Source organism: Saccopteryx leptura, chromosome 3 (assembly GCF_036850995.1).
Source record: "Saccopteryx leptura isolate mSacLep1 chromosome 3, mSacLep1_pri_phased_curated, whole genome shotgun sequence".
Taxonomy (NCBI): domain Eukaryota; kingdom Metazoa; phylum Chordata; class Mammalia; order Chiroptera; family Emballonuridae; genus Saccopteryx; species Saccopteryx leptura.
Window position 1 is genome coordinate 181862486 of NC_089505.1, and position 144179 is coordinate 182006664.

Below are 144179 nucleotides of genomic sequence, written 5' to 3' on the forward strand. Positions count from 1 at the left end.
AAATAAAAATGTGCAATATAAACAGGCCCCTTTGTCTCCAGTGGAAATAAAGTCCAGGGCTGCCAAAGTTCCACATGTCTCATCATATCTAACCCGGGAGGGGTGTTGCTCTGCATTTCTCCCTCAAAGGCTAAGCAGGCCACGGTCACAGTTGTGGTTAAGCTAATACAATGTGATAATAACACTGCTTCCACGTTATGTGTTCTCTATTTTCTCCAACTGTTTGAAGCCTGGTTCTGGGTGGAAATCCAATTACTGGGGTATGTTCAGGAGAGGGTACTTCTCCTGCTAATAAAGAAAGCATATTTATGTATTTCCACAGTGTACATTTTAACAAAGATATGGAAATTTCTTTCAATATTTCTTGACAAGCACTTTTAACATCTTATATTCATCTTTCAAAGACAACTCACTACAGCTGCAAAACGCCCTCCTCTTACGAAAACCAAACATGCTGGTCACTTTAGAATTCACTCTTGCTATGGAAACTGTGAACATTAAAAAAACACACCAAAAAAAGGTGCTACTACAACAAGAAGCTGATTTTAAAGACCCTATAAGCATTCTTTAAAGTTTGAGAAAATATTAAAATTGAAAGTAACAGGTGAATTCTTTTTATTGATTTTAATTTATTGTGTTTACATAGATTCTAGTGTTGCACCAAATGCATCCCCCTCCCCTATATTCCCCTCAACATCTCCCTTACCTCCCTCCCCATAGCGCCCTCCCTCTTTCCCTTCAGATTTATCCCATCCTAGCATCCCCTTTCCTCTGTTCTCTTTTCCTCTGGTCCCTTTGATCTCTGCTCTATCTCAATTCCCTTCCTCAGTTCACATTGTTCATTGGATTTTTCAAATGAGTGAGATCATAGATATTTTTCTTTTTTTGCCTGGCTTATTTCACTTAACATAATAGTTTCCAGGTCCATCCATGTTGTCGCAAAAGGTAATATTTCCTACTTTTTCATGGCCCCATATTATTTCGTTGTGTATATGTACCACAGCTTTTTAATTCACTTGTCCACTGATGGACACTTGGGCTGTCTCCAGATCTTCACTATTGTGAACAATGCTGCAATAAACATGGGTGTGCATTACTACTTTTGGAACAGTTCTATGGTGTTCTTGTGGTACATTCCTAAAAGTGGGATAGCTGGGTCAAAAAGCAGTTCGATTTTTAACTTTTTGAGTAATCTCCATACTGTTTTCCACAGTGGCTGCACCAGTCTACATTCCCACCAGCAGTGCAGGAGGGTTCCCTATTCTCCACATCCTTGCCAGCACTTATTCTGTGTTGTTTTGTTAATGAGCGCCATTCTGACTGGTGTGAGGTGGTATCTCATTGTGGTTTTAAATTGCATTTCTCTAATGATTAGTGATGTTGAACATTTTTTCATATGCCTATTGGCCATCTGTATATCCTCTTTGGAGAAGTGTCTATTCACTTCTTTTGCCCATTTTTGATTGGATTGTTTACCTTCCTGGTGTTGAGTTTTACAAGTTCTTTATAAATTTTGGTTATTAACCACTTATCCTTATCAGACGTAGTATCAAATATGTTCTCCCATTGTGTGGTTTGTCTTTTTATTCTGTTCATATTGTCTTTGGCTGTGCAAAAGCTTTTTAGTTTGATATAGTCCCATTTGTTTATCCTTCCTTTATTTCATTTGCCTGTGGAGATAAATCAGCAAATATATTGCTGCGAGAGATGTCGGAGAGCTTACTGCCTATGTTTTCTTCTAAGATGCTTATGGCTTCACAGCTTACCTTTAAGTCTTTTATCAATTTTGAGTTTATTTTTGTGAATGGTGTAAGTTGGTGGTCTAGTTTCATTTTTTTTGCAGGTAGCTGTCCAATTTTCCCAACACCATTTGTGGAAGAGGCTGTCTTTACTCCATTGTGCTCTTACCTCCTTTGTCAAATGTCAGTTGTCCATAAAGGTGTGGGGTTATTTCTGGGTTCTCTGTTCTGTTCCATTGATCTACAATATGCCTGCTCTTATGCCAGTACCAGGCTGTTTTGAGTACAATGGTCTTGTAGTATAACTTGATATCATAAAGTGTGATACCTCCCACTTTATTCTTTCTTTTCAAGATTGCTGAGGCTATTCGTGTTCTTTTTTGGTTCCATATAAATTTTTGGAATATGTGTTCTATATCTTTGAAGTATGTCATTGGTATTTTAATTGGTACTGCATTGAATTTATAGATTGCTTTGGGTAATACAGACATTTTAATGATGTTTATTTTTCCTAACCATGAGCACGGTATATGCTTCCACTTGTTTGTATCTTCCTTGACTTCTTTTATCAATATTTTATAATTTTTGAGTACAAGTCTTTAATCTCCTTGGTTAAATTTACTCCTAAGTACTTTATTTTTTTTATTGCAATAGTGAAGGGAATTGTTTCCTAATTTCTCTTTCTTATAGTTCATTGGTGGTGCATAAAAATGCCTCTGATTTCTGAGTATTAATTTTACATCCTGCCACATTGCTGAATTCATTTATTAGGTCCAGTAGTTTTTTGACTGAGACTTTAGGGTTTTCTATATACAATATCATATCATCTGCAAATAATGATAGTTTTACTTCTTCTTTTCCAATTTGGATGCCTTTTATTTCTTCTTTTTGTCTGATTGCTGTGGCTATGACTTCTAGAACTATGTTGAATAAGAGTGGTGAAAGGGGGCACCCCTGCCTTGTTCCTGATCTTAAGAGGATGGCTTTTAATTTTTTCCCATTGAGTATGATGTTGGCTGTGGGTTTGTCATAGATGGCCCTTATCATGTTGAGGTATGTTCCATGTATTCCCACTTTGCTGAGAGTTTTTATCATGAGTGGGTGCTAAATTTTATCAAATGCTTTTTCTGCATCTATTGAAATTATCATGTGGTTTTTCTTCTTGTTGTTGTTTATGTGATGAATCACATTGATTGATTTGTGAATATTGTACCAGTCTTGCCTCCCCACTTGATCATGATATATGATATTTTAAATATATTGCTGGATTCGTTTTGCTAATATTTTGTTGAGGATTTTAGCATCTAAATTCATCAGAGATATTGGCCTACAATTTTTTTCTTTGTGTTGTCTCTGCCTGGTTTTGGAATCAGAATTATGCTTGCTTCTTAAAAGGAGCTTGGAAGTCTTCCTTTCTCTTCAATTTTTTTGAAATACCTTGAGAAAGATAGGAGTTAGTTCTTTTTTGAATATTTGGTAGAATTCACTTGTGAAGCCATCAGGCCCAGGACTTTTCTTTGTTGGGAGTTTTTTGGTAACTCTTTCAATCTTATTTGTTGTAATCAATCTGTTTAGGTCTTCTGATTCTTCCAGATTGATTTTTGAAAGATTATATGTTTCAAGAAATTTGTCCATTTCATTTAGGTTGTTTAATTTTTTGGCAAACAGTTCTTCATAGTATTTTCTTATAATCCTTTGTATTTCTGTTGTGTCAGTTGTGATTTCTTTACTCTTATTTCTAATTTTATTTATGTGAGTCCTCTCTTTTTTTTTCTTGGTGAGTCTGGTTAACGGTTCATTGATCTTGTTTACAACTTCAAAGAACCAGCTCCTGGTTTCATTGATCCTCTGTCTTGTTTCTTTAACCTCTATATAATTTATTTTCTCTCTAATTTTTATTATTTCCTTCCTTCTACTACCTCTCGGCTTTACTTGCTGTTCTTTTTCTAGTTCTTTTAGATGCAGGGCTAAGTTGTTTATTTGAGCTTTTTCTAGCTTCGTAAGGTATGCCTGTAATGTTATGAACTTCCCTCTCAGGACTGCTTTTTCTGGGTCCCATAAATATTGCGTTGTTTATGCTCATTTTCATTTGTTTCTAGAATTTTTTATTTCTTCTTTAATCTCATTGTTAACCCATTCATTATTTAATAACATGCTATTTAGTTTCCAAGTGTTTGATTGTTCTTCAGTTTTTCTGTTGCAGTTGATTTCTAGTTTCATGCCATTGTGATCAGAGAAAATGCTTGATATGATTTCAATCTTGTTAAATTTGTTGACATCACTTTTGTGCCCTAACATATGATCTATTCTAGAGAATGTACCATGAGCACTTTGTTTGAATATGTTCTCTGTTCCATTTTCTCTCTCTTCTCCTTCTGATATACCTATTATTCTTATGTTTCTCTTTTTGATGGAGTCAGATAATTCCTGTAGGGCTTTCTCATTTTTTTCAATTTTTGAGTCTTTATATCCAACAAAGTCTGCTTTATATATTTAGGTGCTCCTATATTAGGTGCGTAGATAATTATAATGGTTATATCTTTCTGTTGGATTGCTCCCTTTATCATTATGTAGTGACCTTCTTTATCTCTTACTATAGCCTTTTTTTAAAAGTCTATTTTGTCTGATATAAGTATTGCTATCCCAGTTTTTTTTCATTTCCACTTGCATGAAATTTTTTTTTTCCATCCTTTTACCTTCGATCTATGTGCATCTTTTGTTTTGAACTGTGTCTCTTGTAGACAGCATATGTATGGGCCCTGTTTTCTTATCCACACAGCTACCCTATGTCTTTTGATTGGATCATTTAATCCATTTACATTTAAGGTTATTTTTGATATGTAGTTGTTTATTGCCATTTTATTCTTTAAAGCTGTATTCCTCTTTTGCTATATTTTTCCCCCTTTTGATCTGATGTTTTAGGGTGAAAAGTTCTGAAGATACCTATTAAATCGAGTTGATCTAGTGTGACCTTTAAGTCTGCTCTTTGTTAATTTTCTTTCTTGAGGATCTATCTAGTGATGTTAGTGGAGTATTAAAATCCCCAACTATTATAACACTACTCTTGATCTCACCCTTATTCTCTCTGTTGTGCCTCTAGTTGCCTGTCTTCTATTCTATGTCACTAATTCTCTCTTCTATCTGGCCTGTTCTATTAGCTAAGCTTGTTACCTCATTTTTCAGTTCATGAATTGAGTTTTTCATTTCTGTTTGATTTGTTTTCATAGTTTCAATTTTTTGGTAATATATTCTTTCTGTTCATTGAGTTGTTTTTTGAGCTCCCAAAATTGCCTTTCTGTGCTTTCTTGTATATCTCTGAGTATTTTTAGGATTTCTATTTTAAATTCTCTGTTATTTAACTCCAAGGTTTCCAATCTATTGAATTTTTTTTCTATAGATTTTTTCTCATCTATCTGTGCTACATCTCTGACTTTTGTATCCATGATATTTAATTTCCTTGTCCTTAATGGCACCTGAGGGTGGTTTTTTTAATAACACTAATAAGAATTGATAAAAAATAAAATAAATTTTAAAAATTATTATTACTTCTCTTTTTTTGAGAAAATATCATAAAAAACTGAGAATGATATTATGCTAAATGGAACAAAAATTACCTAGAATGGAGGGCCTGAGTTGGGGAGAAGTAAGAAAAGGGGCAAAAAATAAGGTTAGGGGCCCTGGCCGGTTGGCTCAGTGGTGGAGCATCGGCTTGGCGTGTGGAAGTCCCGGGTTCAATTCCCGGCCAGGGCACACAGGAGAAGTGCCCATCTGCTTCTCCACCCTTCCCCCTCTCCTTCCTCTCTGTCTCTCTCTTCCCTTCCCGCAGCCAAGGCTCCATTGGAGCAAAGATCGCCCGGGCGCTGGGGATGGCTCCATGGCCTCTGCCTCAGGCGCTAGAGTGGCTTTGGTCACAACAAAGTGAAGCCCCAAATGGGCAGAGCATTGCCCCCTGATGGGCATGCCGGGTGGATCCCGGTTGGGTGCATGCGGGAGTCTGTCTGACTGCCTCCCTGTTTCCAGCTTCAGAAAAATACAAAAAATAATAATAATAAGGTTAGGACTCACAAAATGCTAAAAGAAAAAAATTTGGATCAAGAATAAAATAATTTGCTTGTAAATGATGGTCAAATGAGAGATATACTAAAAGAGACAAGAAAAAAAACAAAAAAAAAGAAAAAATACTATTGTATTAGTGGAACAAAAAGTACATAGAATGGAGAGCTGGGGTTGGAGGGAATGCTCATGATTTAAAAAGTGAAGTAAAAAGCACACAAAATGCCACAAAGAAAAAATTTGAATCCAAAATAAAATAATTTGTTTGTGAGTGAGAATCGAATGAAAGCAAAAGTGAAAGAGAAAAGAAGTAAACAAGAGAGATGGAGAAAAAAGAAAAAGAAAAAAAAAAGGAATGGGAAATGTAATACCTATGGATAATGAAGTTCAAGATGAAGAGAAAAGAATAAGATGAAAAGAGGATAAAAGGACCAAGGTGGAAGAAAAAAAATAAAGATAAAAAAATGAAAGAAAAAAACAGTGGAAAAAGTTATAAAGACTGTGGATTATTCTTGATTTTGAGAGGTTATCTCCTTCCTTTTTCCTTCTTCTCTCTCCTTTTGGTCAGTGGCACTGTACCCCAGGCTCTGCCCCTGTGGCACGCTTAGGTAGAGATTTGCAGTTGATGTGTCACAATGATGTATATTAGGCCTCAGTCTCATTGGTAGGCAAGGCTTTTTAGTGTTTGCAGTCTCCAACAATGGGAGAGTTCATTTTCCCGGAGCCTCTTTCTAAATCTCTCCTTCCTGAGCTAGCAGCCTGGTGACCCAGCTGTGAAGTTGCCCCTGCCACTGCCTGGAGAGCAGGAGGCTCTAAGAGTTGGCAAATCCCCACTCTATCCCCACTCAACACAGGACTCTGGGTAAGGCTTTGCCAGCCAGAGCTGCCAGCATAATGAGGCAGGGCTGAGAGCCAGTTGCTCTCAAGGTATCTTTCTATGAGCCTCCAGGCATGTCTAGTATGTCTCAGCACTCTGCAGAACCACTCTCCCCAGGCTTTTTGCACTTTGTAACCTGTATTGGCTGGCAAACAGGAGGTCTTAAAAGCTGTCAAGTCCCTCCTCCAGGTCCTTTTAGAGCACAGCCTTGAGTATGAAAGCTCTGTCAACCAACCAGAGCCACCAGCTTAAGCAGGTAGGGGGGCGAGTTGACTTCTGATCAGGCTCCTTTCTAAGGTTCCCTGGGTAAGTCTAGTTAAATTTGCCTTAACGTTCCATGGGACTGCTCTCTGCAGGCTTCTCCCTTGTTAAAAAAGCCTACAGCCTAGCCTTCCCAACTTCTGTAGTGTCCTCTGAGGTCTGTTCTGTAGAAATGTGTTTTTCACCCTGTATCAGCTGACTGGAAGTTGCCCCAGCTACTGCATGCAGAGCAAGAGGCCCTAAAAAATATCAGATCTCTCCATCGGGTTCTCCATCGCTGATCTGAGAAAGAAGACCTTGTCAGCCAGAGCCACTGCTGGCATAAGCCAGTTGGGCAGTGAGCAGCCTGTGGGTTAAGCTAATTTCAGTGATTGTATCCACTGATCTGCTCCAGAGACTGTCTGCAAGCTGCCTGTGCGCCCTCCCCCTAGCACTTCCGTATTTTTTCTTCCCCAGGAGTGTGCTTTGTTAGCCTGTATGGCTGGCGGAGGTGCCCCACCCAGAGAGGTCCGGGTGTAGGGAAGCCGGCTTTAGCTCACTTGGGCTGAGCCACTGTGTCGCACACTCTGTCCTTGGCTTGAATGTCTCTGCCCAAGCCCAGCTCTTTCCACACCCCCAGCCCTCACTTTTTCTCAGTTCCAAGTGCAAGCAGCCTTTGCTCAGGTCAGTGAGGAAGGCAGAGTGCTCTGTTCTCTGTCTTATTTCCTTCAGGGTCAATTATATATTTAGCTACTGTTTTTTCCCAGTCGTACCTTTGTTCAGTGTATGTGTATTTCAGATGCTCCTGGGATCATTTTTCTGTTTCTAGTTGTCGAACTTGTTGAAATTTTGGGGAGAGGTATCGGGAGCCCTCCTCATGGTGCCATTTCTCTAGTTTTGTTTTTAAATCTGAGACATGGGTTTAGCAAGTTTTGTTTTACAGGTGAGACTCTGTGACCTGCCAAGGTCATACATGCTCAGTGGTAGGGTCAGAAGGAAGAATGACTTTGCCCACCCCACACAACCTCTCCTTTACAAAGGTTCCTCTTCTGGTGAGTGTTTGAAAGAGAGCAGTTGTTGAGCAATAGCATTTGAAAGATTTGTTCCAAGTGTGAGGAACTGGTCCCACATCTTCATTGCTCTTAGCAAATATCCGAAGGCACACCAAGGGGACCGTATCCTTCCAGTCATGGTAGCAACAGCAGCTATCCCAACACCCAGGTTCACTGTCTAGAGTGGCAGCCAGAGCAATGGACCCAAAGTTATCTTCTTCCCAAACAACTTCTAAGTTAATCACCACAAAGATAAAGAAATTACCCAAGCAAGTACAATATCTGATCTAAAGAATTCTTTCTGTTTGTATATCTATATTACAAGCACTGTGTATTTTATGAGCAGTTTGCATCATCCTTCTAGAAAATTTGAATCTCAAAAAAATCTCTTAACAGGTTTTTCTTTACCTGCACCACCAGCTCATAACATGGTTTATCTGAGGATAAGGAGCACTGTGCACAAAGGAGGCAACAAGAAATGTTTGTTAGGTTATCATGAAGGTCTAAAGTCAGCCTGTTATTTTCCTCTTCTTTTCTTTAAATTTGGTATATATTATAAGAGAAAAATAGGCAATAGCCATGCATAGACATTTACAAAGGAAGAAATACAAATGATCAATAACAATAAGATAAAAAAAATGTTCAACTATATTAGTGCTAACAGAAATATAAATAAATGTAAGGAGAAACAAATGTTTATCTACTAAACTGACAAAAGTAATTTTTATAACACTAATATCTAACTGCTGGTAGGGTTGTTATATATATATGGGATGTATCAAAACCCTTAAAAATCTGGTAATTCTTATCATCAAGTATTTCACTTTTAAGAATTTACCTTGAGGAAGTAATCATGCTTGCACAAAAATAGGAGATTAGCTCTTGTATTATCTCCTATTACTTTTTTATTAATAATAATCTAAATATCTAAAACATAGATTGATTAAACAAATCATGGTTAATCCGTACAGTAGAATACAATACAGTCATTAAAAGTCATGTCATAGAAGAATTCTAGAAGACCAGTGTAAGTAATGTATACATACATGTGGTATGTGTGCATGTGTGTGTGTGTGTGTGTGTGTGTGTGTACCAAAAAGATATTTCACTAAATGTCAATAGTGTTTATCTCTGGATATTGAGCTTATGGGTGATTATTTTTCCTTTCTTGTCAGCTTCTTTGCACTACCTCCTTATAGGAAAAGGTTGTCCTGTACTTTAACTGAGCAGTGCTGTGAAGAGATGAAGTCTACCAGGCAACACAAGCTTGTTTTAGGGGGAGTTACCTGGTTGTGGCAGAGCAGCTTTCTCCAGGGAGCAAGCACTGAGCTGAGCTGTGAAGGAAGTATAGTCACTAAGTCAAGGAAGGGGACAAGAGACTTCCAGGGTCGGTAACAGCGTGTGCTGGATGCCAGGGTGGGGGAGATCAGAGTGCTGCCGGAACTGAGAGAGGATTGGTTAGGAGAGACCAGCTGAGGCAAGACCTGTGGACATGTACATGGGGCACCCCTGAAGGTCTTGGGCAGGGCATCCCATCCTGGATTTGCACCTCAGCAGGTCTCTCAGTGCCATCGGCACACTGAATTTGAGAGGGGCCAAGATAGATCCTGGGAGACCATGAGCACCCTCATCTAGGGTGGTGGCAGTAGGGATGGCCAGATAGAAGCAAGATGAGAGGTCCTCACACAGTCAAATGGAAAGCAGTTGCTGCTGGGCAGACTATGTTTAAGTGGTTCCATGTTTGAACACCCCCACCCCCGCCAATGGGTAGTCTCCAATCTTGGAGTTCAAAAGCATGAACAAAGGAAAGACCAGCATTTTGAGCAGAAAGTAAAAACTTAGGGCCATGGCTTTTTAACACAAGTACAGTTGAGAGGAGCAGAGGCCATAGCCATGGAAAGCACCATTTACCTGCAAAGTACAGTGTGTCTGTTTCTTCCTTTATTCATCAATTCCCTTGCCATTAGAGCTGACATATCCAAGCTTCAAAGGAAAAGCAAAAGAACTTAACTTCTGAATATTAAGTGGCTTGCCATGAATCATCTGACCCTTCCTTTTAGCAGTGTCTAGTGCAGATAAGAAAGGTGCTGTCATTAGACCCTTTCGAGGGTTTGTCATTTCACTGGCCACCTTGCAGAGCCTCTCTCTTCTGAAATTTCAAGGTCCTATTTTCCATTGTCACTCCACATTTTTAATGGGCAGATAGTTCTTCTAATAAGCAGAACTTTATTTCCCCCATAAGTTCATTTATTTAGTTACCTGGTCATGGAGTCTAGGGCCTGGCTTTGGCTGAAGAGCAAAGTCTGCAAACTAGGTTGACTAAGAAACTCTTGTTCATTTCACTCAAGCTTATTCCAGTATTTTTTCCTTTAAAAATAAAAAAATTCATAAAAACAGTTACCATTTATTGATTATTATTGACTTTTTCTAAAGCAAACAAACCTTACAGCCGGAGAGGTTATGGGACTTGCTAATACCACACAGGGGAGGCAAGACTTCCACCCAAGACGATCTGACTACAAAACCCACTCCATTTGCACTGCTCCTCTTGCCCTGCCCCAGGACCCAACTCCCCATTGTTGTGATTTTTCTCTGGCTGAGAAGCCTGCTTCTTAAAGCTGCAGAGTTCAAGTCCCATCATCTTCTAAGTAGTGAGATAATTTGCTTTGATTTCTCTAGATAAAAAGATAAGCAAGCATGAAGGTGCAGTAGTAAAAAGGCTGTTTTCTCCAGGGTCAAGAACTTGGGTCCTGGACTCTGTGTGCCTTTCGACTTGGTGTTACCACATGTGTGATCTTGGACTAGTGATGAACTATGCCTCCGTTTCTTCATTTTGATAATGAGGATCATCATAGAACAAGTCCAGCACTACTTAACAGAAATCTTTCATACAGATGTATTTAAAATTTAGATTTTCTTGATTTAAAAAAGGTAATAGGGTTCATATTTTATAACAATCCCAGTGGGGTCCAGTGCAGGACCCATTATCCATTAATCAATCATATTAACATTTCTGCAGTAAAACAAGTTAATATTTATTTAAGTGTAATAAATTAAGTCTCTAAATTAAGACTATTAAACTGATAAGACTATAAAGTTTAGATCAGAGTTTTCCACTAAAAGAATTTTAATAAACTTTTTCCTCTCTCAAGACTTCAAGATTTCAAAGCTGTAGTAAGGGAGCCATGGAGCTGCTGTTTTGAGGATTGACTAAATGAGGGAATATATGATGAGTGCTTAGAAGAGTGGCTGGTGCCTAGTATGAGCTCAGCACAATTGGCTGTTCTCATTTATTCCAGAGGAAAAAAGAAACAACATGGGCACTTCAAAGATTATTATTTACATGTTTACATGTCAAAATTATTGCTGAGTATGCTTACTAACTACTTCAGGGAATGGACAGCTCTCCTAATAGCCTCCAGCAGAATTCTAGGTGGATCTCACAGTCACCCAGGAGAGAGACGTCAAGAAAATCTCCTGGGGTCTGATGCAAACAATGGGTAAGTTATTTTGTTCCAACCACCAGCTGCCAGTCCAGCAAAATATGCTCTCAGACAGTGTGGCTCAAATATGACAAGTGTGAATCCCGTAATGACCACCTGGAAATATGGAACCAGCCAGAGTTGAAGGTACATGTTGAAGCCAGAGCCTAAGGTTCATGTTACAAGAGCAATTTCGGACCCCTCGTCATACTATGTAAAAGAACTCTCCATTCTTCACCACACTTCCGGTTTCCCCCGCCTAATGCTGTTACTTCCGCTTATCAAAACCACTTCATTCTTAACAGAATGAGGAATGAAATCTTGAGGACATCTCAATCTGAGGCAAGTTTTAGCTACAAGCTGCTAATTTGTTCCATGCCACAGAGGAATTTTAGACAACGTACACAAGTCCTTTCAGACTAGACCTGCCTTCTCTGAATCTCAGAGCTGTTTCTTCTTCCTTAATCAGGTACTGCGATGTGTTGCCCCTTTCATCATTGGGAAATTGCCCAGCCTGATCTATAAAACCCACTTCCTCTTGGTCTAGAATACATGTGCCCCAAACAAACAAAAATCATTTCTGTTTGTAGTTTGTTATAGAATTTATGGACCCAACAAAGAACCCAGTACTTTGCATATTATGTCCCCAGAATAAAGAAACATTAATGTTAATAAATGGGGCAACAATGAGGAAATTGGAAGAGGCAGTATTTCAGAGGTGCTTGCTATAGTTTATCTATTGGATCAATGTTATTGGAAAGCCCTGATGAAAGTCTGGATCAAACTTAAAAAAAGCAGGGGTCAGTCAGTATATTCAAACCATAGTAAACTAAAAATTTTTCAGAAATTTCAGTCCCATTTTTATGTGAAAACTAAGCAATTTTTCAAGAAGTGGAGCCTCTTTTACTAAACAATTATGATAAACAAATTTGTTGATTGTCTTCTCCCACTGCAAAGTAAGGTTTGTGAGAATAAGGACTTTGTTTGCTGTATTTCTGGTGTGCAGAATTGTATCTGGCACATTGGAATGCTCAAGAAAAACTTGCTGAATAAAATGAGTGAGTGAATCTGAAGCAGGTAAATAAAATTTTTCCTGTTTTCTGTAGAAAGCAGGCTGTTTCTTTGCTTTTTTTTATCAGATGCATACACATAATGCATATCAAAAATCTGATATCAAAAATATATTGAGTTTTATTGGGACCTCATTCTTTCTTTCAGGGTGAATCTAACAGATCTGAGAAATTGTAGAAAGAGTCTACTGAAAAGCTCAGTAGATTCCCTGGCTGGGTAGCTCAGTTGGTTAGAGCATCATTCCGATATGCCAAGTTGTGGGTTCAATACCCAGTCAGGGGACATACAAGAATAACCAATGAATGCATAAATAAGTGGAACAACAAAACGATGTTTTTCTCTCTGTCTCTCTTTCCTCTCTCTCTCTCAAAAAATATCAATTAAAAAATTTTAAAAATAGGCTGGCACCAACTCTACAAGATATTCATGTAGTTCATGTAACAGTCGGTATGAAAATAGTTGAAGAGTCAGGCAGGAAGCTGCCAAATGGTGTTATACAAGAAGTAGCATGGCTTCCTGACTTCTCAACACTAGGGGAGCTATTTTAGTTTGCATTCAATCAGGAAGACAAAAATCAAGAAAACATCAAACCTGTCTCTTCCAACTATAGTGTGGCAGAAACACAGAGACAGGTCACAGAGAAAAGAAGCAAAGTGGCAGTGCTACACAAAGAGAAATTGTTGCCTAATAATAAATATCTGAGGGGCATTAAAGAAGAGGAGCCATAGCTGAACACAGATGGTGATAAAAACACATTTGCTGTTGGAGATAAAGAATGCGCGCACGAAGAGTGGGCAAGAGATTCCTCCAAGCACCTCAGGAGTGGGAGCCCGTGTTATCCCACAGAGGGGCAGAGTCAGGGGCCTTTGTGTGGGCCAAAAGCAGAATCTCGGGCCACCCCAGAGCCCTGAAAAAGCCACACATGGGGAGGGACCAAGAGCCAGTTCCAACACTGGAACTTTTCCGTGGGGGCGGGGGTTTCACTTAAACTGTGAGGCTGCCAGCCTGATATCCTGGTCGGCGCACGCAGATAGTGAGCGAGAGATTCCTCCGAGCACCTCAGGAGTGGGCGCCTGTGTTATCCCACAGAGGGGCAGAGTCAGGGGCCTTTGTATGGGCCAAAAGTGGAATCTCCAGGCTGCCCCAGCGCCCTGAAAAAGCCGCACATGGGGAGGGAGCGAGAGCCAATTCCAACGCTGGAACTTTTCCATGCGGGCGGGGGTTTCACTCAGAGTGTGAGACTGCCAGCCTGATATCCTGGTCTGCGCACATATAGTGAGCAAGAGTTTCCTCCAAGCACCCTGGGAGTGGGCGCCTGCCCATGTTACCAGACAGAGTGGCAGAGCCAGAGGTCTTTGAGTGGGCGGAAGCCCCGCATGATTATGCTAGCAGCTCTGACTGACTGAGCCTTACCCAGAGCCCTGTGCTGAGTAGGAATAGAGTGGGGAGTTGCCAGCTCTTTGAGCCTCTTATTATCCAGGCAGAGGCAGCAACAACCCCATAGCTGGATTATCAGGCTACTAATTGAGAAAGGAAAGACTAGGAGAGAGGCTCCAGGAACATGGACTCTCTCACCGTTGGAGCCTATAAATGCTAATGAGCCTCGACCGACAACGAGACTGAAGCATAATACATGACATCGCCATAGAGACTTATCAACTGCAAACCTCTACTTGAGCGTGCCAAAGGGGCAGAACCCGGGGTACAGAGTCACTGACCAGGAAGAGGGAGAGAAAAGAAAAAGCAAGAAGATAACCTCTCAAAATCAAGAATAATCTGCAGACTTTATAACTTATCCCATTTTATTATATTTGTTCGTTTGTTTCTCATATTCATGCTTGATTTTTTTTTTCCTCCTCCAATTTGGTTGTTTAACTCTCTGCGGTCTTACTCTTTCCTCTCCTGAACTACACTACCCATAAGTGTTACATCTCCCATTATCTTTTCTTTCCTCTTCCTTTCTCTCTATGAGGGTTGCACTCCAAAACCCTTAACTCTCTCTCTCTCTCCTCTTTTTTATTTTTTCTTCTTTTAGTGGTTTCCTCTTTTTTTCTCTCTCTCTCTTTCTTTTCTCCCTCTATATTAGTTTCTTCCTTTCTCCTTTATGTCTCCTCTCATTTAAACCTCAATAACAAACAAATTATCTTATCTGGGACTCAAACTTATGTTTGTGGCATTTTGGGGGGGTTTTACTTCACCTTTTTAACTCACTAGCAGTGCTCCCATTCCTGGCTCTCCATTTTATCTAGTTCTTGTTCCCCTGATACAATAGTAATTTTTAATTTGTCCCCCCATTTTCCTGTTTCCCTCTTATTCCTCTCATCATAACTCTTAGTCAACCAACACCTAAAAGCAAATCATTTTATTCTTGACCCAAATTTTTTCCTTATTTGCTTATTGTGGGTCCATACCCCCTTTTTTTTCTTTTTATCTTTTTTTTTTCTTTTTTTTGCCCCTTTATTATTCTCCCCAATTCAGGCCCTCCATTACAGGCATTGTTTGTTCTATTTAGTACAATATAATTCACAGTTTACCACAAGATTTTCTCAAGAGAGAGGGGAGAGGAGAGGAGAGGAAAAAAGGAGGGAGGGGAATAATTTCCTTTTTTAATTTTTATTTTATTTTATTTTTCTTTATTTAATTATTAATTTAAGAAAAACAACTCTTTTCGATTTTTTATTTTTTTAACTTTTATTCTTCATTAAATCTCATTAATACTATCAAAAAAACCACCCTCAGATGCCATTAAGGAAGAGAAAATCGAATATCATGGATACAAAAGAAAGAGAGTAACACAGACAGATGAGGAAAAAAATCTATGGAGAAAAAATTTAATATATTGGAAACCTTGGAATTAAACAACAGAGAATTTAAAACAGAAATCCTAAAAATAGTCAGAGATATACAAGAAAACACAGAAAGGCAATTTAGGGATCTCAGAAAACAACTCAATGAACAAAAAGAATATATTTTCAAGGAAATTGAAACTATAAAAACAAATCAAACAGAGCTGAAAAACGAGGTAGCAAGCTTAGCTAATAGAACAGGCCAGATAGAAGGTAGGATTAGTGACATAGAAGACAAGCAACTTGAGGCACAACAGAGAGAAGAAGAAAGAGACTCAAAAATATAAAAAAAAATGAGAAAGCCCTACAGGAATTATCTGACTCCATCAAAAAGAATAACATAAGAATAATAGGTATATCAGAGGGAGAAGAGAGAGAAAATGGAATGGAGAACATAGTCAAACAAATAATAGATGAGAACCTCCCAAGCCTGTGGAAAGAACTAAAGCCTCAAATTAAAGAAGCAAACAGAACTCCAAGTTTTCTTAACCCCAACAAACCTACTCCAAGGCACATCATAATGAAATTGGCACAAAACAATGGCAAAGAAAAAATTCTCAAGGCAGCCAGGGAAAAGAAGAATACAACATATAAAGGAAGGCCCATTAGATTATCATCAGATTTCTCAACAGAAACTCTACAAGCTAGAAGAGAGTGGACTCCAATATTTAAAGTCCTGAAAGAGAGAAACTTTCAGCCACGAATACTATGCCCATCAAAGCTATCCTTCAAATATGAAGGAGAAATAAAAACATTCACAGATAAAGAAAAGATGAGGGAATTTATCATCAGAAAACCCCCACTCCAGGGAGTACTAAAGGGGGTTCTCCAATCAGATACAAAGAAAAAAAAAAACAAAGCCACAAGTAAAAGCTCCAAGAAGAACACAATAAAACCAAATTTAAACTGTGACAACAACAAAAAGAAAGGGGGGGAGAGGATGGAGATTAACAGTAGCAAAGGACGATGGAGTGCAAAAGTACTCACAAAATAGTGCACTACAATGAACAGGGTAGGAACCCTTTTCATTACTTAAAGGTAACCACCATTGAGAAAACCACCACAGAAACACATGATTTAAAAAAGATAGCAACAGAGGAAAGATGTATGGAATACAACCAAATAAAAACAAAAGATAGAAAAACGAAAGAGAAGGATCCAACAAGACACAAAACTAACAGAAAGCAATCTATAAAATGGCAATAGGAAACTCACAAGTGTTAATAATTACACTAAATGTAAATGGATTAAACTCACCAATAAATAGGCACAGAGTAGCAGAATGGATTAAAAAAGAAAATCCAACTGTATGCTGCCTACAGGAAACTCATCTAAGTAACAAGGATAAAAACAAATTCAAAGTGAAAGGCTGGAAAACAATACTCCAAGCAAATAACATCCAAAAAAAAGCAGGCGTAGCAATACTCATATCTGATAATGCTGACTACAGGACAGCAAAAGTACTCAGAGACAAAAATGGTCATTTCATAATGGCTAAGGGAACACTGAATCAAGAAGACATAACAATTCTTAATATATATGCACCAAACCAAGGAGCACCAAAATATATAAGACAGCTACTTATTGACCTTAAAACAAAAACTGACAAAAATACAATCATACTTGGAGACCTCAATACACAGCTGATGCCTCTAGACCGGTCATCCAAACAGAGAATCAACAAAGATATAGTGGCCTTAAACAAAACACTAGAGCACCTGGATATGATAGACATCTACAGGACATTTTATCCCAAAGTGACTGAGTATACATTTTTCTCCAGTGTACATGGATCATTCTCAAGAATTGACCATATGTTGGGCCACAAAAACAACATCAGCAAATTCAGAAAAATCGAAGTTGTACCAAGCATATTTTCTGATCATAAAGCCTTGAAACTAGAATTCAACTGCAAAAAAGAGGGAAAAAATCCCACAAAAATGTGGAAACTAAACAACATACTTTTAAAAAATGAATGGGTCAAAGAAGAAATAAGTGCAGAGATCAAAAGATATATACAGACTAATGAAAATGACAATATGATATATCAGAATCTATGGGATGCAGCCAAAGCAGTGATAAGAGGGAAGTTCATATCACTTCAGGCATATATGAAAAAACAAGAGAGAGCCAAAGTGAGCCACTTAACTTCACACCTTAAGGAACTAGAAAAAGAAGAACAAAGACAACCCAAAACCAGCCGAAGAAAGGAGATAATAAAAATCAGAGCAGAAATAAATGAAATAGAGAACAGAAAAACTATAGAAAAAATTAATAGAACAAGGAGCTGGTTCTTTGAAAAGATCAACAAAATTGACAAACCCTTGGCAAGACTTACCAAGGAAAAAAGAGAAAGAACTCATATAAACAAAATCCAAAATGAAAGAGGAGAAATCACCACGGACACCGTAGATATACAAAGAATTATTGTAAAATACTATGAAAAACTTAATGCCACTAAATTTAACAACCTAGAAGAAATCGATAAATTCCTGGAACAATACAACCTTCCTAGACTGAGTCAAGAAGAAGGAGAAAGCCTAAACAAACCTATTAGTAGGGAAGAAATAGAAAAAAACCATTAAAAACCTCCCCAAAAATAAAAGTCCAGGCCCAGACGGTTATACTAGTGAATTCTATCAAACATTCAAAGAAGACTTAGTTCCTATTCTACTCAAAGTCTTCCAAAAAATTGAAGAAGAAGCAATACTTCCAAACACATTTTATGAGGCCAACATAACCCTCATACCAAAACCTGGCAAGGATGGCACAAAAAAAGAAAACTACAGACCAATATCTCTAATGAATACAGATGCTAAAATACTAAACAAAATACTAGCAACTCAAATACAACAACATATTAAAAAAATAATACATCATGATCAAGTGGGATTCATCCCAGAATCTCAAGGATGGTTCAACATACATAAAACGGTTAATGTAATACACCATATCAACAAAACAAAGAACAAAAACCACATGATCTTATCAATAGACACAGAAAAGGCTTTCGATAAAATACAACACAATTTTATGTTTAAGACTCTCAACTAAATGGGTATAGAAGGAAAATCTCAACATGATAAAGGCCATATATGATAAACCATCAGCTAATATCATATTAAATGGCACAAAACTGAAGGCTTTCCTCTTTAAATCAGGAACAAGACAGGGTTGTCCACTCTCTCCACTCTTTTTTAATGTGGTACTAGAGGTTCTAGCCAGAGCAATCAGACAAGACAAAGAAATAAAAGGCATCCATATCGGAAAAGAAGAAGTAAAGGTATCACTTTTTGCAGATGATATGATCCTATACATCGAAAACCCCAAGGAATCCACCAAAAGACTACTAGAAACAATAAGCCAATACAGAAAGGTCGCAGGATACAAAATTAACATACAGAAGTCAATAGCCTTTCTATATGCCAACAATGAAACATTTGAGAACAAACTCAAAAGAATAATCCCTTTCACGATTGCAACAAAAAAAATAAAATACTTAGGAATAAACATAACAAAGAATGTAAAGGACTTATATAATGAAAACTATAAACCATTGTTAAGGGAAATCAAAAAAGATATAATGAGATGGAAGAATATTCCTTGTTCTTGGTTAGGAAGAATAAATATAATCAAGATGGCCATATCATCCAAAGCAATATACAAATTTAATGCAATTCCCATTAAAATTCCAATGACATTTTTTAAAGAAATGGAGCAAAAAATCATCAGATTTATATGGAACTATAAAAAAAACCCGAATAGCCAAAGCAATCCTAAAGAAAAAAAATGAAGCTGGGGGCATTTCAATACCTGACTTCAAACTATATTATAGGGCCACGACAATCAAAACAGCATGGTATTGGCAGAAAAATAGACACTCAGACCAATGGAACAGAATAGAAGACCCAGAAATAAAACCACATATATATAGTCAAATAATTTTTGATAAAGGGGCCAACAACACACAATGGAGAAAAGAAAGCCTCTTCAATAAATGGTGCTGGGAAAACTGGAAAGCCACATGCAAAAGAATGAAACTGGACTATAGTTTGTCCCCCTGTACTAAAATTAACTCAAAATGGATCAAAGATCTAAACATAAGACCTGAAAGAATAAAGTATATAGAAGAAGACATAGGTACTAAACTCATGGACCTGGGTTTTAAAGAGCATTTTATGAATTTGACTCCAAAGGCAAGAGAAGTGAAGGCAAAAATTAATGAATGGGACTACATCAGACTAAGAAGTTTTTGCTCAGCAAGAGAAACTGATAACAAAATAAACAGACAGCCAACTAAATGGGAAATGATATTTTCAAACAACAGCTCAGATAAGGGCCTAATATCCAAAATATACAAAGAACTCATAAAACTCAACAACAATCAAACAAACAATTCAATAAAAAAATGGGAAGAGGGCATGAACAGACACTTGTCCCAGGAAGAAATACAAATGGCCAACAGATATATGAAAAGATGCTCATCTTCTTTAGTTATTAGAGAAATGCAAACCAAAACTGCCATGAGATACCACCTCACACCTGTTAGATGAGCTATTATTAACAAGACAGGTAATAGCAAATGTTGGAGAGGCTGTGGAGAAAAGGGAACCCTCATACACTGTTGGTGGGAATGTAAAGTAGTACATCCATTATGGAAGAAAGTATGGTGGTTCCTCAAAAAACTGAAAATAGAACTACCTTATGACCCAGCAATCCCTCTACTGGGTATATACCCCAAAAACTCAGAAACATTGATACGTAAAGACACATGTAGCCCCATATTTATTGCAGCATTGTTCACAGTGGCCAAGACATGGAAACAACCAAAAAGCCCGTCAATAGATGACTGGATAAAGAAAATGTGGCACATATACACTATGGAATACTACTCAGCAATAAGAAATGATGACATCGGATCATTTACAGCAAAATGGTGGTTTCTTGATAACATTATACGCAGTGAAATAAGTAAATCAGAAAAAACCAGGAACTGCATTATTCCATACGTAGGTGGGACATAAAAGTGAGACTAAGAGACATTGATAAGAGTATGGTGGTTATGGGGGGAGGGGGGAGAGGGAGAGGGAAAGGGGTAGGGGGAAGGGCACAAAGAAAACTAGATAGAAGGTGACAGAGGACAATTTGACTTTGGGTGATAGGTATGCAACATAATTGAACGACAAGATAACCTGGACATGTTATCTTTGAATATATGTATCCTGATTTATTGATGTTGCCCCATTAAAAAAATAAAATTATTTTTAAAAAAAGAAATAAATTGAAAATTAAAAAGATAAATAAAATAAAATAAAACCTGCCGGCTTTGGCCCCGAGCCCAGTGCCCTCCGGCTAAGGTGCAGCAGGGTAGACATGGGAAATCCAAACCTGGAACCCTTGCTGTCTCGAAGCGGGACATCAGTAGTGGAATAGGGGAACAAGATCTTGGCTCTAAAAAGAAAGTGGAACATAACATTAACAATCCTGCTAATGACAGAAACAATTAAAACCCCGCTCTTAAATGGGAGGCCCTGACTTCCCCATCCTTCCTAACCTCATCCACCAAGCTGAGCCCAGAAATAGAACACAGACCACTTCTTAGCTCTACTCCCTCCACCTCATCTTTAGAGATCACATTTGCTGCTGACAGAAAAAGGCCCTGTGCTAGCAGCTACACAGAGACTGCTGACATTCTTATCCAGAGAGTGCAGCTGAAACCAGGGGAAAGGAAAATGCCAATAGGGCAAAAGCCTCATTCCAGATCATCGATGCCCAATGCTGCCTGCCAGCCGCAGTCCGGTTGCTGGTCCACAGCCCGCATCAGAGGCCTGCAGAGACATAGGGGCCTGCGGATGAAAAACACCTGCGGGCCTGTGGCTACCTTTCCTGCTCTACCTGGGCAGGGGGCTCTTATAAGGACTGTATATGAGGACCTGATTCAGAAGTTAAAGTGTCACTTGCTAGTTTCTTCCTGTGAATGCAGAAAGTCAACATTTAGCCACCCCAACCCAGACCAACCTCACGCTCTTGGTTCAAGTGCCAAAGGTCCCGGGGGAATGGTATTCAAATACCCTTGCTAACTGCCTTTTGCTTCTCAGAGTAGTTCCCTAGGACATAAAATATGAGAAGTGAAACCGAACACACCAACCTATTAATAAGGGGAGAAGAAGAACCACCCAAAGGCCCTTTCTTGGGCTCAGTTTTCTGTTGGTCACGCACAGGCCCTCACCATGAAGGGCTTCACTGCTGCCTTCCTCATCTGGACTCTGACCTCTCTCAATGGCGGCGGCTGCCGAGCCTGGCCCACACACATGGCCTGCAAGGATGGGGGCTTGGAAGTGCTTTACCAGAGCTGTGGTAAGGTCTTTGAAAATATCTATCTGCGTCTTGGGGGAGATTGAGGCCCACCAATGTGGGCTGCTGTAGTGCATAGTTGGGGGGTGAAGGGTGATTGGGCAGAGGTCGAACACGTGCTCCACTTGCAACAGGTCACGAGGGCCATTTGGAGCCCTTGGGAGAAGGAAGGCTAAGTAGGAAAGAGCCTGAATAGAGTGACGAAAAGGACAGGGAAAGACACTGAGCGTGTAAAATATAGCAATTCACTAATGTCACAGAGCCTGAAAAAAAAAACCAACAACCATTGAGTCTACTAGTCATGAAACCTTGCCTGTTCAAAATCAGAAAAAGATGCTTCCAACCCCCCCCCCCCCTCAAAATTGTAGGCTTGGACAGTTTACTTGGTTTGCAAGTTGAGGGAAAGTTCACTTGTGCTAAAATGAAGACTCCGGCCCTTCTCGTGACATGTCTAGAGCTTGTGCTGCATTGCTCCCAAATTAGGCAAGCGCTTCCCCTGCAGCTGGTAATCCTGGGTTTTCTTCAGTGCTAGACATAGCAGAAGGGGGTGAACAATGTGGTTACCCCAATAAGGCAAACAGATAAACAAACCAAAATTGCAGTCTAATGAACAGAATGCAGGGAACTGCTGTAATATTAGTCTGTTAGATCTGCCGTAATGGAATATGGTGGCTGAAACTACAGAAATTTATTTCTCACAGTCTGAAGCCAAAAGCCCAAGATCAAGGTGTCAGTAGCATGGTTTCTCTTGAGGCCTCTCTCCTTGACTTGCTGCCTTCTCCCTGTGTCTTCACATAATCTTTCCTCTGTGCCCATATTTTACTAGTCTATCTCTCTCTTCTTATGAGGACAATAGTCATATTAGGCTGGGCTCACTCATATAACCTCAATCACCTTTTTAAAAAACCTATCACCAAATACAGTCATATTCTACGGTGCTGAGGGCTAGGGGTTCAACATATGAATTGGGGGAGGGACACAGTTCAGCCCATTAAGGGGGCCTGCGTGGGAGAAGGAAACTGAGTCTCAGGACCATACCTTGAATAAAGATGGAGGGATAGGCTCATGAAAAGTCATGACATTGTGAAATATGACACTTTGGAGATAGATAGCAGGCAAAATGTTGTTTGGAATAAAGGAGGTGGAAAGGAGGTGCTTGTTAAGCATCTGTGTTGGCCTTACTGGAAGCTATGGAACGGGATGGTGTCGCCCTCGGGCAGATGACTGACCCCTGCAGCTGCTGCCCAAGGAGCTGACCGTCTGGACCTCTCTGAGCAGCTCCCACTTAACTTTATTTCTTTAAAAAGAAATACGCAACATTAAAGACATTAGTGTGTCTGTCTCATTACTCTTGCTCTGCTCATGGGGCTGGGATGCTCCCTGTGAGTTTCTTCATTTCTGGTGCAGGATGAGAAGCACGACTTGAGATGAAGGGACTGCTCAGGATTTGTTTTCCCACCTCATCTTTCCATACAAGTTGCCATTGCTGGTCCATCTCCCTGACCAGCCTTCAGCCTACAGCCAAGCTGGGCACAGCCTTACAAGTCACTGCCAGGAGAGGCAAGAGAGGTGGATGTGTAGGCAGAGCACTTGCCCAGCAGGGAGGACTCTTCCCTCTGCCATAGGGAGTTTGTGAATGCTGACACCAGCCCTGCTCTGGGCACTCAGGAATAAAGGGTGGAGGAGACGCTGTTCCCATCTAAGAGTGGTGGAGGTCAAACAAGTAACAGGATAAATGCTCTGTTTTGAGAACTGGAATAACAGATGGTGTAGTGCACTAGAGGACATGCTGGTTGGAGAAGGTGAGGTTGGGGACAAATCTGCCTGGGGAAGGGTTCAACCTTGAAGAAAGAAACACATAATAACTACAATATCTCATGTTCATGAAAGACGTATAGGTGCAGGCATCAGGCCAAGTGCTTTCTCTGTGTTATTTTACAGATGTGTAAACTGAGGGTTGGAGATGTCAGGTAAGTTTTCCAAGGCCACACAAGTAACAGTGGCACAGAGACACTGTTGAGTGAATATATGTTGTAATTACAATGAGTTGGTCTGAGGCCTATCAGACTCCACGGCCTTTGCTCTTGACCTTCTGCTGCCTAATGCTTGGTCCGCATTGGACAGCAAATGAAAAAGAGGTGGAGAAGGAAGAAATGGCATGTGTGAAGGAGGGAGGTATGACCAGGCATAGAGTTCAGAGCTCTGCGGAAGGGCTGAGACACCAGGACATCAGAGATAGGGTAGGCAATGTTGGCAGAGCCTAAGTGTGATGATTAATAATATGTGTAAACTTGATTGGGTAAGGGAGTACCCAGATAGGTGGTTAAAATTTATCCCTGGGTGGGTCTGTGAGGGTGTTTCTAAAGGAGATGAACATTTGAATCAATGGACAAGTAAAGCAGACTATACTCCCTAATGTGTGGGTAGACCTCATCTAATCTGTTCAGGGCCTGAGTAGAAGTGAAAGGTGAAAGAAGGGAGAGTTCACCCTCCGCCCAACTGCTGAACTAGGCTTTAGCTCTTGCTTGCTGCTCTCCTGGTTCTCAGGCCTTCGAACTATACCTCCAGCTCTCCTGGGTCTCCAGTTCCCAGACAGCAGGTTGTGGGAGTTCTCAGCCTCCATAATCATAATTCTATACCTCATAATAAATCTTTCTAGAATATATATGTATTATACATAACTTATATATGTAATTCCATTAGTCTGGAGAACCTAGACTAATTCACCAGGAGACCCAGACAAGGTTGGGCTGTATCACTCTGGCAATGAGGAGAATGCCTTTGGAAATATTCCTCAGCATGGATAATGGATTGAAAGCCTTTTGGGGCTAGAGGCAGGGTTTGTAGCCTATGGCATCAATAATTTAAGAAAGAAAAGATTACCCAGCATTATTTAAGAGCCTGACTGTCAGAAGGGCCCCTTGGTAGACTGGGGTCAGCAGAAGGGAAAGCAGGGTCCTGGGGGCTTCTCTAGAGATGGGCCTTGCTTCGTGTCTCAGAGGCCAGCTGGCTGCACAGCCCTTCCCGCATGGACGTGGTCCCCTTTCACCTGCTGGATTCGCAGTGGAGCAGTCCCCCATCCCACCCCCAAGGTCTTCACATCCATACATACTGCAAGGGCTAGTGTGTGCTATCCTGCCTGGTCCTGGTGTTTAGGTGCTTTAACAATTCCAGTATGCATGTGAGAGGATCAGCTGACAAAACAAAGGATCCGTTGTTTTCTGGGTTTCCTGTTTCATTTTCCCCTTCTCTTTTGTTTTACAATTTTAGTGAGAAGGGGAAATCTTAGGCTATAAACTGATCTGAATACTACAAAACCCTTGAGAAGGGGTTTTGCATCATAAGCACTGACTAGGCTCTGAATACTAACCAGGAAATGAGCAAAATTTTCTGAAAATGCAGAAGTCCTGATCTGTCCAACCGTTAGTGCGACAGGAAAGGAGAGAACAAATTTCTGTACAAAAGCAAACAGGGAAATAGAGAGGCCAGGGGCCTTGCTCCAGTTAAATCATAAGACAGTTTGCAGGCCTCCAAAAAGCCCAGGAGCTCCAGCCCATGCACATACCACAGATGTCCACCAATGTATTTATACGCTGCCTCTATCACACCAAGACATGAGGTAGATTACAGAAGAACACATGACGAGAAGGTGAACTGGTAGTGGGAAAAGCAGGATAAAGGGAGGGAAAACAAGGGGATAATTAAGCCAGGGCAGTCAGAATGCTCACCAAAGATGAGGCAGTGTAAGGGTTAAGATCTTGGGACCCGGAGTCAACAGATCTCCAACCTTTGGGCAATATTCTTAAAATCTCTTCTCCTTGATTGTATAGAGGATATATGAGTTTCCTACAGCTGCTGCCACAAGTTACCACCTGCTGGCTTAAAATGATATGCATTTATTCTTTTACAGTTCTGGAGGTCAGAAATCCAAAGTCAGTTTCCTGTGGTCAAGGCTGCACTGTCTTGGAAGCCGTAGAGGAGAATCTGTTTTCTTGTCTTTTCCAGCTTCTACAGCAGCATGCTTTACATTGCTCAGCTCACAGCTTCTTCTTCCATCTTCAAAGCCAACAACACAGCATCTTGCTTCAGCTATCACAGTGCTTTCCTCTGTGCCAAATCTCTCTCTGTCTCCCTCTTATGAGGACAAATGATTAGGAAAATCTTGAGACCCTTAGTTTAATCACAATTGCTAACTCTTTTTTGCCAAATAAAGTAACAAGAAGGCCTGGGTATCTTTGGAAGTTATTATTCATCTCATTTCAAAAGGGATAAAAGTTAACCTACCTCTCAGGGCTGAGCGAGGATTAGGTGGAAAGAACTGCATGGAAGGTGCTGAGCACATACTGCATGCTCAATAATCTTTGCTGCTGATGATTTATAAGACAGTTTACAGTCACTAGAGGTATATTTTACTGTGACCTTTCTTGAAACCAAATCAAACAAGAAAATTGCATTATTTGCAAGGTAAAACCAGTTTTTAAGGATATGTCCACTTTTCCTGATACCTGGGGGAGCTATGAGAGGAATTTCTCCTTGGAGAGCTGGCATCCTGGATAGCATGTCAGTAAGAGATGTCATAGTGATTAACATTTGTTGTTTCTCTTCATGTCCTACGTGTAAACCAAGAGCTCATTACTAAAATGTAGCTCAGGATCACTTTTGCTGTGGGCTGCAGTGGGACCTACCATGAATGCAGGCTCACAGGTCTGGGTTACTCAAAGGGACTGCTATAGGGATGGATGAGGGGAGGAGGAGGTTAATTTTCTGATTTAAAGACTGTCCCTCTGACCATATCCCACTCGAGCCTCCCCCTCTCTGCACACATGCAGAGCCAAACCAGTCTGGCATCAGGGACCCACAGCAGCCCGAGGAGAAGCACTCACATCTACATTTTTAAGCTATGTGTACCAAGTTCTCCTTTTTTACAAAGATGTCTGGAAATAACATCTACAAAATTAAAATGATATCTACTATTCTTTTTTTCAGTAACTCATGTCATTCAGTCAGAGCCCTTCTGTGCATTTGACATGCTTCTTCCATAGGGAAAGCCCATGTCCCCACACCTGCCAGCAGTTTCCTCTATGGAGAAGACAGTGAGTGGGGAGGGGCGCAGAGCAGGAGCCTTATCTCTGGCAGTAAGTTGAGGTCTGTAGGAGGTCCTAAGGACTCAAACAATCCACCTGGGGTTCTTAAGGTCAAAGAACCATGGCATCTGGTCACATGCTTCAAAACTTGTAATCAATACCTGCTCTCCTCTCCTTGAAGGCAGGCAGCCTTGTGCACATCTGTCTCAGACATTTTGGGTGTTGCTGGTTTGCTACAGGGCCTGCAATTCATCTGACCTCCAAAAAGTCCTGACCTCCTAAGTCAAAATCAGGTCACATGCACCTGGATAATCCACCAAGATAGTCAAACATGAATTAATCAGACTTTAAGAATGCAAAGCAAGGCTGGCAGCATCTCCTCCAAAATAGAGGGTAAGCTGCAAAAGACTTGACTGCACAGCAGATGGAGCAGGCATGTTGACAACATGTTCATAGGAAAATTTCTTCAAAACTGCCCTGGGAGGAAAAAGAAGGAGAGAAAAAACATGCTTTTTTCAAAACCTAATAATTCTGAAGGAAATGGAGCATAAGACAAACCCCAAAGAAGCAGCAACTCTGAAAAATAATAGTAATAATGGAAAACACCACCAGCCAAGTAGTCCTTTAGCAGTACTTAAACATATTGCACACAGAGAGCGTTTCTCTCTTAGTTGATTTTCCAAGACTAAAGGGATAGAAATAAAGTGCAATTAGCCAGAGAAACAAAGATGCAAATCCAAAGGGTTAACCTCAGGTATGCAGGATTAAATAACGATAGCAGACTTGAGCAGAGCAAGGCCTTTTGGCCCAGACATGAAAACAGGAACTTGACCAAAAATATTATACATGGGGATAAAGGAATGCCAACATTGAGATGTAGATTTTTAAAAATGGGAACAGGAAAGAGTTGAGGGTGACCAGGAGCTGGAAGAGAACAAAGCCTGCAGGTGTGTTTCTGCTGCTAAACCACTGGTTCCTTCCTGTTAATTCTCTCAAACACTTTTTCAGAGATGCTGAGTAGCTTGTGAATAGGAACCTAAGGAGGGTAACAGGCCAATAGCCTGTGAGCCTAAGAGGCCTCTTCTGTGCAGACAGAAAGTGCCTTCCCAGGTCTTTCTATCCTTGGGCAAAATCCTGATGGATGGGCAACTTTGCGCCTGCTCTGGAGGAGTTTAGGAAGATGGGAATGGGGGAGGCTGTCCAGATCCACAGCTCTTTTTGTAGCAGCAACAGCACAGACAACACATTCTCAAAGCAGCTGCCAGGGTGAGGTCCTGGGCAAGGCTTTACACTTGGCAGCACAAGGAGGAGAGCAGGGGAGAGAAGCAGATTTTCTTGAGGCCAAAAAAGGCAAAGGTGAGAGAGCCCCTTTGCAGCCGGCCTGTGCAGCACCCACAGAGGTCCGCAGGCACCGGGCTCCAGGTGAGGATGGGGCATCTGACTTACAGAGCCTTCAGCAGCTTGATGAGAGCAGTGTGAGGCACAAAGCAGGAACAGTGGTCAGGGCCACAAGTGTAGGAGTCAAGCACTTCCCTCCATAACCCAAATAATAGAGTGGAGGTTGTCACTGAAATAAAAAGATGATTTGCACAGGAGCTGTGAGCCATCTGGGTTGATATTTGGTCCTTTTCTGGGATTCCTTCTAAAGTGATATCCCAGGCCCCTGATCCAGTTTTATTCTGCAATTCTAGAGAAGCCAAATGGGCACCGAAATGTACTCTGCTGTTCACCCAGACACAAGTGTGTGCATAGCCATCTGGGTGCCACCAATGGGTGATTCGTGTGCAGTGGGTGATGTGCTGTCAGCATCTGCTGGTTTCCTTGTGTGGGAGCCAAGAAGGCATTGTCATGTGCCCCTTCTGTGCCAACACCCCTCTGGTGTCTCTCTGTTTTCAGGATGGGACTGAGTGGGAACCGGCCAATGGCCAGGAAGAGAAAGAAAAGGGTCCCAATCCAGAAAGCACTGCTTACAGTTAAAGAGTCATTGTCACAGACTGCCTGCTTAACCAAAGGGTGACCAGTGGGCTCCCCTGTTTGAAGGCTGACATCTCCACTTTCTGGCCAGATAAGAAATGCACCAGCCCCACTAAGAAACCCAGAATTCAGTGACCAGGGTTGCCACTGCTTGGTAGATAGTAGGCTTCCTTCCCATAGCTGGGAACTCTTATTCAAAGGGCTCCTCTGTATGTGGTCAATTTAGTCTTTTTATACTGTGTTAAAAATGTCCCTTTACACAATTAAACACTACTTGCTTAATGAACAAATCAAAACTTTGTGAATTAAAGTTATTGTTGACATACATACATTGGTTATGGATTTATTAATAGGATTTTAAGCCTTTACTCTAACATAGTAGATTGTCTTAAATGCTCTAAAAGCAAGCAAAATAAACACAAATTATCACAACGATTACTCTACTTATCACCTTTTTCTTAAACTAGTTTCAGAATATTGATAGCATGGGTTTACATTTATTTCTTTATCATCTTTACATTGACATTTATTTTTACCTGTGTTTTTATACCTTCCTCGGGTTATAGTAATACTGAGTTCAGCATTTTCCTAGGTGTCCAGCATGCTCTAGACCAGAGATAAAGACTGTGACCTTAGATCAGCTGAGGATGCAGGTTTTGAGTTACCAATCAACTGATTCTGTGCTTGTTAGTTAGCAAGCTCTTTTTACTTAAATTTGACCTATTACATTCTGAAGATTTTTGAAGCCCCTTTCTTTCAAAAGTTTCTTGTATCCTGGTGTTTTTATTCAAATGATGTGTGTATTGCTGGGTCATCGTGATGTTATTCATTGTCCTAGCACTATCATACATTAAGCTGGTCTGTCAGCATCTCTGGAAGCTTACAACTGTTGTGGTGGTGTCAAAATATATAAGAGGATTTATTTAGAGAAACTGATTAATTTTGTCTGCACAGTTAGATTCATCTGTACAACATTTAGCTGACTCATCATCTTAGGACTGCCTTTCTATTTCAAATTCTATGTGATTGCTGGTGCTGCTTTGACTGTTGTCCAGCATTCTATCCAATTTTTATGAGACCACTTGAGCTGATCGGTCCTTCTGTTCTATTTTTTTCTGGCTCATTCACAACTCATTGCCCTTACTCCTTCCTACTTACAAAGATAAAGAAAACTGCATGGTTCTCTCTTGTCTAATACTCTGAGAAGTACTCTGAATCCCAAATAACTAAGAACAGGGCTTCATGCTCATCTAGTGCTTACAATGTGACCCAACTTCCTTCCTGTCATCATTAAGGCTACACCACCCAGAAATGCTTACTAAGTACCATATTTTTCACTCCATAAGACACACCTGACCATAAGATACACCTAGGGTTTTAAGGAGGAAAATAAAAAAAAAAATATTCTGACCAAATGGTGTGTTAAAATATTTAATAAAATACCGTATTTTTCACTCCATAAGATGTACAGGCATTTTCCCCTTCACTTTTAGGGGGAAAAATTGTGTCTTATGGAGTGAAAAATATGGTAATTATTAAAAATTGAATCATGAGAGATGAAGTTTTCAAGAGCTCAGAACAACAGCGTGTCTTTCTTTCTATTCCCAGCAACTGGCTGGCACAGCTAATGCCATTTGCTCCAAGCAACAAAAAAGAGGGAAGTTCTCAGTGGTCTGCCCGCCCTGCCCTCTCTGAGTCAGAGATGAGCATAGCAGGTTACACTAGCGTTGACCTGCAGTCTGTTTACCACTCTGTGACCAGTGTAGCCAATCACAGCTCACAGTGGCTGTGTAACTGCAAGTGGAGGAGACAGGCCCATGTTCCAGCACAGGGCGAGGTTGCTGGAGCAGCTCTGGGGAACAGCCTTATGCTTTGTGAAACCAACAGATCAGTTTCTGATTGTCAGCCTTGTGGCCACCTATTGTGGTAATGGATGTTCATTGGTTCTGGGGTGGGACTCTTCCATGACCATCTTTTTCTCCATAATCTTAGCATTTGCAAGCACATAGTGAGAGTCAGCATCCTGCCAGTCCCTGCCCACAGCCTCAAGGTAGACTGGAGACCTCTTACAGAATCAGAAATGATATTGCCAGATAGAACCTCAGGGCTTCAGTCCAGGCAATCTCCATGTTCTGAAGACACTCTGAGCCAGAGAAGCAGTGTGTCCTAGCCACAGCCACAAGGCTAGATAACAGCACAACCTGATAGGACTCTCCCAGGTCAGCATGGCTTCCTCTCTCAGCATAAGAGCCATGAAGTCAACACACTCAGGTTCAGGTCAAAGATACCACATGCTCCAGACCAGGCCCTCTGCCCTCCCCCAAACCCACATCCCCATAGTGCAAAGTATCCTCTTTCTGTGCAGCCCCTCTCCTCTTCTCCTGAGGAGACCTGTCCACATCCCTTCTTGCCCAGTTCTTTATAAAACAGGAGGCTTTGTGTCTACAAAAGTTCTATGGGGGCTCATGATAACTCTGGGAGGACCAACGGTTCCATAAATGTACTATCATTACAGATTTTACATAGAAATGACTTAGTTTCATAGAGCAGTGAAAATAAGAGCTTGTTTAGAATCAGAGCTTTCTTCTTTTGTGGTATGAGCCTCACTCAGGTTCATATTTAGAAAGCAAAGAGCAATGACAGAGGATGGCTGATGAAAATATGACAGGTGACTTGGGCCCCTGTGCTAAAGCTTGATGGCAGCAGCCTGCTTCTCCTAGTCTTTTCTTCAGATGTAGAAAAGCTTGCTAAGGACAACCAACTCAGCCATCAGGCAAATGCCCAAATCCTTTCACCTTTCCCTCCACCTCTACTAAGGTCATCTGGATCGGTCTAGGTTGTGGATCAAGGCTGTTCCCAAAGGGAAGCAGGAGGACCCTCATTCTCCAGACACTCAATTTCAGCCTGACTTATACTGAGCTGTTTAAAATCAAAGTGGAGTAGAAAGTCAGCAGTAAAATGATCTTTTCAGGGTGAACAATATTTTTTTTTGCCTCACACTTAGCTTTGGTTTTAACTAAATTAAAGAGCAATTGTTATGTGAGCATGTCTATTTCAAACATAATTACCTGAGGATAAAATAGATAATGCCTCTTGGTTTATTTGAACCAGTGGTTGAACAGAGCACTGGCTTGCTAGTAAAGTATCAAGTGTCCTAACTAAAATGAGTCTGAGGTTTTAGAGCAAATAACCAAAATCATGAGCTGAAGGCTCCTATGCACGTGGCCTGCTCTCAGGTCTCAGTGGTGCAAACTATGAATGAAGTGGGTCAGTTGTAATACACAGTAGAAAGTGAGAGAGACTACAGCCCTTGCCTTATCTCAAAGAGGAAACTATAATTTACCTCTTTCTGATCATCATGTGGAAACTTTGATGCCTAATCTTCTGATTATTTAATTTTTTTAATTTTATTTATTTATTTATTTTTTACAGAGACAGAGAGTGAGTCAGAGAGAGGGATAGACAGGAAAAGACAGACAGGAACGGAGAGAGATGAGAAGCATCAATCATTAGTTTTTCATTGTGCGTTGCAACATCTTAGTTGTTCATTGATTGCTTTCTTATATGTGCCTTGACCGTGGGCCTTCAGCAGACCGAGCAACCCCTTGCTGGAGCCAGCGACCTTGGGTCCAAGCTGGTGAGCCTCGCTCAAACCAGATGAGCCCAACTCAAGCTGGCGACCTCGGGGTCTCGAACCTGGGTCCTTCCGCATCCCAGTCCAACGCTCTATCCACTGTGCCACCACCAGGTCAGGCTCTTCTGATTATTTAAAAGACACTAGAGGTTCTAATCTAGAGACAGAGATTTATAACTTATAAGTATGGCCACTGATCTAAGTGATTTTAAACATTATGCAGGCTAACAAAATATATCCGAAAACTGGAACTAATCCATGGGGTCGCAGTTTGCGACCTCTGCTAAAAAGAGAGGAGAATTTAGCCTTTTTTCACTACTCAAAGCATCTCTAAGAAACCATCTTACTGTTCAGCTTTACCATCTCTATTCTCTGTATCAAAGTGATGTCAACACCTAAATCCCCACGAATGCCAAATATATAATAGGTATCCACTTATTCACTGTGGAATATTCCTACTGGTCCAACAATCAAGTACTCAGTATGTCCAATTCAGCTATTTCCATCATCTTCCAAACACCTGAATTGCTAAAGTGATTTTGTGCTGATTTTGACCAAAATCTGTTGAAATGTTTTTTGCTACCTACAAACATCACTAAAATGTGTATTTCTAAAAGATAGCAAGAAAGTAGGAGGCCTAGAGTACCAATTACTCTAGAAATGAAACTATTTCTTAGAATTTATCTTTGGATCCACAACATGTAACACCATATACATAGTCAATACTCACTATAAATTAGAGGAATTTTTTTTAGTAATAAGTTTAGAGTTTCCTCAAAATGGCCTCCGATAAGAATTGTATGCAAATGTATTTGAGAAAGGATCCTAAGAAGCACCGAAACCGAATGAAGAAGTGAGACAAGGAAGTAAAGGAAGCTAATCTAGGTAACCACTATGAACAACAGAGGCTTGGTTCTTCTGGGGGGGGGGGTGCTCTGGGAGACCCTATGAAACATGAGTTAAAGTGGTGAGATCTGAAGGAAGAAAGCTGGAATACTGACCTATCAACTCTTACCTGCTATGGTTGTTCCTGGAGACAGTAGATCCCCAGCACTTCTGGTTTGATTGTGATGGAGCAAGTTCACTCCCATATCCAGAGAGTCATATGTTGTTCAAGAAGGCAGCTTTGGAAAGAATAAACACCTTGTTGTGGTGTCCTTGTGCATTTGAATCTCTAATATACACTAATACAGCCCAAAACAAGACATTGGTGAAGGATGGACCAAGACAGCCCATCGAAAATGGCCTACGCTTCTAGGGAAAATGTGTGGAGTGGGCAAGCTTCTGGTCTATGTATCATGAAAAACTGTCTTGCTATAAAATATCTGAAAAGAATGTGTAAAGTGTGACACAAGTCTTTTTAAATGCTTAACTGACCTTGCAAGAAAAGAAGGAGGTCTCTAGGTACCAAAATAAAGAGCACTCAAACTGAGGAAAGCCAGCCTGACCCTGTGTCCACCCTCAGTAAATGTGTCTCTGTGAACTGTGACTCAGGCTTCCATGGCTGAGTGGGAGTCTGGCAAGAGTGTTCTTTGCCATGCAAGATGGGAAATTGATGCCTCCATGAAGCTATGACCTTCAAGGTGTTACATTCACAATAAAAATAGTTTTTAAAAAGAGTAAGAAAAAATATACTATTCAACAAAAGTGGAAGATGAGGAAACTCATCTAACTACTTGGCCTCCAGAGAAAAGAAGTCCTTCATGTGAATTAGTAGCTCCAGACTGGATATCACGTAAGTTTGGGAACCAAATGTTATATTACCTTAATGATTCAGAAATTTCAATCCTAGAAACCAAATGAAAGTGTGTCCTGATTGAGAACATCTGGGGACTATTGGCAGAAGGAAACCTAAGAAACACACCCTCAATTCACAGGGTTTCTAAAGATTTAGCTCACAATCCAAAATTTAAAAGCACAAGGAAATAAACCACCAGGATAGAGAGTCAGCAGAAAAAACAAACAGCAGAATTATACTCCTAAATATTTAAAATTTAAAAAATTTAACATTCAGAATATAAAATAAAAAAGTATAATTTGTTTAAAGAGTGTTCTTTTGAAAAGAGAGAGCAGAAGAAGAGGCAGAAAGAAGCCATGTTTGCATAGTGAGAGCAGAGAGAATGCAGAGTGCTGAAGCCATGTTGGCAGGGAAAGAGAAGATGTGCAGAGGGGTTAACCAGAGGTATAAGTATCTTAGAAATAAAAAGTGCGGGAAGCAGCAATATGGCAACGGAGTAGGCAGACGTTCCAACTCTCACCTCCCAGAACTAAAGTGGATTACAACTTAATTTTAAGAACAATCATCTTAATAAACCAACTTTGGACTAAACTAAGAGGATTCTATAACCAAGGACCACTGAAGAAACCACACTAAGACTGGTGGAAAGGGCTGCCCTGCTCCAAGGAGCAAGCAGCGGCCTGGAGGGACTCTCTCAGCAGGGTGGATTTCCCAGAGAGTTGTGGGTCCTCAGCCCCAGGACTGGAACTCCAGCCTAAAGCCCCAGAGCCTAGAAGAGGCATACAGACAGTATTCAGCTGAGAAAAGAGCAGGGATACTGTTTGCAAGAAAGAGACAGAACTCTGATACCCAGGCTTCATCTTAAAGGGACCACGCAGAAAACCTTGTTCACAGCCACTTACCTGGGGCTCTGGGAGCAGGGAGCACTGAGAGAACTGAAGTTGTCAGAAGAGAGTGTAATCTCTTACACAGGGAGAGACACTTTGAGAGACAGCCACCTTAACCACTGGGCTGTGTCACTCCCCAAATCTAAAGTGACCATTTTACCTGGGAGCAGCAACACCAGCAAAGGGAAGAAATGACCCCACCCACCAGAGGCTCTCCTGCTCCAGTCAGAGCAAAGAGGCATTTAGAAGCAGGGAGTGCATCAAGGACACAGGTAGTGAGTGCTGAGGTGTGAACTACACACTCCTCCTATGCTGCTGAGTACTCACCAGAAGGCAAGCGGGCTGGCAGTGGCCCACACGGCAGAAGGGGCTGGGGAAGCCTTAGTGTGTGTGCACAAGCCTGCCTGCAGTGGCAGAAGCTATGGTGGCAGTGGAGGAAGGCTGGAGCCTGCAGCGACCGAGCCCAAATGCCCAAAACGGTGGCAGCAGTGGTGGTGGAGAGACCACACATAGGGAACACAGAGGCCACACCCACTGAACTTCTGTGGCCACACCATTCTGGGGGCTGATAAAGAAGAAAAAAATAAAACAAAATAAATAAAAATTTTAAAAAGTCTAGATAGAATGACAGCTGAGGCTAAGGGGAAAGCCACATCCAATACCATACCTAATCTCTGAATTATAGTACTGAGCCCAACAAGTAGCCAGCAATAAGAGGTGGCACAAAGTGGATCTCAGGGGAACTTGAACTTTTAAATGAACTTCCCCCAAGTCAAGAGTAGATAAAAGCTAGCCTAAGAGTGCAGCAGATATTTACAATGGCACCTGGGCCCAGAAGAGGCAGCCACAAGATCAAGATCTCCAGTAGCTCCAAAAAGATTGATAAGGTCAGTCATAGGCAGCGACCCCACTGATCTGTGCCAGGCTCCGGCCAGGGAGGTCCAGAGCAGGCACATCCAGCAGCCAGATATGGAGAGCATCAGTTCAAGACTTAACAACCCTTGTTAGAGTGGTATCTTAAGGAATGGCTTCTCACACCTGACCCAGCTAAGACATAGAAAATGCTGACACAAATAGCAAAAAGAACAGTGACAGCAGACAAGTAGCCCACAGTGGATTACAAACAACAGCTGATGCCAACCCAAGAAGATCTAGAAACAACACAACTGGAAATTGGAGGCAGACAATACCAACCTAGCTAGCTACAGCTAGCTAGCTGTAGACTCAGCTAGCTACAAAAACAACACACCCAGAGGAGGAGTCTATACATAGATAAAATGAGAAGACAGAGAAATGCAGTTCAAATGAATCAACAAGAGAAACTCCCAGAGAAAGAACTGAATGAGATGAAAATAACCAAATTATGAGAAGCAGAGTTTAAAATAATGATTATTAGGATGCTCAAAGATCTTAGAGCAACAATACATGGACATAATGAGCACTTAAATAAAGAGATAGCAAGTATCGAAAAGGACATGGAAATAATAAAAAAGAACCAGTCAGAAAGGACAAAAACAATATCAGAAATAAAGACTGCACTAAAAAGAATTAAAAGCAGGCTGAGTGAAGCAGAGGATCGAATCAATGATTTAGAGGATAAGATAAACAAAAGCATGGAAGCAGAGCATCAAAAAGAAAAGAGGCTTAAAAAGTCTGAGGAAACACTAAGAGAGCTCTGTGAAAACATGAAGAGGAACAATATCCACAACATAGGGATTCCTGAAGGAGAATAGAAAGAACAAGGGATAGAAAACCTGATTGAAGAAATCAGAGCTGAAAACTTCCCCAAATTGATGAAGAATAAAGTCACACAAGTTCAAGAAGCACAGAGAGTCCCATTAAAGAAGAATCCAAAAAAGGCCTACATTAAGACACAGCATAATTAAAATATCAAAATTAAGGGATAAAAAAAATACTAAAAGCTGCATGAGAAAAGCAGTCAATTCCCTAAGAGGAGCCCCCATGAGGATGACATCCAACTGCTCAACAGAAACACTAGAGGCCAGAAGGGAATGGCAAGAAATATTCAAAGTAATGCAGAACAAGAGCCTACAACCAAGACTTCATTATCAAGCAAGGCTATCATTTAAAACTGGAGAAATAAAAAGCTTCCCAGACAAAAAAAAAAAAAAAAAAAAAAAACCTCAAGAAATTTGTTACAATCAAACCAAAGCTGCAAGAAATGTTAACGAACCTGCTGTAAACAGAACAAAAGGAAAACAAATCTAGAAAAAGAAGAATGTAGATTTAAAAAATAAAATGGCAATAAACAACTACATATCAATAATAACCTTAAATGTAAATGATTAAATGTTCCAATGAAAAGACACAGATAAGAAAACAGGACTGGTACATATGCTGTCTACAGACCCACCTCAAAACAAGAGACACACAGACTGAAAGTGAAGGGATGGAAAAAAATATTTCATGCAAAAGGAAATGAAAAAAAAAGCTGGGGTAGAAATACTTATATCTGACAAAATAGACTTTAAAACAAAGGCTATAGTAAGAGATAAAGAAGGTCACTACATAATGATAAAGGAGCAATCCAATAGGAAGATATAATCATTTTAAATATTATGTGCCTAATACAGGAGGACTTAAATTTATAAAGCAGATTTCGATGGAAATAAAGGGCGAGATCAACAGCAATATTATAATAGTAGGGGATTTTAATACCCCACTAACATCACTAGATAGATCCTCAAGAAGGAAAATTAACAAAGAAACAGCAGACTTAAAGGACACACTATATCAACTGGATTGAATAGGTATCTTCAGAACCTTTCACCATAAAGCAGTAGAATATACATTTTTTTCAAGTGCTAATTGTTTATTCTCTAGGATTGACCACATGCTAGGACATAAAATGAGTCTCAATAAATTTAAGAAGATTGAAATCATATCAAGCATCTTTTCTGACCACAATGGCATAAAACTAGAAATCAACTACAATAGAAAAACTGAAAAACATTCAAACACTTGGAGACTATACAGCATGTTATTAAATAATGAATGGGTTAACAATGAGATAAAAAATAAATAAAAAATTTCCTTGAAACAAATGAAAATGAACATACAACAACTCAAAATTTATGGGACACAGCAAAAGCAGTCCTGAGAGGAAAGTTCATAGCATTACAAGCATACCTAAAGAAGTGAGAAAAAGCCCAAATTAACAACCTAACCCTACATCTAAAATAACCAGAAAATAAGAAACAATTAACATAAGCCCAGAGGAAGTAGAAGGAAGGAAATAATAAAGATCAGAGTGGAAATAAATGACATAAAGGCTAAAAAAAATACAGATAATCAATAAAACCAAGAGCTGTTTTTTTGAAAAGGTAAACAAGATTGATGAACCTTTAACCAGACTCACCAAGAAAAAAAGAGAGAGGACTCAAATAAATAAAATTAGAAATGAGAGTGGAGAAGTAACAACAGACACAGCAGAAATACAAAAAAAATTAAAAAAATACCATGAAGAACTATATGCCAAAGAATTAGACAACCTAGGCAAAATGGACAAATTCCTCAAAACATATAATCTTTCAAAAATCAATCTGGAAGAATCAGAAAACCTAAATAGAGTGATTACATCAAATGAGATTACAACAGTTATCAAAAAACTCCCAACAAACAACAGTCCTGGGCCAGATGGTTTCACAGGTGAATTTTACCAAATATCCTAACAACTAGCTCTTATCCTTCTCAAGCTATTTCAAAAAATTCAAGAGGAAGGAAGACTTCCAAGCTCCTTTTATGAGGCAAGCATAATCCACATTTCAAAATAGGCAAGGACACTACAAAGAAAGAAAACTATAATCCAATATCCTTGATGAACATAGATGCTAAAATTCTCAACAAAATATTAGCAAACCTGATCCAGCAATACATGGAAAAAATCATTCATCATGATCGAGTGGAATTTATTCTGGAGAGGCAAGGTTGGTACAACATTTGCAAAACAAATCAACGTAATTCATCTTATAAACAAAAGGAATCACATGGTAAATCAGTAGACACAGAAAAAGCATTTGATAAAATCCAGCACCCATTCATGAGCAAAACTCTCAGCAAAGTGGGAATACAGGGAACATACCTCTCAACATGATAAAGTCCATCTATGACAAACCCATAGAAAACATCATACTCAGTGGGCAAATATTAACAGCAATCCCCTTAAGATCAGAAACAAGGCAGGGATGCCCCCTTTCACCACTCTTATTCAACATAGTTCTGGAAGTACTAGCAATAGCAACCAGACAAGAAGAAGAAATAAAAGGCATCCAAATTGGAAAAGAAAAAGTAAAACTATCATTATTTGCTGATGTCATGATACTGTACATAGAAAATCCTAAAGTCTCAGTTAAAAATCCACTGGATCTTATAAATGAATCCAGCAAGGTGGCAGAATATAAAATTAATACTCAGAAATCAGTGACATTTTTATATACCAACAATGAACTGTCAGAAAAAGAAATTAAGAAAACAATTCCCTTTACAGTTGCAACAACAAAAAAAATTAAGCACCTAGGAGTAAATTTAACCAACGAGGTTAAAGACTTGTACTCGGAAAATTACAAAGCATTGATAAAAAAATCAAGGAAGACACAAACAAGTGGAAGCATATACCGTGTTCACAGATAGAAAAATAAACATGACTAAAATGTCTATATTACCCAAATAAATCTATAGACTCAATTCCATTTCTATTAAAATACCTATGTCATACTTCAAAGATATAGAACACATATTCCAAAAATTTATATGGAACCAAAAAAGAACACAAATAGACTCAGCAATCTTAAAAAAAGAAGAATAAAGTGGATGGTATCACACTTCCTGATATCAAGTTATACTACAAGGCCATTGTACTCAAAACAGCTTGTTACTGGCATAAGAACAGGCATATAGATCAATGGTACAGAACAGAGAACCCAGAAATAAACCCACACCTATATGGACAATGATATTTGACAAAGGAGGTAAAAGCATACAATGGAATAAAAACAGTCTCTTTAATAAATGGTGTTGGGAAAATTGGACAGATACTTGCAAGAAAATGAAACTAGACCACCAACTTATACCATACACAAAAATAAACTCAAAATGGATAAAAGATTTAAATGTAAGTTGTGAAACCATAATCATCTTGGAAGAAAACATAGGCAGTAAGCTCGCCAACATCACTTGCAGCAATATATTTGCTGATTTATCTCCAAGGGCAAGTGCAATAAAAGACAGGATGAACAAATGGGACTATATCAAACTAAAAAGCTTTTGCATAGCCAAAGACAATAAGAACAGAATAAAAAGACAAACTACACAATGGGAGAACATTTTCGACAATATGTCTGATAAGGTGTTAATAACCAAAATTTATCATATAAAGAACTTGTAAAACTCAACACCAGGGAGGCAAACAATCCAATCAAAAAATGGGCAAAAGAAATGAATAGACACTTCTACAAAGAGGACATACAGATGGCCAATAAGCATATGAAAAAATGCTCAACATCACTAATCATTAGAGAGATGCAAATTAAAACCACAATGAGATATCACCTCACACCAGTCAGAATGGCGCTCATTAACAAAACAACACAGAATAAGTGCTGGCAAGCATGTGGAGAAAAGGGAACCCTCCTGCACTGCTGGTGGGAATGCAGACTGGTGCAGCCACTGTGGAAAACAATATGGAGATTTCTCAAAAAATTAAAAATCGAACTGCCTTTTGACCCAGCTATCCCACTTTAAGGAATATATCCTAATAATACCAAATCACTGATTCAAAAGAAGAAACACACCCTCATGTTTATTGCATTGTTTACAATATCCAAGATCTGGAAACAGCCCAAGTGTCCATCAGTGGATGAGTGGATTAAAAAGCAGTGGTACATATACACAATGGAATACTACATGGCAGTAAAAAAGAAGGAAATCTTATCTTTTGTGACAACATGGATGAACCTGGAAACTATTATGCTAAGTGAAATAAGCCAGGCAGAGAAAGAAATATCATATGATCTCACTCATATGAGGAATTTAATGAACAATGTGAACTGAGGAACAGAATAGAGGCAGAGGTGAAATCAAAGGGACCAGAGGGAAAGTGATCAGAGGGAAGGGGAGGAAAGAATGGGATCAGAGAATGGAAAGAGATTGGTGAAATTATATATATCTTATACATAACACAGCGTTATAGAGAGCAGGACAGCAAATCCTGAAGGGAAGAGGGGAGGGCATTGGGGGGAAGAGTCAAAGAGGGTGTCAAGGAGAACATGAGGGTGGGGGGAGGGAGATATATTTGATGGCACACTTGATAAAAATTTTTAAAAAATAATCATGAGATCAGATAAATAAAAAAGCAATAAAAGTAAAGAAATAAAAGAGGGAATCTAAACCATGAGAAAGGAAAAATATTATGTCAAGAAAAAAGCAGAAAGATTTAAAAAAGAATAACATAGAACTCCTTAAAATAAAATATTTAATTGCTGAGATAAAAAATTGCTAGGTTAAAACACAGATTTCAAAAGAGCTGAAGAGAGAACTAAGGAATAGATGAAAGGTCTGGAGATTCAAAATGTATCACAGAAAAATAAAGAGATGAAAAATATGTTCTATAGCTTAACAAAATAGATAAAATGAAAGAAAAGCAATTTCTGAAGAAACATGCTAGAATTTTCTAAAATTAATGAAAGATATGAGTCTTCGAATTCACTAAACACAAATCCTAAACACTAAAAAGAATTCTACATCTAGAGTAATGAGAATAAAACTACAAATTAACAAAAGCAAACAAACAAAAAATTGACTTAATTTATGAGAAATTAACTAACAAGAAATTATATTTAGACTAATATCAGATTTCTGAAGAGTAACAGCAATATAACAATTAACTTAGAATGATATACATAGCTAATTGTTATTCAGTAATAAGAGAAAATTTTTAAAAAATTTTGAACAAACAAAATCTATAATTTGCTGCCAAAAGACTCTCAGAAAAGAAACTTTCTAAAGGATACCTCATAAAGAAATAAAATGATCCCAGAAGTAAGTTCTGAGATGCAACAATCAGTAAATTTAAATATGCAGTGAAGGTTAGGATGATGATAATGTCTAATCTGAAACAGCAATGTTTTATCTTTTATTGTTGCATAACAAATTACCCTAAAACCCAGCAGCTTAAGACAACAAGTGTTATTATCTCACAGATTTTCTCTGGGCAGGAATTTGGGTGTGGCTTAATTGGGTCCCTCTGATATAGGGTCTCTCACTTGGCTACCACTAACACAAGACTTGACTTGGAAATGATCTGCTTCCAAACTCATGTGAATATGTGGCTAGAAGCAGGCCCCCAAGGTCCACTCCAAGCTCACTCACATAGCTGTTAGCAGAATTCAGGCTCTCAATGGACAGTTTTGTCACACGGGCTACTCACGACATGGTAGCCCTGCTTCTCCAGAGTGAGGGCTCTCAGAATGAGATTAAGAGAGGGCAAGGAAGACATAGGCCACAGATTTTTGTAGCCTGATCTCAGAAGCAACACCCCAATACATTTGCCATCTTCTACTACTGCCTAGAAGCAAGTGACTGCATCACTCAAGGAGAGAGGTGTACACAACGATGTGAATTAGGAGGACTCATTGGTGGCCATATTGGAGGCTGCCCACCACAGGGCACAAAAGAGAACAGAACTACAGGATAGTAACAGACATGGAGGAACAGAACGCATTCTGATTCCTTGTTTTTGCATTTTTCAGGGAGACCAGAAAGATAATGTTAAATATTGCAAGATGGAAAGATCTGTTGCACAACAATGTGAATATACTTAACACTACAGAACTGTACACATAAAACGATTAAGATAGATTTAACGTCATGTACTTTTTACCACAATAAAAAAATAACTAGGCCCTGGCCTGTTGGCTCAGTGGTAGAGCGTTGGCCTGGTGTGCGGGGGTCCCAGGTTCGATTCCCAGCCAGGGCACACAGGAGAAGCGCCCATCTGCTTCTCCACCCCTCCCCCTCTTCTTCCTCTCTGTCTCTCTCTTCCCCTCCTGCAGCCAAGGCTCCATTGGAGCAAAGTTTGCCCGGGCGCTGAGGATGGCTCTGTGGCCTCTGCCTCAGGCGCTAGAATGGCTCTGATTGCGGAAGAACGTCGCCCCAAGATGGGCAGAGCATCGCCCCCTGCTGGGCATGCCGGGTGGATCCCGGTCGGGTGCATGCAGGAGTCTGTCTGACTGCCTCCCCGTTTCCAACTTCAGAATGAAAGCTTTTACTTAAGCTTTATTAAGTAAAACATTCATGTTTGAAATTCAAGGTCAACTATTAAAAAACTAAAAATATAGTATATAACTTTCAAATTAGTAAAAAAAAATTAAAACGATTTTAAAGCACTCCAATCAATCCTGAAAAATGCTGGAAATAAAAGGAGAAAGGAACACAGAAAGATCTGGCACAAAAGAAAGAAAACTCCAAAAATAATTAGAAATAATTATAAATGTGTTAGAAGTTTTAACAAAAATAAATTGATTAGAATAATCTGATAGAAGAAAGAATGCCGGGTAGAATTCTAAAATATGTCCTCTCGCTTTTTACGTAAATACACCTAAAACAGTGAGCGTCACATTTATTGGTGAAACATTGGAAGCAATACCTTTAAAACTAAGAATGAAACAAAAATGCCCACCATCACCCCTGCTATTCAACATTGCACTGAAGGCCATAGCCAGCATTGAAAGCCGAGAAAAAATAAAACGTTTAAGGATTTGAAAGAAAGAAACAAAAACATTATTATATACATATAGTATGATTGTCTATGCAGAAAAACCTAATCTAAAAATTATTGGAGTTAATAAGAGAGTTCACATTTAACAACTTATTTTGGGACCAATTTATATACTATTATTTCAGGAGATACCACTGTGGCTTTGGTTAATTTATTTTTATGGTTATTGAGTATATAATTATGTGTATAGATGACAATTGTATCCATCCATGTTTTGATGAATATTTAGGTTGCTTCTAATTTTTTATAATTACAAACTTGTACACATATTTTACTTATGTTTTCTTGTGTCAGAAAAAAATTTCTCAGCTCAGGGCTTTTCTTTCCAGGTGTCTGAAGCTGAAGCCTGGGCAAAGGTGTTTAGAACTGTTTTTAGTTTCACCAGTTTTGTCTAGTCATGTTTCCATATAATCACAGGTTTTAAATGTTATGTTCTGAAAACACAAACAGATGGCAAGAAAAGGTTGAACAATATTCAAGTTGTGACAACAGTGGTGTGAAAGAGAAGGGTAAAGGCTTGAGGCAGGGGTAAGCTTGAAAATTTGCTGCGATGAGCTCATTCATGTGTTGTGTTTAATGTCTGTGCGGGGTCAGTGGGGGCAGGGAGGCTGTGGTTATTTGGCAGGTGCATGATTCTCATTTATTAATCTGAAGTCAGGTCCCTCATCTTACTTTTTATGTCAGTTTGCCATTGTCCCATATAATTTTTATGTTTTTAGCAAAAGTATTTTTATTTAATCCTGCAATCAAGAGGGGAAACACTAGGATTGTGCTGGTTCAGAAAGTAGAGAAACGAGTGCTTTACTTGGTTAGGAATTTGGTTGGCAGAAGCTGAAGGAAGCTGGTTCTGTCTCCTCCAGTACCAACCAGTAAGGGTTTGTCCTGTATTATTCATGCCATGGGATTCTATTCCCAGGTGGTCTATGTTACACAAATGACAACGTGCAAAGGAGCAGTTTGAGGTTTCCTGTAGAAATATCTCTCTCCTTCCCATCAGGAACAGCTCTATTGCAGAGTTGGGACATCCGGGAGACCCAACCCATCCTGGCTCCTTGTCACGAGGTAAATGATGCAGAAAGAAATGGTGAACAGATTTTAGAAATAAGGAAACCGACTTTCCTGATTTCAGTACAAGGCATCCTGGTAGAAACTCCCATTGGGCACCCCCCTACCTCCTCTGGAGATCTCCATGGTATCTTTAGGAAGAGTCAATTCCATGCCCAAGAGATACTGTGCCTCTTCTTCTCTGGTGATGAATGAGTCTGTGACCCTTTTTGAACACTTCCTCTTCCTTCAAATGCCTCTGGGTGGGGGTACTTTTCTACTCATTCTGAATCTGAGTGGTTGCTTTGAGACACAGTGTCACTCTTTGACCCCTTTCCTGACCTCAAGAGGAGGGTCTGTATACATGTCTGTCTCAAAAATTTACAGGGTGAACTGTTAAACTCCAATGTGATGGTATTTGGGGGCAGGGCCAGTAATTAGAGTTAGATAAGGTCATGAGGGTGGGGCTCCATGATAGGATTACTGTCCTTTTGAGAAGAAGAGGCCAGAACTCTGTCTATGTGAGTTTACATGGAGGAGTCAGCCATCTACAAATCAGGAACAGGGTCTTCACCAGAAACTGAATCAGCCAGCTTGTTGATGTTGGGCTCCCCCAGGCTCCAGAACTTTGAGAAATAAATGTCTATTGTTCAAGCCACCTCAGCTGCCGTATTTTGTTAGACAACACATCATTTATCCACAGGCCTGTTTCCTAGGAAAAATACAAATTGATTTTTTTTCTCTTGTGAGTCTGATGGGAGATAGAAAGCAGCAATGGACAGTTCATTATCATACGCAGTGCTCAAGGGAGAGAAAAAATATATCAAGATCCATACTGGAAAGCATCAGGGACAAATCTCAAGGGTTGGCACTTGTTCTGGAGGACTGTGTGTGGCTGAGTGTGGCCAACATTGTGTCGTGGGGCTCTGAATGCAGCATTAGGAAGGAAGGGTGGTGACTAAGTAAGGAAACACCTGTCACAGGCAGTAAGTTGTCCCCTCCCCTGTACAGGCAGTAAGGAGAGTTAACCATGGCTGCTTGTGCACTTTACAGCTCCTAGCAATTGAGTCATTTCTGGGAAAATCCTTCTCCTGTCATGGAGGAAGTCTCGCTAGAACCTCCAGGGCTGAGTGCATATAAAAGTCGTCAACCCCACAGTGAACTGTAAGGTGCGATCCTGATTTCTCCCTGGGGAACAAGCATCTCTGACAAGTTTCTCTTCAAAAGGGCCTGCCTCCATTGCTGGAGGGAGTGTAAAATACACAGCCACTTGGGAACCCTGTCGCCCTGTTTCTTACAAAACTAAACACACACCTTATAACCCAGCAATCTAAATCCTGAATATTTATCTCAGAGCAATGAAAACTATATTTATACAAAACACTGTAAGTGAAAAAAATGATAACAGCTTTATTTTTAATAGCCCAACACTAGCCAGATGTCTTTCAACAGGTAAACGGTTCAACAAATTGTGGTACATTCACATTGTGAATACTACTCCGCAATAAAAATGAATGAACTACTGATACACACCACCTGGAAGGATCTCAAGGGCATTATGAAAAATGAGAAAAAAAAATCCAGTCTCAAAAGGTTACATACTATATGGTTCTGCTGATATAATGCTGTCAAGATGGGAAAGGGGGGGGGGGGGAGGGAGGGATTATCAAAGGGCAGCATAAGAAAAAGACTTTGTATCTGTGCCTTAATTGTGGTGGTGGTTACAGGTGAAAATAAATGGCATAGAACTGCATGTGAGCGTGTGCACATGCATGCACACACACAGAGTGCACATAACAACTGGTCTGAAGACTGTGCCAGTGTCCACGTCCTGGCTTTGACATCCAGTTATGTAAGATGTTACCATGAAGGGAGGTATGTAAGGAACACACAGGACCTCCCTGCACTTTTTGCAACTACCTATAAGTCTGTTATTATGTTTTTCAAAATAAAAAGTTAATTAAAAAAGTAAAGACCTGGCCTCTAGCTTTGGGCTAACTCTCTGCATCACAAATGGGGGGGTGCCAGTACTGTCACCATGCGGTTCCACAGCCCTGCCCACTAGGGCAATTGAGAAGCTGGAACCAGAACAAAGTGTAAAGCCTAAAGTGATACCAGGTTCCTTCTTATACAGGTGAGGAGATAGAAGCTCAGTGAGTCCAGGCAATTGTTAGCTGTCAGCCGAATTTAAGTTGAGCTAAGTGGAAGCAGCTCTTCCTAGTACCACTCCAACAAGGAGGGCCTTAAAATGGTGAGCCTCGAAGGCCAAAGTGAGAGAGGGCTGGGAGTTTTGTATTTGTAAGGTGTGTGTGTGCGCGCGTGCGTGCGCGCGTGTGTGTTAAAAGGCTGCAAAGGAAACACTTTGGGCATTAATAGGACAGTTGATTCCTGGGAGAAGCAGATGATGAGCAAAGTCAGAAAAAGGCTGAGAAGGCCAGAGCTTCCCTGCAAGGTGTGGGCTAATGACAATGCTGGTATCGTCTCAGCAAACAGCCATAGAAAATCTCAGCAGCAGGTCTCCTCTGGAAGTACATAGGAGGAAAGCGGAAATCTACCTTTCTGGAGCCATTTTAGCTATAGAGGAAAGAATATTAAGTTGTTTTCAGGATCTTTCCAGAGGTGACTCTAGGATCTCTAAGGTCTGCACATGTTCCTGCAAACACCAGCCACCTCGGACCTCAAGTCTTCAAAGAAGAACCTCATCTGGTTGCACTGACAACACTGAAAGTGAACATCACAGGCCTAGGACTGCCTTGGTTTCACCAGGGGCTTTTGTCGGCAACCATGATGTTCCCTGAAACTACACACCCTTTTTAGGGCTTCAGTCTCTGTGTCTGTTATTCTCTCTACCCCAACACTCACAGGGAACGGTTTGTGTACACTCTGAAGACAGACGGTCGGCCTGCGTTCAGACTCCAACCCTCCCAGATGGGTGACCCTGGGCAATTTCTTTAAGCCTTCTTTGCCTCAGCTGCCTTGAGTCTTAAAATGGAGAGAATAATAGCATTTCTCTCTTAAAGCTTTTGTGAGAATTTGAGTGAGTAAATGTATAGTGCTTAGAATAGCACGTGCATGTGCTCCAAACTATAAAAGTGACCACGCCCATCACATTCTCCTGGGTCCTCTGCAGCTTGCAAGACTAAGCTCAGGGTTCATTCACTTCCCCTCTTGGCTGTCCCTGATCACCCACGCATGGCATCTTGTGGCTACTTTGTGTAGCAATTGTGCTTACCTTCTTTTTGTCCTTCTAACTCTCTAAGTGCTGAAAAATCAGGGTCGTTGCCTAAAGCTAAATCATCTTTATATTCATACAGGTCACTCAGTGCTAGCACTTAGTAGGTGTTATAACAGGTCTGTGATCAGATCAATAAACAATAGGGATCCAGTTTCCTGTCTCTCTGTCAGAGATGCATCTCCCACTCCGTTTTCTCTGCATTTACCAAAAATAGGAAAAATCAAATTGTCGGCATGCTTGGAGAGCTGCTCTGACTTCAAATATATGTCTCAAACAAAATATAACTGAAAAAAACATTTTCCCCCATCTGAGGACTGAGAACTATGGAGGGAAAAATAATCTTTATATCCCCTTGTATTAGGAGAGGGCAATCTAAGGGTATTTAAGGGTTAATTGACATATTAATAAGGAAATGTGTTAACAAAACACTTGAGGAAGTAAGAAGCAGGCAGGCCATTTTCAAAATCAGTTCAATTACTGCTAAGGAAATATAGTTCCTTACTTTCCCTGTCTGATTGTTGATCTATATTCCTTTATTTGCTCCATAAACATTTACCTAGCATCTATCACAGTGCAATGAGCCAAACAAGGTGTTGTTGGAATGGAGAATTCAGAAATAGTCAAGGGACTGTGAGGGGTTTTTTGTTGTTGTTTATTTATTTGTTTATTTATTTGTTTGTTTGTTTTATATATTTTTTATTCTCAAGCTCTTAAGGAGCTATTGTTTGGAGAATTTATAGTTTAAACCCCTCTACCTCTCCTTCTTTCTCTGTAGCCTATGCTAAGGACCAGAGGCAGTTTCTCAACAGGTCAAATAGTGTCCAGGGAAAAAGCAGATGGATGAGCTGATATTCTATTCCCAAAGGTCTGGGAGGTTTGTGGAGCAACACTGGACACACACAGCACAACACACTGTGCCCGAGTCACTGCCATGGAAAGGAGGGTACCCAGATTCCCAGTCTGTAAACCTTGGCGGTCTTCATGAACAACAGAGCACAGAGGCAGACAAAGTGGCTAAGGCTGCAAAGATGCTGTTGTCTCCTAACTATATCTGTCTTTTATTTCTAATCACAGGCTGTCTGATTTTAATTTAATTTCAGAAACTGCTTTGACCCCGCCCATAAGTGATCACTCTGCACCTTAGCACAGAGGTCTGCCTGAGCCCCTGTAGTGGCCAGTGCTTCCGCACAGGCCCTGGGGCTCCTCCAGCCCCAACTGTCCCCATTCCACACCTTCCATTCATGTGTGCCAAGACAGCTCCGCTTACATATTTTTCTGCACATTTGGAGTTTGTCATGGACACCATGTTTTATGTCCCCAACCCACAGCAGCTCTCAGTGTCTATTGTTTAGCCCTCCCCTCTTCATCCCTGGACCCCATCTCAACCCTTTCTGTGCCTTCATTAGTGTTTGGCAAAGAGTCAATAATCCTGAAGTGAAATAAAAACATTCTCTCTGGGGCTGTTAGAAGAATTCTAACTAATCAGAGCTCTGCCTTCTTGAAAGAATTCCTTAACAAGTCACTGGGGGAGCTGCTGAGGCCTCAGGGGGCCTGGTGTACTTTTCTCCTTAGCACTGAGACAGGAAGGAGAAATGTTTTGCTGCTTCTCTAAAGAAAGAAGTTAGAAAGATGATGAAAAGAGAGAGAGGGAGGAAGCCGGAATACGGTGACAGGTAGCTTATGGGGAGGGGCATGCCTCTCTGAAACACCCCCAATCTTCATTACTTCTATAAAACTTGTGAATAGATTTGTAAGATAACTTCTGAAGAAATCTTTGAAGGGGGGGTGGAGGGGTGAAATGTTTAAAGCCTGGAGGGATGCAGCATAGATCTGGGCACCAGGGAGTGTGCACAGAACTCGGTGTGGCTCTTAGCAGCGGTTTTCTGCTGGGGTTGAGCAATAGCATCACCTGGGGAGCACTGAACGACCTTGATGCCCAGGCAGCACCCAGATTTCTAGGGTGGGACCCAGGCATCGACATTTTTAGAGTCATCCAGGTGATCCCAATATAGTTAAGTTTGAGAACCAGTGGCACAATACAGTGTAGGGATGGTGTGTTGTAGAATTGTGCACCAGAAACCTGTGTAATTTTGTTAACAAGTATCACCCCAATAAATTAAAAAAAAAAAAAGAAAAAATACAAAAAGAAAATAGAGCAGTGGTGGCAAGCATCCCCAACCATGTATTGTGTTCAGTGCCATCCTATTTATATCCCAAGGGCTGGAAGGCCCTCTTTGACATCTAGGTTTTGTTTCAGATGATAATGTGGTGACTTCCAAGGGTGGGGGTCAGGGTGGAGGAGGAAATAGAGGGGATAAATAGTGATGAACAAAGACTTGCTGGGGGGCCAGTGAACACACAATACAGGGTACAGAGATGTGCTGTAGAAGTGAGCTCCTGAAACCTGTATAATTATGTTAACTAGTGTCACCCCAGTAAATTCAATTCAAAGTGAATTTTCAAAAAGAAATATCTATTGAACTTGACTAAATTATTTTAAACCTAAGTTCTCTGATGTTAAAAAGAGGATTTTCTAAAGAAGTTCATCTTCTACAGCTACAACAGAAATAGTCAATATTGCCCTTCTATCAGAATTTACCTTTTTTTTTTTTTTACCCAACTATTGAGTCTACTATTTGCCCAGTACAGGCCTAGTTGCTTTATAAACTTTACTTTTTTTAATTCCTACAAAAACCTTCTAATGCCTTTGTGTTTTAGTCTGTACTATGCCAGTGTCTCCTGGGTTGAGAAACGACTGCCCATTTGCAGAGTAACAGGGACTTAGGTGACCCCAGCGAGAAAGCTTAACAAAGTAGGGAAGCTGGGTTTTCTGTCCTGTGATCGAACTGCAGCATAAGAGGAGCAGGGTCTGGGCACATGTGTTTGGACTCATTCTGCCTCTGGTCAAAGCTCTGCTTCTTTCTTTTAATTAGCGTCCTCGCTTGCCTTTGGTCTCTCCCACGTGGCAGTGTGAGGGAGGGCCACAGAAGCTCAGAGCAGTGCTGCGAACACTGGAGTCTGAGTCTTGGAGGGACTGTCACCCTCTCATTGCTGCCCTTAATCTCAGCCTCTTCATCACATGCTGGGGATGTGAATGCCTGATGCCCTGGCCACTCATAAGAACCGGGACAGAATCAATGATTCAAATACGTTGTAGAACCTCCCAGTGTGTTGGGCTCAAATCCAGTTCTTTAAATGGGTAAAGCCAAGGGTGCTGTCAGATATCAACTCCCAGCCAGTTTACCAGTTTCTGTCACTTGTGAATTGTATTCCATACACCAAACACCAAGGACAAACACCTTAGCTTTTAAAAAAAATAAATAGAAAAAACCACACCCAGTCCATAACTTCCAGAAGCAGGAGGGGATTTTATAGCTTTTCCGGTATCATCAAAACACCCTGGAGCCCATCTTCACAACCACATACACAGCCAGTCACCTTGCACATCATGACCCCGTCACCCCCGGTCAGAAGATGAGCAGATTTGCATGAAATGCAGAAATGAAATAGGACAGGTGTACCTGGTTGTGTCTCAATGTCACCAGATACTGCCATGGTTCCCACTGTTGCTAAGCACGGAAGTCATGAAAACCCCCTCCCTCCCAGGGAAGGAATCTGTCCTCTAGTAAAACCCAAAGCCCCACTTCTAAGTGCAGGGAAGACACACATTCTGAATTCTACTCTTCCATGAAAGACAAAACAAACAGAACAGCTAGTTGTTTTTTTTTTATCAATTTTTCTATCTCACATGGACTAACTCCAGATTAGTAATAGAAAGTGAAATAATTATCAATACCACACAGAATAGGTAAAGTCCTTGGATGTTTCTAGACTTGGGAGAACTCTTGTAGTTTTATCACTATTTAACCAAGAGCCTCCTGCCTCACTTGGTTCCATAGTAGCTAGCAGTGTCTGGCACATGCTACCCAGTTAATAAATACTATTGAAAGAGTGAATAGCAGCACTTTTACTAAGACAGAAAAGGGGCCAAGCCAGGTATAGTGAAGTGAGTCCACGGAAGACACACCTTGCACAGAGAAGACCAAAAAACATTAACTCTGCATTGACTATAAAATGAGAGACTGATATATACATGCACTTTTGATGAGTCTATCATCCAGTTGTGTAGAATTATAATAAGATGATGTAGGCATTGAAATCCAGATGGGAGCAGATGCATTTTCTAATTGGGCCTTGTATTCCCAAGGTCTTGTTCTTTTCCTGCCAAATGTCAGATATGCAGTGGAATGAATGAGAAGCGAAGTTGGAATTCCCCTTCTCAAGCCACTAGCCATCACCTTGAAGACAAGTTTACGTTTTCTCTCATCCTCATGTCAAGATTCTGTGTTGTGTGGCACCACGGTGCACTCTTGGTAACACACAATAAAATTGTGCAGTTAGTAGTCATTGTGGATCTACTCCCAAGATGCAAAAGATCAAGTATAACGGCCTCTAATGGGTCCTTATATTTTTTTAAGATGTTTGGCAAGGTATTTTGGATAAAAGCTCATCTTTATTGCCATTTATTTCTTTATGGTTTCTAATACTTACATTTTGATACAAAAACCATCTTCTCGTAAGCTGATGAAAGATAAACTGAGGTTATTCTGGGGAAGTGAAGTTCAGAGGCCAAGGGGGCCATGCAGCAAAATACCCCTTTTCCATCAATAATGAATTCCATTGGATTCCATTTATTTAGTAGTTAAAAGCAAAAAACTGAGGGACCTAGGGTTTTGAATTTGGCAGCCCAAACATATCTTCATACTCAATAATGCATTCACTAAGCTTACCAGACAGCCTGAAAGGTATTCGAGTTCTGACCTTCTCACATTACAAAAAATAGATTATCTATGGCGATGTTGCCCATTCCACTTTTGTTGCAGTCAATATTGAGAACGTATTTAAGCATTTTGAATAAACAAGAAGCCAGACCATATATCTGACTTTAAATGTGTAAATGTATTCCCAATGCAATATTAACCAAAAATACTTAAATGGGGATGAAACTACTCTTATTAGAAATAGTGACCCATCAGGGGTCTTTGCTGTGTTATTTCTGTAGTGATAAGATTTGACAGGTGAAAAAAAGAAGAGATCAGGAAATAACAGAACAACACAGTTAGAATACATATGCTATATTAGAAGTCACTGCATTCTTTTCAAAGTCAGGGAAGGAACACACCACAGTGACATCAAGGAAAGACAAGAGGGTAGTTAATTTGGGGGTTTTATAGTAATGACTTCTCAGCAATGGCATCTCACAGAAGCCTTACTCATCATTCTCTTTTTAGGGATTCATAGTGACACTTGAATGTTATCTTATGAATTACACAAAATAATTAAAATATCTCACTCAAAATATAGCCATGCAAAAGGCAAGTTTTCAGATTCATATACAACTAGACCTGTATTGTAAACAGAGTGCAAGCCTGCAGAATTGATAATCATCCAACCTAAGGATGATGTCTGAAGCAAGGTCTGTTTGTTATTTTTTTATTTGGAAAATAATTTTGAAAGATGACAGAGGAATATTTGCTACCCTTTGACCTGGAACTAGGTTTTCCACCCACTCAGAAACTCTATCCTGAGTGGCAAAGCAAATTTTCACTATTATGACGATGAAGCTGATGCACTAACCCTTTCTCAGACAGCCTTCCAAATGTGAGGAGAGATCCATGTGAGTGGTCTCACAACTTAGGCTTCCCAAATGACTGCTGGCATCCAGCAAAGCTACAAATAAAAGTTCAGCTTCCCTTCTTCTATCATTAAAGTAGCTAGCCTCTCTCTTTTTTTCTACTTACCTGAACAGCTGACATTCTGAGGCACATCCACTAGAGTAGACACTGGTATTCTGAAGATGAATAAAACATAATTCCTAACATCTCACAGCTGACACCCTAGTATATTCTACAAGAGAGGCAAATTAGCAATACTTAGCACATTCATGATAATAAAGGTATAATAAAGGTAGCACAGCATGCTGTGACAGACCAGAGGAGAACCAAAAAGAAAAGCACAGATTGCAGCTTGAAGGAGGTGTGATTGAGCTGGATTGTGAAGGTACTAAACGTTGCAGACAGGCGGTCAAACTTCTCATATATGAGATCTTAACCCAGTGGTTCTCAAACTTTTTGAAGTCAGGGCACATTTAAAATCCTACAAATAATTGTAGGTGCACTAGATACAAATTTCTGAGAAATAAATTATAATAATTAAGTCAAATATTTAAAATATATATATAAAGTCCAAGCATGCTTTTATAATTAAACAAAATAAATACAACAAAATTAAATTTATTCTGACATTAAAAAACATTTTTATGTTACATTTTTTGAGTTATGCTTTCTAGAATTCATAAAAAAGAGGGGTTAAAAAATTTAAAAAGACAAAAGTTATCTTTTTATATATATAGATGCATTCTTAGTAAGATATAGTAAATTCGGCAGGTCCCAGTGCAAATGTGTTAAGTTCTTTCATTCTTGTTTATGAGAAACATGAGCCTGATATATCCTAGCGATTTCTTTAATGTTTGGGCATATATTTGAAAGGCAAACTCTCATTGCCTCATCAATACATTGAAGAATTCCTCTCTTTTTACTGTTAAATGTGTTGAGGGTAGAAAATGCTAATTCACATAAATAAGATGTTGAAACTTGTAGTAAAATGTTCAAAGCTTTTTTAGATATTGCCACATATTCTTCTTTTATAGAAATCCAAAAGGCTTCAAGAGACAATTCCTTATGTTTAATCATCAATCCAAAACCCTCACCATACATATCATCTTAACTTTACACCAAACAAAGGATAGAAGAAACTTGCCTCCAGTGTTTCCGGGGAACATGGGGAGTAGTGTAAACAATCCAGCACCACAGCTTAACAGCCTTTTGCAACCTAATCAGGCAAGTGAGGTGGGGGTTGGGCAGACTGTCAGTTTACAGCCAATTCCCCACACCTCTGTCCCCCAAAAATCTAAATTCCAAAAACCCTGTTGGTTTTTTGGTCCTCAACGGGCACATATTTCTCTGGAATATCATAGGGCACAAATGGAAATCTTCTAGGGCACACCAGTGCACCCTGGCGCACATTTTGAGAACCACTGTCTTAACCTCTTGCATGACACTTACTGTAAATTGTCCAGATAGATTTTTACACTGCAGATAGAGATGAAACTGTTTTTGGAAGTAGAAAATTAAAGCAAGAATCATTTATTCAGCAAACACTGAGTTAACGCCTGCCATTACAGATGCATGTCAGACATGATGAGAAGGGGAGAAACAATAAAAATATATAAGAAGGTATAATAATATATAATAGAAAAGTCCTGCCCTTTGAGGACTAGATAGCAGTGGAGGAGGCAAGGTATTACCCTATAAAATATTGAGTAACTACACAGTGTCATCTGTTACATGCTAAATAACTGGTTTACACCATAAATTCATAAGAATGAAAAGGAAGAAACTTGTGGGATGAGGTAACATTTCCCACAGAGGTCAGGATTTGGATAGAAAAGAGGGAGAGAAATCATTGTAGCCAATGGGATCACAGATTAGATCACATCGCCCTGTCCCTCTAAAACAGGGGTAGTCAACCTTTTTATATCTACCTCCCACTTTTGTATCTCTGTTAGTAGAAAAATTTTCTAACCACCCACCAGTTCCACAGTAATGGTAATTTATAAAGTAGGGAAGTAACTTTACTTTATAAAATTTATAAAGCAGAGTTACAGCAAGTTAAAGCATATAATAATAATTACTTACCAAGTACTTTATGTTGGATTTTCGCTGTTTGGCAGAATAAATCTTTATAAAACAACTTACTATAGTTAAATCTATCTTTTTATTTATACTTTGGTTGCTCCACTACCACCCACCATGAAAACTGGAACACGCACTAGTGGGCGGTAGGGACCAGGTTGACTACCACTGCTCTAAAATGATCATCATGGGATCTCTGGGAAGTTATTGGCTCATTCTTTGTGTTTCCTCAGGACCAGGGCATCACTATTCATAATACTCCTTCGTGATCATGGTATCTCCCCTGACAGATAATACTTCTTAAAATTAAGTTGGCTTTTTCTAATCTCTGTATCCCAAGCACTTGGCATACTTCCTGCCACTGGTGGTGCCTCAGAAAATTCATCCCACAAACACATGGAGTCATTTAGAGGCATTTGAACCTTGAGCTGACTACTGACCATATGAGAACAAGAAGGAGTGAACACTCAATTGGAAGGAATAAATGTTGAGGATTCAGGCAATATAACACAAAAGGCCCCTGTGATTGTTAACTTTGTGTGTCAACTTGGTCAGGTTCTGGTGTCCAACTGTTTGGTTAAGATGTTGCTGTGAAGGTATTTGTGATGAACATTTACAATAGTAGACTTTGAGTAAAGCAGATTATCCATCATACAGTGTGTGGGTCTTGTGCAGTAGTTGAAGACCTAAGAGAAAAAGACCGAGGTTTCCTGAAGAAAGAGTGATTCAGTCTCAAAACTGTAACATGCAATCTTGAGTTTCTAGGTCTGCTGGCCTGCCCTGCAGACATCAGCTCTTACCTGAATCTCCAGCCTGTTGGCCTGTCTCATAGATTTCAGCCTTGTCAGCTATGTCCTCTACCCCAAACATGTGAGGCAATTTCTTTTTTTTTTTAATTTATTTATTAAATTAAATGCTGTGACATTGATAAATCAGGGTACATATGTTGAGAGAAAACATCTCCAGATTATTTTGACATTTGATAGTGCTGTATACCCCTCCCCCAAAGTCAAATTGTCTTCTGTCACCTTCTATCTGGTTTTCTTTGTGCCCCTCCCCTCCCCCAACCCCTCTCTCCTTCCTCGCCCCATTCCCCCTCCCCCCAACCCCCCACCCCTGTTGCCATCACATTCTTGTTCATGTCTCTGAGTCTCATTTTTATGTTCCATCTATGTATGGATTCATATAGTTCTTAGTTTTTTTCTGATTTACTTATTTCACTCTGTATAATGTTATCAAGGTCCATCCATGTTATTGTAAATGATCTGATGACATCATTTCTTATGGCTGAGTAGTATTCCATAGTATATATGTACCAAAGCTTTTTTATCCACTCGTCCTCTGATGGACACTTGGGCTGTTTCCAGATCTTCCCTATTGTGAAAAATGCTGCCACAAACATGGGGGTGCATTTCTTCTTTTCATACAGTGCTATGGTGTTCTTGGGGTATATTCCTAACAGTGGGATAGCTGGGTCAAAAGGCAGTTCGATTTTTAATTTTTTGAGGAATCTCCATACTGTTTTTCACAGTGGCTGCACCAGTCTGCATTCCCACCAGCAGTGCAGGAGGGTTCCTTTTCTCCACATCCTCGCCAGCACTTATTCTGTGTTGTTTTGTTGATGAGCGCCATTTTGACTGCTGTGAGGTGATATCTCATTGTGGTTTTAATTTGCATTTCTCTAATCATTAGTGATGTTGAGCATTTTTTCATATGCCTATTGGTCATCTGTATGTCATCTTTGTAGAAGTGTCTATTCATTTCTTTTGCCCACTTTTGGATTGGATTGTCTTCCTGGTGTTGAGTTTTACAAGTTCTTTATAAATTTTGGTTATTAACCCCTTATCAGACATATTGTCAAATATGTTGTCCCACTTTATAGTTTGTCTTTTTATTCTGTTCTTGTTGTCTTTAGCTGTGCAAAAGCTTTTTAGTTTGATATAGTTCGATTTGTTTATCCTGTCTTTTATTTCACTATAGAGATAAATCAGCAAATATATTGCTCCGAGAGATGTCAGAGAGCTTACTGCCTATGTTTTCCTCTAATATGCCTATAGTTTTAAGGTTTACATTTAAGTCTTTTATCCATTTTGAGTTTATTTTTGTGAGTGGTGTAAGCTGGTGATCTAGTTTCATTTTTTTGCAGGTAGCTGTCCAATTTTCCCAACACCATTTCTTAAAGAGGCTGTCTTTACTCCATTGTATTTCCTTACCTCCTTTGTCAAATATCAGTTGTCCATAGAACTGTGGGTTTATTTCTGGGTTCTCTGTTCTGTTCCATTGATCTATATGCCTGTTCTTATGCCAGTACCAGGCTGTTTTGAGTACAATGGCCTTGTAGTATAACTTGATATCAGAAAGTGTTATACCTCCCACTTTATTCTTCTTTTTTAAGATTGCTGAGGCTATTCGTGTCCTCTTTGGTTCCATATAAATTTTTGGAATATGTGTTCTACATCTTTGAAGTATGTCATTGGTATTTTAGTTGGTATTGCATTGAATTTATAGATTGCTTTGGGTAATATAGAAATTTTAATGATGTTTATTGTTCCTAACCATGAGCACGGTATATGCTTCCACTTGTTTGTATCTTCCTTGATTTCTTTTATCAATGCTTTGTAATTTTCCAAGTACAAGTCTTTAGTCTCCTTGGTTAAGTTTACTCCTAAGTACTTTATTTTTTTGGTTGTAATTGTGAAGGGGATTGTTTCCTTAATTTCTCTTTCTGACTGTTCATCGTTGGCGTATAAAAATGCCTGATTTCTGAGTATTGATTTTATATCATGCCACTTTGCTGAATTCATTTATCAGGTCCAGTAGTTTTTTGACTGAGACTTTAGGGTTTTCTATATACAATATCATATCATCTGCAAATAATGATAGTTTTACTTCTTCTTTTCCAACTTGAATGCCTTTTATTTCTTCTTCTTGTCTGATTGCTGTGGCTAGGACTTCTAGGACTATGTTAAATAAGAGTGGTGAAAGGGGGCACCCCTGCCTTGTTCCTGATCTTAAGGGTATTGCTTTTAATTTTTGCCCATTGAGTATGATGTTGGCTGTGGGTTTGTCATAGATGGCCTCTATCATGTTGAGGTATGTTCCCTGTATTCCCACTTTGCTGAGAGTTTTGATCATGAAGGGGTGCTGGATTTTATCAAATGCTTTTTCTGCATCTATTGAAATTATCATATGGTTTTTCTCCTTCTTTTTGTTTATGTGATGAATCACATTGATTGATTTGTGAATACTGTACCAGCCTTGCCTCCCCAGAATAAATCCCACTTGATCATGGTGTATGATTTTTTCCATATATGGTTGGATCCGGTTTGCTAATATTTCGTTGAGAATTTTAGCATCTATATTCATCAGAGATATTGGCCTATAATTTTTTTTCTTTGTGTTGTCTTTGCCTGGTTTTGGAATCAGAATTATGCTCGCCTCATAAAAGGAGCTTGGAAGTCTTTCTTCCTCTTGAATTTTTTGAAATAGTTTGAGAAGGATAGGAGTTAGTTCTTCTTTGAATATTTGGTAGAATTCAGTTGTGAAGCCATCAGGCCCCGGACTTTTCTTTGTTTGGAGTTTTTTTGACAACTGTTTTGATCTCATTTGTTGTAATCGGTCTGTTTAGGTTTTCTGATTCTTCCAGATTGATTTTTGGAAGATTGTATGTTTCAAGGAATTTGTCCGTTTCATCTAGGTTGTCTCGTTTTTTGGCATACAATTCTTCATAGTATTTTCTTACAATATTTTGTATTTCTGTTGTGTCAGTTGTTATTTCTCCTCTCTCATTTCTAATTTTATTTATTTGAGTCCTCTCTCTCTTTTTCTTGGTGCGTCTAGTTAATCAATCTTGTTTACCTTTTCAAAGAACCAGCTCCTAGTTTTATTGGTCCTCTGTATTGTTTCTTTAGCCTCTATGTCATTTATTTCTGCTCTGTCTTTATTATTTCCCTCCTTCTACTACATTTGGGCTTTACTTGCTGTTCTTTTTCTAGTTCTTTTAGATGCAGGGTTAAGTTGTTTATTTGAGCTTTTTCTAGCTTCTTAAAGTGTGCCTGTAGTTCTATGAACTTCTCTCTCAATACTGCTTTTGCTGTGTCCCATAAATTTTGAGTTGTATGCTCATTGTCATTCGTTTCTAGGAATTTTTTTTATTTTTTCTTTGATCTCATTTCTAATCCATTCGTTATTTAACAACCTGCTATTTAGTTTCCATGTGTTTGAGAATTTTTGAGCTTTTCTGTTGTGGTTCATTTCTAGTTTTATGCCGTTGTGATCAGAGAAAGTGCTTGATATGATTTCAATCCTCTTAAATTTGTGGAGAGCACTTTTGTGCCCTAACATGTGGTCTATCCTAGAGAATGTACCATGAGCACTTGAAAAGAATGTATATTTTACTGCTTTAGGGTGAAAGGTTCTGAAGATATCTATTAAATGGAGTTGATCTAGTGTGTCCAATAAGTCTGCTGTTTCTTTGTTAATTTTCTTTCTGAGGATCTATCTAGTGATGTTAGTAGAGTATTGAAATCCCCTACTATTGTAGTATTGCTGTTGATCTCACCCTTTAAATCCACCAAAGTCTGCTTTATATATTTGGGTGCTCCTATATTAGGTGCATAGGTATTTATAATAGTTATATCTTCCTGTTGGATTACTCCCTTTATCATTATGTAGTGGCCTTCTTTATCTCTTACTATATCTTTTGTTTTAAAGTCCAATTTATCTGATATAAGTATTGCTACCCCAGCTTTTTTTTCATTTCCATTTGCATGAAATGTTTTTTTCCATCCTTTTACCTTCAATCTATGTGTATCTTTTGTTCTAAGGTGTGTCTCTTGTAGACAGCACATGTATGGGTCCTGTTTTCTTATCCACGCAGCTACCCTATGTCTTTTGATTGGATCATTTAATCCATTTACATTTAAGGTTTTTATTGATATGTAGTTGTTTATTGCCATTTTCTTCTTTAAAGATGTATTCCTTTTTTGCGATATTCTTTTCCCACTTTGATCTGTTTACAACAGGCTCCTTAACATTTCCTGCAGCATTGGTTTGGTTGTAATGAATTCCTTGAGTTGTTTTTGTCTGGGAAGCTTTTTATTTCTCCTTCGATTTTAAACTATAGCCTTGCTGGATAAAGTAGTCTTGGTTGTAGGTTCTTGTTCTGCATTACTTTGAATATTTCTTGCCATTCCCTTCTGGCCTCAAGTGTTTCTGTTGAGAAGTCGGATGTCATCCTTATGAGGGCTCCTTTGTAGGTGTTAGCTTTTTTTTCTCTTGCAGCTTTTAATATTTTCTCTTTATCGCTTAGCTTTGGTATTTTAATTATGATGTGTCTTGGTGTAGGTTTCTTTGGGTTTCTCTTTAATGGAGTCCTCTGTGCTTCTTGAACTTGTGAGAGTTTCTCCTGCATTAATTTAGGGAAGTTTTCAGCTATGATATGATTGAACAAAGTCTCTATCCCTTGTTCTTTTTCTTCTTCTTCAGGAACCCCTATGATGCAGATGTTATTTCTCTTCATGTTGTCACAGAGCTCTCTAAGAGTTTCCTCAAACTTTTTGAGTCTCTTTTCTTTTTTCTTCTCTGCTTTCATGCCTTCATTGCAGTTGTCCTCCAACTCGCTGATTCTATCCTCAGCTCTATCTATCCTGTGTTTAATTCCTTCCATTATGGTCTTTATTTCTGATATTGTATTTGTCATCTCCGTCTGATTCTTTTTTATACTTGTTATTTCTTTATTTAGGTGTTCATAATGACCATCCATTGTTTTTCTAAGATCCCTAAGCATCCTTACAATCATTATTTTGAACTCTGCATCTGGAAGTTTGATTATTTCCATATCACTCAGTTCATCTCCTGAAGATATCTCTTGTGGTTTCATTTGGATTGCACTTTTTTGTCTTCTCATTGTGTTTGAGTGTTTTATTTGTAGAGTTGGTTGAGTCTAGGCTTGGTGTTGTCTGCCTCCAGTTTTCAGTTGTGTTATTTCTAGGTCTTCTTGGGTTGTTATCAGCTATTATTTGTAATCCCCTTTCGGATTTGGGCAACTTTGAAGTCTTGATTTGTTTGTTTTCTTAACAGGTGATAATCTTGTTTATTGATCTCAGCAGGGGGCTTCCTTGAAAGTGTATCTAGGAATGCGATGGGTGTAACCTGAGACTCTGAAGGCCTCTTCAGCCAACTAATCTCTCTGGGGGCAGGGTGTTTTCTCAGCTTCAGTAGGGGGAGGTGTATCTCAGATCTCCATGGAGACCTGAGTTACTGTCCCTCCTCCCCACTTCTTGTTTTCAGCTGTGTCTTGTTGCGTTGCTTGGAGCTGGAGAGATGTCCAGAGATCTCTGATCCAGAAGCAATTCAGTAGTGTTTTGTGGAAGGTTCAGTCTCTCCCCCAGCTATGGCCACCTCCAGCACAGATGAGTCAGCTTTTTTAGTTCATTTCCTGCATTCCTTAGCCCCTCACAGTCTGTCCCTCTCCCTGTCCTTTCCACTTGGGAGATAAGCTGGTCTTTTCAACACACTCACTCCCTGCTCACCAGGAAAGTGGCTGTGAGCAGTATTTTCTGCTCTTTTCCCTTGGGTGAGATCCCCTCTGGGCTCTCAGCCTCTCCCTCCCCTCCATTCCTGTAAGCAGAGGAGATTCAGGCACTCCCTACCAGGTTTGTTGTGGCTTCTTCTTTGCTCCTTGGTTTTTGAGAGCTGTTCTTGTAGTCCAGAGTTGGTTTTTCATGCTGATTTTTCCTAAATTGATTTGTATTCCAGTTTGGTGGTGAGAGCTGGGCATCTGTGCGTCCGCCTACTCTGCTGCCATCTGTGTAATTGAGGCAATTTCTTATAATAAATCTCTCAGAGAGATAAATAGGTAGGTATATTAGATATATATGTATTCACTATATATATTCTCTAGGTCATACATATATATCATACATATTCAATAGAATAGATATATTGTCTAGAGAACCCTAATATACCCCATTTTATTAAATAACAAGAAGCTACCTGGTGTTATTTTATTAAGCAGACAGAAGCAAACAAGCTTCACTTACATTCTTCTCTCCATAAACTGTCACAGTTGATCTTGCCATTGAATCCTAGCTGTGCACTAATGGTAAGGCTTCTCCATTCTCTACTGACCTTCCCTCCCCTCCTTAAGCTGTGCCTCTTTTGGAAGCATGCTATGAACATGCTTCATTACCTCTAACACCCCTGGGGTCAGCCTATTCCACTCCCAGTGCATGCAGGAAGCAATGCCAGCTCCTAAAGTAATGTACGTTACAGGGAATGAAACATGAGGTGAAGGTACTTTAGGAGAAAAGTCTGCGTCTGGATCTTGGGATGTCATCCATCTAGGTACTGTAAGGGTGAAAGGAGAAAAAGAGAGAGGAAAAGGGAGGGTGTAAGAAAAGAAGTAAAAGGGAGAAGGGAGAAAGAGGGAGAGAGGCTGGATGGAGAGGGAGAGAGAGAAGGAGAAGACAGAGAAGACGGAGAAGAAGAAAGGAGTAAGGCAGGAAGTGGGAGATGGAAACAGAAGAGAGACAAACTTTATGCAGCAGGAAGGACATGGACAAGCTTGGGGAAAGACTGGATATGAACATGGAGAGACCAGTGGAGGTGAGGCTGGAAGAGTGTCAGCTCTTTTTCAGGGTGGCGCTGCTATAAGAGTTTCACCCCCCACCCCTATGGGAGCAGGAAAGCCCATGCTTCGCCCACTTTGCAACAGTTTTTAAAAGCTAAGCAGTAGAACTGTAAGCCATGTATGTACACATGTAAGTGCACACATGCATGTGTACAAGCTCACACACACACACACACACAAGTTTATATGAAATTGCTAAAATGGAATAAATTCTGAGGATTACATCTATGTCAATTTTTTAGTTTTGATATTGTGCTATATTATATGCAAGATGTTACTATGGGGAAAAATGAATAAAAGGTACCTGAAATCTCTCTTTATCTCTTGTAACTTTCTGTGAAAATATGTATAATTATTTCAAAACATGAAGTGAATAAAAACCCTCAAACAGGGCTATCAAATATAAAAGTGGCACTAGCGACATGAGAGCAGCTCCTTCTCTACCCCTCAAACCACCAACCAGCAGCACAGGCTTCAGGAAGCCCAGCAATGCCATGGACTCCAGGACTTTATGAAACCTTGCCTGAGACCACACTGGCCGGGGCCTAGCAGAGTGCACCACTCAGAGCCCATCAGGCTCATGGCCCCACTGTCCTCTGTGGGGAATTGCCCCTCCAGAGGCTGTGCCACTGGGTTTGTTTTCTTCTCCCTGATTCCAGTTGAGACCCCAACACTGGTTAGAAAATTCTAAGGCAAGCCCGTCTTCTCCTGGATGACCACCCAGTTCTATCCTAGCCCAAGGGAGCACAGGCCACCATCAGAGCTTACGGCATGAGAGTGTTTCTGGAGCTGAGGTTTGCTAGAGCCAGCACATGTGCAGCCCCCACTGTTTATCTAAGTCTGGTCTACTCCACAGACAGTTCCAGGGCACATGACTTAGCAAGCAAGGCAGATGCTGAGGGCTTCTTCCCCGGAGCCTCCTCCTCAGTCCCAGCGGGTCTGGCTCTGAGCTCTCTGAAGGAGCCTGCCTTCCAAGCACCCATGTCCCGGGATGGTGCAGGCAGCAGAGCAATCTGGGGGTATGCTGGGCTCCCTCACTGTAGGTACCATTTTCCCGTGGGTGGAAGCTGTACATGTCAACATATAACTTAAACCCTGAGAAAAGATAGTTAAAATGAACAGATTGACTATTTCACCATGAAGTTCTGCTTCTTTCCTCAGTTTGTTTGCCACTCACTATATAATGAAAGGTCTACAGGAAACATTTCTCTCTGCCCTCAAAGCCTAAGAACACCAATTCTCATTAACATTCTAATTCATATGTATTAAACGATCCCATTTATATGTATTAAAAATTACCTGAGGCAAGTGCCCAGGGGAAAGTCTCCCCTTTGCCCCTGCCCATCAGTTCTAATGTGTGCCCTGACCAGCAATCACACTCAGGACATGCATATGCCAGGCCAATCTCTATCCACTGAGCCACCAGCCTGGGCTGAAAAGCAATTTTTTTTTGTATTTTTCTGAAGCTGGAAACGGGGAGAGACGGTCAGACAGACTCCCGCATGCGTCCGACCAGGATCCACCCGGCACGCCCACCAGGGGTGACCCTCTGCCCACCAGGGGGTGATGCTCTTCCCCTCCGGGGCATAGCTCTGCCGTGATCAGAGCCACTCTAGCGCCTGGGGCAGAGGCCAAGGAGCCATCCCCAGCGCCCGGGCCATCTTTGCTCCAATGGAGCCTCAGCTGCGGGAGGGGAAGAGAGAGACAGAGAGGAAGGGGGGGGGGTGGAGAAGCAAATGGGTGCTTCTCCTATGTGCTCTGGCCGGGAATCGAACCCGGGTCCCCCGCACGCCAGGCCAACGCTCTATCACTGAGCCAACTGGCCAGGGCCTGAAAAGCAATTCTTTAAAGCAGTGATTCTCCACCAAAGGTGAGCTTGTCCCCCAGGGTACATTTGCCAATGTGTGGAGACAATTTTGGTTGTCACAGCTAGAGTTGGAGGCAGGAGTGCTGCTGGCATCTAGTGGGTAGAGGCCAACGATGCCTCTTACAATGGACAGGACAGCCTCACAGAAAAATAATCTACAATACATGTAACCCTCCCCCAGTATAATTTAAGACCTTATGCTGGGCCCTGAGGCTGGGGAGCCTGCCCCGGCACCTAGTAGAGGAATGGTAGAGGTGTACAAGAGAATATAAAACAATGCAGAGCATGCTAAGTGCCTGAGTGTGAATGCAAATCAGTTGGGAAGGGTTTGAGTCTGCAAGGATGGATTTGGGGAAGGGGAGAACTGATGTCACTTTCCTTAAGATGATAGTAAACTGCGTATACACTCTCAGATATCAAACTGAAATAACTGCTGGGAAATATCACCCAAACCCTCAGCACTTTCTTAGCAATCTCATTTTCTGTTTTCATAAACACATCAGGAAGCAACTTTCTTTTGTGACTTTGTTCCTTATTAAGATTATCTTTCTAACAATATTTTTCAGTATCAAAGAGATGTTTTATTTCCTTCTTTTGCCTTTACTTTATTCTCTTTACCTTTAAAATATTGATAAACTTGCCTTGGCCAGTGGCTCAGTGAATTGAGTATTGACCCGACGTGTGGACTTCCCAGGTTTGATTCCTGGTCAGTGTACACAGGAGAAGTGACCAAGCATTTGCTTCTATCCCCATCTCTATCTCCCTTTTCTTCCTCTTTCCCTCCCACAGCCAGTGGCTCAATTGATTGAGCGTTGGCCTGAGTGCTGAGAATTGCTCGGTTGTTCTGAGCACATCAGCTTCAGGCACTAAAAATAGCTCAGTACTCAAGCATCGGCTCCAGATGGGAGTTGCCAGGTGGATCCTGGTCAAGGAGAATGCAGGAGTCTGCCTCACTATCTCCTCTTCTCTCACCTAAAATATAGATAGATAGATAGATAGATAGATAGATAAATAGATAGATAGATAGATAATAGATAAATAGATAGACATACAGTATAATTCTGTAGCTGCTAATTGGCTAAGCCTTCTGCATTTAGCTTCTTTTGTCTTTCCTTAGCAGCCTAAATTTATTCACAAACTGAAGATATATTTTCTTCAACATCTGTTAGTTGGACTCTCTTTTTCAATACTAAGTGCCAAATATGTAACAGAAACAGTTGCATTTGTACCCCTACTCCTATTTTTCAAGCTGAAATAAGCTCTGGGACAGCACAAAGATGATTATGAAGAAGTCATATGAGCACAAGAAAAAATAGCTTTTACCCCAGAAAAGTTAGTGACCAGATTAAAGGATGTTTGATCAAACAGTTGTATACTAGATCAGATTTGCAAGGTTGAAACTACCTAGTGATCATCTCCACGGCAGAAACCACAGACAATTACGGATCTTCCGGGTGATAAAATCATCTAGAATGCTATCATTGACAAATGTGAGCTCATGACTAATCTGAAATTGAAACCAGTTATGGAAGAGAACTACCAGATGCCACAGGCCTGTGCCCAAAATATTCCAGGCACGCTCTTGCAAATCAAATAATTAACATACATCTTTGAGGCTCTACTTTGGGAATGCCTCTGCACAATACTAGGCAGCCGTGTGTATGTGTGTGTGTGTGTGTGTGTGTGTGTGTGTGTGTGTGTGTGTGTGTGTTTGTGTGTGTGTGTTTTGTGTTTTTAAGAGACAGAGAGAAGGACAGATAGGGACAGACAGATAGGGAGAGAGAGATGAGAAGCATCAATTCTTCATTGTGACACCTTAGTTGTTCATTGATTGCTTTCTCAAATCCTTTTTTTTTTATTTTTATTTTTTATTCATTTTAGAGAGGAGAGAGAAAGACAGAGAGAGAGAGAGAGAGAGAGAGAGAGAGAGGAGAGAGAGACAGGGGGGAGGAGCTGGAAGCATCAACTCCCATATGTGCCCTGACCAGGCAAGCCCAGGGTTTCAAACCGGCGACCTCAGCATTTCCAGGTCGACGCTTTATCCACTGCACCACCACAGGCCAGGTGATTGCTTTCTCATATGTGCCTTGACAGGGGGGCTTCAGCAGAACGAGTGACCCATTGATCAAGCCAGTGACCTTTGGGCTCAAGCTGGTAAGCCCAAGCTCAAGCCTGCAACCTCGAGGTTTCGAACCTGAGTCCTCTGTTATCCCAGTGGTCAGAGTAGATGGCAAATATTTAAATGTTTGTTTGTTTGTTTGTTTGTTTAAATCTGGTTTCAGTCTTGACTCTGCAAGTTAATACCACCTCGCTGAGTCTATATTTTCCTATATGAAATGGGTAAAATTATATCTTTCTCTTAAGACCATTATTTATTGTTGTAGAAGTCTTAGTCTGGTCATGAAAACAGTACCATGTCAGTTATTTTAACATAGAGAATTTAATATAGGGAAGTGGTTAAGCGGTTGTTAGAGAACTAAAAAGAAAAAAAAAAGTCAGTGAGGAAGCAGCTACCACCCCAAAGGCTGGGCAAGCAGAGGGCAGATGTTGGAGCTATTAGAACCCAGAAACTTGAAAGAGAGCCCTATGGAGCTGAGACACAGACTGCCAGGGCAGGGGTGACACTTCTGGGGTATTGTTGTCACAGGAGTAGGGGGGCCCACAGAACTGAGCAACTGCTGATTCTTGGAAAGTACAAAAGAAAGCTGGACACAGGAACCAACTACCACTGCTAGGGCAATAGGCATCACCAGGTGACACCCTCAGGTACCCGCAAGTATGCAAGAAGGGGCAAGTCCCTCCTCTCACTCAGCCTCAGTCTCCTGCTGGCTCCTCTCAGGCAATGGCAAAGGGGAAATGTGATTGCAGAGAGATCCAGCTTCACAAAGCTGAGTTCAGAAGGCTGAACTTGGAGTCAAAAGACAGTAGCTCAGTCCATGGCCCATTCATCCATTTCTGATGTGCATTTATGGAGTGCTTACTGTGTGTCCAACCAGAAGGCTCTCTTCTAGGTGCTGGGGAGGCTGAAAAATTAAATTAAAAACTCTCATATAAAATGCACAGCTCAGCAACTGGTGCAACATAAACCCCGTTCTCCTCTCTCAGGCCCAGTGGGAAACATAAAGGAAAAATAAATGGAAAACAAACACAGCACAACACCAGCTCCTGCCTTTCAGGAGAGCTGTGTTTAGGTTAAGTGTTGTGGGAGAAGTCAGAGAGTAAAGTACATAGTCATATGTGTTTGTACACTTTAAAAGGTACTTCAGACATAACTGTTTTAAGAATTCAGAGAAGCAAACCAATATCTTGGGGACTATCAGAGAAGCCTTCACGAAGAAGATAGGAATGAGCAACACATTAGTATTTAGACAATGGTCCAAGGGATGAGCCCATTATAAATGGGAGGAAGCACATGCACAACTCAAACACAATGGGAACACCCTGGGTGTTTACACTGCAGAAATGGAGGGTGGATTTGTGACATGGAGGACGGAAGCTGGGGCCAGTAGAACAATTCTTGACTGTCTTCTAAGCATGGATAAGCCATTGGAGCTTCTTGAATAAGTAGAAATTATATGTAAAAAATCTTTTCTTTGTAGTTTTTTATCATATCTGACACTATACCTTACATATAGTAAAATATTTAGGGAGAAAGTATTACATGAAATAGGGTAGAATGGGATGTGATGGAATTTGAAAAGCAGGTCTGAATTTTGTAAATCTGTGTGTATTTTCCGTTTTACTTAGTGTAGTACATACCTTGTGAAATGTTTTGTGCAATGAGCAATTTTGAGTCTAAGTTCAGGAAAGAAAAAAATTCAAGCAATGATAAAAATTTACCAAGTGAAGAAAAATTTAAACCCCCCCACCCCACCCCACAAGACATGGCGCTCACTTCACAGACTGAACGCGGCACTGACCAGCCTTGACTCTGCTGAGACGGGAGGGGCTGTTGAAAGTAGCAGGGACCTATCCAAAAAAAAGTATGGGGCAGTAGGTTCTTTGAATCAGTTTTAGTGATTTATATAGAAAAAAATAACAATATTGGTGTGGATTTTGCAGACGAGTTTGCAGAGTATATAGAGTACTCACACCTCATCTATTGTTTTCTTCTCGGCAGATCCATTACAAGATTTTGGCTTTTCTGTGGACCAGTGTTCTAAACATTTAAAAGAAAATCTCAGCATTAGATTTGGAATCATTCTGAGTAAGTAAAATCTATTGGCGTGAAATAAGATGTTGCACAGCCTCTTCCTGGTTCATACATCCAATTATTTGGATTAACTGTAGTGGCTGGTTTAGCGACTGCTTCCCATCACTCCCTGGAGTTAACTCTATTTCTACCTTCATCTTCAGTTCTCTCTCTCTGGGCAATATCCAGATAGAGTAGAACTTTAATTTAATGCTGTTTCTGCTCAGGAGAGAGTTTTTGTTTAGTTATGTCAGCAACAAACAAGTCTACTACCAGCAACATGGCTTGTCTTTGCATTATTTCATTTCTCAAATAGCTAATGTAAGTTCTTAAACCTTGATGCAGGCAAAGACATGTCATATCTTCTCACTTTATCCCAATCAATGATCTAGAATGCTTTCTGAATGTTTGTATGTATATGGTCATGCCATTATAATTAGTCACTATATTGTTATAGTTATTAGAGTATCTCTTTTCTAAAAGAGTTTTATCAAAACTAGAGCATAAGGATTTGGTAAACTCAGCATTTGGAATCACTCCAGAGAAATGAAGGGAACATTGCCATAGTCCAAGAACTGTCATGCATCTTTGTATTTCCAAAACCTCACACAATATCTGGACTCCACAGCAACAGCAGCTCAATAAATGCTTTGGGCAGAGAAAGAGAGAAATGCAGAATGGAAGGAGGCATAAGAACATAAAAGGAAGGCTTGACCTGTGGTGGCGCAGTGGATAAAGCGTCGACCTGGAAATGCTGAGGTCGCCAGTTCGAAACCCTGGGCTTGCCTGGTCAAGGCACATATGGGAGTTGATGCTTCCAGCTCCTCCCCCTGTCTCTCTCTGTCTCTCTCTGTCTCTCTCTCTCTCTCCCTCTCTCTCCTCTCTAAAATGAATAAATAAAATAAAATAAAAATTAAAAGAACATAAAAGGAAGGAGTGAAAAAAATGATTTGAGAAAGAACTGGAAGCCAACTCTGTAGAGCATCCAGAAGCTTCCTGTGTGACAATGCTACAATATTTGCCTAGCAACAGTGGGGATATGCAGGCTTGACCACACCCTGGCACTATTAGGGAGATGTCTAATGCTATGTGGCTGAAAAGTGGTAGCAGCCAGACCTGCAGCCATCAAGTTAAGGGGCCATGGCATCAGGGCAGGTTAGTGCAGCAGATACACTATGTTGCTCCAAGCAGATAAAGTTTGTGGAAGGGCCTCATCTCCTACCCAGGGCTGACACCCCTGTAGCACTGCTAAATACTGTTTTGCCAAGAAAAGAAGAGAACTGTTACCTATACAGCACAGACTTCTGTAAATAAAAGTTCTTTGGGCTCATACTTTAATAAATTTTTAATGCTTTGGTATACAGCAAAACCCATACTAAGAATAAAGCTGATCTTCTCTTTCACTTTAGGAGAGGATATCAAAGAGCTGTTTCTTGACATAAGCCTCATCAGTGAAGGAGTGTCCATTTTGAGTTATTCCTATCCCATCTGTGAAGAGGATCTACCCAAGTTTTCATTCTGTGGAAGGAGGAAAGGGGGTAAGCTCTCTGTCTAGGTTGCTGTTCACTGAGACCCAGGAATGAGAGCTTGCCGCTGAGGTCAGGACACCTGGCCGGAGTCTGGGCTCTGTCTCTCACCTGTGGACAAGCTTCCCATCACTTGTCAGCACCTAAGTGCTGTGTCATGTGCTATCATGTAAAAATAATCCTAAGCCTCACTCCAAGGTATGAAAATCAAATGAAACGTTCTTATGAGGTGCTTTACAAACAAAACACTGTGTCAGCAGCTGCACTTTCTATATAAAAAGTAAAGGACTGGCAACAGAAAGAACTAGTAATTTCTCCAAATTATTGCCATTTAAAGTGTTTTCAAGTTTCCCCTCAGCGATCTCTTTACTGGCAGGGTCTCATCACTATAGCAATGGATTCTGTAAAAGAAAAGAAAGTGAAGCTTTCTAGGTGTCAGCGTTTTACTGTGGACTTCCTCATTTGAGTCATTGACTGATGGGGCATTAGGTGACTAGGTTCAAAGGACAGAGTATAAAACCCAATATATTATTCCCCTCATTTTCCAATCACTAGCCCCTCAGCCTGCCATACATACCTCAGAAGAGCACAGGGACTCCATCCCAGCCTGTTTCCACCTCTCCTGTTTTTCTTGTCCTCACCCAACATCTTCACCAAGGCCCTGAGATGCCTCTGTTTATTTAACCAAAAGTTGGGTCTGATCTGTGATTGTCCTCCCCTAGAAATTGTTCTTTTCCTCCTTCCCAGGGTCTCCTTCCTATTCTCATTGGCCAAAGCAGAACATACCCCTAACCCCACATGTCAAAGACACTCACTCATCTATTTCTCCATTCAAGGAAGCTAGAGGAAAATCATCCAGCTATGCTTTCTAAACAAAGGTTATAGAGGAAACCGGGATCCCCACCCATACTGAAGATGCAGACAAAGGAAGTATGTCCATGCCAGAGAAGGAAACAAGGACTGTAAGGGAGCAGAGGCTGGATGGAGCCAATGTACTTTGCTGTGTTGTATAGATGACCGACTTCAGCTCAGTCCTTTCTCCTCACCCTCCTCTCTTCTCCCTAAAAGTGTGTAACGTATGTATAACTTGATCATAGCACTTGCCATGTTGGCCTATAATTGTTTATTTCCACTTGTCATCCCCAATAGACTATCAGTTTCTGGATAATGGTTAGTATCATCATATTTTTATTCCTAGGATTTTGAATGTACCGACATATAGGGAGTGCTAAGTACAGCAAACATGCAGAATGAAAGGCTAATGCTACTAAACATTCATACCAGGTGCTGTTCTAAGAGCTCTATATCCAGTCAGTCATTTACCCCTACCCCAACTTTAGGGTTAGCACTATGACTACTTTAACTTTATAGATGCAGAAACTGAGGCACAGAGAGTTTCATCTCAACTTCTACCGAATGAAAAGAAAAAGCAAAGAAGAAACAAGAAAATGGATGAATGTGCTTTTTGGCCAGGAGTTTATTTTAAAATCAGCATTTAAAAACTCTTTCTAATCACTACTCTGACTTTGTTTCAGTTTGGGACATTTTGTTCTTCTTAGCTAACCTGCCATAGAATGGTTAGTCATCTTTCTTCTCTGAATTTACTGGAAATATTTCTGATTGACCAGGCACCTTCGTGCATTTCCTTAACATGGTGAGCTGTTCATTAGCTGGTCTCTGTGTAACCTTTTCTACCTGCCCTCAGCCATTCCTGTCCCAAACTCCTCACCCCACAATCAATTGCTTTTTCCTTCTTTCTTTCCTTCTTTCCTTCTCTCCTTCCTCACTCCCTTCCTCCTTCCTTCAACACTAAGTCCCAACTCTGTGCCAAGCACTTTGGGGAACCAGAGATGAACCAAGAATGATTTCTGTTTTTAAGGACAGAGGCGATCAGAGAGCCACTAAACAACTGTCCCAAGTTGCTGTGTGTGCTGTCTGCATTAAATAGATAATAATCAAAAAAACAAGGAAACTTGAGAGGTAGCATTCATCCACAATAGGTTCAACCTGTTGGAATATGGAAAGTTTGGGGAATTTAATTAGAATTATTTTCTTGTTTGCCTTAAAGTTATTTGAAAGTCTGTTACAGGGACTCAAAGCCTCTTACACTGATAATTAGATAATAACCCCAGGAAAGACTGACAACTTCATAGGCTGCCACCTATAGCCAGTATCTACAGTCCTATCTCCTGTGTTTGCTTTTATCTTCTGAATTTTTCATCCAAATAAGTATTTTTGAACCCAAATGTGGAAACAGGTATGCTTGGGAGTACTACCAGCTTAGTAGGAAAGAATCCATACTCGGCTGTTCTTTTGTTCCTACTTCCTTCTATTCCCCAGATGAACAGTCCCTATATTAGGAAGATGGTATGACTTCCTAACTGGTTTCCCTACTTCCTTACTGCTGCTGGGGGTAGTCTTCTCAAATACAGTTCCTATCCTGTTACCCCCTTCCCAAAAGACTCCAAGGGTTCCTATCTCTATAGAACAAAGTTTAAGTTCTTTAGTGACCACAGTTCATCATAGATTTGACTCTAACCAGCTTCTGCAGCCCCATCTTGGCCCACCATGCCTTTAGCAACAGCTTCATCAAATCATTTGCCACTTTCTGACCACACCCTGTGTTTTCACACATGATGCTATTATGACGTTTCTCTCAGCCTCTAATGCCTGTTCCCATCTGTCTTCCATCCAGACCTCATGTAAGTATCACCTCTGCTCAGAAACCTTCTCCAACCCTCAGCCAGCAAACTGCTCCCTCTGAATGTCCTTGGAGTATCACACTTCCACATACCTCAGCCATACTGTATTTTGTATTCTACAGTTAGAGTGTGTGTGTGGGGGGGGGGGGGGGGGAGAATTCTTGAAAGCAGATACTTCAAATCTAGAACTCCTTGAAGGCAGGACTATTTCTTGCTCTTCTCTGTTTCTGCAAAATCTGCAGACAAAGAAATACTGGCACAGAGTAGCAATGCAATAAATACTAGTTTTATTGAATTTGCATGTAACAGATTGAATACAAATATACCACCTCCAAAGTGACTCTCTAATGATGCTTATGCATGCCACAAAGACACAGGCACATCAAAATCCCAGCTAACAGTAAATTATCTGGATCCTCCAGGTTTATTCTTCTGTGAATGTTAATAGAAGAGATCTTGTCCCCCCAATTTAAGGTGTTCAATTCAGTTTAGCAGCTCAAAAATGCTTGATATTTCCCTTATTCAAATGTTGGGCAGCCTTTCGGGTATTTTATTAGCTTTATTGCCATGGAGCTGATAGCTGCATGGGCAGGCTGAGAAGCCAGAACTTGGGAAATTGCCAGGAAATGTCATAGAGTATAAAACGATCAGAAAAGTGACATACAAATGCTGCCAGAACAAATAATTCTGTAAACTATTAACCCAGAGAAACAAAAGCCTTAAATTCAGAGGCTTCCAGGGTTATTACATTTTTTAACCCACCCACCAACCTACTATAGGAATGATGCTGTTAAAAAGAAGTGATGAATTCTAACACCAGGATTAACAGAAAAACAACACCAAGGAGCACTGAAATCAATCCAAACCCAAGCACAAGTTGCTGTTGACATATTAAGCAGGAAGCAGGTCCCTCTGGGGTTTGCAGGTCTTTCATAGCAGAGCAATAAGGAAAATTGACGTTCACTGTGCACAGTTGTGGCTGAATTGTTTGATATTTCCACAGCATTACAATGCAAGCCTCTGCAAACTGCACCCCCACCGACTGTTACCTTAGCCAGATAACTCTATAAAGTGGGTCATGTTTAGTGAGATTGCATGGATAAAATGTTCTCTTTTCCTCTGCATCATCCCCAGCTAACTCTAAGGCGAGAACATTGGATTTGAAGACCACCTTATATTCTTTTGGCATTATCAGTCATGGTGTAATTGGTAATTTGAGGGAAAGAGGTTATATGTCCAATCATAAGGGACTAAGTAGAATATTGTTCTGCCAAACAAAGGTCCAATATACTATGCATTTAAATGACATTGTAGGAGATTAATAAATTACACGAAAACAAACTCATAAGAATACTAGTCAGTGACAAAGAAGTTTGCTATAAAAGAACAATCACTACTGCATTCTGTTTTTATTTAAATGTGTGTAGTGTATACACCAAAAAAAAGACCTCCTCTTAAATATATACACTTTAATGCTCAGAGTGATTATCATTAAATGTTCAAATTTCAGATCTTTATTTTTGTCTTTCTTAAAATCTCTTTTGCTTTTATGATAAATTTACATGATTACTCCTTTAAATATTAGTTGATAGTTATAGAAAAGACTGCAAGGATGACTTCTCTTTCTCTGTAAATAAGAGTTCTGAAAAAATCATAACCTACCTAATATTTAATAATATTTGGAATTTAACAGAAAGTTCTGGATCAAAGACTTACACAGACTGTCAAGGGACCATCTACTGCCCATTCTGTACCCTTTCTCTGGGAGACCCCTGCCCCTGGACCCAGGTTCATTGAGAAGGAATCAAAGTGGGCCACTGTTTTACCTCCTACTCCATTCATGCTAGTTTAGTTTTCTCTTTTCTCTGCTGTTCATATAGGTGAACTTGCTTTACTTAATTTTTTTGTGCTTTTAAACTGGCTCCATCAGCTCCACATCAACTTTTAACATTACATTGAGATTAAATTGGATGTCCTTATCGACCACACCTAATTACTAACCCTAAGGAAGGAAGCTAGCGTAAACTTATTTCAATACTCAAGTTAGATGGGTTATGCTGATAGATCCTCAGGATGGTTAGTTAGCTCTGGCCTTATCCACAATCACTAGCTGTGCCCTTTCTCCATGTGAGCTCGATCTTGGTTACACATTAGTTAGTCCCACACTGTTGTCTGGTTATACCCTAGTTAACTACATCTGGTATACATTGCAATGTACTGTGAATGTAAAACATGGACTCAATTTCAAAGACTTAATATGAAAAAAAGCGAAATGGCTCAAATTGTTATATTGGTTATAAGTTGAAATTATAATATTGGGGTTCTATTGAGTTAAATATATTGTTAATATACTTATCAATAATAAAAATATTATTAACATATTGTTAAAATATATTTTACCCATTTAAATGTGCCTACTAAAAGAACATAAAATTATACATGCCACCATCATTGTGTTTCTACTAGACAATGAGGCATTACAATCTTCCTTTAAAATTTTCAAGATCACAGCACTGCACACCTCAGACAAATTAAATCAGAATCTCTGAGGTAAGACCCAAGCCAGTTGATTTCAATGTTCAGCCAAGGTTGAGGAGCACCTTAGACCCAGGCATTGCACAATAACAGCCAGCATTATCACAGCACTTAATATGTGCCCGGGACCTTTCTGGGTACATTGCGTGTAATAACTACTTTACTGTTTGCATCAACCTTATGACATATATAAATAATTGTTATTAGCTTCATGTTAACAGATGAAAAAATTGAGACCCAGAGAGGTTAAGTACCTTACCCTAAGTCACAAAGCCAGCAGGCAGTGGAGCTGGATTTTCTCCAAGAAGTTGGGCTCTAGAGACTTACTCTTAACTTGTCTGCTACATGCCCTCCTTGAACACAAAGAACATAGGGGAACCTCTGCTGAAGAAGTATAATTCATCTTAGCCTCCATGAAGACTGAAAAAGGATTTAAAAGGCATGACCAAATTATAGAACGTAAATCATCGTCTTTGGGCATAACCCATCATTATATAAGGCAATGCTTCTCCAGATGTGGTCCCCAGACCAGTAATGTCAGCAACATCCAGGAAATTACTAGGAATGTGAATTTATAGTTTCTGCCCAGACTTACTGAATTAGAGACTCTAGGTTTGGGGCTTAGAACTCTGTATTTTATCAAGCCCAAAAAGTGAACAGTCAGCAGACTTTTTCTGTAAAGAGTAAGATAGTAGATATGTTAGGCTTTGCAGACCATATCATCTCTACTCAGCTCTGCTGTTATCATGTGAAAAGGGCTACAGATAATATGGAAATGAATGGGCATGGCTGTGCACCAACAACACTTTATGAATGCTATTATATGAAATTAAATTTTATATCATTTTTTCATGTCTTGAAATATTCTTCTTCTTTTGAATGTTTCCTACCTTTTAAAAGGAAAAGTTATCCTTAGCGTACAACCACTCAGGAACAGGCCATAGCTTGCCAACGCTGCTCTAGGTGGTTCTGTTGCACATTTACATCTAAGAATGACTGCTCTTGGGTAAGTGAGAAGCAGGGCTCGAAACCAAAATCACTGAGCACAGGTTCCCTCTGGCTTTCAGTGGTTCAGGAAAAAATCAGATCCAGGTTACTTAGAAAAATCTAACAACTTTGCTTTCACTATGCTTTTCCAGTGCAAACAAACCAGATTTAGAGCAAAGAAAGGGGACTTAACACAAAGACTGATGAGAGGGGCAGCTAGCCAGGAAGAAAGCACCTTGTGAAAAAGCCAGAGGGCAGGACTGATGGTCTGCTCCTCCAGACAGTTGCCACTTACAGGATGGGACAAAGGCCCTTCTTTCTGCAAGATCATTTCATCTTTGATTCTCAGATATAAAATAGAAGTAACTATAATTCTTTACTGGGTAATAATGAAAAACTAACTATGAAAAGAGGTATGAAATGCCTGGCATGTCAGAAAGCATGCAGTAAGCATGGCAAAGGCATGTCTTTCGTCCTCTTCCCCTATCTGAGGGACTCTGAGGCAGGGGGCAGATCAGCTTAAGTAATGCAGAGCCACTTTGTAAGTGTGGCCTAGAGTCTCCTGTACAAATGAGCCAGAGGTGAGGATCTGACTCACACCACCTCACCTGAAACTGGGGCCAGCTGGCCCAATGCTCACACAACCTGCTCAGGATCCCAGGGTTTCCTGACTGGTGGCTGAAGAAGTTCTTTATTCTTTTGTCTTTCTGTGCTGTTTTGTTTTCTAACTTTGGTCTAAGGTTAGCCCCTAAAGTTCTCACTTTCTGACCCTGGCTTGACTTCCTTTCAGAAAGAGTGACCATGAGAATGTCCACTTCCAAACAAAACATGTAGGTGGGAATTACTCAGAGAAGCAGGCTGGCTGGTGTCTTGGTTGTCTAGAATGGATTGTGTGGGTCTATGGAGAAAGGAGATTCTCAACCAGAAATGAACCTGGAGATCTGGGCAAAGACCCAGATTAAGGCCATAAAGTAAATGGAATAAGACAGGATTTTCACTCTTGAGGACAAAAGACATATCAACTATTAAACTTGGTTCTGCCCAAGTCTCTATGAGTTCTAACCCAGGTATGGTCAACCTAGGTAAAAGGCATTGGTTTCATAGCACTAAGTAATAATTGGCTCTCAAAAATGATTTATTTGAAATTAAAATAAATTCTTGAAGGAGTTAAATAAGTAAATTGTGTGTGTGTGTGTGCATACATTGGGTATAGTATGATCATAAAGTAGGTCTAGGAGATCTGTAGGCCAAGGACCCTTCTTTGATCCCTTGATAGCTGTGATTGACGTGGTTGAAACACAATGAAAACCCAGGAGGACTTGATCTTTCATGTGTGTTGGAATCCCAGGGAGGTGCAGGAGACAGTGGCTCACAAGAACTGCCGATGCTCCGTGCACTCACCCCTGTACATGTGCACTAATCACTTCCAGTAAGACCAAAATCTATTATGAAATACACTTTACTTCATGCAACATGTAAGCTATAGAAAAAAAATTGGTTGTGGACTTTTAAATATGTCTGGAAATCTTGTAAATAAATATTACAGTGACACCTTTTTCAGTCTGAAGAATCCTTTGTTGAGAAAATAATTGCTCCCTGATTCATCTTTTGTGTAAATATAAACGTTTCTACTTTAAGTGTTTGTCCAAAGTGGGGAATACATCATAATTAGATGAATTTTAATGTAGAACAGAATATATCTCCTGAGAACTGTATTTAAAGTCTCATGACATTGGCCATGAGGCAGTTATTATCTTGATAGCAGCTCAGTGATTCTGCAGTTATGCTCACTGGTTATACACACACAAATAAGACAAAGATAAAAGCATAGTGGGCACTCAGGCTGGCTACCTGTCCTTCCTCTCTTTTAGTAGTTAGAGTGTTTCTCTCCCCTGGTTCATGCTGAACAGGTGTCTGGACATCCTCGAAGTATCATTAATTGCTGAGCCTTCTCAACTTCACCATATGCAACTATTCAAATTTCAGTCCTAATAGCAATTCATGTTTTATTGGCTAGATTTCTATTGCTCTAGCTCTCTGTTTCTATGTGCTCCTTTCCAGAGGCATATAAAATAGAGAAATTGGAAATTGCCTTGAAGAATTCCTATAAATGTTCTCTGAAAAATGCTTTATACATTGCACTGCTCTAGGAAAAGACAGGGCAAAAGCCACCTTCCAGGCGAGTGCTTACCTGGAGGACGCTCCACCATTAATCTATGCCGATGACCCGACAACATCCATAAAGCATCCCCACAGTGATGCACCTCTTTGGTGGACCCCGCTTTCCATCTGCTTTATATCTACTACACAGGCATTACAAATGCCCACTCCAGGAGTGTGGGTACTGGTTTCTGCTATCAGAGAAGGAGAATACGTGGCTTTAACCAAGGCCTCAATTTTAAAACACATCTTCACCAGGATATCACCTCTGTCCTACCTATTTGTTCACCTTTCAATTCTGGGCCATTTTTAGACCATCAGCTTCTACAAACTAATTTGTTTCAGGCTTTCTGCTCCACTGGTCCGTGCCTTTATTCTCAACCTTTCTCCATCCCAGCTTCTGGTTCTGTCATTCATCAACCATTGCTAATAGTCCCTAGTCCCCATGACAATGTGGCTTAGGTGGGAACTTGTGTCTTCACTTCTTATGGATTGGTCAACAGACCTGTAGGGGGAGTGATGGCTCCTTGCCACCTGGGAAAGTGCAGTTTCTCCTGCCATCCTCATCACACTGCTGCTCTGTAGTTGCAGGTAGGATGCTATCAAAACTAATATTATTCTTAAAGAATGCTCTGTTGCCAGCCATGTCACACTGCAGTGCTGCCTTGGAGAGCACAGGCCCAGCGCTGTCCAGTGGTTCTCAAAATTAAGCATGCATTAGAATCACCTGGAAAACTTGTTCAGCCACAGACTATCAGCCCCTCCCCCTGTGTGCAAATCAGTACATCTAGAGAGGAACCAGTGAATTTGCATTTTTTACGAGCCCCAGCCAAAGTTGATGTTGCTGGTCCAGGGACCACACTTTGGGAATCCCTCTAGCACATACGCACATGGTTTAAAACTAGACCAACAGAGCTGGACCTTTACTGCCACTTATTGTTATGTGACTTTAGGCAAGTTACTCATTCTTTCTGAGCCTCAGCTTCTTTATCTGTACAATAAGAAAAACACAAGTTGCCTTAACAGGAATTTTAGAAAGATGAAATGGGATTGTATACATAAAGCTGCTAGAACAGTTTGGCACACGGTAAGCATTCAGTAAGTGAGAAATTCTTGCTACTTTATGCAGCCAACTAGGGATTTCTCCAGCAAGGGCACTGAGCCCCTGAGGTCATTTATCTGAGTGGAAGACTGCATTTTAACAAAGCCTGGAGAGGCAGCACAGCTTTTTGAGGCTTAGAAATTTAAGGTCTTTTTCTCGGAGGAGCAGAAACTTGACTTTAGTCCAAGCTGTGTACTCTCTTGTGGCCAACATAGTGGGGGGCCCTATGGGCGGCTGCTTCTCTGGGGAGAGAGCCCCACCTGCCCTTCTCATGGAATTGGAAATTGGAAGCACCATCTCCTTGGCCTGTGTAGCCTTTTTTCTCTTCATGTTTTATTCTTTGTCTTCATACCTCAAAATATTTCAAGCAGCTGTGAATTACTGTTTGTGAGTACTGGGCAGCTGCCCGTTGCTGCAAATTCATGGAGAATCAACAGAAAACAGTGGTTTAGTATTGAATTAGCAGAAAACTTTCACACTTGCAATCCAAAATAGAGCTAGAAACAATAGTCACCATAGGAGGGCACTAGCAATGACCAAGCCAAAGAGGACTTTTTCTTGCTAAAAGAGAAAAGAAAAAAAAATCATAAAAGGAAACACATTGCCTACTAAGGAATCTTATAGCCATGGGCGCTTTCCCTCCACCCTCAAATTTAAGCCTGTTATTAAGGGCCAATAATGTGGTGAAACTGCCCTGTGACATCAGTCAAGTCTCTATTTTAGTTAAAGCTCAGCCTATTGAGACTAATAATGACCTAGGACCAGAAGCATTTTTAATTTGCTAACATAATTCAAGCTCCTTCGCAAACTTCTGGTCTCCTATGGAATTTCGTAAGTCTGGCTCCATGAGTCAAATACTTATATGTAATAATTGCTAGAAATCTAATTAAGGGTGCTGCCTCCCAGCTCCCCCATATCACACCGAAGCTCTGATCCTGTGGATCATTGGTATTTGCATTTAATAAGCATCCCGTGAGCTGGGATATATATGGGCCCCCAAGATGCCCAATCCGAAAAGGCCACCCTGTGTGATGTCTATTTCATCATTTCCAATCACATTGCTCTTCCCTGAGGCTACCCAAGCTGCTTCTTCTTTCCTCCCACCACCAGCTTTTCATGTCCATCTCTGGGAATCCAATCAGCCCATCAATTCACAAGTTGTATTTTGAGAGTTATGTTAAGTGTTTATCCACAGCAATCCAGAAATAGTTCGATAGAGAAAAAAACTGAAATTCTCTTTCTCTCTTTATTGTCAGAGTAATGTATCTCTCAAAAGAAACCTGGGCAGTAAAGACAAAAAGATCTTGAAGGAGGAATAAAGTTGTAAACAAATCATTTCAATTTTTGACTCTCAATTCCTCCTCAATGACTAAATAATTTGTACTGTCCTCCACAGTAGTCACTAGCCACATGTGGCTATTGAACACCAGTAATGTGGCCAGTTCTAAGTGAGATGTGCTCTAAATGTAGACTACACACTAGATTGAAGACTTTGTTCCCCCCCCCAAAATATAAAAAATAATTTAAAACATTTATTGGATATATATTGAAATTATAATATTTTAAATATTTGGGTTCAAATATATATTATTAAATTAATTTAATTGTTTCTTTTTCCTATTTTTCAAATGTGGCTACTAGAAAAATTTAATTACTTAACTGGCTTACATTATACAGTATGTCTGTAAAGTCATGGTGCACATTTGACCGGTCACAGGAAAGCAACAAAAGATGATAGAAATGTGAACTCTGCACCAAATAAAAGGAAAACCCTCCCAGTTTCTGTAGGATGATGTGGCAGCATGTGCGCATGTGCAGATGATGACATAACACCGTGTATACAGCGGAGCAGACCACGGCCATGCCAGTCGAGATGTGGATGGTACAGAGGAAAGTTCAGTGTGTTCTGTGGCTTGCTAAATTCAAATTTGTGACCAAAGTGTAACGTGAATATCTGCACGTTTATAATGAAGCACCACCACATAGGAATAACATTACTCGGTGGGATAAGCAGTTGAAGGAAACCGGCAGTTTGGTGGAGAAACCCTGTTCTGGTAGGCCATCAGTCAGTGACGAGTCTATAGAGGCTATACGGGATAGCTACCTAAGGAGCCCTAAAAAATCTGTGCGTGAGCCCACATCGAACTGCACTGAGTAGATATGAAACTGGGAGAGTTCTCCTTTTATTTGGTGCAGATTTCACATTTCTCTCATCTTTTGTTGCTTTCCTGTGATCGGTCAAAAGTGCACCATGACTTTACGGACACACTGTATTTCTATTAGACAGTGCTAACCTAAAGCTGTACTGTCCAGGATGGTAGCCACTAGTCACACATGGCTATTTAAATAATTTACATTTACATTCAATTTAAAATTCAGTTCATCAGTCACATTAGCCACATTTCAAGTTCTTAATAGCCACATGGGGTTAGTGGCCACCATATTTGATGGTGCAAATACAGAAAAGCCCTGTCTTTGTAGAATGCTCTATAAGACAGCACCCACCTCCCGGCTTCTACATTGTTCTCAGTGTTTTCTAACAGAGTATCCTCAACTCATTCATATAAGTTTGCATTACAACTTTGACTCTCTCATCTGACCAGGCAGTGGTGCAGTGGAAAAAGCATTGAGCTGGGATGCTAAGGATCCAGGTTCAAACCCCCAGGTCATCAGTTTAAGTGCAGGCTCACCAGCTTGAGCGTGGAATCATAGCTATGACCCCATGGTCAATGGCTTGAACCAAAAGGTCACTGGCTTGAAGCTCAAGGTCACTGACATGGGCCCAAGGTTGCTGGCTTGAGCAGTGGGTCACTGGCTCGGCTGGAGTCCCTTGGTCAAGGCACATATGAGAAAGCAATCAATGAACAACTAAGGTGCCACAACTATAAGTTGATGCTTCTCATCTCTCTCCTTTTCTGTCTGTCTGTCCCTGTCTGTCTCTCTCTTGTGCATACGTGAACACTAAAAAAAAAAAAATTACTTCCTAGCCCAGCCTGTCCTGAACTCGTTCATATAAGTTGATGTTACAAATTTTACTCTTTAGGCCAGAGTAGGCCCAAGTACCTTCCCTTTTGTTCAAATCCTAGATTATGCTGGAGAGGTGGAAGCAGCAGGACCATGAGTGAGCAAGCCCTGGAAGGATGCTCATTTGATAGTTATAAATGCTCCATCATATGCACTCAGTGAATGTTTTCCATAACATTAAGTTTCTCTAGTAGTGAAAGACCATAAAAAGAATCTCACCACCCTGCTCAAATGGACAGTTAGCATAGACCCTGGTCAGCAAACCATGGCTCGTGAGCCACATGCAGCTCTTTGGTGCCTCTTCCACAAAACACCACATGTGGGCGCTACCTCGATAAGGAGTGTACCTACCTATATAGTTTAAGTTTAAAAAATTTGGCCTACCAGGAAGTGTTCTTAGTTTGCGGTCCCCCCAGCAAAGTCGGAGACAGAAACTGGGGTGCGATAGTTTATTGGGATGTTTACCAGGAGCAGAAGGAGCTCAGGGCGAGAGGAAGGGAGGGGTGTCAAAAAGCTGGTTCCTAGTCTAGAGACCTGGGGCTGTGGCCCGCTGGAGCCTTTGAGGAACTGTAGTGCATGTCTCAAAATTGTTCCTCTGAAGGTCAGGAGTCTGTGGCATTTATCCCTGATTCCAAGTCTTCTAGGTTAACGGCTTCCCCAGGAGATAAAGTCCCTGTGCTTCCCAGTTGCCCCCCCCCCCCCTTTACAGGCTGCTTTGCAGCAAGCAAGTGTGGATGGAGAGAGCAGGACTGAACCAGGGACAACGTATGGAGCACCACTGATGCTCTCCATGGCTGCTGTGACTTCCCAGTGGCCAAACAGTGTGCACAGGATGACTGAAGTATCTGCAGGCAGGCCCTGAACAGCCTGGCCCAGTGGGCAGGGACTGGATTTCTGCTCCCATTCACCCCTCATCAGGCCTGGTCTGTGTAACAGACCCTTAGTGTGGTGTCTGCAGGATCACTTTTGAGACAGTATAGGCATGCCTATGACACTTCCTGTCCTCTGGTGGCTTCCCTTTGGGAAGGATAAAGGACTACAGCTGCTCTAGAGAACAACAGGTAAAATAGCCATGGAGAAACTGACAAATTAGGACACCCTAAAAATATACAATAAAAAATAGAAAGTGGGCCTGGGCTTAGCCTCGAGCAGGGGTCCCCAAACTACGGCCCGCTGGCCACATGCGGCCCCCTGAGGCCATTTATCCAGCCCCCGCCGCACTTCTGGAAGGGGCACCTCTTTCATTGGTGGTCATTGAGAGGAGCACATTGACCATCTCATTAGCCAAAAGCAGGCCCATAGTTCTCATTGAAATACTGGTCAGGTTGTTGATTTAAATTTACTTGTTCTTTATTTTAAATATTGTATTTGTTCCCATTTTGTTTTTTTACTTTAAAATAAGATATGTGCAGTGTGCATAGGGATTTGTTGATAGTTTTTTTATAGTCCGGCCCTCCAACGATCTGAGGGACAGTGAACTGGCCCCCTGTGTAAAACGTTTGGGGACCCCTGGCCTAGAGCTATCTACTCACACTCCTGGAATCCACTGAAGTCTTGAAACCTCAAGGTCTTCTGGCGCATGGGGATGCTATCCACAGGCACATCTGCCCCAGAGGCAATGGAAAACTTCTGAGTCCCCAGCCCTTAGCGAGTTCATTTAAATGATGTCCTAACTAACAACTGGTTCTGAAACCTGGGGGAGAGAAATATAACTCCCTCCAGGGTCAGAGGCTGAGAAAGGCAGAGCTCCTGTCAGAGAGGAGATGAGGAGCAGGGTGCAGGCCACCACTGGCCAGATCTGGGTCTCTAAGGAAGTACCTTAGGCCAGGGGTGGAAGGAAAACTGTTTATATCTCACCAAAATGAATGCACTCGCTTCCTTTCACACCAAACTGAGACTGACTCTTCCTCCGCAAGGAACATTCTCCCCACCTCCCTCCTCACTCGGAGACCACTGTCCATAGGAGCTGTGGTAATGGAGCCTTTCCAGACCCTAGTCTTCCCTCACTGGGGAGCAGGGTGAGGGCTGTGTTCTTCTATGTCTTCACTGTCCCCTAGTCCCCCACTGGGCCAGACAGGTAGGAAAGAGGCCAAAATGCTGAGTAAATAAATAAATGATAATAAAAAAAATTTTTTTTTCCTGAATATACTAATTGGCCTATGTTGGGTAAATGAGTTTGTAAAATATGATGTCTGAGTTTGCTCACTTTTATTGTTAAAAATGGTGCTGGGCAGCACCAGGCATAAGATCTGTGAAATTGCAAATTACCTTAGTGCTTGGGAAGGGCTATTGTTATGCTAATGTTGCTGGAGGCAGGGGTTTCCTGCCAGAAAATTTTTAAAGAAGGAGAAGGAGAAGGAAAGAGAAGCCAAGATAGCAGGGAAAGAAAGAGAAGCCAGTTTTGCAGAGTAAGAAGCTATATTGGCAGATGGGGAACCAGAGGTAGAGGCCTTTGATTCTAGCAGGAACCGGAGAAGATTCTCCTAGTTGTGGAACCAGGTAGCTTTGTGAGCTCTGAATGAATGAAGAGGGAAGTGTTTTTCCCTGTGTGTGCTTTCTCGCAGGTCAGTGCGAGACTTTAATAAAGGAATGGCCCACTGTAAAGCCAGGAGACAGGGCCAGGGCCACTACTATCACAGCAGCCTTCTGGCCTATGCAGGTTCGCATTGGATTCAGACAGTCGGTAAGGAAACAACGGAGCCAAGAACTGATGGGCTGTCATCTTTAATTCTAGCTTGCACCCAGCGGGCAAGTAAAAACACACACTGGGCTCCAAAACCCACTCACATTCTGTGCTTACAAAGCCACTGATTTATCCGAGTTTCCTAGAATCAAAGGTTTCTAGCTCACCAGACTTATTCACCACTGTTCCCCATCTCCTTCCTTCACCAGTGTCAAACTGCACAAACTGGCCTCTCACTCAACACTCCGCCATCTTGGCTGCTTCTCCTGGCCACATGGCCTCTTTCTGCTCTCCTCTCTGCTCTCTCCTCTAATGATAATCTCAGGAACCAAGAGTCCAAACTCCCGTTCTGCCCCCACTTTATATTGTAGCTTCACAACCTCTAATCCAATATACAAAATAGGGAATTCTCTAATACAAAGTCACTTTTCTGAGGCATTGGATTGTACCGCCCCACATCAAAAAGGGTGGGAAAGGTTTAATCCCAAAACCAAGCCCCAGGCTACAAGGATTCTCAACACACATTAATATCACCTGGGCGACGGCCTCACGTGGGCAGCGGAGCCATCTTTAACAAAGTGAGCATAATACATTTTATCTGCCCAACACCCACCATATTTTGGCTCCATTGTTACTTTACCGTCTGTCCTAATAATAGGAACCTGCACCTGCCTGGCAGCAATGGCCGTGACTACTGGCCATACAGCCTATTTATGATACAGTATTTTATACTGGCAAGCACCCTCATAATGTTTAAAAACTGAACAGTTTTGTAATAAATTTGGATATCTAGAGGGAATTTCAATACCACACTAGCCAGAGCTAGGAAATGGCATAAAGTTTGCCTCACAGATCCATGCATGTGGAATGGCCAGCAATGGTGCAGGTCATTCGGGGCAAAGGGCCAGAGCTGTGGACCAAGGCTCATGTCAGTCTAACCCAAAATCCTTTGGGATAATTTACTTCCACAATTTTTAAATCGACTTCCTCTCTAAAAGACACTATATGCCGACTATACAAAGATCTGGGTCAAAAAAAAAAGTGATTCTCAGAAATGACTTCATGTGTTCAGAACCAGGCAAGTGAGTTTCTTTAATCCATTGCATATTAAAAACTGATAAAAGATTTTACATGTAGGAAAGGAAGAAGTAAAAGGAAATATTCTGGGGCTCTTTTTATAGCACTGAAGTGTGAGAATGTTAATTAAAGGAATCTCAGAACTGAAGAGGATCTGAGGGAGGAAGGAGCAAGAATTTAATTTTAGGTGCTGTTTCATCAGGATAAAGAAAAAAATAACAGTTTCATACATTGCTTCCAGCAGTTCTCAGGGACCCGTGGGCCCCAGAAAATCTCCTGTTGAAACTGTAAAGTGTTTGATTTAATGACACTTGATCACCCCAGTAAAAAACCTGATAATAGTGAAGAGCACAAATTAGCAACCCTTTGAACGTTAAATGAGCATAACAAAATGTTTGATATCATTCCAATGGTATTCTTCAAAGAGCCATACTCATCCATTTTTCTTAAGCAGAAATTAAAAAACAAAAAGTCAGCACAAGATCTTAGCAGCTGTGCACACTGGCTTGGCAAAAAGGTCCCCAAACCTACTCTAGGTCTGCTCCTCGGCACCCACCCAGTAAGCCTCATTTTGTCATGTCCAGTGAATAACAATACAACCAATGACTGCTCTTACTACCCTTACTGGGGACCCCATTTTGCTTGGTGAGTTTGCATACAAGTTTCTAAATCCTCTCAGTGCCCTGCAGGACAGGTACTCCTATTTCTATTGTGCAAAGTGAGGAAGCTGAGTCACAAGATGGTTAAGCAAATCGCCCACTAGCACTTCACTAGCAAGTAAGAGAGGTGGGTCCCGACCCCAAATCTATGTGCTTCCTAGGTTAAGTCACTTGCACAATGCCACCTCAGAACAGTAAGTAGAAACAAAAAGTGGGTGTAACACATGTTCAGGAGAATCCAGTCTAACTAGAGAATCAGTCTTCATCTTTGGACCCTGCTCCTGAGCCACGCTGTGTCCCATACCCAGATGGCCAGTACAAGTGACTTTGATTGGTTCCAAGTGCCCATAGTAATCCAAGTCCCTGAGTTGTAGGCGGTAGAAACCTACTCCAGTCAATGAAAGCAGAGGCATTTTCTTGAAAGGAGTCACAGAATTACTGAGAAGGCTGCTAGGCTTGGCAGGAAGAGAGCAGCTCTAGAGACTAGTTAGTTGAAATAAAATAAACCATCTCTTGACAGAATAGATTGGCCCTGGATCTCTCTGTCCCTCTGCTCAGTTTGTCTTGGTTTGGGTCAGAGAGTGTCCATTGGGCAAGAGGTAATTGCCTAACATGAAATCACGTACTGGTAGTTAAGGTACTATGTCATCCAACTCCAAAGGGCACCATAGATTATAATGTGAAAGATATATCCTCAGATTGTACAACACACCAGCAGTATAAATGCACCCCGGACAGCTCTTCTGAACCCTCTGCACTTGTTATATACACTGCCCACACACACCACTCACTCTGTACACCATTAGCTTTCTGTATAGCTTATTTATGGCATCTTCTCCAAGTGCACCAGAAAGTTCTTCAGAATAAGATTCAGGCCTGACCAGTGGTGACTCAGTGGATAAAGCATCAATCTTGGACACTCTCCTGAGGTTGGTAGCTTGAGCACAGGCTCATCCAGCTTGACCATGAGGTCACTGGCTTGAGTGTGGGATCATCAATATGATCCTAAGGTTCCTGGCTTGAGCAAGGGGTCACTGGCTTGGCTTGAGACCATGGTCAAGGCAGGTCTGAGAAGCAATCAATTAAAAACTAAAATGATGCAACTACAAGTTGATGCTTCTCATCTCTCCTTCCTTTCTTTCTCCCTTCCTGTGTCTTTCGCTCTCAAAAAAAAAAAGAAGAAGAAGAAGATTCAGAATGTTAACATCTCTGCCTGACCAGGCGGTGGCGCAGTGGATAGAGCATCGGACTGGGAGGTGGAGGACCTGGGTTCGAGACCCCGAGGTCGCCAGCTTGAGCGCGGGCTTATCTGGTTTGAGCAAAGCTTACCAGCTTGGACCCAAGGTCACTGGCTTGAGCAAGGGGTTACTCAGTCTGCTGAAGGCCCATGGTCAAAGCACATATGAGAAAGCAATCAATGAACAACTAAGGTGTTGCAACGAAAAACTAATAATTGATGCTTCTCATCTCTCTCTGTTCCTGTCTGTCTGTCCCTGTCTATTCCTCTCTCTGTCTCTGTAAAAAAAAAAAAAAAAAAAAAAAAAAAAAAAAAAAAAAAAGTTAACATTTCTATTTCTAATACCATATTACACAGAGTAGTCATTTCCAATAAAACTCATTATATCCACAACCAAATATATTTTTTCTTTTAAAAATGAATGGACCAGTACATACAGTGAAATAAAATAGGAACATGGGCTATTTGATACCCATTATGTTTTTATTTTATCCTTGCAAGGTACTAAGAATTGATCGTGGAAGGAAGGATAGATATGTTGAGGGCATGGGCATTTAACAGAAGCCAAAGTCTATGTTAAGAGCAGTCTCCTGGTAGTTCAGTCTCAGATTGCCCTGGGGAGGCCTTTTTAAAGGAAGATTATCCTCTTCGTGCTCCTGGTGCTGTTCCACGTGAATGGCTACTCCTGCACCAGCCACACTGTCCCTGGCCCACAGCCCCTTTCAATGTGAAGAGTGGTTTGTCTCCAGATGTTACTGAGTGGGAAATGCACAAAGCGGGAAGTCACTGTGTCATTAGAAGAGCTAAGTAGCTAGCACCAATAAGCATGTATTCACCTCCATCCTCCTCATTCTCTCGCCATCATTACCAGGTTGGCTGTTCATAGTGGCCCAGTCCCTAATCCACTCTTTTGTGTCAGCACACCCCAGGCCTGAACCCGACAGCAGGTAGAGGATTACAGTAGCAGGAGCAAGAATGAAGTTGGTTGGAAGACACATGTCCTGATTCTGGATCTGCTCATTCAACAACCTCGTTCAGTAATCATACATTGTACCCTGCCATTTGTTAGACTCTGTGCAGTGTGCCAGGAACCATGAAAACAGGAAGGCACAATAACCTGCTCTAGTGAAGAAAATAACCCTGCGAACAAATAATTGAAATTTCAGGTAGTCAATAATTCAAATAGTTCTTCACATAATATTCTTGTCTACCATTGCATCCAACACCTAGAACAGTCCCTGGTGTCGATAGACCTCCAGTTTTGTGGACTAGTGGGTGAATATATTAATTGCTAACATGTATTGAGTGCTTGCCATGTTCCAGGTGCTATGATAAGAGTTTTATATCTATTAACTCATTCATTTGATGTTCACAAGAAGCCTGTGAGGTGGCTGTTATTATCACCCACATTTCCTGGTAGGGAAAATGAGGCACAGAAAGGTTGAATGACTTGCCCAGTTAGGAAAAGGGGCCAAGATTCATTCTCAGCTGGATAGTCTGGCCTCATGGTCTGTGTGCTAAGCCTCTGCATATAATCCGTCACGTGCACAGTGCGGGGGAGCCAGAGAGGAGGCAGTCACCAGCTGGAACAAACCACTCAATCCTACAACCTCCTCTAGTTGTCATTCACTTTTTTCTGTTTCTCTCTTAGGAAAACTTTCTTACTTCCTCTGTATCACTCTTCAGCCCACCTCATTTGGGTATTTGTTTTTACTTTCCAAGTGATGTTATCAAGGTCACTAAATGAGAGCCATGCTGCCAAATCTACTGCACATTTTCATCCTCTTCTTAAACAGACCCTTAGCATTACTCAACACAATTGCTCATACCCTCTTTTTTTGAAGAACATTCATCTCCAGGCTTCTTTGATCCCACTCCTTGTTGTCTTTGCCTCCGAAGACATTCCTCCTTGGTCACCTCAACTGGCTTCTCCTTCTCTACCCCACTCTCAAATGTTAGATGACCTCAGGAGTAGTTCTGGCCCTTTTCTCTCCCATTCTTATTAATTTTCTTTTCCTGGGGGGGTCTCACAATGTATCATGGCCTTATCACCAAATACATGATAATTACTTCAATATTCATAGCTCTATCCCTACCTCTTCTCCAAAATTCCACATTTACATACCCAACTGCTCTCAAGGACCCTTAATAAACACCCTCCAGAGATAGAGCTCTTTAATCACCACCATCCCCTCTCCTCTCCCTCCCCATCCCCGCCACACACATACAATCTCTTTCCTCCCCAGGCTCTTAGTAAATCTTGGTAAATGGCACCCCTATGTACATGAATGTGCAAGCCAAAACTTCCCCTTGCACTCTTCATATGCGACTCATCAGTGAGTTGTATCTCCCAGTACAGTCAAGATTTTACTCATTTTTCCCCATCACCATCTCCAGGCTTCCTTATTCATCACTCATGTCAGCCGCTGAATGACCTCCACTCGAGGTGCCTCCACATATTTGTCACTTGACTTTGTACCACCTTTCACCTTGCCTTGTCCTCAAGGTCCTGAAATATCTGTCTCCCCTCAATTGTTTTAGTCTCTTTTCAATACAGGCTTTTCTACTCACTATGCTTCAGCACAGTCACGCTCCTTCTGTCCTTTCTTCCCAAATTCTTCTCCATGTCAGGGCCTTTGTCCTATTCTGGTGCCCTGAAATCCTGTTCTCCCAGCTCTTTAAATGGTCACTGCATTCTCCTTCCTCAAGGCTTAGCTCAAAGGTCATCTCCTTAGAGACACCTTCCCTGACCCGCCATCTTATCAAAGATGGTGTCTCCCAGTTCTTAATTTATCAAACATTATTCAGTACTTCCAGACATTGCTATTAGTGCTTTACATTGATTCACTATTTTATTCTTCAAGGCTTGATAAAGTAGGCACTGTTATTGTAATGATTATACCCATCTTAAAAACAAGAAAACTGAGCCTAAAAAGAGGTGATAACTGCCCAAGATCAAGCAGTTGTCAGAGATGGTGTCAGGATTAAATCTTGAGCAGCCCAGCGCCAGCCTGGCCTCTTAACCATTATACTATCCACCTCGTTCACCTTACTTGGGTGTCTCCTTCCAGCACTTTTTATAACCTAGCTACTGTCTTGTTTAGCTATTTTTGGGCTGTTAGTCTCCTCATTCGAATATAAACAATGTTTGCAGGGAGAGCTTTCCTTCATCCTTGGATCCCCAGGGCCTAGTGAGCACAGGGAACAGGAGAAATCGTTTTTGTTTTAAATGGCTGAATAACACTATGTCAGTTTTGTGTATTTTTCAGAGAAGATTTATTATGCTGGTCCTGTCAATAATCTTGGATTTGAAGTTCCCAAGGTAAGGTTTTGGTTTTCTATTTGGTTTTGTTACTTAATTATTATATTGAGCAGTTTTCTGAAGGAGAACAAGAAGAAGAAGAAGGGGTGGGGGGAGGAGGAGGAACAGGAGATTAAACAATTTCAACCTTTCCTACAATTTCTTTCTTCCCAGTAAGAAAACCCTCTCTTGGTAAAGCTGATACCTCATAGCCTGCACTTGCAAGTGTTTGACACATCCGTTTTGTCACTTTGGTATTGAACATTTTAGGTCAAGTCATACCCTTGGGGACCCTCTGGGTAGACGCCTCCCACCTTGGGGGATGCAGGCATCCTGGCCCTGCAGGACTGCTGTGTCTCTGTCTGGGGTGGGGGTGCCATACCAGAGCTGCTGCGGGTGTGGGAGTTGGGCACAGGCTTGCTGTCATTAGCGTTCGGTAAGGCTGGACATTCAGAGAAAGGAAGAAACAAACAACCATGAGGGCTTACAGGTTCTCCCAGTTACCACCCTCACACTCTCATTCTTGGGCTGCCACCAACTAAATACAAAGCCCAGAATACAAAGCTGAGCACTCCCCATGAGCCCCACAGCTAAGAGAAGGATTTTCTACTCATTGCATTTTTCTCAAAATCATGTGACTTTGTTAGAAGGCTGGATTCAAGCAGCTCTGGCATAAGTAATACATTTTCAGTGTGATATTCCTGAGAGAATCTTATACCACACAACGTAAAAAGAGTCACAAAGAATGTAATAGTTTTATTTATTTATTTTTGTTTTTAACATCATTCTTTCTGTCCTTCAAAACCTGTGTGTGACTCTGGAAAAGGGTCATCTTCTCCATAAAAATTTTGTTTAACTTAGTTTCATTTCTCTAGAATGTTTCCTTTCTACCCCAGCCATGGGGACCTAAGATCAAAACCATCATGTCTCTAGATCATCTGGGCCTTCCACCAGCATTTCTCAGGCAGCTGGAAATTTTCCCACCTTCCCTTCTCCTCGTGGGGTTTTCCTCCCCAAAGCTTTCTCCACAAGCCTTTCAGTATAATGCAAGTTCTGCAAACTCTCTCTACTTCTAGAATGTGGGGCCTAAGCTCTCAAGATAAATTTTTGTTTAAATATTTGCTATTTGAATTATTTTCTTTTTCTTTTATTATTATTATTATTATTATTATTATTATTATTATTATTTTATTCAGTGAGAGGAGAGGAGGCAGAAACAGACTCCTAAATGCAACCCAACTGGGAACCACCTGGCAAGCCCACTAGGGGGCAATGCTCTGCCCATCTGTGGTGTTGCTCCGTTGCTCAGCAATTGAGTGCTTCTTAGCACCTGAGGCAGAGGCCATGGAGACAACTTCAGCATCCAGGGCCAACTCACTGTGATCAAGCCATGGCTGCAGAAGGGAAAGAGAGAGAGAAAGAGAGAGAAGGAGTGAGAGGGGGAGGGGTGGCAAAGCAGATGGTCACTTCTTCTGTGTCCCCTGACTGGGAATTGAACCTAGAATATCCACATGCTGGGCGACACTCTACCACTGAGCCAACCTAGCAGAACCTGGATTTCCTTTCTTTCTCCATTTTCTTTCTTACACACACACACACACACACACACACACACACACACACACACGAGATCAACTTGTAAAATTTACAAACAATTGATTTTCATCCTGCTTTATCAGCCTCTTTTTTTAAAAAAAAATAAGCCAGTTCCCTTTAGCAATTGCTATGAAATCAAGGGGGAAAGAACTTATTTTAGTCATAGAGTCCCTTCGAAAGAAAATTGATGAGAGATGTAAAAACCTTTATTGTCAGCATTCTAAATCCTTCCTCTTCCCCTTGTGGGCCCTGGGCCAGGGAAGCAGAAACCTAGCCAGCCCTGCCCCCACCCCAACCTGCTGACAACTTCCACCTGATGGAGGAAGTAACCCAAGTGGGACACATGCAACCTGTCACATAAGCAGCAGAGGCAGCTGGAGGCCTTAATTCCCACATGGGTTCCCATGCTGGCTGAGGACCAGCTGCAGGCAGCTCAGGCTTCCCTGGCCAGTGGCCAGCCAGGCTCAAAGACTTTGCTTCCTAATATGGGACAGTGTGAAGTCTTTCTGTCTTAAAAGAGCCCCTCCTCCCATCAAATCCCGCAGAGATGGGCTCTGTGCTAATTTTGTACCTGCTTGGCTCAGAACTTTTCCACTCAGCAGTCAATCTTCAGTGTCTTGGTATTCTTTACTTTTTAATGTAACCAGTGCCTTGGCCCCGATGGCAGGCCTGCCTGGAGCCCTGCATCTGTCTATGATTGCTGTTTTCTAAATCAGAATTTGAGATCCTTGGGCTTCCAAATAACATGGGTGACTTGTAGGTACCCATGCATAAGCGCCAAGAACTACAAATTCCTAACTCACAAACCCAGTGATCATCTCTACAGCAGAAAGCCACTGCTCTCTGTCCCTTGTTCCTACTCTGCCCCTCCTGTCTTCCTACATGTCCTTCCACCTGCCTAGAGTTGAGCACAGTTGCCCAAATACTCTTTCCTCTTACACCAGAGTATGTCTATCTTGCAATTCATAATCTGAAAACCCTTCCTTCCAATATTACATATTTTCTTAGGCTTTTAAAGCAATAATAGAAACTTCATTTGTTTTCAATAATGTTATATGGTATGTACTTAAATGCACATGGACAGTTAAAAGAAAAAAGATAATAATGATTAAAATATTCAGATACAAATTTGAGCTGGCCTTTATTCATAATTCCTTACACTGTTTCTGAAATCACAGCTGCTCGGTATTTGAGCAATCTGACCCCTGGGGGCCTACACATTACAGAATATTCAAGTTGAAAGATGCCTGAGGTGCTCTAATCAGTCCTCATGACCAAGACACCATCCTGAGCAGAACCTGGGTGTCTCCAATACAGTTTTCAGTGGTGGGAACCTGCTTGCTCCTGGACCTCCACTAACTGCTAGGAAGTTGTTCTCGTCTAACAAAAGCTACCTTTCATCCAGCTTCTAGCCAGCAGTCTGATTTATCCCTTCCCTCTGGCTTTTACAGATTAGACCCCTTTCCTTCCTGCGGTGACACGCACATCATCTTTGATGTGCCAGCAGTCTGTGCATTCTTCCCTCTTGGGCCCTTTGCTCTGCTTGGCATGGCCGCTGCCCACCCTGAGTTTTACTCCTCCAGACTGCTGAGTCCACAGAAATTGCGGGGGCTTGTGGGGGCTGGGCAGGGCTTCTGCTGGGAGCACAAGATGTGGCCAGCCCCTGGGTTCTTTCTGCAGCTTCACACAGGCCTGTGTTCCAGCCACTAAGCACAGACGAAAGCATTCCTCTGTGGAGTGCTGTTGCCAGAAAGGAACCCTGAAAGTCTAAGACACTTTTCCTGATAGGACATGTTAGTTCCATGCAGTTGAATCCTGCTCCCCTAGAAGTCTTCGCTGTCTCAACAAGTGACACTTTCTCCTTGAAGTCACCCTTAACCCCTCTCTTTCTTTCCCACCCAATATTGATTTCCTCGGCAAATTATATTGGTTCTTCTTTCAAAATCTATCTAGAGTCCAACCCCAGCTCCCTCTTCACCATCTATCTGCTTCAAATCTTCATCATTTTGTACCTGGCTTATTGAAGTCACCTGCTCATCCTCCTGACCATCCTGCTATAGCAGCCACCCATTAAGAAAACGTTCAAGCTCAACAACCTCCCCGTCTTAATTACAAACATATTTAACAACTCCTAATACTAAACTGGACTGTTCTATTATTAAATAGAAGCAATACTGTTAATATGAGTAACAAGAATAATTTCTCCTAGCTCAAGTGTATATCAGAACGAATACCTCACTGATAGTTAACAAATTATTAAGCCAATACAAAAAATAAACCCCTTGTATCATGATCTGTTAACCCAACACAGATTGCAACCAAGGGAAAGATTAAAAGGAGCAAAAGGAACTTGGCAAACACAAACCCTGCCTGTTTACCAAAAACATCACCTTCTCTCCCTATAGCCTTTTGTCAGAGGCGGCCATGGGGATCCTATGAACATGCACATCAGGTCAGACCACGCCTTTGGGAAAAACACTCTCATAACCCATGTCCTTTTCAGAGTGGAATACAGTGTCCCCATGGCCAGTGAGACCAACCCTGACATTGTCTCCTCTCCCTTCTCCCATGGTTTCCTCTCCCTGAAGCCCCACTGACCTCTTCACTGTTCCTCAAGCACACTCCTGCTCCTGCACCTTGTCCACGGGGCCCTACTTAAAGTGGCAAGCCAGCACTAGCCCATCCCACCCTGCCCTGCTCTGCCCAGCACTCTCGTCCACCCCTTCCCTGCTTGTTCTCTCTGTAACGCCAGCATGTGACACACCACGTACACAGCTAATTACCATGTGCATTGTCTGTTTCTTCCGGCAACTCCGTAAGCTTCATAGGGCCAGGTTTCATTTGTCTGCTTCTACTTTATCCCCAGTGTCTGGAGCAGTGCCTGCGCATAGAAGGTGCTCGGTAACTATTTACTGAATGGTTGACTGTTCCATGGGTCACACTCTTCATGCTTTCCCTGTGTCCCTTTCAGGGAGAATACCAGGTTTTGTTGCAAATATATAATGAAAACCATTCCATGGTGGCCTGTGCCAACGCGACTGTCATTTGCTCCTGAGCAGCAAAGCACAGCAATCTCTCTCGTGGGAACTCTGAATGCCTCAGACTGATTCTACTGCATAGGAAGAACCAGTTGACTATGAAGAGAACCTCTCTACGAGAAGGCTTGCGAAGGTGCAAGTGCTAACAGTAGCCCCAGTGCAGGGGCCCCAAGCCTCTACGGAGCCTCCTGGTAGACACTGAGCAGGCCCGAGGGTCCATCCTTCTTCTCCAAGTGGTACCTCACACCAAACACCCTGCTTTTCAGCTCCTTAGGAATACTTCCTCAGTTACCTGGAATAAAGAAAGCTGGCCCACAATTGTTCCTCGTGGTTTCTCGGAGAATCTGAGTGCAGCACTGTAGCTAAAATGTGATCTCCTCCCGACGGTGCCAGGAGTTGGGGCAGCATACGTAGTTCTTAGAGATTCAGGAGGATGGTGGCCTACTACCGTGAGAGTGTGGGCAAGTGAATCTATCTATCCCTTTCTCGGGCAAGCCCTACACCTTTGGATCACAAGCGTGGAGAAGCTAATGGAACCTCCTAAACAGTGACATCAAAGTCTTACCTGATGGGCAACTGCTGAATACTGTGTATCAGGCCCTGGGCTCAGCCCCTGGGATACTCCCGGGAGCAAGGTGGACATGGATCCTGGCTTCATGAAGCTTGAGTCCCCTGAAATGTCAAAAAGCCACATGTCAGCTGGTGGGCACATTTATTTATATACACAAACATCTTCAAGCCTTCCGTAACAGGCAGGTCACCTGTCTGCTGTCAAAGCCATTTTGGCCTCCCTGTCTTCTCCTGTTCTAGGATGTGCAGAATTGACTGGTAGTCCCACAGGCCCTTTGCCATCCTGCGTCCTCCTCCCCAACCCTCTTCTCCAGTGTCCCTGGACCCAGCATCTCCTACTAAGCACCTTGATCTCTTCTACTAAGGGGCTGGGGTCGGGTCTTTATCATTTACAGGTACTTTATATCCATCAAAGTGCCACTATATTAGAGATTAAAAGGAAAAGAATCAATAGTTCCAAAATGTTTGTTACTATTAATCTCTGTCTATAAATAATTAAACAACCTAGAATAGCAACCCATAAATACCTGGCGAATCAAAACATTAAAACCAGAATTCAAGGTCTTCTGGATTACAGAGAGACAAAGGTACAGCAGTGCCCTCACCTGTGCCCCTAAATGCTCAGGAGAAGAGGCCAGCTGTGGCCGTGCCAGGCTCAGGAGCAACCCTCTGACCACACATAGGGCGATACTATAATGTACACAAATGATAAACCGAGCCTCTGACCCCTCACCATTCCCTCTCACTAGACTCCTTCCCTGCCCCCTCTTCAGTAACACCTCTCCTCTGGCAAAGGCCCTGCATGGATTCTGGGTACACATGCGTTCCAACAGCACAGGGCAGCTGTCACAGCCCCCAAAGACAGGCCGAGGACAAGCAAACAAGTTCATTTTCTATTTTTCTACCACTCAGCTGTTCCCTTTCCTATTCTTTGTCCTCTTCCTAAAAATTCAACAGTATGTGTACGTGTGTGTGACTGAGAGCTTCCGATGCTAAACAAACATTTTTATGACCAAGTGCACAGCAATTACACTAAGGTTGCTGTGATTGAAAGAAAAAGAAAGTGCTTCTCTGGCCCAGAATATGTCTGTGCTTAGTGTCCTGCCAGGGACCTTAAATTTCACTGTGAATTTCATTCTTATAAGTTGAGCAGAGTGCTCACTGTTTGCAAGCCTATAAAAATATAAACAGTCCTGGCAGGAAAAATAGCCTAAATCATTGTCACTGTTGAACACTCTGGCAGAACACGGTAACTAGGATGATGTTCGAAACTGCTACCCAAGAAGCAGGAGGTGTGGGGAAGGTGGACAAGCCCAGGGAAGCTCTCTTAAGTGGACAGCCTATGTGTGCACCTGGGGGAGGAGGGGTGAGTGTACACAGACAGAGAGCACCATTTAGTTCTCATTTCCTCCTACAGAGAGCTTGCTACTGTTTCAAAATTGTTATCAAGTATTCTAAAAGTTTCTCTTCAATAAACTTCCCTAAAAAAAAAAAAAAAAAATTAAATAAGATCAGTTTGGTTCAAGATTATACTATGCCCCCAAAACCAAAAACTGCGGAAACCAGCCAAGCTCCTCTCATTTTGGTGCCACAAGACCTCCCTTATATGTTAAAGGAAATCTTAACCTCTCTGTTTACTTTTTTTTTTTTTTAAGGAAATGCCAGTGCCTAAGGGAAGCTCTTCCAATATAGGGTCCAGGCAGCATGTGGAAGATTTATTTGGACAGTGTGATCACGTCAGGCAAAATGTTTGGTCTATAAGAAACAGAGATTTGACTCAATCTGGCTCACACATCTGGGGACCCCACTGACCCCTGCAACTGCTGAGCCCCTGAGTCAGGCCTCAGCCATGGTTTGCTGCAGAGGTTCACACTGCAATCAGCACCTCACCTCTGACCTCCCTGAACACTGGCTTCTCCTTCAAACAGTCTTTCCTATAATTGCAAATTATTTCACACTTGTCCAATAACAGACAACTTTATCTCAAAATCTTGCCATTCATTCTGAGTGCAATGTCTTGGGTCATGTGACCACTCCAGACCAATCCCTTTGGCCCTGCATTGATTGGCTTAGACAAAGTCACATGACCCACCCAGAACTGGATTGAAGTTAATCCCACAGAGATCCACACTAAATGGAAATGAAGGGATGTGAAGGGGTAAAGAGAAAACGAGAGAGAACTAGCAGTCCAGAACACATCTAGAATTAAACAAGCCAGCTTTCAGTTCTAACCTAACCTCCCAGCAAGGAACTTAAATTCTCTGAGCCTCAGTGTGACAATACTAACACCCACCTCCCAGAAACCCTGTGAGTCCAGTGGGGAAATTGATGTGACATGCATGAACTGGACCTGCCATATGGCTCTACCAAAGTGAGTTACTATTGTAAGGTGGTACCCACACTCTTTGGCTGCTTTAACAAAAATGCCATAAACCAGGTGACTTAGCAACAACAAAGAGTTATTTTTCTCACAGTTCTAGGGATTGGAAAGTTCAAGATCAAGGCTATATGCTTGGACCATCATTTTGAAAAAGAATTTAAGGGAAACATTCAGGTACAAGTATTCCCTCAAATAGAAACATTATAACCAGGCCAAAAAGGCCTACAAAAGAAAAATGTGTACAATTCTTAATTAAATTTGTTTTCTATTAAAAACAAACAACAAAAAAATAACCACGACACATCCAAGATGTGAAGAACAAATGTAACATCTGCAAATTTAACAATTATGTCTGTCTTCAGGGAAAATAGTCCAAAATAGCTAGTGGAGCTTGGAAAGGGCCACTTCTGATTTTAGGGGGCGGGGGGGGGGGGGACCTGTGAGGAAGAGAGAGCTGATTGAGTCAACAGTTCAGTTTCAGACTTGAATAAGCGACATTTTTTTCAGTCAGCAAAACAAGTTTTCTGTCTAATCTCCCGACCACTTGATCTGGCACACAGTGGCTCAGTGGAGTTGGAAAAGAGCTATTTTACATCTAGTTAGTAAATAACTTCAGTTGTTCCTTTTGGAACTGAAACCTTCAGCTGCCTTCAAATGTGCCAGCCTGAACATTTTTTCCTCTCCTCTAACCCAGCTTTTCTTTAAAATGTGTGACAACCAAAATTCTCTCCTCTGGTATCTTGATCTCCTCACTGCTGAGAAAAAGAATGGATACATCGATGTGATTTTAGCCGAAAACAATATATTCTTCCCCAAGCTGTTATTTTTATGGAGGAAATAAAATGATGGAGGAAAAAAACTATTTCATGTAAACCCATGTCACTTTACTGTTGCTTTCCCTCCCTGTCTTCCCATCCCTCTCAGATATGGTGGGAGAACACTTGAGAAGGGGCCAGAGAATACTATTGAAATGATAAAAGGATACAACAAGGTGCCACATAAAGGTAGACTAAAAAGATCAAGAAGTGTGAGTTGTAGAAAGACAACATCTGAGAAGTCAGAAGGACAACAATAATGGCAACAGTTTTTTAAAAGCTACCAACTATTTGAGCATTTGCTAGGTGCCAGGCATTGTGTGTGGTATTTTACCTGCATTCAATGCTTAATCTCCATAATAGCCTGTGGGTGGGTAATGAGATGACCCCAGGTACAGAAGAGAAAATTGGGGTTAGGAAATTGAGGTGACTGGTCCCTGCTTCCCTGGGCTCCTGAGCTCAGCAAGCTGGGGTTCAAACCTATCGGACTACCTCTCAGGCTCTTTCTAGCTGAGCTGCCATGGCTGTTTGGTTGGAAACTATAGAATAAGGAACACTTTATGGTTTTAGTTGTGGGGTTGCAGAATTTAAGTCAAGCAACAAACAGGTCTAAAACAAAGATAGCCTAAAAGTGGTTGGCTTAATTCACTGATGAGAGCACAGCAAGAAAAAAAAAAGACCCATGGATGTTTGACTTGAGATTCATGTTTTGGAGGAATTACATTATGCTCTTCAACAACAACAAAAATCTGTGGTCATTAGCAGAGGCAGATTAAGGTCAGTTGATGCCCCAGGTACAGAAGAAAATATTGGGCTCCTTTAAAAAAAGAGACAGACAGAAAAAAAAAATACATGTTAACTATATTTTTAAATAAATAAAAAATATTATGTACTATTAATGTTAAAATTGCACATATGAAACCAAACTTGGTGTCATTAGAAAAAACTGTAAAGTTGGGGTTTTGCAGGGCCCTTCAGAAGTCAGGGCCCAGGGCGCACACTCAGTGCACCCGCCATTAAATCTGCCTCTGGTCATTAACTCCCTAATTCACCTGAACAACATATGGCAATAATCTGGCTTTCTTACTTCCTATGTTTTTCCTCCCTCCCTCCCTCCCTCCTTCTTTCCTTCTTTCCTTCTTTCCTTCTTCTTTCCTTCTTTCCTTCCTTCCTTCCTTCCTTCCTTCCTTCCTTCCTTCCTTCCTTCTTTCCTTCCTTCCTTCTTTCCTTCCTTCCTTCTTTCTGTAAATATTTCTTCAGCACCAACTACTTGCTGACCACTGTATTAAACAGAATACAAAATTTAAAGCATTGAATATAAAAGTAAATAGTATATATTATAATCCCTGCCCAAAATCAGCTGATATTTTAGAAAAAGGGAAGAAAAAGGTACTAGAAATCTCTCCTAGCGTGCAGCCCGTGATCAGTAACAAGAGAAGGAGGAAACGCCGGTGGTGTGGAGATGGTGGATAGGTCGGCCTGATGGTGGGGCGCACAGGAACTGGGCCTCGGGGGATAGACGCGGCTATAGAGGTCCTGGTGCCCATGAAGGGGGCTGTCCCAGTTATGGTTATCTACCAACCTTGGTGTTTGATTCCTAAGGACCAAGGAAACTGCATTTCTGCTACCATTAGACAGTGAACTCCATTTTAGATTAAATAAAATGTATGATTAAAGAAACTTTCACACAAGCACAGGCTGTTCTGTTAATACTTACTTATGATCCCTGAAACTCAACAAATAGGCTTAGTGCTTAGTTAGGACAACTGTGGACCCAGTCTCACTCTAGCCCCTCCCCCACCAAGGGGTCCACTTGTCACCCTCCTGAACAAGTCCTTTGCACCCCTCTCTGGAGAGAGGTTCTCTTTATCAAGCATGCCCTCACCTCTTTTCTCGTATGGCTCAGTTACCTGAGCCCCCTTTGGTGGAGGGAGGTGTGGGGCTAAGCCAGGGGTTCATGCAGGATTGCATGGGGATGGGACATATGGAGGAGGGGACGCCAGCCTGAGAGGGGTGTCTGCATGGAGGCAGCATCGAAACCTGAATAAGTGCTCTGTGAGAGCAACAAGGACGGAGGGCTGTGGACAGGGAGAGGGGAGCAGCTGTGTTGAGGGTGGTGAGAGGGAGGTGCTGAAACCTCCAGGCAGACATGCTGCCCACAGGAGCCTGCCTCCACATGGGCCCAGGGCAGGGAGGTGTCAACAGTGGAGCAGACAGCACCAGGACCCTGTATCCTTCAGCTTTCTTCCCACCACTATTTTTCAGACCCCAATGTGGCGTGCGTGCACGCGCACACACACACAAAATTATGCTCAGGAGCGATAACTTTTACCAGAGACAGGATCAGGGTCTTTATCATTTCTTCTTCTGTTTTAGTTCATTCAGGTTGCTATGATGAAAAAAAACAAAAACAAAAACAAAAAAAAACCCCAAAACCATAGGATAAGGAGCTTACGCACAACAGATATTTATTTCACTGTCCTCACTTGGTAGAAGGGAGAAAGGAGCTCTCTGGGGTGTCTTTTAGGAGGGCACTAACCTCATTCAAGAGGGCTCCACCCTCATGACCTAATCACCCCCAAAGGTCCCACCTCCTAGTACCATCACATTGAGGTTAGGTTTCAACCCATGAACTTTGTGGGACACAAAAACCTCCCTCCCTTCTATTTATTTTGCCCTCTCATGTTTCTTTATAATGAAATGAAAGGCATCGGAAGACCTCTTAATGCAGAAACTCCTCTGTTGATCACTGGGTGTCAAACCCAAGCTGGCCAGGTCTGCAGCATTTAGTAAGGATTGCCTCCACCAGCCTGGGTCAAGTTATGCCTAGAGTGATTTAAAAAAGAAAGGTGCTTATCACTCCTGCTTTGCTCCCTGGCCACAAATTTTCATAATCACATTGGATTTGCCCACTGTTGCCTACTAAGCTACCAACTATTTGTTGTTCATATTGCTGTTTCTCTCCCTTTTACTTTTCTATCCTGAGGGCTGTCTGGTTGCAGTTTTTTGTTGTTGTCATTGTTCAGTTCTTTAAATTGGATTTTATTGTTCAATATTTTATGCATTTTGACTTTAATATTTTACAGTGACATTCAGGCTTCCAGAGTCTTGGGATCATGAGCAGAACACTGAAGCCATCCCTGATAGTTGGGTGACACTTAAACTTGTTCTCAGGGAACTCATGCCCAGAGGCCACTCAAGGCTAGAAAAGCGTCCCTAAAAATTAGGAATTAAAAATGAGCACAATTTTAAAAGGACACCAACCTTCACCTTAACAAAGCACACATGCCCTCTCTTCTGGGTACTTTGAGGGAGGAAGTGATGGTGTTGGCACCACCTGGTGTGAACTCCTCCAGGCAGAGGTGGGACAGAAAGGAGGACCTGGCACCACGTGGTCTTACCCAGCCATTTGGTGTGTGACAGAGCTGCAAGGCACAAGAAGCTGCAGCCAGAAGTGGAGCCAGGGTTAGACTTTACAGAGATTCGGAGAAAGCCCAGGGCATCACTGGCGTTTTGTGGGGCCTCCATGGCAATGTGGTAGAGGGGCAAAAGGGTAGAGCACAGCATGGTTTGTTCAATAAACCTAGGGGGACCCAACACAAAGAGGGGAGGGAGGACCAGGCCTGGGCATGAGCACCATGCTTTCCCCCACCCCCAAACACACAGAAACAGCAGCACTATGCCTACATACAGCTTTAAGAGCTTGGACAACAGCCCCAGGGGGAGGGTGCCAAAAGTGAAATAAGAAAGAACTCTTGAGCTGACTTGAGGTGCCCAGAAATAACCAGCAGAGAATGTGAGAAGAGTGTGAAGAGATTCTGTAATACGCAAGTAAAGTGATAAGTTAGTGATATTTAATTATTGTTGTTCCAGCGTCTTTCCATGAACCCACAGGCTGACACTCAGCAATCCCAGCTTGGCTGCTAAGCAGGTCTTCCTCCCCATGCCCACCCCCACCTCCTACCACACCAGAACAGGAATCCTGTTTCCTTAAAAGTGCTCCCACCCCAGCTCCTTCTGTTTCCCCCACTGACATCTGGAAGTCCATGTGGACCTCCTTGCAACCTCCACACTGTCCCCGTGATACTGTTTTTTCTTCTGCTGGAAGTCAGACAGGATGTATTGCTCCTGCTGTGATCAGAGTCCCTTCCTCACTGTCCTCCTGACAATGAGACTGGGACCCATTGTCTGTTTATATTCTGGACTGAAGCTCACCCTTCAACTCCAACAGCAGACCCAGTTACCTTATTCCCAAAGCAAGAATGTGGTGCAGTCCAGACGGGAAGCAAGTCCACACTCAGAGCACTTTCCAGAGTGTTAGACATTTATACATAGGACAAGAATCAAGTTTGTAGAGAACATTGCCCAGGCCACACAGGCAATATTTATAACTAACTCTTATTAACCTACCACTTTAGCTTTCTTGTGTCCTTTGCTCTTTAGGCTCTACAAAAGCCAGATGTGGTCTCATCTTCTTGCCCAGTCATATGCCACTGCGTCTGGCTCAACCCAGAATTTTGGTTTCCAAAGCACACAGAGTTCATCAATCCTAGTGGTAGTCCTCAGCATGGCACTGGGTCTGGTTGCATGACCAAGTACTTTTCTCTTTGAAACTAAGTCCATTCTATGTATTGAAAGGCTGCCCAAGAAGACATTGTTATACAGTTAGGATCTGGGTTCATGCCATTTCCATTTCATTAGTTAAATTACTACCTACCAGTTAGCTTGCTAGACTAAACCTTGACTATTTTAACTGCTTAAGTCAAACTAATATGTGATATTTACAGTATATAGGACATTAGAACAATTCTAGCTACAGTCAAAAAGAAGATGTGGACTCTAAATTCCTTGATGCAACTTGCATATCGAAAAATAGAAAGGTGATTTTAAGATGATAAAAACATTCTGCAGATAAATGGTGGTGATGGTTACACAAGAAAGTAAATATACTCAATGCCACTAAAAACTTTTTTAAAAAATGGTTTAAAGGGTAAGTTTTATATCACATTTAGTTTAACAACATTTTTAAAAACTTTTTAAAATAAAAAGTTCATCCTGAAACCATTTTATTTTGTGGGCAAGGAAAAGAAAAGGGAACCATGAACATTTCATTCCTGACACGCCCTTCTAAAAATTTAAGTTTTCTGCAAAGTATTCACTATTTTTTTTTTTTTTTTGCAAAGCATTGTATAAATCTTTGATCTTAAAAGTTTGGCAGACATTGACACTATAATAAAAACATGTTCAAAGGCATTGTTTAAATTGTTCTCATAAAGCTTTGTTCTTTGTAAGGGTGGCAGTCTTTTTAACTGAGGATGGGAACAGATTCAAATTCTCTTAATGGGACAGGAAAATGCCTCTTATCAGAGAAATACAGAAAGCGAAGATCCTGGCCCTCCTGAGAATCATAACACAGCGAAGTTCCCTCCAACCAACCCTCTCCCTCTTTCTTTTTTCTGAAGAGAAGAAGGAAATGAGGATCTCAGATGCAAGGCAAAGAAACACATTTGTTCAAATACCACCCAGAAGGTGTAAAAACAGAAGATGACACCCCACTGAGGAGCAGTAACCTTGAGCGCCTAGACCCTGGATTTAACCTGAAATGGCTTCATTAGTCCTTAAGTGCTTATTATGGGACTGCTCTTAAGGGCGTTGGGCTGGGTACTTCCTCATAAATTAGGTCATTTAAAAGGCACCACTACCCTGTGAAGTAATGCTACCCCCATTTAAAAGATGTTTTAATGAGGCTCAAAGACGTTAAATGAATTACCCATCTACCATGACTGAAACTAGCATACGTGATTTAAGGAGTCATTTTCAGCAGAACCACGCTTTTGACCAAGTATGGAGATGAGAAGTACGCATGGGCAGTGCGTCACTCGCCCTCGAAGCTTCTTAGAGGTCCAGCCTCGCTACCACTCTACTGGGACTGCATGGCGCCCTGCGCAGCCTGGCTTGTTCTGCCTCCCCTGTGCTGACGCGCACTGCAAACCCGTCACCGTGTTTCTTCAGTTAGTGTTCATTACCCCACTCCAAGGCCCGGTGCTGGAGGCCATGGCGCAGCCTGGACAGGCTGGTACAGTGTCTGCTTTCAGGGCAGAAATTACAGAGAAAGTACAAATGTGGACACAGGGCCCTGTAAGACCCACTGTTCTACTAAATCAGCACAGACTTGGTGGTTTGCACGCAGTTCCGAAGGTCAGAGATCTGAGATGTGTCTCCCCAGTCTGACAATAAGGGGAAGGCAGGACTGTGCTCTGCAGTCTCTGGGGAAGAGTGCGTCTCCTCCCCCGGAGCTGCCAACATTCCTTGGCTCATGGCCTCTTCTTCCATCTTCAAAACATTGCTTTTCTCTTTGTCTTTCTTCCATAGTCACAACTTCCTTGGACCCCTGTGATGACATTAGACCCACTGGATAATCCAGTATGCTTTCCACATCTTAAGGTCCTTAGTCACATCTGCAAAGCTTGTTTTGTCATTTAAGGTAACAGATTCTGGGGATTGAGAAAGGGACATTTTGGGATCCTTATTCTGCCTTCCTCTTAGGAGATGCAGGCCAAGCTCCCTAAGGAGAGGCTGGCTGCAGTGAGACTCTTTTCACATTAAAAAAATAATAAGATAGCCTGACCAGGTGGTGGTGCAGTGGACAGAGTGTCAGACTGGGACGTGGAGAACGCAGTTTTGAAACCCTGAGGTCACTAGCTTGAGCACGGGTTCAACATCTTGAGCTTGGGGTCGCTGGTTTGAGTGTAGGATTATAGACATGACCCCATTGTCACTGGCTTGAAGCTGTAACAACCCCAAGGTCGTTGGCTTGAGCCCAAGGTCACTGGCTTGAGCAAAGGGTCACTCATTTTGCTGTAGCCCTCCAGTCAAGGCACATATGAGAAAGCAATCAATGAACAACTAAGGTGCCACAGAGAAGAACTGATGCTTCTCATCTCTCTCCCTTCCTGCCTGTCTGTCCCTATCTGTCCGTCTCGCTGTCTCTCTCTCTATGTCTGTCAAAATAAAATAAAATAAAATAAAATAAAATAAAACAAAACAAAATGGATCCTTTGTTACATTAAAACATTTCAACCCAGTGCCACCAAGTAACAAAATCCCTGATACCCTTGAATCATTTGCAGTTAGTCATAGAGAGATAATAGGTTTGTCTGAGTGGTCAGAGGTAGTGTAAAAGTGTTTGTGCACAGCGTGGCATCTCCTGAAAAAATTAAACACAGAATTACCATATGACTCAGTACGTACTTCTGGGTACGTACTCAAAAGAAGTGAGAGTAGGGACTTGAACAGATACTTGCACACCCATGTTCATAGCAGCATTATTTACAATAGCCAAAGATGAAAGCATGCAAGTGTCCATCTATGGCTGAATGGATAAACAACATGTTGCATACACATATGATAGAATATCATGTAGCCTTAGAAATGTAGAAAATTCCGACACATGCTACAACTTGAATGAAACTGGAGGACTAATGCCCAGTAAAATAAGTCAGACACTAAGGACAAATATTGTTTCATTCCTTTTATATGAGCTTCCTAGAACAGTCAAATTCATAGAGACAAAGTAGAATGGTGGATGCCAGGGCTGGGGATTGGGGGTAAGGAGTTAGAGGTCAATAGGGACTGAGTGTCAGTTAGGGAGGTTGAAAAAGTCCTGGAAATGGATGGTGGTGATGGTTGCACAACAATCTGAATGTACTTAATGCCACTGGACAAGTGGTTACTTCAGGGAGAAACAGTACAATTTAGTTTCTGGATTTACCAGCCTGAAAACAAGGCCCCCACCTTATGGATAGGTGTCCAAGGTTGAGTCATTCTGTCTTCAAAGCCCTCAAATGTGATAGCACTGGCCTCTTTTCCATCTGAAAAATACAGATGAAGTTTGCAAAATATGACTGCACTTTTAAAAAATGTATGAATTATACATCTGAATAAGCACAAACTATCCCATTTGCTTATTTTCCAAGTGTCACGGGGCAGCAAATTTACACTACCAGCCAGAGGGGAAAGAAACCTTGTCTTGTTAGTTCTGGTTTGTTCCTGATCTGTTTGCCCTCTGCGTACCCGTTGATCAGGTGGCAAAAGGCAGATCTTTAATGTACAGATTCATCTTTGACCTTAGCTAGATGCAGTAAATTATACCGTCCTTTTGGTAGTCATTCTCTGGGGGATTCTATCTCAGTCTCCTACTACCGTGCTCACCTCTTCCAAAATGGTATCTGGTGTATAAGGGAAGAGGTCTCCTATAATCTCACAGAGGTAGGATGTGGGGTTTGGAGACCCAGGAACTGTCCTCAGCCCCATGCTCACCTTGGCTTCTCTGGCCCTACGGTAAAGTTGACCTGATCTTGTGTGTTGGCTCTGCCAGTCTGCTGATGACATTGTGCCTCATGAACCTGTCACCCATTCTTTCCTCCCCTTGGTTCAGCCTTCCTCAGCTCCCAGTGGTCAACAGACTGCTGAGTTAGTGCCCTGGCCTGGCTCTGCAGTGGGGTCCCTCACTTACCACAGCGGGCCCATGTCTGACTCAGTGGCCTTCAACTCCACATTGATGCCACATGAGAAACTGGGTATAGGGTTGAGAGTGTTAACCAGACTCACTATCTGTCCCACCATGTCACCCACTATGTTTAACAAAAAGTTTTCCACAGATTTGAAGCATTTACAAATATTCCCAGCAGGTCACATTTCAAGCTGCCAACTAAGTAACAATTAGCCTCTAAAATTCCTGACATTTTAATAATCAGTTCTCAAGACCTTGATGCTCAGACACTCGCAATCCTCTCCAGCATAAAGAGAGAAACTTGCATCAAACTTCCAACCAGCTGCCTCCCTTGCCTCTTTCTTACTACTTTTTCTCTCACCATCTTCACTTCCCAGTTTGAGAAGGGATGGACCTTCCCTCCTCCCTCGACAGAGCAGAAGTGCAAAATCCAGACAGGCATCTGGTCTGGGCCATGCCAAGACCTCCAATATCTGAGCACCTGCCAGGCTTGGATGCTAAACAGGAGCTAAAATATTAGAAAGTGTTTTTCTTTACCAAAGCTTATTGTCTGGCTGTAAAAATCAATTTTGGATGTCAGAAGCTGAATATTCTGTTATTCATATTGAATCATTTCTATTGATCTGTCTTCAAGTTCATCAACTTTTTCCTCTATTTTCTCCATCAGTTTTTAAAATTTTGGTTATCATAGTTTTCACTTCTAAAATTCCCACTTGATTCCTTTTACTACTTAGTAATTTTTATTTTTTTCTGAGACTTTCTATCTTTCCACTGATTTGGCCAGGATTTGCCCTTAGTTCTTAGAACATTCTTATAATTGCTGCCTTAAAGCCTTCATCTCAGATTATCCAAACATCTGAGACACCTTGGCTTTGGCATCTGTTGGTTCTGTTTCCATGCAAGTTAAACTTCACCTGGTTCTTTGTATACTAAGTAATGTTGGACTACTTTCTGGATATTTTAGATATTATAGTATAAGACATTAGGTTTTATTTCAAACCTGTGGAGAATGTTGATGTTTTTGTTTAGGCAGGCTGTTGGGTTCAGGCTGCAAGTACTGACCAGTCTTCTGTCCGTGTGATTTAAATGTCAGTGTCACTTTCAAAGCTTTTGCAGTGCCATGTGTCCCACATGCATGTCACTCAATGGGTGGCCTGGGTGCTGGACTGTGGTCTATGGCATGGTTCAGTTCTCAATGTCTCTGACATTCAGTCTAGGGCTAGATCCATGTTGTGCAGGGCAGGGTGAGCCTAAGCATTCCCCAACAAGTTCATGAGGTTGCTTCCCTGAGCTCTTTCCTCTGCACGGTCTCCCCAGTGTTTCTGGTCCCCTGAGGCTCTTGTTCCCAGTGTCCAGCTGGGGCATAATTTACCCACTCTGCCACACACTTGCCGCAACTGAGTCTGTGTCTGGGACTAAGCACAGGAAGAAAAGCAACATATTTTCAGCCCATGGTTTTAGGGCCACAGCTCCTCCACTTAGAGAGGAAGTGTCCCTCCGTCTGCTCTTCAAGGACCCCTTTGCTGTCCCTGTTTCTGCAGCCACCTCAGGCTTGCTTAGGGGCTGGGATGCAAGAGAACGGAAAACCAGGAAAATACTTTGGGCAGCGTCCCTCTCTCTTAGCACTGGGAGGGCCCTCTCGCACTCCTTGAACCTGAACCAGACTGCTTCTCCCACGTCTTCTCATTCCTGCCAGAAGGGACACCCTCCTAGCAACTGGAAGGTGAGATCTATCTACTACCACCCTCACCATATAAAATAACTATTACTTTCCAGTAATGGTCCTAGGTAATTAAACTTTTCTTTGTGCCATGATTTATACTCTGAAAAATAATTATTATTTTAACTTTCAGACTTTACATAGAAAATGTGATTTTTTTTTCAATAAGAATTAAATTCTGTTTCAAGGAACAGAAATGCAAGTAGTGATTTATGCAAGTGAAAAGTTTATTTTTCTCTCTAATAAACCTGGGCAGTTCATGATCACTGGGGCTTTAGTTTGTTTAATTCTGTAGTTTCATCATCCTCCTCAGATGGCTACTATCTCATGATCCAAAATGTCTGTCCAGGTCCAGTCATCTCATCACATTCCAGCCAGCAAGAGAGAAGAAAAGGCAGAGAAGGAATAACCCCTTTGTAAAAGGACCTTCCTGAAAGTTGTATCTATATGGCTTACACATATACTACACCGACCAGAACTCAGTCACAACACCATCCAAGCTTCAAGGGAGGATGGGAAATGTAATCTGTGTCCTGAGTGTCAACAGAGTCAATGAGAGGATGCCTCTCAGATCTCTGACTGCAGGGACTGTGACTGTCCCAGGGCCTTACCTACTGCACTAGGAAACCCTCCACCACATGTGCAATGAGACCATGCTTCTGACAGGCTGCGCCCAGCCGCTGACTGAGTATGTCAGGAATACTAACGTGGGCTCATTTCCAGAAGTCCTCAAGACTTCATTGATGGGCAACATTGACTGGAGAATTGGGTTAATTATCTGTCCCTATATAACCAATTTACCAGAATTTGGTGGCTTAAAACAACACACATTTATTGTATCCCAGTGTCTGTGTGTCAGGAATCCAGATGCAGTTTATCTGGAACCTTTGTTTTAAGAGTGCTTGTAAGACTGAAATTAGTGTTGCCCAAGGCCAAGATTTCAGCTGAGGCCTGAAAGGGAAGAATCTGCTTTCAAGCACACCTAGTGGTTGTTATCAGGACACAGCATCTCCTGGGCTGTCTGACTGAGGGTCTCAGTTCTATCCTGGCTGTTATCTGGAGGCTGCCCTCAGTCCCTTGTTACATGGAACTTCCCAACATGGCAGCTTCCTGCATCAAAACTAGCAAGAGAGGGAGTCCAGTAAGACGGAAGTCTCAGTCTTCCATAACAACATCATGGAAATGACTTTCATCACTTTTGCCATATTCTGTTCATTAGAAGCCAGTCACCAGGTCCAGTCCTCCCTCAAAGAGAAGGGATTACACAGGGCATGGGTACCGGGAGGCAGGGCTGTTTGGGGCCATCTCTGAAATCTGCCCACTGCAGGCATCCCTAACAGCTTTGCAGAACTTTCCTTAGAATGACATCAGAGTTCAAGATGCTTCCAGCCTTCCTTCCTTCCTTCCTTCCTTCCTTCCTTCCTTCCTTCCTTCCTTCCTTCCTTCCTTCCTTCCTTCCTTCTTTCTCTCCTGCTCTTGGGGTTAGGCCTGCCCTGTGGTCTGCTGTCCCTGCCAGTCTTTCTTAGCTCCCTCCCTATCTTCTTTAATAGATGCCCCCCAATAAGTTCCTTGCATGTTTAATTCCTTCTTAGCATCTGTTTCTCATAACATTCAGACTAACACAGTGACCATTAGCCAGCTGAGAATCTGCAGTTTCTGTTGTTGAGGAAGAAGGGAAGAAAAAATTCTGAGAAGTTTCTTTCAATATTCTCAATACAGTTCTGAGATTGTCTGCCTGTGATCTCAGCACATTTGATGTTAAAGGTAAACTACAACTTCCCCCTAAAAACATAACTTAAATAACTGGAAAAACAACTCTATCCCTGTCAATATGTATATAGCAAATATGCTACAATAAACCTTTTTCTGATTTAGAATTCAAATTTCTAGTGAGTAAGACCCTAAGAATTAAACTAATATGAAATAATGATGAGGACTGATACTAAATCTAATATTTTTATTGCATAATGAATTAATTAATTTTAAGTGAAAAGAAGAGAGATAGTGAGACAGACTCCTGCATGCACCCTGACCAGGTCTAGGGCCAATGCTTGAATCAACCAAGCTATCCTCAGCGCCTGAGGCCAACACTCACACCAATAAAGCCATGGCTGCAGGAGGGGAGGAGGAAGAGGGGGGAGAGAAGGAGGAATAGAAAAGCAAATGGTCACTTTTCTTGTGTGCCCTGACCGGAAATTAAACATAAGACATCCACAAGTTGGGCTGATGCTTCATCCACTGAACCAACCAGCCAGGGCCTTATTGCATAATTTAAAGATATGGCTCACACACCATAATTTTTATTGTAATTTCACTGAAGTCCTTAATTTCACACTGATGTTCCAAAATGATCAGTAAATTTTCTTAAAATTACTAAGATGGCAGCTTTAGAGTGTGGGTAGGAGGTTTTAGAAATTCTGAACACTTACTTTGGACAATGCTATGTCAGAAGATATAATAAATTGCTCAGATGAATTCTTTTCCTTATTGCTTCAAATGAGAATAGTCCGCTGCTTTTATTTATTATTCCTGTGTCTGCTCCATAATTTTTCTAATATTAAAAATATTAATAAATATTCTATATAAATAATTTTTCTCATTTTTTCTTTTGCAGCCCACTGAGCTTGTAAATAGGTGGAGAGGGGTTATGTCATAATCTTGGTTTCCCTAGGAAACCCATACTATGTTGTTAACAGATTCTGCCAGGAGGTGGCAGTAGTGACCAATGAGAAACCCTGATGTTCTTGCCTTTCTCAGCCTTTCGCCTTCCTGCGGATTCTTCCTGGATCTAACCTGATGCTTATGAAAGCGATTTCCTTCTTACAAAAACACCAGGCCCAAACAGAAACTAACCTCATCCTGCAGATAAAAAATGTTTTGTGCTTCACAAGTTGTCAGATGATCCCAGCTAGAGCCAGACCTTCAATAAATATTTTTCCAGCAGCAAAAGGGGGGCAGTGCTTTTAGGTTGCAGAGTGGGCACACTCCGCATTAGAGAAGCCCCGCCCTTGATCAGATCGGCCCTCGGGATGGTAGGAAGGCCTGTAAAGAAGGACCAGCCAAGCTGCTAGGTGGTCCCAGCTCCAGGAAGACTGGGCAGGCACGCTGAAGCATTCTGCAGGAAATAACAAACTAAAGGAAGAGCGTTGTTCCCAAGTCCTGAGTTACTCCAACCAAGTGCCTTCTCTGCAACAACACCCAAGTGTCTTTCTCATGCAAACACGGGTCTGGTAGTGTTTCCTGAGAGAGGTTTAACCTAAATGGTATTATTGCCACCTTTGCAATGTGCCTGCTCAGACTGTGAAGGGGTTCCGGAGGACCTGGGAAGCCACTGGAGGAGCTGAAACCTGTCCTTGTGGGCAATGGGTGTCATTCAAAGGCTTTAAGCAAAGGAGTTAAGTGGCTGGCTGAAGTTCGAGTGGCAATGAAAAAGAAGACAGTAGGAAGGTCTCAAATAGGTTTTCTATCCTGAATCTCAGCATCATCCTTTTTTTTTTCTTTTCTTTTTTTTTTTTTTTTTTTTTTTACAGGGACAGAGAGAGAATCAAAGAGAGGGATAGACAGGGACAGACAGGCAGGAACGGAGAGAGATGAGAAGCATCAATCATTAGTTTTTTGTTGTGACACCTTAGTTGTTCATTGATTGCTTTCTCATATGTGCCTTGACTGCGGGCCTTCATCAAACCAAGTAACCCCTTGCTTGAGCCAGCGACCTTGTGTCCAAGCTGGTGAGCTTTTTGCTCAAGCCAGATGAGCCCGCGCTCAAGCTGGTGACCTCAGGGTCTTGAACCTGAGTCCTCCGCATCCCAGTCCGACGCTCTATCCACTGCACCACCGCCTGGTCAGGCTCAGCATCACCCATTTTTATTGCATTTCTAATCATATATTTTGAAGAATGCTGAGGAACATTCTGGCAATATGATCTTAGTTACCTTTCTCTACTGTGTCTTTGAAGGGGAAGGGGCCCCCATGTTCATATAGTCCCCAGGAAGATAAGTGGTGGTCAAAATAGCTTGTGGGATGGTGTGTCAGAAGGACCTGGCTTCAGAATTTGGAAAAGGCACATAGCTCTCAAAACTTTGTTTTCTCGAGTTTTTAATAAGGAACTAGTACTTGGTGCAGGGATGGACATGAGGGCTAACTGAGATCACATCTATAAGTCCTTAGGATGCAGTTTGAGTTACAGTTAGCACTCGGTAAACTAGTTATCACAGTAGGAGACTTGAAAATGGTCATGGAATAGATTTAAGTCAGCTCTGGGACTCAGCATACCCACCCATCCATAAAGACCACACATGCGTGCCTGCGTGCACTCACACGGGCAGAGCGCTCCTCCATCTCACACCCACTGGGTCTGCCTAGGCATGGCTCTGCTTTGACCAAGACACCTAGAGATGTGCCTTTTGCAGCCTCACGAAGTTGCTTCCAGAGAGCCCATCCTGCAGCTCGGCGCCCTCAGATGCTGCACTGAGGTGATCCTGACTACTTTGGCTCACCATCCAGGGCTTACCTGGACAGACTTCTGCTTTCACTGTGGCCAGAGAAAAGCCACCTGCTGATTTGATGAGAGTAACTAGAAATGTTTGCTTTTATGGCCTCAGAAATCTTGAGATGAAGCCAAAGCTCTGGCATATATTTGAACTACAGGGAAGGGAAGGTGTCCTGCCAAGGTTACAAAGAAGGCAGGAACTCGCAGAAGCCACGCAATGGAAAATGCTTCCTGTAAATACCAATGTCACCCCTCTTAACCCTGAGCGTGAGCTTGCATTGACCCCACACATCTTTTGCAGGTGGACTGGGTGTGTCACGCACCATTGTTTCAGGGCCTGGGGGCACCAGCTGCTCTTGCCCCCTGGCCCACGGGAATTTGCCCTCCTTACCAGAGCGGCCTTGGAGTTCAGCATTTGCCCAGGTCTATTCCAAATGCCTTCACATGCCAAACAAGGCAGGCACATAAAGGGTCACACTTCCAGGTGGAAGCTTCCAAAGCTCTAAAAAGGGGTCCTATGGTAGGAGGGGTTAGCTGCCAAGCCCTAAGTCTTCTGATGTAACTACATTTGTTTTTTAAAAAATATCTGTGCAGGCCCCAGCTTGCAGCTGACAGACTGCTCCAAAAGTGAGTCTGAAAGTTGTTTTGGAATGTGTTTTTCCTTCAAAGCAATGAGGTTTGGGGCAGTGAATTTGCAGGACTCCAAGCCACTTGTAAGCCTTGTGCAGAGACCAGGGCACCAGGGGAAGACTGACTGGTCTGGGCCACTGAACCAAGTTCAGAATGGCAGAAGAGTGGATACGGAGGGCCAGGGAAGAGAGGGTGATGCAGTGGATGATGCACAGAGGCCGGAAGAGATGATGAAGAATTCTAGAAGCCACTTTAGGATTTGGGACCTTGCCCTGAGGGTCATGGTTTTAATCAGGGGAGCCACTAGATGAAAAAGGCAGAAACTCTTCTCCCCCCCAAGGTGCTGGGTGGGACATGGAGAGTAAACTCTGGCCCCAGCCTGGATCCCCAGAGGCTCCAGGTCAGCAGGGAGGAGAGTACCCATGGAAGGAAGGGAGGGGCACCCTGAGGACCTCAGCTTCAAAGTTGGGGAGGGAGAAGATTGCTTGTTCTAAAGGTTATCAGGGCACCAGATCTCAGATCAGGGAGCTTGGCTTTGGTGGGATCTATGTTTAATGCAGGTGCACACAAATTAAGGGTCATCTGCATCCTGCTTTCTTGGAAGGGCAATTTCCTCCAAGCCTAGAAGCTGCTATCAGCCAGACACAATGACTGCATGGCAGTGCCTGGACTGGAAGAACGGCACAGGATGGAAAGAATGGGTCTGTTTTATGTGAGATGTGTTATCTCTACAAATGTGACAAAACAAAAGTTCACTACCCTTCAAGCCAGACTCTATTGATTCCTCTTCATGCCCAGCTAGGAACTGTGTGAAACTTGAGGCATGTGTGAAGTAACTTAAGGCTGATATATTTGTATAATATTGGTGTTTTGCTAAAAGCAAAGATACTATAAATAAATACACCTGCAACTCCAGTGGTAAGGTTAAATTTCTCTACTTAAATACATTGATAAATAAACCTGTGGGCATGACCAAGGGAACTCAAGGACACACATATCTCTAACTTTGAGTTCATCAATGTAGGAACAAAGAGGCAAGGCTTCTGAATTGAAATGCTTTTATCTGAAGCCAACTTTGCAAAACTGGGCTGTTCTCTAGACTGCATATTTCATAATGCAAGTATTTTAATGTTGCTTATCTTTCATTTATTTTATTTTTTTCTTTAGACAAACACCAGGATTAACAAAACCCTACCCCAAAATATACCCAGAAATATAGCTTTACAATATTGGAACTTCCTCCTCCCAAGAGCAAGAGAATGTCTTAGCTAAATTTAAAAAACATTGGCAGTTATCCATGAGATTTTGAAAATAGTTTAATGGCAAGACAGCTCACGTATTTCTCTGTGAATACATTAGTAACAGATTGATGGCTATTGAACATAAAACATAAATACTACTGTATTTCACAAAGCCTAAAACTTCACGTGTATAAAATAAAAATAGACTGCCATTTCATGAAACATTAAGAAAGCAAGAATGCTGATATCTAACTATCCATGTCACGGTGCTCTCTTAGCACTTAGAATTTTTATTTTAAATGTATTACAAGAGTTCTTTTTTATTAATTTGGACATAGAATTTTTAAATTATATATCACTCACTCTCCTGCAGATACAAAAAGGAAACAGAGGCTAAACAAATTGGTTAAGGTATGACTAGAACACATTCAGAATCTACCTCTTTGGAGTCACGCTTTAATGTGGGACTTGAAAATCCATGATTTTCCAGACAGCATCATCCTATGAGTAATCAAGTACTTTCAGGAGAGTTCGGTTAAGGTCGTGTTTCCTTTAAAAGTACTCCACAATTGTCTTCAGGATTTTCCTCCAAACCTCTGAGACCTCTGACATGCTCACACGGTGACAATGACAACTGTGACAACAAGGCTACTTAGTATCAGACTTGGAGATTTTGGAATGGTTAAAGCATGTGAAATGTTCCTCATAAAATCAATGAAATGGGGTGCAATGCACAGAATGTTTGTGTCTCTCAAAGAAATAAATAAACAAAACTAACCCCCAGTATGATAGTATTAGGAGGTGGGGCTTTTGGGATAATTAGGGCATGAGGATGGGGCACTCATTTATGGGACTGCACCCTTATACTGGGGGCCCAAGAGGGCTCTCTTACCCTCCTTCTGCCATGTGCAGACACAGTGAGAAGTCTGAGACCCTAAAGGGCTCTCTTACCCTCCTTCTGCCATGTGCAGACACAGTGAGAAGTCTGAGACCCTAAGGAAGGCCCTCACCTAACCGTGCCAGCACCCCATCTCAGACTTCTAGCCACCAGACCTGTGAGAACCAGAACTGTTGTGTCTAAACCATCCTGCCTGCAGAGCTTTGTTACTGCATCCTGAGGAATACAGATGGGCTCTCGGATTCAGCATGCTTTTGCTGTCTCTTGTTTTCACTTCCTCCTACCCAGTTCCAGAGGGGCGTGTGTGTGTGTGTGTGTGTGTGTGTGTGTGTGTGTGTGTGTGTGTAGATAAGAACTTTTGAGGAAGGAGGAAAATCTGACATCTATAATAAAAACTAGAGGGAAAATACATGTAAGAGAACATGACAAACCCACAATTTAATGACTCGAGATTCTGTGGCTACCGGCCCTCCAGAAGGGCTGCAGCATGCTCACTACGCAAGTCAGCAGTGCGATGCAGGAAAGAAGCTGGGCCTGCTCGGTGAGAAATCCCGACAGCACTGGGGTGGGGTGGCAAGGGAGGGGGAGCTCAGGCCAGCAGCTGAGGCCAGCTCCTCAGCCAGCCTGCCCAGCACTGCTCACATTATGGAGCCTCTCTGAGCATCAGGTTGCTCATCTGCAAAAAGGGCAAGTATAGTAAGTACATGTCTCACAGGGCTTTACAGAGGTGAAAGTAACCAATGTAAATGCCATTAATACATGCCAAATACATTTTCATCCCCTATATATTCCTCTCTAAGTATACAGCCCCAGACATCAACTCCAGGACTGAAAAGAAAGCAGAATCACCATTAAAAAACAAAACTGGTTTTGTGTGTATTTCAGATTCTTGAGTGGAGACAAGTCCCCCTGAAAATATTTTTTTTCCACCAAAACATAAAAATAACAGTAAACCATGGGGTCAAAAAATTTATTTTGCATCTTACTATAAACAGTGATCTTTTAAAACACTAGTATGTTATTGAGATTTCATTCCTAACTTGATTTTTTAAATATTTATTGGTTAAAATTGGAGTAAATGCAATGAGAGAGTTGGCTTCTGCTGGGGCAGAGTATTAGTATCAGACTTTCCATGGGGAAGCCACTCTGTGGGAGTCGCTGATGCTGCAGGCACTCAGGGACAGGCACCTGCCACTCTTTTCCAGGGCTGACAGTGTCCAGAGTGGACACTCCTGGCGGCTTTTCCTGAAAGCACAGCTCGCAGCCCCCAGAGGATTGTCTGCAGAACATGTATGTACCACTGACACCCCAAAATCAAAACATCCCCTCTACCTGGGACACAACAACCTCTCCACACCCACCCATCTTGTATCTGGGCATTTTTTAGAGACTCAATATGAACCCTAAACTAGAAATCTCACAGCTGGAGCTAAACTCAACTGAAAGGAACACGAGAAAATCTGGCATAATGGTTCCAGGCACGGTTTCCATACTCAGGCTGCCTAAATCCGAATTCGACTTTGTCCATTAATACTTGCTGCACTTTGGGCAAATCTCTCTCAGTGCCCTCATCTTGGAATCAGAGGTATCCTAAAACACAGCAGGCAGGCAGAAATGCTGGGACAACAGGGCAGGAAGGTGATGCTACAGCTCCTGCCCTCGGTACTGCATCCTCTGCAGTCAGGGGCTGTGGCACCAGGACTGCAGAGCACCGGGAGCAAAGGACCACAGCATGCCTCTCCTCCACACATCCATCCCCAGCCTGGGCCCTGGATTTGGAGAGTGAACGCTCTTCACTTTCATCTGCTTCCTATAGAGGCAGCCCCTGGAGTACAAACAAGATAGATGCTGTAGTCTTGAAAATGTTTTAAGTATTTATATGCACAAAAAGGTAAAATAAATACTATCTTAAGACAAGCATCTAAGTTGTATTTCATAGGTAAATATACATGTTCCAACTTGCATACAGATTCAACTTAAGAATAAACCTACAGAGCCCATCTTATTCATAACCCAGGCACTGCCTGCAATGAGGTCCTGTGAAAGATTCAAAGAAAAGGATTCCACTACTGAAAAAAGAAGTAAAAATTTGAAAAAAAACAACAACAAAAACCCAGTATGTTAGCATGACTCAAGTCTGTGGAGAAATGAGCTGCATTCAGCCCTTTGGTGCCCATGGACAGAGCCAGAGACACGTCTCTTTAGTGGCAGTCCTGTTATGGGAGGCGGTTAGCAATGACACAGCCAGTTCCAGCCTGGCTTGCTCAGAATGGTTTCCCTCCCCTCCCTTTCCTTGGGCACACCAACTGTGGCACTCTCCTGGCTGCACCCAGATAAAGGCCTCAGAACAGGGCATACAAATGCAAACCTCTGCCTTCCAGGAAACCCAGAAAACTTTCCCAGGGGCTGGTTCCAGTAAAAGGTGCGGCTGCGTTGCTGTGGGCAGGAAGCCCAAGCCTGATCCCAAAAAACTTCAGCATTGACTTTCTTTACTGGTTCTGGAAGATCAGTTAATCATTTTGCCATGGTTTTCTATCTTTAACATGAAAACAGTAATTTTACCTCTTCTACAAGTGTGTCCTGAGGGCTAAAATTTTTGAAAATGTGGTTGTTTTATATCCTCTAATGGGTGGAACGTAGAAGGAATGCTAAATACCTCATTGGCATAACTGTGGGTGAACCTCTGGCCTGGCCATCTAGTAAACCATGTTCCTGGGGGTCTGGTTTCTACCGCCACATGAGGCCATTTTACATAGTGAATAACCCTCCTCATCCTCTCTCTCTCTCCTGTTTCCGGCCTGTGCAGTTCAGCTCCCCCTGCTTCTGCAAACAGCACTCCTTCCCATCAGGCACTCATGCTTGCCCCACCCTAACCAAGCACCTCATCCTATCCCACTCCAACGGGGAGCCCCAAGCAAAGACCTGGAACTTGGGCCTGGCTAGGTGTAAGACCCCATCTGCTTTGGCTGGGTTTTCCAGAAAGCAGCGTGCTCTATGCAGTAGTTTATTTGGGAAAGGGTTCAAGGAGTAGGGGTGAAGGAAGGAGGAAAAGTCAACACAAACAGGTGTTATCAAATTGGCCACCAAGGTAGATTCCTGGAGAAAGATCTTGCTAAGGTATCTGAAGTGCATCTCAGAATCCTCGGCCTGAAGGGTGAGTGGCAGCAGCATTACTCTGTTGGCCCCTGCACCCAGCCCCAGTTGACCCCTGTTTCTAGGCTGAGTGTACTTTATGCTGGGGGAGGTCCTACAAATGTCCTTTGGAAGGTTTAGGACAGGCGTGGCCAACAGTTTTTGCTCCCAGGCCAGATTAGAAAGAAAACTTTTTTCACGGACTGGACGAAATATTAAAATTAAAAAATGTTAAATACAAAAACAATTCATTTAAGTAAACAAAATTTTATTATGTAATTTGCTTATGAATAAATGAGTGAAAAAATTTAATATACAATATTATTTTAATAAAAATATATTTTAATTAAAATATAATTACATATTATATAAATATCCAAACTGTATCACAATCAATCAAAACAATATTTAATTAATAGAATGAGCTTGAAGGGGTTATATCGCAAATAAAACAATGATTTTGTTTTACAAACAGCCTGGACATGTTTTCAGTTCTCATCTGCAGCTATTGTCTATGCTACAATGCCACTTGTTTCAGCACACTTGACCACAAAATTAACGAATTGTTTGACCTTAGATACACACTGGCAAACTCCACCTAAAAGAATGTGGGTTTCAAATCGCCATTAAACATCAAACAGTTTATATTGAGTACAGACAAGTACAAAAGTTGTAAATCTTTATAATAGAATTTTTTTAAAAAATGAAGTATTGTAAATCCATTAGACCAATTATTGGAAGTTAACCCTAGATTAGTCACATGCAGAATTCTTTTCTGCATATCACTATCTTCTTAAATATCTTGATTTCCAATAATCAAAGATGCTTCCACTTCTGAGTAGCTCAGATTATAAAGTAGCAGAGAATATTAAAAATTTAATTGTGGGCCGCATAAACTCCTTACGTGGGCTGGATCTGGCTTGTGGGTCGTATGTTGGCCATGCCTGGTTTAGGAGAACCACATTAAGAAGCTCGAGGCACCCCAAGTTGAGATGAAGCACATATGTTCCCCTCAAAAAATTTATACACTGAAGCCCTTATCCTCAGTACTTTGTAATGTGACTACATTTTGAGATAGAGCCTGTAAAAAGCTGATTATGTCAAAATGAGGCTGTTGGTATTGGTCCTTATACAATCTGACTTGTGTCTCTAAAAGAAAACCTTTGGACACAAAGAGATGTGTGTATACAAAGGGAAGACCAGCTGAGAACACAGAGGAGATATCCATCTTCAAGGCAAGGGGAGAGGCCTCAGGAGAAACCAACCCGCTGGCACCTGGACCTTGGGCTTTCAGCCTCCAGAACTGTGAGAAAGTAAATTTCTGTTGTTTAAGATCACCATTGTGTGGAACTTTGTTACGGCAGTCTTAGCAGACTAAGATATTTCCTGAAAAGCTGTTATTAACCAATGACACTTTTTAGACAATAGCAGTTCAGAACCTGGGGAACATGAAAGATCTCAGAGAGGGTCACATGTACATTAACATGTTAAATTCTCTGAGAAAAATTATTTAACTCTAACCCTTGTTCCCCAAGCTCAGTCGCCATCCAGAAACATACTCTGAGGAGCCCAGCGTGGAAGCCTCTGTAGAAAGATGCAGGTAAACACATCCCCCTCAGCTGCTTTTTGTACAATGGATTCAAACAAGAGGATTGAAAATGTCATTTTTTGAGAAGTAAAGCTTGTTCGTGCATGATGCCATCAACAAGAAGTTCTATACATTGAAGGCTAAGAATAATTAAAAAGGTCAGTGATATTTTATGCCCCATTTCATCAGGCACACATCACATTATGGAATATACAGGCTGTCCTCCCTTTTCACGTATCCCAGATGCACAAATTTCAGTTACTCAATGGTAATGAAAATTAAATAACACCAGCTCCACCCCCCCAAACAACACAGTTCCAGTATCGGTTACTACAGTGTATGAACTGTGAGTGATTGCATCAAATACAACTCTGGGGCTTAACCCTCAGGCCACAGATCACTACATCAAATACAGATGTGCACCAGGATGAGGGACCAACCATGTGACTTCCTGCAGAGTCCGTCAGTGACTGGTCACTGTGTATCTGTTATCAATTCACACACAGACAGCAAAGTTTACAGTTGCGTGGTCTTCTTGTCTCCCGGTGATAAACCCACATAACATTTTTACAGAAATCTATATAAATAAAAATGTAAATGTTCGTTTGTTCAAAATCTTAAATCTCCAAAAGTTCTTCAGATTGCTTTGAAATTTTGAAACAAAGTTGCATTCTAATACGTACATGTTTTTATCCCAAAATGACATAGCCTTAGCTCTTGCATCTTCCAAAATAGCTGCAACATTACTACCAGGTGGAAGAACTGCTCATTCGCTTTGAAATTACCATTAAACATGCAATTCATTGAAACTCCCACATGCAACATTTCCAAAGCATCCAGCATGGGAAAAGTATTGTAGAAATGCAAACTTATTGTTTGGGATGAATGCACAATGGCGCACAAAAAAATCACTCAAGGTTCTTGATCAATCATTGTAAGATTTGTATGGAAACATCAGAACATTTGGGAATGCATTAATACTGCTTGCAGGAGATTTCAGGCAAACATTACCTGTATATGATTCCACTTATAGGAAACATCCGGAATAGATAAACCCGTAGGAACATTAAACAGATTAGTGGTTGCCAGGGCTGGGGAATAAAAGGATTGAGGGGTAGGGCCTGCTTAACCCGGTGTTGGGCAGATAAAATATATTATGCTCACTTTGTTAAAGATGGCGCTGCCTACGTGGAGGCCATCGCCCAGGTGATATTAATGTGTGTTGGGGGCAGGCCGTGGGCAGGCAGGATCCTTGTAGCCTGGGGCTTGGTTTTGGGATTAAGCCTTTCCCACCCTTTTTGATGTGGGGTGGTACAATCCCATCATGCCTCAGATAGGTGACTTTGTATTAGAGACTTCCCTATTTTGTATATTGGATTAAAGGTTTTGATTTCTACACTATAAAATGGGGGCAGAATGGGAGTTTGCTCTCTTGGCTCCTGAGATTAACATTGGAGGAGAGAGGAGAGAGCAGAGAGCAGAGAAAGGCCACGTGGAGGAGGCCAGGAGAAGCAGCCAAGATGGTGGAGCGTTGAGTGAGAAGCCAGTTTGTGCAGAGTTTGTGCAGGGAGAAGGAAGGAGATGGGGAACAGAGGTGAATAAGTCTGGTGAGCTAGAAACCTTTGATTCTAGGAAACTCGGATAAGTCAGTAGCTTTGTGAGCACTGAATGTGAGTGGGTTTTGGAGCCCAGTGTGTGTTTTTATTTGCCCGCCGGGTGCAAGCTAGAATTAAAGATGATGGCCCATCAGTTTTTGGCTCTGTTGTTTCTTTACCGACTGTCCGAATCTAATGCGAACCTGCATGAGCCAGGCAGCTGTGATAGTGGCCCTGGCCCTGGCTACTGGCTTTACACCCAGCTTTCTTTCTGGGGTGATGAAAATGTTTTGGAACTAGATAGGTGTTGGTGTGCATGAATGTACTAAATGCCGCTAAATTATTACTTTTAAATGGTTAAGTTTATTTTATGTGTATTTCTCCTTAATATATTACTTTTTTTAAGTAAAACAAAAAAATTTTCCCATCAGACTGGTGGGTGTGGGTGAGGGTAAATGATCAAGACAGAAGCTGGAGGTCTCCCCAACTCCCAAGGTCTCCTTTGGGGACCTAACTACAGTCTGTGCAAAGAAACCCACCTGCTGGCCTCAGCCACTTCCAGTCCTCCAGATCCACACAGGGGAGTCATTTTTCTCGTACTCCTTGGGCTCCTGCAGTTATCTGTACAAAGATAGGTCCCATGCATTTGCAGAGAGATTCCAGGGATGGAGCCTTGGATCAAGGCGGTGTCAGGTAAAACAAAGCCCATGTGGCTGCTTGGCCTAAGGGCCAGCCAGGTGTCCTCCGAGTTCTAACCATGACCTCCATTCAGCAATGCCACAGTGGTCCCCTGGGCCTCTCAGAGGTCTTGTGAAGCATTGCGAAGGACCACAGAGAGAGAAAGGGAACAGAGCTGCACATTAGGAAGACAAAACCCACAGGCTGAGAGCTGCAGTGAGGGCAGGAACAGGGTGGTAGCTTGAGGGAGAAATTAAGTGACTGTAAGATGTTTCACTTCCTGGAGAGAAGATAAAGCTCAAATGAAAAGAAATCCTTTTGTGTTGGAAACACTGCACATGAAAGGGGGTCCCCCAGGGCAGTGTGTCAGAGGAGAAGAAGGTCCGGAAGGGGCCTGCATCCAGATCCAGGGAGAGAAGTCAGTCCCAGGGAGCAAGGGGGAAGACAGGAATGCGGAGAGTGCTTGAGGGTGGAGGGTGGGAAACTTCAGGAAGCACAGAGCAGATGGCCTTAATCATCTAAGTGGAAAAGGAGGCAACATTGAATTGGCTGGGGGTGTGGAGAGGGTGAGAGGCAGGGCTAATGGGCGGGGGAGGCTGCACAGTTCCCCAGTGGCCACAGGGGCGTAAGATAGGATGCCCTGGGTAACAGCAGGCTATATCCCAAGCCTGCCTCCGAAGAACAATTGAAGGGTGTGTCAGAATGCAGATTCCCCACCTCCTCCCCTGGAGACTGAGTCAGCACACACAATGAATAAGACCAAAAATCTACATTATTATGAGGACAGCCTGAGCATATTCTTAACATCAGGCAGTGTAAAGCCAATAGCCAGGGCCACCATCACAGCCGCCTGGCTCATGCAGGTTCGCATTGGATTTGGACAGTCGGTAAAGAAACAGCGGAGCCAAAAGCTGATGGGCCATCATCTTTAATCCTAGCTTGCACCCGGCGGGCAAGTAAAACACACACTGGGCTCCAAAACCCACTCACATTCAGTGCTCACAAAGCTACTGACTTATTTGAGTTTCCTAGAATCAAAGGTTTCTAGCTCACCAGACTTATTCACCTCTGTTCCCCATCTCCTTCCTTCTCCCTGCACAAACTCTGCACAAACTGGCTTCTCACTCAACACTCCACCATCTTGGCTGCTTCTCCTGGCCTCCTCCACGTGGCCTTTCTCTGCTCTCTGCTCTCTCCTCTCTCCTCCAATGTTAATCTCAGGAACCAAGAGAGCAAACTCCCATTCTGCCCCCATTTTATAGTGTAGAAATCAAAACCTTTAATCTAATACACAAAATAGGGAAGTCTCTAATACACAGTCACTTATCAGAGACATGATGGGATTGTACCACCCCACATCAAAAAGGGTGGGAAAGGCTTAATCCCAAAACCAAGCCCCAGGCTACAAGGATTCTGCCTGCCCACAGCCCACAGAGACACACATTAATATCACCTGGGCAACGGCCTCCACGTGGGCAGCGCCATCCTTAACAAAGTGAGCATAATACATTTTATCTGCCCAACAGGCAGGTTTTGTTTTTTGTTTTTTTTAAATGATGAGTTTAAGAACTGTTGAGCAACATGAAGAGCCTGTAAGAGGCTGGATAATGTAAAATTGAGGGAAATCATTCACTGTCCTTCTCACAGAACAACTCTGCTGCCTGAAAGCCTATTCAAAGAAAACCGATGGTGGGGGTTAACTAGGGCACTGGGGTCTATCCAAAAGAGTGGAATCTATCCATGAGGGCGAGGTCTAACCCAGAGGGTGAGGTCTATCTGGGAGGGCAGAGTCTATCCAGGGGAGTGTGGTGGGAGGTCCAGGGCATGGGGGTGACTGTGAGCAATTGAAATGTTTGACCTTGGACCCACACTTGGCAGAGAACAGAGTGAAGGCAGAAGAGAACTGAAGGACCTAAGAGATGAGGAGATAAGATAGACAAAAGAGACATGGCTTTTTACAATTGCCTACCTGAGCAAAACTCCCATCCAGGGTTGGGCCTAGGTGACACTTGTAAGAGTTAGGAAGGAAGGAAAGAAAAGAGAGGAGGAAAGGAGAGAGAGAGGGGGACAGTGGAAAAAGAAACCTATCCATTTTTAAAATATTTTTTTATTTTATTTATTTATTTATTTTTTACAGAGACAGAGAGAGAGTCAGAGAGAGAGGGACAGATAGGGACAGAAAGACGGGAATGGAGAGAGATGAGAAGCATCAATCAGTTTTTTGTTGCAACACTTTAGTTGTTCATTGATTGCTTTCTCATATGTGCCTTGACCGTGGGCCTTCAGCAGACTAAATAACCCCTTAAGCTGGCCACCTTGGGTCCAAGCTGGTGAGCTTTACTGAAACCAGATGAGCCCGAGCTCAAGCTGGCGACCTCAGGGCCTCAAACCTGGGTTCTCTGCATCCCAGTCTGACGTCAGCTCTATCCACTGCGCCACCGCCTGGTCAGGCGAAACCTATCCATTTTTAAAACTTGTCCTCAACTCCAGCCCATGGCTAAAAAATAGAAAATAAAGAAGACTGAATAAAAAAAAGTGCCCTATAATCTTTTGTTCTATATCCATAGACACAGTCAGAGCTGGCAAGGCCATATAAATGACCTCACCACCTTTACTTTATGAATGAAGGAAATGAGGCACAGAGGGTCATGTGAAGGGTCCCATTCTTGACCCTGAGCCTGGAGCTCAAACTGCAGGCTTCCCACATGCAGCTCATTGCTAGACAAGGTGGGTTTCATTCTTTTTCCTTCAACCAGTGTGAGAAGAGGACTTCCTGAAGAATAGGTCGAGGGAGATCACATGCACTCTCTTATTGGGCACCACGTCCTTGGAGAGCATCTTTCATATAAATATTTCAGCAAGGTTACTCCATAGGAGGCCGATGGTTCACGATCAGTGCCATGGCAGTGAATTTACTCTGTTTAATGGGAACAAGTCTAAGGGCTGATCCTGGTCTCAGAGTCAAACAAGCTCCCTGCTCACTGAAGGGAAGGAACGAGACGGTGAGCCCCAATCTGAGTCTGAGATGGACCTTAAGCGCTGCCCTGCCTGGGGACTCTGTCCGCAACAATAAGATGGCTCCATTCCTCAGGCAGGTCCGACCTCTACCTCTCCTCCCCCACCTCTCCTGCCTAATCTGTATCTTATCCACTGTTCTCATCCTCAGGGACGGGTCACTCCCATTTTGTTGCCATGGCCACGAGACTCACCCAAAGCATACCAGCGCTGTACTGTTCCCAGATTCTGGCTGCTGTCCAGGCAGATGCAGAGCAGTTGAGGAGGAAAACATTCTCCTCTGAAAGCCAGTCAAAGGCTGCTTCACTGGACTCTCCACTGTCGGCTGGGCCCTTCAGAGCTATCTGTTTGACTGCCATCTGTGATTGGGTGGTCACTGTTCATTTCTCTCCCCACACCAGCTTCTTGGGAATCTCTAACCCAAATCTCATAGAGCTAAATAAGGCTTTCCCTGTGCTCAGGACCCTGGCTGGGTACCAAACTCTCAGAACTGTATCAGTCACTGCCAGTTCCACTTCTCTAAACTCTTAAGAGAGTTGTGAGGAATGTTTCCCCAAAAGCCCCAGGCCTGCCCCGCTCTAATGCTCTTGAGTGTTGGGACCTGACCTGGCCCTCCTGGAAAGACAGGAATCCAAGGCAGAGAAGGCAAAAGAGCACATGGAAAACAGAGTTAACGCCATAAAAACAAAGAAAAACCCACTCATGTGTAACATGGCCTAAATGCATGGCCATCCCTGGTGGTTGATGTTGGCCTACACTTGCATTTGCTGTAATTAGGAGCAGAGGATGGATATTGGAAGGATTTGGCAGTGAGTCCCAATACTACCAAGTAACATTTGTCTCCCAGGGTGAATGCCCCGCTTTGTCCTGGTCAGGATTCTACCCGGCATCCTCCAAGGGGAATATGCAGAGCGAAAAGAAGCACAGAAAGGACAATGTGGTTTTCACTGCGTGCCCCTTCCACTCCTCCTCTCATGCTCACACATTGAGGACCCACGGCCCCAACCCCCACTATGTGAGCATGTAGTTACAGAGCTTGGCCAGGGTGGGAGAGTCGGGGTGGCTTACAGACATCCCCCCCCCTCACATGGAAGACGAGATTAGGGCTGGTGAGTAGCAGCTACTTCTGCAGGCCAAACCACAGCAGTCCCCACCACCTTTTGCTGTCCAGGGCCACCAGGCCTCATTTTTGGCATTGATATCCTGCCCAGAGGGACTCTGATGAAGGTTTTGTATCTTTGTTAAAAAGTTGCTTAAAAATAAATGCTGAGCTTCATTCTTTTTTAGAAGTAATATGGAAAATATCTCTGCCTAACCAGGTGGCAGTGCAGTGGATAGAACGTCAGCCTGGGATACTGAGGAGCCAGGTTCAAAACCCCAAAGTTGCTGGCTTGAGCATGGGCTCAGAAGCTTGAGCATGCGATAATAGTTGTGACCCTATGGTCACTGGCTTGAGCTCAAAGGTTGCTGGCTTGCAGCCCAAGGTCACTGGCTTGAGCCCAAGATTACTGAGTTGAGCAAGGGGTCACTGGCTCAGCTGGAACCCGCACACCCCTGTCAAGGCACATATAAGAAAGCAATCAATGAACAATTACGTTCCCACAACTATGACTTGATGCTTCTCATTTCTCTCCCTTCTTGTCTGTCTGTCCCTGTCTGTCTGTTCATCTCTCTCACTTAAAAAGAAAGAAAATTATCTCTTTCCAGTAGAAGAGAATATGATCATAAGTTACTAACTAGTTAAAAATTAATGCATATTATGCCAAAAGATGCTATGATTTTAATTTCTTCCTAATTTTTGTGCTCACTTGGAATATTTTTTATGCTTTTTTCAGCTTACTGTTTAAGGTCAAACAATTTCATAAAGATGTGTGATTTCTTTTTTTTTTTTTTTTTTTGTATTTTTCTGAAGCTGGAAACGGGGAGAGACAGTCAGACAGACTCCCGCATGCGCCCGACCGGGATCCACCCGGCACGCCCACCAGGGGCGACGCTCTGCCCACCAGGGGGCGATGCTCTGCCCCTCCGGGGCATCGCTCTGCTGCGACCAGAGCCACTCTAGTGCCTGGGGCAGAGACCAAGGAGCCATCCCCAGCGCCTTGGCCATCTTTGCTCCAATGGAGCCTTGGCTGTGGGAGGGGAAGAGAGAGACAGAGAGGAAGGAGGGGGGGGGAAGCAAATGGGCGCTTCTCCTATGTGCCCTGGCCAGGAATCGAACCCGGGTCCCCCGCACGCCAGGCCGACGCTCTACCACCAAGCCAACCGGCCAGGGCCAAGATGTGTGATTTGATGTTTAAATTGAGGGGTAACGTGTTTACCTCTATAGCTTGCAGCACATCAAACCATCACCGCCAACAACTTTAACAACATCCCCCGAGAACAAGGGTAAAATGATGCCAGGTACTAAAACTGAAAATGCCAGTGTTCAAATGGATGGCAGCCATCATGTCTCCTAGTAGTCAGCACAAATCCATGCTTTTCTTCCCAGATTCTTTCCATCACCCCCTCCCCTCCAGGCATCTGCATCAGTCCAATTGATTCAAAATGACTCCTGGTCTCTGAAAAATATTTCGATGACTAGAGGCTGGCAGCTGGGAGAATCCTCAAGTATGACCAAACAAATGGGGCTGAAATATCTTCAGAACTTGCTGGCACTCACTGAAGACTCACTGTCTCTTGAAAGACAAGGATAGTTGGAAACGTCTTGCACTACTGAAGGCTGGTCCCCTAGTGCTCGCCAACTTTCTCCCTCCACAACACATGACTGTTATCTCCCCATCACTCATGTTCATGGGCACAGTGCTTGGCCTCACCCATATCCCCAAGGGACAGCTGCTTCAAGACCCAGTCTGAAACCAAACAGCTGAATGAGCAATGTTCTCCACTATCAGCAGGAGATGGGCTAGGCTGCATGTGGGTGCCATGGAAGTCAGACTAGGGAGACAGATCAAGACTCTGAGGGAACTCCACTGTACAAAGGCACAGAGTGAGATTTACCACTTACCAAGTAGATAAGGGAAAACTTGAGATCCTTGTTTGTTTGACCGAGTTTCAAGTATTTGGAAGACTCACGTACAACTGGCAGCTGCTGACTTCCTGAGCCTTTAGAAAAATCACCAGTGTGTTAGGGCATGACATGGCCCAGCACAGTGGATTTGGAGTTCAATAGATGGCAGTTCAGATAGGGCTCTATCACTTACCCACTGTGCTAACCTATAAGTCACTTACCCCCGCAGTTTCACCCTGGAACATGTTACAGCCTTTCCTGCTGCCTAGGTGTGAGGTTTACATGAAAGAATTCAAGGGACAAGCAGGGGCAGGACCTGTTTTGAGTGGCAGGCACATAAGTGGTGTTCAGTGACTGCTCTGAATGAATGTCTACACCTTCAGTGTCTGTTACAGAGTGGTCACTCAGAAAGTATTGATATTTTTCCCCCTTTCCTTTCCCAGATGAGCAGCCACTGGAGAGCTGGCTCCAATAGCTCAGCCTCCCAATCAAACCAAAAATACTGCTTCTTAGACGGGCCTGCTTATCCCTGCAAAGCACTGGGGGAGTGTTGACCAGGTTCCAGCCCTGCTCCTGTCACTAATGAGTTGGGTAGCTTTGCACAGAGCAATTACAGTCCTCTTCTCTCCTTCTGAACCTCTGTTTTCTTCATTTTTAAAAGGAGAGCGCTGGACTAGATCCACAGTTGTAGACATTGTATAGCATCAAAACTCTTTTTTCACAAGAAATCTTACACAGAGCCCCCAACTGAATAAAGTAACTCAGGGCCGGGGGAGAAAGGCTTACATCTGGGTCTGCTCAGCTCCCAGCCCATCTGCTTTTGGAGGTCAAATGGAAGACCCTTCTGAGGAACATCAAGGTTCCTTGGAGCACAGTTAGAGAACTACAAGGGGCTATATTCTAAATCTCTAAAGCTGACCTTTGGGAGTGTTTACAGAGTAACTTGGGCACATTTTTGAGCCTGACAGAATTAGCTCAAGGCTGATGGGTCCTTCAATACCCAGCTCTCCAGACCCACTGCCTGGGTGAAAGCCACTTGGCAGGAAGTGCCTTTTAACTGGTTTCAGCTGGAGACTCAGCACAGCCGTTCTACATCATCAGGGGAGAGGGGGAGAGGACGGGGAAGTAATGTGGGGAAAAAGTGTAATCTTATCCCGAGGAGAGTGCATGTGAACATAAACCAATTAGAGGAGGCTGTAGAAACAGGTCCTGCAATAAATTAGCGTGAGCAGTAAGAGAGTGGTGGGGTGCGGGTGGGCAGGAAATCAAAACACCTAATCCCAGGTCCACAGTAGCTGCTGACCTTGAGCGAATCATACCTTCATCTCAATTACCTCTCTGTAGGGCTAGACCAGGTAACCTCTACAGGACTTTTTCAGCCATAAACATCTGTGAGTCAAACAATGGCAGGCACTTGAGAATGTTGATAATAATGACGTCCAACTTTCAGTTCAGTTGTGCATCACTTAACGAGGCTATATATTCTGAGAAATATGTCGATAGGCAATGGCATTGTGGGAACATCACAGAGAGCACTCACACAAACCTAGATGGTACAGCATACAAGACACCTAGGCTATATAGTATAGCCTATTGCTCCGAGGCTATACACCTGTACAACATGGTACTGTACTGAATACTGTAGGTGACTGTAACACAGTAGTAAATATTTGTGTGTCTAAACATATCTAAACATAGAAAAATTACAATACAAATACGGTATAAGAGATTTTAAAAAAAGTTACATACCCGTATAGGGCATTTACCACGAATGGAGCTTGCAGGACTGGAAGTTGGTCTGAGTGAGTCAGTATTGGAAAAACAGCTCTGTTATGTTTGCTTGCTGGTTTACCAGCTGAAAGCACTTTGCTTGATTAGTGTGTGAGCACGTGGCACCACCACGTGTGTATTGTCTATGTAAGGTTATGGGTGCTTGTGCTCAGGGCAGATGGCAGATTGCAGATTGCCTGCCCTCCACTGTGAGGGACCATTTTTGCTGTTTGTTTGCCTAAAAAGCAGTTTTCCCATGCCTGTTGCTCATCACATTGCGAGTCTCTATTAAATGGGAATGGCCCAGTGCTTTCTGGCTCCACGGTTTCTCTACCATCTGCCCAAGTCCAGTGTGAACCTGCCTGGCCTTGGCCACCGGCATTGCAGTCAGTGAGTGAGTGTGAAGACTTAGGACATCGCTATACACCACGATAGACTCCATAAACATGGTACACTTGGGTTATGCTAAATTTATTTAAAATTTTTCTTTTCAATAATAAATTTAACTTACTGTAACATTTTTACTTTAGAAACCTTAACTTGTCTAAAAACTTTTTATTCTTTTGTATAAAAACAGATTAAAACATTAACCACATTGTACAGCTGTGCAAAAATAATTTTTAGACCCTATTCTATAAGCTTTTTTTCTATTTTTTTTTATTTTTATTTTTTTACTTCTTAAACTTCTTTGTTGTTGTTGTTAAAAACTAAGACACAAACACACACATTAGCCCAGGCCCACACAGGGCCGGGACCATCACTATACCTGTCTTCACCTCCAGGTCCCACTGGAAGGACTTTAGAGGCACAAAACACATGGAGCTCTTGTCTTCTGTGATAACCATGCCTTCTTTGGGAAGACTTCCTGGAGGACCTGCCTGAGGCTTTTCTTTGAGGAGGCGTCACTTTTCAGAAATACGTTCCTGGTGGTTTACTTTTTTTTATCATCATCAATTTCCTTGTAAGTAGATCATGCACCATAAACATCTCTATTAATGAAAACCTTTTGGTGTTGGGATTCATAGGAGTTTTTAAAGGTCTGTAAAAACTTCTGCTAAAACCTTCACTGTGAATTTTCTTGAGGGTTCTTCTCTTTTTTCTCTACCATTTTTCTTTTCTCTTGCCTCTTCTTCAGCTCCGCCTTCCTGTTCCGGTTTTAGCACATTCTCATTAGTCAGTTCCCCAGGAACCATCTCTAGGAACCCCTCATGCTGTCCTCATCCAAACCCAGGTGAAGGCTGTTTGCCATCCCAATCACAGCCTTGTTAATTTTTGCAACCTCCTGATCTTTTGCAAATTTCTTGAAGTCATGAACTAACCTCTTGAGTGTCCATCCTTGGTAACATCACCCCAAGCCCAAGGAAGGTCCTGACACAGTTGCAGACACTGTGATCCTTCCCAGAACTGCATAGTGTCCTCTCAGTGTCTCCTCAGTTGCAGCTACAGCCTGCAAACAGGTCCACAGATCTTAGGCCTTAAACGCCACTACAACTCCTTGACCCATTGGTTGGATCAAAGAAGTGGTGTTTGGAGAGAGAAACACCACTTCATATTGGGATAAATATCACTGATAGAAGGAAGATGTCTGGGAGCATTATGAACAATAAGCAAAATCTTGGAAGATATATTAATCTCTAAGTAATTCTTCTCCATTTTCTGGCATAGCAATTCAGAAGACATCTTGGAAGAGGAGCTGGGTCATCCCTGACTCCTGCTTGCTCTTGTAGGACACTGGCCATGTACTTACTACTATGCTTGTAGGCCCTGGGTTCTCACTGGGCCCAATCACAAAGGGTTTCCATTAGCATCCTGCAGCATCGCCCCCACACAAGACTGTTTTCTTGTCCTTAAAAGTCTTGAAACCTGGCAGGGACTTGGTTGCTTTATCGATGACAGTCCTTTCAGGAATCTGTTTCTAGAATAGGGACATTTCATCCATATTGTGTATTTGTTCTGGAAAGTAGTTTTCCTTCATAATCAGTTTATCTAGAGTTTCCATAAATTCTTCAGCCGCCTTCACAAGCCCTCTAAGACTCACCACTTACTTGCACATTATGTAATGAATAATTATTAAACTACCCAGAGCTAGCAGTCAACTAGCTACTACAAAAGGTTGTAGTCAGGTCCAACCTTTTCTTTCAACATTGCAAACTTTTTGGTCTGGACATTATCATCATGGTGCGAGAAGGATGGGCTTCTGTATCTGGTCTTTAATCCAGGTCATTAGAAGTTTCTCCATGCCTGAGGCCCTTCTGAAATTTTTGTCTGACATACTGCCTTCAAGGAAGCAGATCTTTTAACAGCTCTGTCACTTTGTTTTTGTTCTTCAAGGTCATAGCGATGGTGAAGTGGGGCATGCCTGACTGGCAAGCAATAACCATCACTGACCTTCCACTTTTACAGTCCTTAGTCACTTAATTTTATTCCAGGTCCATCATTCAATCTGGCCTCTTCTGACAATAATGCAGTAGATTTTTGTATACTTGCAGGATATGATGAACAAAACAACACTAGATTAACTCAAGCACAGTGAAAATGATGCCATCAAAGGATACAGTAAACACGCGAGGTATGAGGTTGTGGCCGTTAGGACACAGCACACTGTTTTACAGCAAACTTTGTTTGTAAGTAGAAAGAGTACACTCTAAAATAACAACAAAGATATAAATAGTGGATACATAAATAAGTGAAACAGTATGGAGATTCCTCAAAAAATTAAAAATCGAACTGCCTTTTGACCCAGCTATCCCACTTTTAGGAATATACCCCAAGAACACCATAGAACGGCTCCAAAAGGAGAAATGCACCCCCATGTTTGTGGCAGCATTGTTCACAATAGGGAAGATCTGGAAACAGCCCAAGTGTCCGTCAGAGGACAAGTGGATTAAAAAGCTTTGGTACATATATACTATGGAATACTACTCAACCATAAGAAATGATGGCATCGGATCATTTACAATAACATGGATGGACCTTGATAACATTATACGGAGTGAAATAAGTAAATCAGAAAAAACTAAGAACTATATGAATCCATAGATAGATGGGACATAAAAATGAGACTCAGAAACATGAACAAGAATGTGATGGCAACGGGGGTGGGCAGCTGGGGGGAGAGGGGATGGGGCAAGGAAGGAAAAAGGGGGTGGGGGAGGGGAGGGGCACAAAGAAAACCAGATAGAAGGTGACAGAAGACAATTTGACTCTGGGTGAGGGGTATACAGCACAATCAAAGGTCAAAATAATCTGGAGATGTTTTCTCTCAACATATGTACCCTGATTTATCAATGTCACTGCATTAAATTTAGTAAAAAAAATAAAAAGAAAAAAAGAAAAGCAAAGACATTTTTATCTCAAATGATAAGAAGTCCAACAAGTTTAAAGGGGATTAAAACCATGATTCAGCAATGTCATCAGGAACCAAGTTCCTTCCAGCTCTGGCTCTACCATCCTCCGGGTACTGGTGTTGGCCTCAGATAACTCAGCTCATCATTTCAAGACCCCTCCGCAGTCCTGGTTTCAGATCCAGAGCTGTGGGGCTTGCTTCACGATCCATCGATCTGTGTACTTTCACCAGGCCCTGGACTCAGAGGGGCCCCATACTTGGCTTAATGCTTTACTATCACCATCTTGAAATTCTTAATAGTTTTATCTTTGAACTTATGTCTTGTGAATGAAGCTCTACTGCAGTGGTCCCCAACTCCCAGGCCGCGAACTGGTTCCGGTCCGTGGGCCATTTGGTACCGGTCCACAGAGAAAGAATAAATAACTTACATTATTTCCATTTTATTTATATTTAAGTCTGAACAATGTTTTATTTTTAAAAGTGACCAGATTCCCTCTGTTACATCTGTCTAAGACTCACTCTTGATGCTTGTCTCGTAAATTTGACAATTATATTTAAAAATACAACAGTTTTTACGCCGGTTGCATAATTTTATTTTGTGCATTTATCCATCCCACCCTAAAGGCTGGTCTGTGAAAATATTTTCTGACATTAAACCGGTCCATGGCCCAAAAAAGGTTGGGGACCACTGCTCTACAGGACAGTGGGGCATGCACATGAGCAGAGAAGATACACACAATATGCATGTCACTCTTCCTTGCTGCCCTATTCATATGTAGTGTTCATGATGTCCCATGAAAACAGAACCCCAGCAGACCCACAGCGAGTGGGACTCCAGAGAGACTCAAAGCTGATGCAAGGTAAGTACAATAAGACTATTCTGGGCAAACGGGGGTATCCACAACCGGTGGGACCACACTTTCTGTCCAAACCAGAACTTGCTTGGAACACAAACAGAAAAAATAGAGTTCTAAGAAAACACGAAAGACCAATCAATGAACCCTATCTTATTCTATCTAGCTTGTGTTACTTCCTGTACTGTTACTGTGTTACCATAGCAGGCAGCCACTTACTCTGAAACTGATGACGTACAAGGAAGGACTAAAGTGGTCGGCTAGTATACCTGAATGGGCTATTTGAGAAGAAAACCAACTAAAATTCAAGCCTACAACTCCAAAAGCATCAGTTTCTTGCCTTGTTCCTATCCCTGGATTTTGTTCTCCTCTTTTATCAACAAAGCAGCAGAACAACTACCTAGATTGTGTGTAATAGTTTATCATCCAATGAATGTCCAGAACAGGATGTCATCTTCCTGGACGCTCTCCCGTCTGGCCTCAGGCTGGTGTCCCTGTCTTCCTTTCCTGAATGGTCATAAGAAATGAGTCTCCTTGCTTTGGTGTTCATGGCCCTAAAACAGCAACTCCCCAGCTGCTTCAGTCCCCCCAAGACCATTTTGGGAAGAAAACAAGGATTATCTGTTTCAGAGCTGGGAAGTAGACATTTTTCACTACATATCTTTTAATATTTAGATTTCTTACCATGTGCATAGATTTCCTATAAAAAGAATTGATTATATATATATTTTATTTTTCCATTGATTTGAGAGAGAGAGAGAGAGAGAGACAAAGAGAGAGAGAGAAAAGCATCAATTCATTGTATTACTTAGTTGTTCCATTTAGTTGTGCACTCACTAATTGTTTCTCATACGTGCCCTGACCAGGAGTTGAGCCCGTGACCCCTGGTGTGTCCAGTCAATGTTTTATCCACTGAGCCGCCTGGCCAGGACCTATTATGTATATATATTTTTAAATTACCTATTTTAGTTAAAGGGATTAAGCAAAAATAAATAAACACACACACAACTCATGGACATAGACAGCAGTATGGTGATTACCAGAGCAAAGGTTAGGGGGAAGGTAGAATAGGAACAAGGGATTAAATTGTGACAGAAAGAGACTAGACTTTGGATGGTGAGTGCACAATGCATTGTGCAGAGTACATATTGTAGAATTGTATACTTGAAACCTATATGATTTTATTGACCAATGTCACCCCAATAAATTCAGTTAAATAAATAAATAAATCACCTAGTCTTACTTGTTCCTGAAAACAACAAAAACACTCAAACCTGTTCATAAAAATAGAAGAAGAAAAAAAACTCAGCTTCTGGAGTTATACTGATAAGAAATACCAAAAGTGAGCTATAATTTATCCCAGAAAAAATAAAACATAGATCTTTTCAAAGAATGACATCAAAATGTCAGAGGCCAGTTACCATTTCTTTCTTAAGAATACTTACAAGCCATGGGTCCCCCTGGACCCCACTGTGAAAACAAACACCCTAGACTTTCCTCTGCCCCTCCCATTCTCACAGGACCCTTCCCCACAGGAGACCTCACCCCCAGTCCATCAGCTGTCCTGCTTGCCTGCCCTCCTCCTTTCTCAGAAGAAAAGAGGAAGCTGGTCACACGGGGAGCACATGTTGGGAGTGGAAGGGCACACCATCCTGGTTTCTTCTTCCTTATTCCATTACATTTCTTGTGCTTTAGCAACGCTCCAAACTGACTCATGCATGGACTTGTTAGAAAGTGAAAACTGTTGGAGCCAGAGGGGGGCTGAGGACACGTATGCTCCCCTTCCCAGAGAGCAGTACTCCCAAAGACACGCGGCAAGTGCATGTAATATCCCTAGCCCTGTGCCCCAATGCCCTGTGCCCCCAGAAATCTCCCAGAATGATCCCTAACTTTCCAGAGTCATCCTTCATGTATATTTTCCCAAGACCAGCTTTTGTCCAGAAACAAGACAGAAAGACAACTTCTGTTTCTATTTCCACACCAGAGCTCATAACATTTAAAGACAAAACACTACTATAAAAATCACCCTCCATTACTAAAACAAACTGGAAGATTTCTTCTAATATCTTTAATGAGAATAGAGAGTGTTGTAGCAGCAGCATTGTCTGTGTCCAGATTTCTGGACCTCACCCTGCTGTCACTTTGGGCAGGATAGTCCTTTGTCATGGGCTGTGCTGTGCCATATCAGCAGTCTGCTCTTCACCCCCTAGGTGCTGGGAGCACCCACGCCCCTCAGGTTATGACAACCATAAGTGTCTCTAGACATTGCCAGATGTTCCCTGAGGGGTAAGATTGCACCCAGTGAAGACCACTGATCTAGAGAGCACTGGATTATTTGATTGTCACTAGAAAACATTTACCAAAGATAAACAAGAAAAATTTGTTCACAATTATTTTGGCTTTGTAGCCAAGTATTATGGGAGAATGAGAGGCATTCCTTCACACTGGATTATGCTGCACATGACCTGCTGAGCCACCACCATGACCCGAACCCAGAAGGACACACAAGGTGGCCGCTGGACCATCCATGCCCCTTCAGCTCATTGTCCTATGCCCTGGAGCTGGTGGGAAGCGACCTCTGGTCCTCCTTCCCAGCACAGCCCCACACCTAGTGACTCCAAGCTTCCAGCTCTGGGGTCAGACTGGGTTCAGTTTCGTTAGAAAGTGCACGCGCGCATGCGTTTGTGTGTTTGTGTGTGTGTGTGTGTGTGTATGTGTGTGTGTGATATTTTCTTTTCAAAATGCCAGTAGACAATCATTATATACATACTGACTATTAAAACCTAACAACACAGAGTGAAACTATACTTACCCCAAGTGCAAAGCCCCCCTCCATCTCACCCCTATCCCCCTGGGTAACATTCAGTTACCACTTTGTCGCCATCTTTCTGGACCCTTCATCATGCATTTACATGGATGGGGGGCAATTAAGGTTTTATTATTTTTAACGTAATTTGGGGGTTTTTTTTCCTGCGATCTGTTTTTAAAGTTTTTCCATATGACTCTTTTCTTTTTGTTTTTAAATGTATATTAATTTATTGAGATATAATTGGCATACAATAAAATGCTCCTATTTGACAAATATATACCTTCTAACTAGCCTCCCAATCAAGGTGTACAACATTTCAGTCACCTCAGAAATGTTCCTGTAAGGCTCCTCGCCAGACAGTTCTCTCCATGCTCAGCCCTGGGTGGCAACCCATCTGCTGCCTGTTGCTAGAGCTTAGGTTTGTGTTTTCAAAAGTTTTAGATAATTAAAACCCTGCAGGACATACTCTGTGATCTGGCATCTTTTTCTCATAGGATGCCTTTACATTTCACCCACAGTGATTTCATATCTCTGCAGCTTGTTCCCTTTTATCACTAAATAGTGACTCCCTGTATGGATATACTCACCTTGTTTATCCACTTACCTACTGAAGGACAACTAGGTTCACTCCAGTTTGGATCTGCTATGAATAAGCGTTATGAACATTAGTGGTCAGGTGCCTCTGGAGGCACTTTTTTTTTTTTCATTTCTCTTGGAAAGAGTAAATTCCTCAGAGAACAAATGCTAGGTCTTATGGTAAGTGTATGTTTGACTTTACATATATACTGTATAAAAAAAACCAAACCATTTAAAAAAGGTGATTGTACCAATTTATAGTACTCTCTCCTTGTCCACAGCTGATGCTTTCATTCCAAGACCGCCACTGGGTGTCTGAAACCATGGATAGCACCAAACCTTATATATACCATGGTTTTTTCCTAGATAGATTAACCTATGATAAAGTTGAAAATATATATTTTAGGTAAAGCAAGAGATTAACAACAATAATTAATAATAAAATACAACAATTACAACAATATACCGTAATAAAATTATGTAAATATGACTTGACCTGTGGTGACACAGTGAATATAGCATTGACCTGGAACACTGAGGTCTCTGGTTTGAAACCCTGGACTTGCTTGGTCAAGGCACTTATGGGAGTTGATGCTTCCTGCTCCTCCCTTCTTCTTTCTCTCTCTTACTTTCTTTCTCTAAAATGAATAAAATCTAAAAATAATTATTAAAAATTATGTGACTATGCTCTCTCTCTCTCTCTCTCTCTTCCTCTGATTACCAATCTGATCATCAGACTTACTAAGTGACTAATGCAGGGGTAGTCAACCTTTTTATACCTACCGCCCACTTTTGTATCTCTGTTAGTAGTAAAATTTTCTAACCACCCACCGGTTCCACAGTAATGATGATTTAAAAAGTAGGGAAGTAACTTTACTTTATAAAATTTATAAAGCAGAGTTACAGCAAGTTAAAGCATATAATTATAATTAATTACCAAGTACTTTATGTCGGATTTTTGCTAAGTTTGGCAGAAGAAATCTTTATAAAACAACTTACTATAGTTAAATCTATCTTTTATTTATACTTTGGTTGCTCCGCTACTGCCCACCATGAAAGCTGGAACACCCACTAGTGGAAGGTAGGGACCAGGTTGACTACTACTGGACTAATGGGTGAGAAATGTATGCAGTGTAGAGACTCTGGACAAAATGAATGATTCAGGTGCCTGGCAGAATGGAACAGAACAGTGCAATGTCATCATCCTACTCAGAACAGCACACAATTGAAAATTAGTGAATTATTTCTAGAATTTTCCATTTAATATTTTTGGACTATGGTTGACCACAGGTAACTGACGCCACAGAAAGCAAAATTGTGAATAAGAAGGGACTATTGCGTATTTCCACCCACAGTGTATAAAAGACAGTTCAAGTTGCTTTGTATCCTGAAAGTTCCTGTTAACCTTTCTGAGCTTTAATTTCTTCATCAGACATAAAAATGGTTATGGCACCCACCTCGCAGGTCTGGGAAAGTATCAAATAAGGTTGTACTTAGCCCAATGCCTGCAAAATACTCAAGCTCAATATATATTTTAATACATTAAGGATATCACCATTACACTTATTTTTAGGCACTTGTATGACCCTACTGACTCCTAAGTAATTATCTTATTTTTCTCCATTCTTTCACTTCTTGAAAAAGTAGGCTATATTTTTTGCCTTTCTAGCCAACTCATCAACCCATAACCACGTCCCTCATCACTCCTAAGCAGATGATTCCTATATCTTCATCTTGGTACCCAAAGGTCTCCTGATCCCATAGCCCAGTTTTTATTGCCTGCTGGACATGGAGCCTTTTCTTGGCCAGAATGTCCCTTCTTCATCTCTACTCAGTAAAGGCTTTCCAGTCCTCAGTATGCCCCACAAACACCACCTTCTCCTAAGCCTTTCTCAATCTCTTGAGCCTGGCTTCTAGAGCACTTTCAATTGCTAAGGACAGAGGGAACAGGCCATCATCCTTGCTCCATCTTTACATTTTCACCAGGATTGCATTTCTGACGCACAGGGAAAGCTGAGATTACCTGCTCAATATGAGTGAGGATAGAAGCATCCCCACCCATGTGGAGGATGCCTTTAAGATTTCCTTTGCCATGATGTGTGATCCTATGAGCTGTGGACAAAATTTCAGGTGAGGAACCAAATAGAGACCAAGTGACCATCTGAGTGTCTCCACAGCTCATCTTAGTGGATAAAATATTCAGTTTATTTTCAATTTCTTTTATCAGACTCAGGTGTTAGCAGTTGATGTGCCCTCAGTTTCTTTCTATTTTTAAAAAAAAAGATTTTATTTATTGATTTTACAGAGAGAGGAGAGGGGGGGAGTGAAGTATCAACTCATAGTTGCTCATTTTAAGTGTTCATTGACTGTTTGTTGTATGTGCCTTGACCAGGCAAACCCAGGGTTTTGAACTGGCGACCTCAGTGTTCCAGGTTAATGTTTTATCCACTGTGCCACCACAGGTCAGGCGTGCCCTCAGTTTCTTAAGTAAAATTTCTGTCTCTGAAGGAGGTTGATCAATGGGGATGATGCAGGTTGTCAAGGAAGAGTTTTCTTGGGAAGCAGCTATCACAGCGTATTTGTCAGACAAGGGGTTTCCTTTGGATTGGAAGGTCTAGCTATTATTGTGAGCCATAATTTTGAGAATACTTCATTCTTTGGGTAAAACCTCTCATAGGCTAACAATTCGGGTTTCATTTTTGATGGCTGTCTCTGCACCTGTTGTGAACACTCTTTGAGAACAACACATTTTGCCACCTCAGACCATAAGATACACAAACTCTTCCATGACCTCCCTGATCCCAATAGGACATAATAAAACCATGTACAACTCCAAAAGTATGTTGGCTATCTATGTTAAGTCTCTTTCTAATTTTGTGCTAGTTTAAAAGCTCAGGTGAGTGCTACAAGTTTAGCTGCTTGAGTCAAATTAATCGCAGGTATGCGTTTGAATTCACCCTGTGATAGTTAAAATTTTTCATTCATATGCCTGAAGTAAAACCCTTTACAAATGAGGTGACATGGAACCCTCAGAGAGGAGTTTTAGTGAGGTCTCATGAGGAAGGGTTAGAGGCTCCCCCCATTAAACTTCCCTGCTTCTCAGCACCCATCTAGACCTGTACTATTAGCACTTGCTGCCTTTAATAGAAAGCTAATAACCTGAGCCCACCTGAACAAGCACTCTCTGAGGTTTACATGCTATTGTTAAAGGTTTTCTGGGCATTAAGAATAGGGAAGACTTTGCAAATAATTCAAACTGGTCCTCAGGGCATATTCTCCTGGAATCCCTGATTTACCTCAACTTGAACAGCTGCTGCTGAACCCTGGATATGCCCAATGAGCTTCATGAGGACCTTCAAAAATACCAGAATTCCCCT

At 41.9% G+C, this 144179-nt stretch overlaps 1 protein-coding gene across 1 annotated transcript; it reads left to right on the forward strand.

Moving 5' to 3' along the window:
• The first annotated feature begins 21565 nt into the window (after positions 1-21565).
• Positions 21566-99067, forward strand: LY86 (lymphocyte antigen 86). Its single transcript, XM_066376974.1, has 5 exons — positions 21566-21717; positions 69479-69565; positions 70960-71088; positions 92512-92564; positions 97111-99067. The coding sequence occupies exons 1-5, from the start codon at positions 21591-21593 to the stop codon at positions 97192-97194; spliced, it is 480 nt and encodes a 159-aa protein (XP_066233071.1). The 5' UTR covers positions 21566-21590; the 3' UTR covers positions 97195-99067.
• The last annotated feature ends 45112 nt before the right edge of the window (positions 99068-144179 follow it).

What these genes read in the sequence shown, in the direction of transcription:
- LY86 (XM_066376974.1), top strand. Translation starts at nt 21,591, where the DNA reads ATGAAGGGCTTCACTGCTGCCTTCCTCATCTGGACTCTGACCTCTCTC. An exon ending in TAGATTTGGAATCATTCTGA is followed by an intron (nt 69,566 to 70,959) that starts GTAAGTAAAATC and finishes CTTTCACTTTAG; the next exon opens with GAGAGGATATCAAAGAGCTG. An exon ending in TTGGATTTGAAGTTCCCAAG is followed by an intron (nt 92,565 to 97,110) that starts GTAAGGTTTTGG and finishes TGTCCCTTTCAG; the next exon opens with GGAGAATACCAGGTTTTGTT.